This window comes from Erythrolamprus reginae, chromosome Z, assembly GCF_031021105.1.
Source record: "Erythrolamprus reginae isolate rEryReg1 chromosome Z, rEryReg1.hap1, whole genome shotgun sequence".
Lineage (NCBI taxonomy): Eukaryota > Metazoa > Chordata > Lepidosauria > Squamata > Dipsadidae > Erythrolamprus > Erythrolamprus reginae.
Genome location: NC_091963.1, coordinates 104,686,153 through 104,829,299, shown reverse-complemented (window position 1 = coordinate 104,829,299; position 143,147 = coordinate 104,686,153). Strand labels below are relative to the sequence as shown.

The window sequence follows — 143,147 nt, the reverse complement described above, 5'->3', positions numbered from 1 at the left end:
ATCTCCCCCTTGCCCATGTTGTTTTGGTGTTAGATTGATTGTGTGCTTGTTTTTTTAATATTCTGGGGTTGTTTTTTATGAATTTTTTAACTTAACATTGTAATTGGATTGGTGGGTATTGGATTTGTTATTATGTATTGTTTTTACTTGTTGTGAGCCGCCCCGAGTTTGTGGAGAGGGGCGGCATATAAATCCAATAAATCTAATCTAATCTAATCTAATTATTATTAACTGGAACTAATATTTGATTAATTACTTTGAATAATTATTAATTATACTCCTTTGCTTTTCATCTTGCCTTCAAGCATTGAAAAGAAATGCACTTGACTAAGAAATATTTTTAAATCAAATATCCTGCCTAGCGCTCAATGTTAGGGAATATAACCATTTTGAGAGAATTAATGGAATGAACTTAACTTGGGGAAACTTTCAAAAAGCCCAGAAACTCCTCTGTGCAATTCCAATCCAATAGCAACCAATATTAGATGACCAGAATGCTAACAAGGAACTGAACAAATCAATTTCATTTATGGCCCAAAGGCAAGTTATACATATGTTTGAATTCGTATTAGATAAAATAGCCTGAATAAAATATTTAATAAATATTACATACAAAATTGAATCGAAAACTAAGGCATATTTATTTTTGACAGATAGCCTTTCTGTTTCCCAGTCAATGGGAATCCCCCCCCCTCTAAAGTCTAGTAAGATTAAATATGGGCCTATTACAGGAACAATCTCAAACAACAATCTAAGAGTAATATTGAGGTTAATTATCTCCACATTTCGAGAGTTTGGCAAAATCACAATAATGGTGGCATGCAAATTTGATAGATCATAGGTAAGATAGATAGGCAGACAGATAGAAAGTACATAGAGCACTATATGGAGATTTTAAAGCCCAGATTCCAGACTTTATGCATAATGAGCATATTTTCATTGTATATATTTTGCTATAATACTGTATCTTACACCCAAGAATCCAGGGAATGCATTTGGTGACACTTATCAAAACTCATATTTTCCTATAGAGACATAACTATAGGAACTTTTCAACTGTGTTGCAATAATAACTGAGCCATTGTGAATAACGGTTTATAAGTTTAACTCAATGGCGTACATTCTTCACTCTCAAAGGTGATATTCAGAGCAGCTTTATATTTGAAACAAACTCCTGTCGGATAAGCCCCCTGTCAAATCAGCATATTTACTATTGGCAGTAAGCTATTGGGAAGCAACACAAGAGCCATCTGCTATAAAATGATTGTCATTGTGCATTGTACATTGTTAATTGTACAGACTACCCAATTGTTTTGGGACGAGTGCTCTTTGCAATACAAAAAGAGTGTTTAGTTTATTTTGAATTTTGGGATAAAGAACATCGTTTTGAATTTTCAAACGTGTGTGTGTGTCCGAAATTTGTACCCTTGAATTTTTGGGAAGCTCCTACCAGAGAGCCCGGCAGAACAACTTAAGGATAGAAATCCGCAATGTTATGATACCTTTAACCATGGATTGTATAACAATGTCATGGTAGTTTCCTAAAGATGAGAATGCTTGTAGCTATGGGGGAAATGAAATGCCTTACATTTGTCCCGAGGGAACTAGAATTTTCACTATTTGTCCACAACCAAGGGGAGAGGTGTGTTTTTCCCCCCCTTTAGACAAAAACAGGAGGTAAGGAAGCAGCATTGGACAATAGTATGTGTACCTAGAAGAATACAGTATATTATATCTTTAAAAATGGATAAAGGTAAGCTGATGTTGGAATGAATTCAGGGTTTTGGATTGCTTGTCTTTAAACCACATAATGGATTAGGATGAAAATTACTCAGGAAAGGGAAAGAGTGAGGAAGAGGAAGTAGAAAGGAAGGGGAGAGAGGGAGGACGGAAGTAGGAAAGAGAAAGAGAGGGAGAAAGAAGGTAGAGGGAGATAGAGAAAGGGGAGTTATATAAAATATAGAAGGAAAACAGAGGGAAGATAAAAATATAAAAGGTGCAAATTTAGGATCTTTGTTAATGACATTTTGAATAAATGTATAAATATGAAATGTTTTGGTATTATGGTACATGTATGGATGTAAAGTTTATGAAAAAAATCAAAGAAAAATTATATATAAACTAGAATTGACTTGTTAACAGCTATACTGGTGTTTTCCTGTGCAGTCTTTGGAGGGGGCGGCATACAAATCTAATATATTATTATTATTATTATTATTATTATTATTATTATTATTATTATTATTATCTGTTAAGCAATCCTCTCCTCCTGAGCTCTACTAATATGAAAAATTTGGGGAAACCCCCCCCCCCCTGTGTCTGCATGTGTGTAAATGTATCAGAAGTAAGTTGGGTAACTTTGTGCTAACCCCATCTTACAATGGGAAGTTTAAAAAAAGTCTTATCAACTTTTACTAGACGAGGGTGATAGACTATGATCTACTCAATGAAGATGACTTCATGCTGCTATGGATTGATTCGGGATGATGACGATGATTTCTTTTGTTCCTTCTTTCAGGTTGTTTGAAATCTCCTTGCCAATACCATTTCTGTCCCATTTGTCAATTGGTGGGGGAAAATGTTTAAAAAACTGGCCAAGCAGCTTACCCAAGAACTGGATTCTGATGGGAAGCTGATTCCTGTGAGCAGCCTGGTGCAAAATGATGGCTTTCAACTTCTCTCTTTGGTGACTAAAAAGCCTTATAGGTGGCCTTGGAACAGTAGAAAGTATTCCCCAATCTCTTTCAAATTGACAGACATACTCCAAGAAGAAGCAATAATGGAAATAGGTATTCTTGTTCAAATTAATCAATAAAGATCATTTTCTATAAACTCTGCCTGGACAGTTTGGTGGGAGCCTTAGGACCAAAGGAGAAACATAACACTTTCTTAGAAACCACATCTAAATTGTGTATAGATTTTGTACAGTCTATGTAGATTTCTATTTGAAGACCAATCCTTTGCAGCATTTTCCCTGGTTCATGGAATGTAGTCTTACATGCAAACATTGTTCTAAGACAAGAACTTGGATTTATAAATCACAGTGGCAAGATTCATGGAACCTGCTAAGTCAGAACCAGTGTTAGATTAGATTTATTGGATTTATATGCCGCCCCTCTCCGCAGACTCGGGGCGGCTCACAACAATAGTAAAAAAAAGTACATAGTGACAAAATCCAATGCCCACCAATCCAATTACAATTTTAATTTAAGAAATTCATCAAACAATCCCAATATATATAAAAAACAAGCACGCAATCAATCAAACGGCAAAACAACATGGGCAAGGAGGAGATGTTTTAGTTCCCCCATGCCTGACGGCAGAGGTGGGTTTTAAGGAGTTTACGAAAGGCAGGGAGGGTGGGGGCAATTCTAATCTCAGGGGGGAGCTGGTTCCAGAGGGTCGGAGCCACCACAGAGAAGGCTCTTCCTCTGGGTCCCGCCAGACGATGTTATGTACTTTATGAATTCAGTAAATTGGGGTTATTTCTTATTTGAAAAGAATCTGAGCATACAAAAGAGAAGAAAAAAACGTTCAAGGTTTTTGCTCCAGTGGTTTTGACTATGGTAAAACGATTAGACTGTATTTTGAGTATTGTCTTTTGCATGTTTTCAATTTTTTAGAGCTGAAGCATTCTGAGGCGCTCTTGTTTTCTGCTAATACGTGCCAAAAATCTGAAGGAAGGCTGAACTTTAAGATCCGGTCTACAGAAGTAGACGTTGGTGGACTGGCCTTAGCTTGCTTGAATGCCTCCCCAGTACATCTCCAAAAAACGTATGTGGACCCAGGAGAGCTGTGGTAAATATGGCTTTGCTTATTATTATCACCCAAGAGTCGGACAAGAATGGAAGAATAGGAGCTAATTACTAATTAGGTAGCTTTCTTGAGAATTGTGCGTGAAAAAAATACCCCCAAAACATCCATAATTCAAGCATGAAGCACAAAGGGGCAACTGAATCTTGCTATTATTAAAAGCTGAAGAAAGGAATAAACAAATGGCTTTGACCTATCTGCTGCAAAACATTTGGAGACTTTATGGGTTGCAATGAAATGAGTGGTGCTTATGGTACTTACTTACAATCTCTGGAGACTCATTCACGCAAAAGTGCCTGGAAGTATAACATTCATGCCACCTTGTGAGAGCGCTTCATTTGAATAGTCTGTCTAAAAAACACATGAAAGCCCCCACTGTACAGAGGAAAGTTACTGAAGATCAGTCAAGAGGGTTTCCCACAGTATCTCTGTGGACTTAGGTGATGGGAAGATTCAGAAAAGAATCTCTCAGTTTTAAGATTCTAGCTTCCAGGACTTAATAATGTAGCTTGTTGAAAATGGGGGTGAGGGGAGCAAGGATTCCGTTATGTAGGGCAATAATCTTTATACTTAGGATAGGGAATGGTAGAGGAATGGCTTTGATCCTAATTTAGAATCCTGCCAAGTCCCCTTTTTAATGTTTTGCTTAAGGCAGAGTGTTCTCACCTCTTGTCTTTCCCAGTCACCTTCTTTGTAGTGGTTCAAGCCCTGCACTGATCTCAATCTGCTGGAAATTGTTTCTGCTAGCCAATAATGAGGATTCCGCTTAATGTATTTTTCGGAGTATTAGATGCACCAGAGTATAAGATACGCCTTAGTTTTGGGAGAGAAAAATAGGGGAGGGGGAATCTGTCTACCAGGTATTCATGTGGCTGGTATTTTTAGTCTGGTCAGCTTCAGCACATTTTATAGATGTGAATTGGATTAGATTAGATTTATTGGATTTATATGCCGCCCCTCTCCGCAAACTAGGGGCAGCTCACAACAAGGTAAAAACAATACATAATAACAAATCCAATACCCACCAATCCAATTACAATGTTAAGCTAAAAAATTCATAAAAAACAACCCCAGAATATTAAAAAACAAGCACACAATCAATCTAACACCAAAACAACATGGGCAAGGGGGAGATGTTTCAGTTCCCCCATGCCTGACAGCAGAGGTGGGTTTTAAGGAGTTTGCGAAAGGCAAGGAGGGTGGGGGCAATCCTAATCTCAGGGGGGAGCTGGTTCCAGAGGGTCGGAGCTGCCACAGAGAAGGCTCTTCCCCTGGGTCCCGCCAGACGACATTGTTTAGTCAACGGGACCCGGAGAAGGCCAACTCTGTGGGACCGAACCAGTCGCTGGGATTCGTGCGGCAGAAGGCGGTCCCGGAGATATTCTGGTCCGGTGCCATGAAGGGCTTTATAGGTCATAACCAACACTTTGAATTGTGACCAACACTTTGAATTGTGAATATCCCCTGGTTAGGGCTTAAATATCCCCTGGTTAGGGCTTTAAAAAATCTTATTTGGAATGAGTAGCAATAAAAAACAGCCTGCAAACACTTAGGGCTGGGAAAAACATTCTTTGGAGAGAGTAACAATGAAAAAGCCTGCAAGCCTGTAAGAGCCAGCAATGTCATTGGGGCTGAGAAAAAAGGCTTTGAAAAAGCTACATTCAGATTATGAGACGCACCCAAATTTTGAGCCTCTTTTTGGGAGGAAAAAGGTGTGTCTTATACTCCGAAAAATACAGTACGTAAAAGAATTAGGAAATAGAAGGAATTTAAGATAGGTAGTTAAGCATGGAGCTGAGCTTAAGCTCCAGCTTGTTTTTTATAGGGCATGTAAAATGTGATAGTTTATTGTAGAAAGGAGAACTTTCTTATCCACTATACACATTACTGCAGACAGTACAGTGATGGGCTACCAAAATTTTCACTACCACACTGTGGGCATGACTTATGCATTTTGTTTCAACATCTTTCAGTGCAAATTGGGTGTTTTGGGGTGGAGCTCCGTTTTCGCTACCCCACTGCGTTCCCCCCTGTCCGGGAAGTAGCCCACTCCTGATTATCTACTATATAAAGTATATGTACACACACACACAGAGCTCTTCTGTAATTATACACATTCAACCTCATTTACTGTGATAGGAAAAACATACTCAGAGCCCAGAAGGGGGGGAAAAATATTTTTTTTTTACTACTGGTACTGTGCACCTGTTCTGCTGGCGTGTCTCAACCGCCCATAATTACAGGGTAATTAGTCCAGGAAGACACACACCACACAATAAAAGGAAAACCAAAATGTTTTTATAAACAGAAAAACAGAAACAGCTCCCTTTTTAAATGCCAAAGGGATTTTCTGGTACACACAAGGCACAGGTTAAATGCAATCCAATTGCTCACCCAATAACTGGGAAATTGAGTCCAATTCTAAAGTCCAGAAGGTCCACACACAATTTTGAACAGTACAAAAACCACGATCTTGACGAAACAATGAATCAGATAAACTGCCATGAGGCTAAAACACCAGGCTGCACTTTTACCTGTAGCACTAATTACAGCAGCCCCACCCAACCACAGGTGGCCTCATTTTCTCTTGTAATAATCCTTCAGTTGTTGTCTCCTATGCATCACTCTACACATGCGTGGATGTGTCATTAATTCTTGTTCAGAATCCAGGGATGATACAGATGACTGATCTCCTCCTGGGCTGTCTGCCAAACTCCCCTCTTCCCTGTCACTCATGCTTCCTTGGTCAGAGGAGAGTTCGTCGGCAGATTCTACTGGGAGCAAAACAGGTCTGTGGCCTGTGGATGTCTCCCCCACATCCACCTCCACATTCCTTGGGGCAGGAGCTGGGCCAGAGCTAACCACAACAGTACATGACCAAAATTTTGCTACTGGTACTGCGTACCTGACCGTATCCGTAGGAGCCCAGTACTGAGATAGTAAAATGCTTGAGGCCATGTGGAAGGGTTTCATTCTGAAGCCTTGGATGTATAAGGATAAAGCTTCCAAGAATTTCATGAGATGTTCCATAACTCTAACCTCATTGTAAGAACTGCAGCTGTGATCATCTTGCTTTTTTTTTTTGTAGGAAGAGAGATATCTCTCTCAGCGTTGTCCAGAAAATGTACCCTAAACTCAATGTGTACATTGTGACAGAGGTTTTGGAGATAACAGAGCCCTTTCTCATTGAAGAGACTGTCCAGGCTGGTGGGAAGGGGGGAGTATCTGCAGTGAACATACTTAACATCCAGGTGTGCTTATCGTGTCTGGCTTCTTCTTTTTTGCCATTTCTTGCTTTTTAAATGAACAGGTTAATGGTTAAAAGCTCCACAATATCATTCTATAAGGAGGGGTTGATTTCCAACTAACAGTAGTGGGTTTGCTGATAAAGTATTCTATCTTTTTCATAGGAATAAACACAAACTAAACTTCTCTGGACAAAACATGAGCTCAGCCCCAGAGCCTCTATAATTGCCATCAAACTTAATTTTAAATGTGAGATTAGGGGGGAAATGGGTTATTTAAGCAGCAGCAGTTTAAATGGGTTGACCTTGAAAAGCTTGAAAAGCTAAGGAAAGTTAAGCCTAGATTACTACTTATACAGGTGATCAGCAGGAATTTCCATGACTCTAAAATAAAGTTTTTTAAAAATCCAGTGAAAGGTTATAGCAAGCCACTTCTACACAGGGGCCAAAGCAGGGGTGAAATGCTCCTGGTTCACTTGTGGTTGTCGGTCGTCAGCGTGCCAGTTGCGAAGGGAATATAAGGTTCCGCCCACTCATCATGTTCAGGCTGGTGCTTCTGTCCTTGATCTAGGGTGAACACAGAGGGAAGGCAGCTCAGGTCTCACTGTGTTCACCCTAGAACAAGGACAGAAGCACCAGCCTGAACATGACGAGTGAGACCTCGTCGAAACGTCGCCAGAAATTTCTAAATCCTACACGGGAAGAAACCCGAATATGCCAAGACCGTCATACCTGTACCCATGAAAATCTACAAATATATATATATATATATACATACATATGTATTTCCTGCCTTATAGCACAGAAGAAGTCCTTGATTGACAGCTTTTTGGAGTGTGCAATAGTTTTATGCCACTAAAGCACAATCAATAATGTGGCAGACTGTAATGTAAGGAATAGGGCAAAGAGAATGCATAAAAATTCACTGCAGAAAGATTACTATGCCTGTGTAACAGCATATTGTTAGCTTTATTTTTCATGTGTGTGCGCACAGTGGACTTGCAGGATAGAGAGATTTTGCAAAAGTACATGTCATCATAAGCAGATGCACTAAATAAAGGAAATAGAATGAACATTTATTTCATTTACTGTATTCCAAAGTGAATATAATGAGGTCTGCTCACCACTTATGTTTAGATCAGGGGTGGGCAATTAATTTTGCTATAGGGCAGCATGAGAAATTGAGATGGTTTTAGAGGACTGGACTAATATAATTAACTCGGTTCTACCCAATACTGTTGTTGTTGTTGTTGTTGTTGTTGTTGTTGTTATTATTATTATTATTATTATTATTATTATTATTATTGGATAGAACTGAGTTAAATATATAATAATTATATAATATGTGATACATTATATATTGTATATTACACATTACATATTACACGTTACACGTTATATGTTATATATTATATATATAATTATATATTAAATCTTGAACTCCCGGTTCTTATCTAGAAAAGTCGGACTGACCTCCATGGGCCGGTCACAGACAGCGGGCAGGCCGCATCCGGCCCTTGGGCCGCATCTTGCCCAGGTCTGGTTTAAATGAAACTTCTTGACTGGCCATAGCTGTAAATAAGATGCATTCCCATTACCTTTGGCAGAACCCTTTTGTCTCTATTTGGTAATCTTAGGGCTACAAGTTTCCAGTTAGACAACTAATGACTGATCACCATAATGTGGAATCATCCCAGTTTGTTTTCTGTGAGATGACGAAAATGTCTATGGTTTGCTAGCTTGCTTCTTCCACAATCTGTGACTTGGTCATGACCTTCTTATCATCCTGCGCTCAAATCTCCAGGGCCAGCACAAGACGATGAAAAATAAGTCCATGCTAATCCCTTTTGGTACAGTGATGGCATATGGAGTTGAGAAACTCCAAATTTGTGAAGAAGACCCAGGTGAGTGAAAAATTTGTTTCACCGATTTATTTGCCCTAATAAAGGTCAGGCATCTTTCTGTTCTAATTTTTTTTGTGCATGTTTATTTTTCTATAGTTTATCTCAACCAGAGGTTCCAAACAATATTGGATCACTCACTCAAGTATGACGGTATGTTTAATATTTATGTTTTCAAAAAACAAAACAGTGTGTATAAAAATTAGGAAAAGCATGATTGTTTGTGGAGCAATCTAAGCAAATAAACAACCAAAGATCACACGGGATGAGTTTCAGCTGTGAGTAAAAGATTAAGTTTGCAAAAAATAAAAATAAAAATCCTAGACTACAATGTAGCTGGCTAGTTTATGGCTCAATATATGATTGTGAAGTCATCCAACACGATTGGCTTATACAGTAATTCAGTAACCTGGGTGAACCTAGAAAACTGGGGTAATTCTATCAACCATAGCTAAATAAAGTAGATTGACATATATATGAAGTTTGGCTATGGAGGAAAGAGACAGAAAGATGTCTGGGTTTTCATGTCAACAAAATTCCTCATTTAGTCACCCAAAGGCAGCGTGGAACTATGCCCAGCAGTCCCCAATTAAAGAGAGATAATGTGCAAGTGTATTTTAAGAATAAGAAAACTATAGTCTTCCACACAGATATCTATAATAATAATAATAATAATAATAATAATAATAATAATAATAATAATTTATTAGATTTGTATGCTGTCCCTCTCGGAAGACTCTGGGTGGCTCACAACAATAATAAAAACAATATTATAGTAGAACAAATCTAATACTAAAAAAGCATATAAAACCCTATCATATTTAAAAAACCAAACAACACATTCAGACCAAACATAAAACTATATATATGTATGTATATATATATATATATATATATATATATATATATATATATATATATATATATATATATATATATATACTGTATATATATATACTGTATATATGTCACATGTTTAAGCTGAATTTGAAAATTAAGGGAGACTAGGACTATATAAAAGCTAGCTTAATGAATGAAACTGTTAAGTAATATCAAAAGGTTTGTACTGATATCATCACAAATATGTAAGAGATGAACTTTATATTGAATATTATATTTTATTTTTATCTCTTTCCTCTTGAGACACTAATGGCCCTCTGAATGTTGCTGAACTATAATTCCTAGCATTTCCCATTATTGACTATGCTATAAGAAATTTCTGGGAGTTGTAGTTTATCAGGATTTGGAAAATCAGAGGTTCTCTAATTAATTTGTGTCTCTTTGTACAGAATAACTACTGGTATTTTATATGTCTCTGTTGAATTTCCAAACGTTGTGCAATACTAGATTAGTAAAACTTCTCCATACATGGGTTGAAGCTTGAAGATTTTTAATCTTTTGGTTCTTGGTAAATTAAAAAAAAAAAACATTGAGTAAATTGTGTGCCCTAAGGTTCCTCTTCCTTCACCTCTTCCAAAGAAGGAATGGTTCAGTTGTTTCTTCTGCTTAATTTCAATCTAATATTTATTTTCCTCTTTTCGTTTTAGCATTCCAGAGTGAACTGGGATCTTCACTCACAGGCAAGTTATGACTGAATTTGGATTCACTCTTGGGTTTAGTCTCCTCAATAGTGCAGATCGGTAATGTCTTTCCATCAGATGTACCAATTAGGGAGTATTTATTTATTTTATTTTTTAATGCCACCTTTCTCCTTAGACTCAGGGTGGCTTACAACATGTTAACAATAGCACATTTTAACAGAGCCAGCATATTGCTCCCACAATCTGGGTCTTCCTTTTACCCACCTCAGAAGGATGGAAGGCTGAGCCAACCTTGAGCCGGTGGTGAGATTTGAACCGCTGACCTGCAGATCTACCAGTCAGCTTTAGTGGCCTGCAGTACAGCACTCTACCTACTGTGCCACCTTGGCTCTTAACAGAGACCCAACAATATGAGTTACTGCAGTTGTACAAAGTGTCCTTTAAGAAAACACACATTTAAAAATTCAATTGAAATGCTGCTGCTCATAATCTTAACCAAACCAATAATTTTTAGCTGTCCAGCAAGTGCAAGATTCAGTTCAAGAAGCTTATGAGCCATTGTTGCACCAGACCCAACCTTTGAAGAAGAATCTTTTGGAATCCTTTGAGATTTTCCTGCAGAACAGAAATGTTTCAACTGTACGGTCCATGGTATGTTCCTTTTCTCTCTCGCTCTTCTTGATGGCTTAGAGCTCTTTATCTCTGCTGTAGCATCCTGAACAAATATGGATTTGTTTATTGGACTTGTGCCTTGCCTTTATTTCTAGAAACTTTGAGAGCTTTATGCAACAAAATTTCATTTTAATGCATGCTGATTAGTGTACATTCAAAGTGACAATAAAGTTATTCTAACTCTATTGCTACTTGCAGGTGCTAGGGTCAGGTAAGCTAAACGCAAACCAGAAAGTACACTTTTTGCTAGATTGTGTATCATATTGCTCCAGAGAAAGTTCTGGCCTCTTTCTTTTTGGCCTTCCAGAATACCCTAAAAACTCGTTTTTAAGTGAATTGATGGTAAATGAAGAAGAATGTTTAATTATATTATTCGCTCATGAAAAACTTAGGTTTTCATTTATGGATTGTATGTGTGTATATATACACACACACACACGTATATTCATTGCTTACCAGCCACAGTTAATTGATTAGGATGCTATTAACAAGATAGATTGATCGATCGATCGATCGATCGATCGATAGGTAAGTAGGTAAGTAGGTAGATAGATAGATAGATAGATAGATAGATAGATAGATAGATAGATAGATAGATAGACAGATGACAGATGGAATGGAATGGAATAGAATAGAATAGAATAGAATTTTATTGGCCAAGTGTGATTGGACACACAAGGAATTTGTCTTGGTGCATATGCTCTCAGCGTACATAAAAAGTACATAAAAGATTATATAGATATAGATAGATATAGATATAGATATAGATAGACATAGATAGATGATAGATAGATAGATAGATAGATAGATAGAGATAGAGATAGAGATAGAGATAGAGATAAAGATAGAGATAGATAGATAGATAGATAGATAGATAGATAGAAAGATAGAAAGATAGAAAGATAGAAAGATAGAAAGATAGAAAGAAAGATAGAAATTATGAATTGGAAAATGAGGTACATAAATAAATCCTACATATCATATAAATCCTGCATACCAATCCTACATAATTGTGAAACAGGGAGAAAGGATGTAGATAAAAACTCTCCCTGCTAAATTTACTCTTTTTTCTTTAATTTGCAGGACCATTTTTACACAGGGAAGGACAGGACCCCTCCTTGTGCTGTTTGAAGCGGCACAGTCCATTCCATTATCTCAGGTCTCCTCTCAAGTTCTTTTGCTGTTTCTGTAGATTATTATGTATGGAATCCTGTCCAGGTTAATTTCTGCTTGAATGTTTAGTCTAAGACTTTATCACCACTGCTACCTTTTTGCCCCAACTTCCTGTTTAGTGCATATCTTTTGCCTGTTTACTCGATTCTACCCAGATATATTTTTTCAGTTCCTGAGAAAATAGGTTCCAAGAACCCTTGACTGCTAACATAGCAGGAAATAATTGTTTTCAAAATTTGTGAATTTAACTCATTTCTTTATTAGATTCATATCCTTTTTTTCTCTTGGAGCTCAAGGTGATGTACCTTGTATACTCCCCCTCCCCATAATTCTTTTCCTACAATATCCCCATGGGCAGGGCTGAACTAAGACATAGTAACTGGCCCCCAATCAACTATCAAACATTCATGATTGAGGTCAGGTCTAAATTACTACATCACATGGGTGCAACCATGCTGTCTTTATTCTATAGCGACTCTCTATTTCACCTCTACCTAACTAACTGCTTATACATTTTTCCCACCAGCTGGAGCTGTCCATGGCAGGTGACAGTGCTGACTGCTCTATGTTGGAGTCGTTGAATGAGGACCTCCGAGTTCCAGTAGAAATGCTGCTATCCTACTTAGGAATTTTCCAGGACACTAAAAGAGGAGAAAACCAAGATCTCTGGGGACCAGTGCACTTCTTTTGCTCTTCTATAGATGGTACAAGAAACTATAATTTGGATGCAGATGTACATATACTCTTTGCTTTCTCAAGTTTGGAAAGTATCTCTTCCAAAATACCCCTTCCTGGGTCAGAACTTAGCAGTACATTTCCAACCTTCCTCAATGAGTAGAATTTATTGTAGAAAGAGATTGTGACTGAAGTGGGGGTAAAGCTGAGAATCCCGGAGCAAGTGGTGGGAGTCAGGCCAAAAAAGAAGTATGGGTGCATCAAACCACAGGCAAACTATCTAGTTGCCAAAATTCTAAAACAATATTTTCTATAAAGAAATAAATCATGGTTTGAGGAGACATTTGAATATTGCTGCTGTATTACTTCTGTAGCACTTCAGGCACAATTTATAGTAATTTGTTTTAATGTTGTATGTATGTATGTATGTATGTATGTATGTATGTACATACGTATGTGTGTGTGTGTGTGTGTGTGTGTGGTGTGTGGTGCAGAGCTGAAGGGATTGGATACTGTAGCCTAGAGGATAATTCTCTGCCTTACAAGGCAAAGGTTGCAGGTTCAAGTCCCAGTGGGTATGGCTAGCTGATGAGGCCAAAATAAGGCTGAAATAGGTCTATCCTAGTCACCCTTAACTTTCAAATTCAGCAAAAAAACATGTGACACATACAGATAGAATTGTCGGCTATCAATAAAATTAACTGCCTTGGAAATGGCCCTGGGTTGGGCAGAGAGGCAAATAAGGAGCTGTGATGTTCCTTCAATACACCAGGGTGATTCGACACAAAATATGTAACCCTTCCCTGGTGCAGAGCTGAAGGGATTGGATACTGTAGCCTAGAGGATAATTCTCTGCCTTACAAGGCAAAGGTTGCAGGTTCAAGTCCCAGTGGGTATGGCTAGCTGATGAGGCCAAAATAAGGCAGAAATAAATCTATCCTAGTCTCCCTTAATTTTCAAATTCAGCAAAAACCCTGAATATATATATGTATATATATATATATATGTATGTATGTATGTATGTATGTATGTATGTGTGTGTGTGTGTGTGTGTGTATATATATATATATACACACACACACACACACACACACACACACACACACATATGTCACATGTTTTTTTTTGCTGAATTTGAAAATATATGACAGTCTTGGCATATTTGGGTTTCTTCCCGTGTAGGATTCAGAGATTTCTGGCAATGTTTCGAAGAGGTCCCACTCGTCATCTTCAGGCTGGTGCTTCTGTCCTTGTTCTAGAAGCACCAGCTTGAAGATGACAAGTGGGACCTCGTCGAAACGTCGCCAGAAATATGAACTTGAATCTATAAATTGTAATTCAGTAGAAGTTGTGTTTTTCAAATGAGGTCTGAAGCTGGAAGAAAGGGATTTTTAACAATTAAATTAAATATGGAAGTAACACATTAGCATACTTTCTTCTCCCCCCAAACTGCCTCTGCCCAGCTTGAATTTCAGCAAAATCTTTTCAACCTGGTTCAAAGAGTTGATTTGCTTCTTTCCCATATTTTTAACCACCGCCATTAGCTAAACATATTTATGAAATGAGCAACATTTTTAACATGATCTAGGAACTTATTATAAAGGTAGACACTGTTTTATTTGCATTGGTTCTCATGTTATGGATAAATGGATAGATAATGGATAGATGGATAGATGATGGATAGATGGATATAGACAGGCAGGCAGGCAGAAAGACGAAACTGCCAGCTACTTTGGAATCCCTCTAGAGTTGATTTCACATTGAGCCTCCTATTTTTGTTGTTCACAGCACCTACTGCTCGATGATTATTTTAATAAACACAGCACCAAGTTTTCAAACTGTGGACTTACGTGGATGACTACTGAAAAGTAAGACTTTCCACTCATTCGAAAGTCTGACTTACTATTTTTGTTATCAAAGAACACGAATGGAGCACATTTGTAAACTCCTTGTCCACAAATACTTTCCCTCATCCCAAGTCTAAAGTGAAAAAAGAGGAATGCAACAGAAACTACAATCAGTAGCAAAGAAGTCATTAAAGAGGCCTTGGGAAGAATTTTATATTCTGGAGGCAACAAAATACTGTGATGGGAGGGGAGAAAATATATCAGGAAGAAGAAAAATGAGCGTAGATAAGTTTCACATGTGGAAACATCATGGTATGAATGATACCTGTCTCTGTTTTTGCATTAATAGAATTAGACTATGAGATGATGCCCCTGTTACAGACAATGTTGGAAAAGAAACAACTGGCCAAACCAATGGAGATGGTGAGCTCTTAATTTTTTGCTGTAAACTTTTTCTTACTTGCTGTAATATGCAATGCTTTACCAAATTCATACCAAACATGCATGCCTAAAAAGCAGGTAGCTGAAACTGAAACCCTTCTGCCATAAGCCGCAATCCCTTTCCAAAACATTGTTTTCATTTATTGTGTTTCTAAGGACCACAGCTCCTGCTGAGAGAGCAATTAGTCAAAGGTGTGGCTGACAATTGTCAGTTGTGAAGAGGCATCGCACGGGGATGCACATTCACACGTGTTTTGGTGAGGTATTTGCTAGGATGCATGTGCAGAAGCAAAAAACCTCGCTGAAACATGCACACATGTGCATCCCCGTGCAAGATTTTGCTACCTGCACAGGTGCAGGAACCAAAATTGTGCTCAAATCCGCGCTCACACGCCAGAGCCATAAAACTACACTCAATTAGCCATACTGGCAGGAACCCACTACTGATTGTGTCACTCAAAATTGCCCTTGTGGCCACAATATATACCAGTTCAAGCTTCAAGCCACAATATATACCAGTTCAAGCCCCTATATGGGGCTACCCTTTTCAGGGATAGCCCCATATAGATTGAACTGCAGTACAGTGTTCCCTCAATTTTCACGGGGGATGCGTTCTGAGACCGCCCGCAAAAGTTGAATTTCCGCGAAGTAGAGATGTGGAAGTAAATACACTATTTTTGGCTATGAACAGTATCACAAGCCTTCCCTTAACACTTTCAACCTCTAAATTACAATTTCCCATTCCCTTAGCAACCATTTCGATTATTACTCACCACGTTTTTTAAAAAAAATATTTATTAAAGGCAGATGAAAGTTTGGCGATGACATATGATGTCATTGGGTGGGAAAAACCGTGGTATAGGGGGGGAAAACATGAAGTATTTTTTAATTAATATTTTTGAAAAAATGTGGTATAGACTTTTCGCGAAGTTCGAACCCACGAAAATCGAGATGACAAGGGTGTGAGTGACTGCCCCACATGTTGGGCATAACAGGTGCATAGCATGAAGTTGAGCAAAAGCCCTCCTAGCCATGACTGCCAGTTACTCTTCGAGTAGGAGTTGTAAGTCTAGGAGAGGGGTAGGCAAAGTTGGCTCGTCTATGACTTGTGGACTCCAACTCCCAGAATTCCCGAGCCAATCATGCTAGCTCCGGAATTCTGGGAGTTGAAGTCCACATGTCATAGGAGAGCCAACTTTGCCTACCCCTGATCTAGGAGAATCCTCATAATACATATTGGATATGTCTGGGACAGTCCAATTCCATCCAGTAATTAGATTATGCCTCCCTTGTTTTTAAACTATGTTTTTAATTATGTTGTCATTTTCAATCAAAAATATTTATTTGGAAAAAGCCGCTGTATGAGAGATCAGGAGTCTATATCAGTCTCAGCATTTCTGAGTTGGAAACCTGGACTTTAATCATGACTAGTTTGGGTTATAATGAGCTGCCCAATCCAAAATTTAGAACTAGGGGTAGATCTCATGATTATTGCTGCAGTTTCTATTGATACTATCTCTGATAAGCCAGTTACTTGCATTTGAAAATTGGTATTTTCATTATCTCTGTCTCCCACTCTCTCTTTCCCTTTTCTATCTCATTTATTCTCCTGTTTCATTTCGAAAGGTGGAATTCGCTTTGGAAAGGATTCTTTCTGGTGAGGAAGGCGGCACTTTCACTCTTCCTTCCCATTCCCTGATAGAGGAGGAAGTTGATCTCAACCTCGACATGCTGCAAATCTGTGGACTCGATTTAGAAGTTGGGGAAAATTCCATCACTTGCCAGTCGAATAATGATGCCTGCTCAGAACTGGCTGCTCTATATTCCAGCTTGTATGCCCTGCAGATCCTAAGTGGATGAAGGAGCAACTGAAACGGATTCTAAAAATGACATTGTTTTTCCCACTACAAAAGATCAGCCAGACTGCGAACTGAAACTAATACAGTGATACCTCGTCTTACAAACACCTCGTCATACAAACTTTTGCAGATACAAACCGGGGGTTTAAGATTTTTTTGCCTCTTCTTACAAACTATTTTCACCTTACAAACCCACCGCCGCCACTGGGATTCCCCGCCTTCGGACTTCCATTGCCAGCAAAGCACCCGTTTTTGTACTGCTGGGATTTCTCTGAGGCTCCCCTCCATGGGAAACCCCACCTCCGGAATTCCGTGTTTTTGCGATGCTGCAGGGAATTTCCAGCAACACAAAAATGGGCGCTTCACTGGCAACAGAAGTCCGGAGGTGGGGTTTCCTAGCGAGGGGAGCCTCAGCGAAATTGCAGCATCGCAAAAACACAGAGGTCCAGAGGTGGGGTTTCAAGGACTTTGGTGTTTTTGTGATGCTGCAATTTCACTGATGCTCCCTTCACTGGGAAACCCCACCTCCGGACTTCCATTGCCAGCGAAGCGCTCGTTTTTGTGATGCTGGGATTCCCCTGCTGGGATTCCCCTGCTGGGATTCCCCTGCAGCTTCACAAAAACATGGATGTCCGGAGGTGGGGTTTCCCATGGAGGGGAGCCTCAGGGGAATCCCAGCAGCACAAAAACGGGCGCTTCGGCTGGCAAAAGGGGTGAATTTTGGGCTTGCACGCATTAATTGCTTTTCCATTGATTCCTATGGGAAACATAGTTTCGTCTTACAAACTTTTCACCTTAAGAACCTTGTCCCGGAACCAATTAAGTTTGTAATACAAGGTATCACTGTATTTCAAAAAGGTTTTTAACGGTTCAAAACATCTCTTCAGGTTTAGATAGGCTGATGTTTCCCATTTCCTTATAGGAAAACAATGAGAAGTAAGAAATAGTGGATATTAGCTGCTGAAGAGTTTCCCAACTGAATGCCCACAATTCTCAATAATTTTCCTATATTATGCTGAATCTATGTGAGTTGTATCTGTATGGCCAAGGGGCTTAAAATCGAAGTTAGATTTTAAATTAATAATATTTTGGTTACTGATTGCAAGAGTCTGGGGGGGGGGGACTGAGGAACTGCTGTCTGTGTATTTCTGTATTTCTTTTGTGTAATGCATAGAAACATTGATATTTATTCATGTACTGATTGAACTAAAATTGATACTTGAAAATTGTTTTTGTACTTTAACAAGGAATTATTTGAACCATGAGATTTGCAAATAACCAGAAATCATTATGGTATTCATCTAGATCAGAGTCATCTAGATAAGAGTTGTCCCAAAAGTGCTTTTTAAAAAAGCAATTGGACTTTCTGTTTTTTTAAAGATATTTTGTTGAAATGTTTCGATGAGAATCCAAGGAGCTTATTCAGCTCCGAAGTTTGAAAAAGCACTTTGAGACATGATTGTTATGGTTGTTAAGGCATCATTCCTATCCTCTACCTCAATGGGGCAGTGGGGCGAGGAGGGCCTTTGCACAACCATGTAACGGTGACGCACTTGTGGCAGTTCGTAGATCAAGGAGACCTACTCATAGCCATGCATGCTTTAGTCATTTCCTAGTTACACTAATGCAATACAGTCTACATAGGGCTACCATAAGTATCTGCAAACATTTTGGACTGGTGTGTTCCTGGTGGCACATATGTTACACTTCTGCTTTGCAAGCTGCATTGGTTACCAGTTTGTTTTCAGGTCCAATTCAAGGTGCTGGAATTGACTTTTAAAGCCCTTCATGATATGGTTATTTAAGGGTTATTTAAGAGGCTTCCTCTTCCTGATTTTATCTGTCCATGCTAACAAGAGCCAAGGATATATTACAGCTACCATTACCTAGGCAGGGGTCTGGAGCTGCATGTGGCTCTTTCATCCCTCTGCTGTGGCTCCCTACCACTAATCGGCCCCACAATTGATAGGGTTTTTGGTTAGGACAGGTAGAGGAAAAAGCATGCGGAGCTAGGAGGAGACTCTTTGGTGGGGGAGCCAACTTCTGGTTAGCAGTGGAACAAACATGCCACACTACGAGAATATGATGTGGGAACTGGACTTCCGGTTGGCCCCAGAACTGAACAGAGGGCTTCCCGTTAGGACCTTTGTGACTCTTTAAGTGTTTAATGTTGCCGACCACTGACCTAGGGTGCTACATTTTGGGGTGGTGGTGCTTGGGTGGCAACTTCTTTCTACTGTGTCATTTTCTCTGCACTGAAGTGAGGTTTATCTTGTCTCTATGGAGATTTTGGAGGTCCTTCAAGATGCCAGCAGGCCAGGACACCAGTGATAGATGAAGCAGTGAGATGACTCCATTATTTTTAAAATTACTTTATCTATTATTCTTTGTTTTAGTTTGGTTTTTATATTTTAATGTATTTATTAACTGTTTTTAGCAATGTATGCTGCCCAGAACTTTGAGATGGATTGCTATTTAAATTTAATAAACAAACAAAATTTAATAAACTATCAATCAATCAATCAAATCCTTCATACTATTGTGTTTGATTGGTCTTTTACTAATGTTCACTTATGTGATTGGGCATTTTATTCATTTTATGTGATACAAGCTTGTGAAATTTACTCAATAGATTCTCATATATCGTAGGAGGAGGTTATTGTGATGAGAAGGGTAAATGAAATTATTTTACTTCTCAAATGGTATTGACACTCAAATCCAAATAGATATTTTTGGTTGCAACTGACAACATAATGATATTTTAAAACATAATTTTAAAATAAGGGAGGCAAATTTTACTTGGGAGTGATACAATACAGTAATAATAAATACAGAATAGGAACTGAGATTAGAGACAATGTCTGGGGCCAACTTAGAGATAGACAGACAATTCTTTAACTTATTTGTGCAAAAACATTGTATTGACCTCCCAGGTTTCTCAATAATGACATACTTACATATTCTCTGATCCAGCTTCAAGATAGTTCATTACACAATTGGTTGAAAGAATGGGTATAAAACAGATTTTCCCCCTTCTGAGGCTGAAGTCAAATGAAGTTGATTCAGCCAAAAAGTGATGTTTTCCATTAGAAAATGGATAAAAATTAGCTTTGGTGAAAACTTTTCCATGGAGGAGGTGTCCTATGAGGTTCACTTTGCCCACAGAGGAAATGGCCTCCTCCATCTGCTAGGAGTTTTTGTCCCTCTGTGGATGGGGTGTGTTCTGTCGAGCTCTCTGGTAGAATCCTCCCAAAAATTCACAGATACAAATTTCACACACACACACACGCATTTGAAAATTCAAAACAATGTTCTTTATACTGAAAATTCAAATAAACTAAGCACTCTTTTTGTATAGCAAAGAGCACTCGTCTCCAAACAAACTGGTAATTTGTACAAGTCCCTTATCAGTTCTGGGAGACTTAGCTTGCAGTGAGAGGCAATTCACAGTCCTTCTTCTTTCACAAAGTGAAACACACTTTGCTCTGGTTTAGTTTCAAAGTGGGGGAAAATCAGCACGCAAAGGTTGAAGTCAGCAAGGCAGGCATGAAACACAACGATCAGATAATCCTCCACAATGGCCAAACCCACAGGCTGTTATTTATAGCAGCCTCACTAATGACCACAGCCCCACCCAACCACAGGTAGCCTCATTTTCTTTTATAATTATCTCTCAGTTGTTGCTGCCTATGCATCGCTCTCCGCATGCGTGGCTGTATCATTAACTCTTGTTCCAAATCCAAGGAGGAGCTAGATAATTGATCTCCTTCTGAGCTGTCTGCCACACTCTCCTCCTTCCTGTCACTCATGTCTTCTTGATCAGAGGAGCCTTCATCAGCAGATTCCACCAGGAGCAAAACAGGCCTGCAGCATGTGGATGTCTCCCCCACATCCACAGTCCTTGGGGCAGGAGCTGGGCCAGAGCTAACCACAACAGGGTGTTTGTTTGTTTGTTTGCTTTGTCTTAGGAGAGAAAAGAAATGCAACTAGGAAATCTCTCTCTTTCAGTCAAGAAAATAGTGATCTTATGGAAGACCAGCTGGGGAGACCAACTGATTTCGTGGAAGACCAACCGGGGAGTATTATGACTGTCAAATGCCAGAGACAAAGTTTAGGCAGGAAGAAAATTACTGTTTGCTGCTCTGATGAGCAAAATAAAATGTGATTCCTTGGGCCTGATTACTTGAGGAGGAGGACTCTGCTGACTTATTGCAACATGGTCTTGGTGTGGCTAGGCTTTCATATGGTCAAAAGGAGATTTCTTTGGAAGAGGAGATGCAGACTAAACTGCTTGTTTGTATGCAGTGACTTGAACAGTCTCATTCTTATTTATAGTAATACAAATGCTGTAAGGACATAGCTCTTCAAGGAAACATACTTTGCTTCCTTCTTAAAGAAGGTAGAAAGCACACCAGTCTTCTGTGGGTGTAAGGATGTGTGTAGATGTCTCTCAATTCTATGTGGTCTCTATAGATTTTAATACAGGATAATTAATGTTGCTGATACAAAGTCTTTTTCCAGAGTAGCAACCAGCTGATATATGGATAAGGGCTTCCAAATTCTCATTTTGGGGGACAGAACACTATTCCTTAATCATAATTAAGGCATCCAGATACGATCTGTAATAATATGTACTGTATATCAACTGGATGTTAGCAAAGAGATACAGAAAATTCAAATTCTTTGCTTCTATGTGACAGTTTATAAGGTTTTTTTAGGTAATTAATTCTAATTCAACCAATTTAAGTGAAGTTTTTAAAAATATGGGGGAAAAAAGATTTAAACATCTACCCTAGTGTTGTGGTTGGCTCTGGCTGAGCTCCTGCCCCAGGGAATGTGGAGGTGGATGCAGGGGAAACTTCAACATGTCATAGGCCTGTGTTATTGCCGACAGAATCAGTTCAGAGTTTAGTTTCCTCGGACGAAGAAGAAGGTGGAGTGACTTGGCAGAGGGGGGCTTGGCACACAGCCAAGGCAGTCAATCTCCCTTATCTTCCATTGATTCAGATGATGACCCACGCAAGCGCAGAATTATGCGTAGAAGAGACCAAGTAAGAACATATTACAGGAAATAAGGGAGGCCACCTGTGTTTGGGTGGGGCTCCAGTAATTAGGGCTGCTGCTATAAATAGCAGCATGTGGGTTTGGCCATTGTGGAAGAATATCTGATCGCAGTTCATCAGGAATCTTGTGTTGCTGGACTTTGTTGCTTTTTCACGCCTTTGAAACCAAAGCAGATCAACATGTGTGTGTGTCTCACTTCTTTGGAAGAAGAAGGGATGTGAGGTTTCTTCACAGCTGCTAGCTAAGTACTTAATGACTGCTTAAGGGAACTTGTACAGACTACCTGATTGTTTTGGGACGAGTGCTCTTTGCAATACAAAAAGAGTGCTTTAGTTTATTTTGAATTTTGTGATAAAGAATATTGTTTTGAATTTTCAAACGTGTGTCTGAAATTTGTACCCTTGAATTTTTGGGAGGCTGCTATCAGAGAGCCCGGCAGAACACCTAGAGGCAATATTTTTTGCCTGAATATATAATTTTTAAAAATGATAAAAATATGGTATTACAATTGGTCTTCAAATTGACTGTTCGGTTATGTTCTGCCTTTTCAGCCCAACAATGGCCCTCAACCTCTCCTTTCACAATGGATTTCCTCTATGCTTCCCATGCTATCTACAAACTATTTTATAAAATAGTAAACAAAACATACTATTTAACATAGTACTATTTACTAATAATGTACTATTTACGTTATTAGTGTTTTAATTTATTAAACGAATTTATACGGGCATCTATAAAATTCACCCAAATTGATTGTGGGCAGCAAACAATTTAAAAAAAAGCCAAAATGTAAAACTTCAGCTGAAATTCACCCCCCTTCCTTTTCCCTGCAGTCATGACTAATACAATTATTTTATTAAACAATTTCACATGGCTGCCCAACCATGTGAGCCAATGTTTTAGACCAGCATTTTAAAATCTCAGTCTCTCTCTCTTTTTCTCTCTTTCTCGCTTCTTTTTTTTTACCACATTGTATAACTGAAAATAAAAATGCCTTTCCATTTTAAACCCTTCCATTCTTTGACAACTTTTCAAAATAAAGGGATTTAAAGTTAAAATTATCCAAAAGTGTGCTCTTTGTTAATACTTTTGCACATAAAGTTCAATAGTGTCCCTTCCTTTTTCAAAAATTGGAACAAGACTAATGCTATTGATTCTTGATTATTAGAGCTCTGCTTGCAAAGTTGAATAGGTTGGAAAACTCACAATTTTTTTCAGCTGATTTTGGAGGAGGATTCAGGTGAATCAACCTGATGTCCGTACTGCTCCCACCCTATTGGCCTTCCATAAGGCCGTGACGACCTGGATTTGCTGACATGCCTGGGGGCCATGAACCAACAATACCAATGGCCAAATCATATGAATGTTTAGTATGCATGTTGGATTAGTTTATTATGTTTATTAGGGTTTTTAATTAATGGTTTTATAGCTTTGTTTTTATATTTGACTTATTTTTACTGTCTTGCATTTTTATATTGTTGTAACCTGCCCTGAGTCCTTCGGGATTGGGTGGCATAGAAGTTGAATGAATGAATGAATGAATGAATGAATGAATGAATGAATGAATGAATGAATGAATAATTCTCTTCTCTATTTATGGACTTCCATGGACAAAGGACAGAAAAAGAAATGTTCTCTGTTTCCTCTTTATTTCTTCCTTTACCTGTTGTTTGTTTACAATATTTCTAATCTTAGCATCTTCTATATTGCCTTTGCTCTTTCCAACATAGACCAACTCTTCATAGATGCGAGACTTTTCTGCCTATTTTCTGAATTCCTGCTAAATAAGCCTTTCTCTTAGTTACCATACCATAACCTTGATTTGCTTTTCACTTTCTAACAACATGCATTCGAACTGATTATTCCAATTTTTTGCTTTCTTAGGGTTATTTTGCAGATCGTTCAAAAATTGTGCCGGTGCAAATTTGATAATATTCAGAGACTTGCTTAAGACAATGGAATTACTGAATAGTGTACTAGAGAACTAGATCAGAGTTCAATTACATACAGCAGGGAGTGCATGACTAATTAGCTGTTAGCTATGAAAGACAACTACACTTCACTTCTTGTTCGGTGATCATGGCAACTGATACAATTTATGTTGTTTATACATTATGAAGTTTGGCATTTTTCATACTGGCAATAACATGGGATGTAAATTCTACTACATAATTCTACTACTAAATGCACAACTGCTGTTTTTCAATTGGAATCTTGGATGTAGCATAACATCTAAACCTGACACAGATGTAAATGGTGAGATAACAAGATGCTTTGCAGCAATTCTCCTTTTCCTATTTTGATTTTATTTAGCAAGATTTTGCTCCATAGCGTTTAATTCGGATGCTTGTACAAATCTGACAGGTTATGTCATTGTTTGGGCTGTAGCTTCCAGGGTCACAGGCAACTGCAAAATAAATAAACAGTCTGTCAGTTAGAGAAAGGAAGACATCAGCTCATTGTTGACATTTTTTAAATACTTGAACCTCATGGGACATATAAGATGAAATATGCATGAGTTTGAATTATATAAAATGAATTAATAATACGAATATAAATAAATAACACGAGAAAGATAATATTGTGTCTCAGTGAAACTTGAAGAGATGAGAAAGATGCAATAGATATGAATGGAGGTGATGTGATCTTGTGGAGTAGAGTTATCAATGCATGCAGGGGAGTAAAGGTAAAGATTTAATTTTGAGTGAAAGGGGTGAAAAGTATAACAGAAGGTTTGAACCGGTGTGATCTAGGTCATTGTGAGTGAATATGAAAGTAGAAAGCAGTAAAAGAGGATGATAACTGAAAAAACAGGGATGAGCTGGAAATAAAATTATGCAAAATTGTGAATCAATCTGACCTTTGGGGGAGGGGAGGGGTTTTTTTTGCTGGGTGACAGGACTGAATGGTAAAGATGAAACAAGAAGTACAGAATAAATGATTGGGATTGGGGGGGACTTTTTAAAAAAAACTTTATTTCATTGTTGACACTTGATGACTGCTGGGACAAATCTCTATGGCTTCCTTGGGAAAGTTTTTAGAAGTATTTTACCATTGCTTTCTTTCTCCTGGTGCTGAAGTGATTGTCCAAAAGTCACTGTTATGTCTAAAAAACCTAGATGGGTTTTTGCCTATAGTAGGACTAGAACTCAGTCTCCTGCTTTCTAGCCTGATACCTGAATGCCTACACCAAATGAACTTTCCTGTCTTCTTAGTAACACTATAATTTTATTTACATAATTTAGAATTGAGATATTTTATATGTTAGTGGCATAATAATGTGAAGCCACCGTTTCTGTGGCTCTCAGCAGTTGTATGTCCTATTTGATTAAAATAAAGGCTGCAGATAAGGGAAAAATGCATATGTGAAAATAACGGCTACTAAAGTGGACCAGATTATCTCAGGGACAGCCTTCTGCTGTACGAATCCCAGCGACCAGTTAGGTCCCACAGAGTGGATCTTCTCCGGGTCCCATCAAATAAACAATGCTGCTTGGCAGGACCCAGGGGAAGAGCCTTCACTGTGGCGGCCGCGGCCCTCTGGAACCAACTCCCCCCAGAGATTAGAATTGCCCCCACCCTCCTTGCCTTTCGTAAGCTACTTAAAACCCACCTCTGCCATCAGGCATAGGGGAACTAAGATACACTTTCCCCCTAGGCCTTCACAATTCTATGCATGGTATGTATGTATGTTTGGTTTTTATATTAATGGGTTTTTAATCCTTTTTAGTATTAGATTACTATTGTACACTGTTTTATTGTTGCTGTTAGCCGCCCCGAGTCTCTGGAGAGGGGCGGCATACAAATCCAATAAACAAACAAACAAACAAACAAACAAACAAATAAAGAAAGAAATTAAAGATGAGAGAACAAAGAGAATCCTTCAATCAAGAGGAACACCAAAGGTGTTGACAAAACAATGATACCCAAAATATCTGATGCTATAATTGAGCTCCTCCTCCTCCTCACAATACTGGAAGTTCAATTGCACACAAGTCCAATTGGAAAAAAGAAGGGTGGGAGAAGAGCCCAGGAAGCCATCTGAGATATATGGAAAGCTTCCAAAGGACATGTACAGGACACGGAAGCTGGGAAACTATTAGAAGGTAGCTGATATTGGCAGGAAAATAGAAAGGCTAAAACACACAACGAGCTGGCTCACAAAGGAAGATAAAGGTTAACTAGGCTAGATAGTAAGATTCTGATAGGGCTCCAGGAAGTCAGAACTTCTAAATTCATGCGTAGAGAGTCACACTCCACAAAGAGGAGCTGTATTCAAATGGAAATAAGGAGATTGATTGACACAAGGGTGATAGTTTGGGGGGGGGGGGGATGACATAAAGCCTAGATTTAAAAGGATGTTGGTACAGTGGAATAATCTTCTTAGTGACAAAACTGAGTAAAATTCCAGAGAACCTTTGATAACCCAGAACAATATTTGAAAACCACTTGTAGCAATTTAATATAATTCCTCTTGGAACATTACACTGGGCAGCTATATAGACTTTTTTTTTTTTTAGCAAATGGCAGTAAACTTAAAATCAAACCTGAACCCTAAATCAAATTCAGTAAAAATATTTTTTTCCCTAAAAGGGTTTTTGCCAGAATAAATGAAAGCCCTTGCTTTATTTAAACAACAAGCTAAGAGGAGTTAACCACTCCAATGCAAACTATGACTAATCACAAATGGTAAGTAGATTGTGAGGATTAATCAAAAGCAGAGTCCTTGAGAAAATAAGCAGGGGGGATAAAATAAATACCACAGCAATTTGCACAATCATTGTGGATGACGTCATTTTTCCCAAACCCTGGACGACAGCTGTCTAGCCGAGTGACTTGGAAACTGTGATCTATGTAATGGATTGCAGGGATGTTCACAAACTCATGTTTCAAGATGTACCATTGTTCATGGAAAAACTTTTCAATGAGCCCTCGAGCCTAAAACATCAAAACAAGAACATTAATAAATGAAATCATAGGAATAAACCTTTGATACCCAGTGACATAAAACCTTGAGCACGCAATGCAAGACCAATCAAAGGGTAAGTTGCCTGGGGAACTTCTAGGCCTCATTGTAGGTAAATTAGAAACATAGAAACATAGAAGATTGACCGCAGAAAAAGACCTCATGGTCCATCTAGTCTGCCCTTATACTATTTCCTGTATTTTATCTTAGGATGGATATATGTTTATCCCATATCCCTGAATCTTTAAATTCAGTACTGTGGATTTACCAACCACGTTTGTTGGAAGTTTGCTCCAAGCATCTACTACTCTTTCAGTAAAATAATATTTTCTCATGTTGCTTCTGATCTTTCCCCCAACTAACTTCAGATTGTGCCCCCTTGTTCTTGTGTTCACTTTCCTATTATAAACACTTCCCTCCTGTACCTTATTTAACCCTTTAACATATTTAAATGTTTCAATCATGTCCCCTCTTTTCCTTCTGTCCTCCAGACTATACAGATTGAGTTCATTAAGTCTTTCCTGATACGTTTTATGCTTAAGACCTTCCATCTTTTTGTAGCCAGTCTTTGGATCTGTTCAATTTTATCAATATCTTTTTATAGGTGAGGTCTCCAGAACTGAACACAGTATTCCAATTGTAGTCTCACCATGCTCTATACAGTGGGATCACAATCTCCCTCTTCCTTCTTGTTATACCTCTAGCTATGCAGCCAAGCATTCTACTTGCTTTCCCTACTGCCTGATTGCACTGTTCTCCCATTTTGAGACTGGCAGAAATCACTACCCCTAAATCCTTCTCTTCTGAAGTTTTTGCTAACACAGAACTGCCAATACAATACTCAGATTGAGGATTCCTTTTCCCCAAGTGCATTATTTTACATTTGGAAACATTAAACTGCAGTTTCCATTGCTTTGGCCAATTATCTAGTAAAGCTAAATAATTTGCCATATTACAGATGCCTCCAGGAATATCAACCCTATTGCACACTTTAGAGTCATCAGCAAATAGGCAAACCTTCCCTACCAAACCTTCTCCTATGTCACTCACAAACATATCAAAAAGAATAGGACCCAAAACAGACCCTTGTGGCACACCGCTTGTAACCTGAATACTCGCCATTAATAACAACTCTCTGATGTCGACGCTTCAGCCAGCTGCAAATCCACTGAACTATCCAGCGATTAAGTCCAATCTTCACTAATTTATCTATCAGCTCTATGTGGAACATATCAAAGGCTTTGCTGAAGTCCAGATAAGCAATATCCACAGTAAATTAAACGAGAGAGCTCATGAGGCCAATCCCACCATTCCCAGATTTTCAGGACGAAAGTCCGTTTCTTATCCAGTCCATTCACAACCTATTATTTATTTAAATTTATTGGGTACCAAACTGTAACGGACTCTAGTTGTAAGGATACACCAGAAATACCCTCCCAAGAATCCAAATGGATAAAATAAATCCCATAAGAATTTATATGTTTTTAGGTCAATCCTGTCTGGGTTTTTTTCTCTCTGTTTATGGGGTAATCCTGCCAGGTACATAATGCTTGTGTTACAGTTGATAAAACCCCTGCATTGACTTCAGATAGATTCCGAGGTATCTTTGTGATCCAAAGTGCTGATTTTAACCCAAAGGGGCCTAAATGTCTTGGCCCCCAGCTATTTTCATGTACCTCTTCTAAATGAAATTGAAAAATTTGATCTATTTTTTTAATGTGAGAAATTATGAGTATGCTCTCAGTTTAGAGGGCAGGGCCCCAGAAACAATGTTTCTGGGTGATGGCATTTCTTTTTTTCTTTTTTTAATAAACTTTATTAAATTTTCATAAAAAGACAAACATGACATACATACATGTAACATCTATTTGGGGTTACAGCTACCCCACTTATTTTTGAAGTCTTGCTAATACAGAAAAAAAAGTTCACTAATAACTTATAAAATTAATATAATAAATCGAATGTAAAGAATATTTTTTGTTATTGTATCCTTATTACGTATAAAGTTAGCAAAATAAAGCTATTTCTAATATCTATACATGATGGCATTTCTTCCAGGCCAAGATGACATTAAATCTAGATGGTATTCTAAAAACTGATCAAAACAATCCACGAGAGAATGAACTTCTCTGAACTTGAGTTAGATTTTTAGTTCTTACAGAAAAATAACATGCAACCTGATCCTTAATCTAATTCAGTAACACTGAAGAAAGGGACTGTGACACTTTGTTGTGTGTTGAAGTATATACTTTTTAATTATCTGTCTATTTTGGCAGGAAGACAGCTTATCTGGTTCAGGATGACTTAATTTTATTTTAATTTTCAGGCTCTTAGGGATGCAGGACAATTGTGCTGATGCATCAATGTCACTAAACAGTGACATTTTCTCTCTCTCTTTTTTAAAAAAAATAATTTTTATTGAACATTTTCATTATTACAAAACACAAAAACACATAAGACAAACAGTTTTCCTCACTATAGCGACTTTGTACAGGTTTCACTAGTATCCATAAATAGTCTAAATTCTTATTATTTACATTCTACTATATTATTAATACATAATATACATTATGTAAAATATACATTAATACATAATATACATTCTAGTATATTATGATATGCTACCGTGTTTCCCCGAAAATAAGACACTGTCTTATATTAATTTTTGCTCCAAAAGTTGTGCTACGTCTTATTTTCAGGGGGTGCTTTATATTTCTCAAATAAGACAAATTCACAGGCAGAAAAGCTGACACCCCCAAAGAAAGTGTACCGTACAGTACACTGATTACGGTGCGGTACCTGTCAGTATGGCACCCACACACATAAATGACGGCACTTATATGGTACAACAGTGTACTCCCGCTATTGCAGCTTCCGGCCACCAGAGGAACTACAGTCTACGCACTATAGTGGAGACTGTAATGGTGGTGAGACAGCAGCAGACTATGTCTGCTGTACTGGACGGTACAAAGCGATGGAAGGGGCCAGCAGGGGACGTCACATTATTACGGTATGCTATGAACAGCTTTGAATGGTACCGTATGTTTTTCTACCGTACCATATGTAAACTTGACTATGCCTTATTTTCGGGGGGGTGCCTTATATTAGCAAATTCTGGAAAACCTCTGACATGCCTTACTTTTGGGGTAGGTCTTATTTTCGGGGAAACAGGGTATATCATTGTAATCAATTATAAATTGCATTACTACTTACACACATACATTTTAATACATTCTACTATATTATTAACTGATTGTAGTCAATTAAAAATTACATTATTTTTTACGCACATACACAGAGGTATTCATTATCTAATTCATATTTAATATTCATCTTTCTATTTTCTAATCAGGTGTACCATCTACTGCAGACCTGATAATACTCTAATTCATCTCTCTCATTCAGTTCCATTGCTATCTTATCCATCTCAGCGCATTCCAGTATTTTACTAATGATCATTGCATCTGGCAGGTATCTGGCAGGTATTCAGCCTGTTTCCAATTTTATGCTAATGTAATTCCAGCAGCTGTCAGTATATGCATTATTAAGTATTGAGTTTTCCTGTCCATTTTCACCTCTAATACAGTGATCTCTCGATTAGCGCGGGGGTTACATTCCAAGACCTCCCGCGCTAATCGATTTCCGTGTTATAGTGGTGCGGAAGTAAAAACCACCATCTGCGCATGTGCGCCATTTTTTCATGGCCGCACATGCGCAGATGGTGGAGTTTGCGTGTGGGCGGCGGGGAAGACCAAGGGAAGGTTCCTTCAGCCGCCCAACAGCTGATCTGCTCCGCAGCGCGGAAGCAGCGAGGAGCCGAAGATGGGGTTTCCCCGTTGCCGCGCTGCGGAGCGGATCAGGTGTTGGGCGGCTGAAGGAACCTTCCCTTGGTCTTCCCGCCGCCCAGGCAAAGGGGAAACCCCAAGATCACTTGCCGCTTGCCTCTTGCCGTATTGCAGCTTGGAGCCTTGCTTCGCCTCCTTCGCTGCAATACGGCAAGCGGCAAGCGATCTTGGGGTTTCCCCTTTGCCTGGGCGGCGCTGGGGCCATGTGGAGCCGCTCATCTAGGGGGGCGTGGACCGGCAAGGTGCCCTCCGCTCTCTCTCTTTCTCTCCCTGTTACCGGTGTGGTATAAGAGAGAGAAAGAAAGAGAAAGGAGGGCGACTTGCCAGTCCACGCCCCCCTGGATGAGCGGCCCCGCATGGCCCCAGCGCCGGACTCCGTTGCCGAACGCCGAAACCGGAAGGGGCGAGGTGGGGGGGGGGAGAACGGGAGGCTCAGCATTCCGTCAGTCGCAGCGCTGGCTGTCAACTTTTCTTTTTAGCACTGGGGAGGCAAGTCAGCTCTTGCCCAGTTTTAAAAAGAAAAGTTGACAGCCAGCGCTGCGGCTGACGGAATGCTGAGCTTCCCGTTCTCTCTCCGCCCCCTCGCCCCTTCGCCCCCCTGTGTTCCTAGGAGAAGTGCTGGTGAGGAGCAGAAGGTCTGTCTTGCCTCAATCCCCAGCACTTCTCCTAGGAACACAGGGAAGCGAAGGGGCGAGGGAGAGAAAACGGGAGGCTCAGCATTCCGTCAGTCGCAGCGCTGGCTGTCAACTTTTCTTTTTAGCATTGGGGAGGCAAGTCAGCTCCTGCCCAGTTTTAAAAAGAAAAGTTGACAGCCAGCGCTGCGGCTGATGGAATGCTGAGCTTCCCGTTCTCTCTCCGCCCCCTCGCCCCTTCGCCCCCCTGTGTTCCTAGGAGAAGTGCTGGTGAGGAGCAGAAGGTCTGTCTTGCCTCAATCCCCAGCACTTCTCCTAGGAACACAGGGAGGCGAAGGGGCGAGGGAGAGAAAACGGGAGGCTCAGCATTCCGTCAGTCGCAGCGCTGGCTGTCAACTTTTCTTTTTAGCACTGGGGAGGCAAGTCAGCTCCTGCCCAGTTTTAAAAAGAAAAGTTGACAGCCAGCGCTGCGGCTGACGGAATGCTGAGCTTCCCGTTCTCTCTCCGCCCCCTCGCCCCTTCGCCCCCCTGTGTTCCTAGGAGAAGTGCTGGTGAGGAGCAGAAGGTCTGTCTTGCCTCAATCCCCAGCACTTCTCCTAGGAACACAGGGAGGCGAAGGGGCGAGGGGGGGGAGAGAAAACGGGAGGCTCAGGAAGGGAGCTCGGGAAGGAGCCCACGGTCAGTCGGCTGCGGGCGGGAGGAAGGCGATTGTTCCGCTGCCGCCAGCATGGCCTGGCTGGCAGCGGAAGATGTAACGGAGCCCACGGGGGATTCGCCTTCCTCCCACCCGCAGCCGAGACTGATCGTGGGCTCCTTCGCAACCTCGGAGAGCTTCCAGGGCATGAAAGCTCACGAAAACCAGGAAGCTCTCCGAGGTTGCGAAGGAGCCCACGATCAGTCGGCTGCGGGCGAGAGGAAAGCGAATGCCACGGGGCTGGGCTCGGCTCCCCCCTCGGCTCCCCCCCTTACCAGCCCCGCCGCGGAAGGCTCCATTCTGTTCCCTGCCGGCCCGATTGAGTGGCCGGCTGTCTCCATTCAGGGAACAGAATGGAGCCTTCCGCGGCGGGGCTGGTAAGGGGGGGAGCCGAGGGGGGAGCCGAGCCCAGCCCCGTGGCATTCGCTTTCCTCCCGCCCGCAGTTGACGTCCACCCCCTCCTCGGTGTCCCCGGCACCCAGCGTCCCCACGCCGCCTCCACCTCCCGGTAATGCGCCCGACCTCTGCCTCTCTCTTTCTCTCTCATATACCACGCCGGCAACAGGGAGAGAAAGAGAGAGAGAACTAGCGTGGACTTATTTTTTATTTTTTAATATTTTATTTTTTTAATTAATATTTTTTGAAAAACCGCGTTGCAGCGTTTCGCGCTAATCGAGACCGTGCTAATCGAGGGATCACTGTATACCGAGAAGAAATAGTTCCAGTTTCATTTCTATTTTTTGTCCTCTTTTGTCCTCCAGAGAAGGACAAAATTCTTTACTCCTGCTTCTCACCCTTGCCTCTGTGAAATCTCCATGTTCAAAATCCAAAGTCCATCATCCAAAATCCAAGGTGTCTGCTTCCATTTATTTTGTGCTGTCACTGTCACTATCACTTTAGTCTTTACTCCCAAACTTGGACCAGTCTGTCTTCCACGAATACCTTTTCCAGATCTATTCAGACCTACAGGCAAAATTACCAAACTACTTCACTTTCGATTATCAGCTCTGATGTCAAATTTCCTGAAATAGCTGCCATTCATGTTCTCCTCTCCTTCCCCTATTATTGCTGACTCCTTTACTATCTCTCGCTCACACCGCTAAAACGCCACTTTTCTCAGATTAGAGTCTCACTAGCCTCTCTGCTTTCAGTTTCGCCAGTTTAACAATGCAATCTGGTTAATCAGACAACAAGTGGTCAAATTAGGAAGCACCATATCCACCCCCGTCCTAGTTAAAAGCGGTGTTCCCCAAGGTAGTGTACTGGGACCAACGCTCTTCATTCTCTACATCAATGACATTTGCGATTACATCACAAGCAACTGTGTCCTCTTCGCCGACAATGTAAAACTCTTCAACACCACCGATAACACAACTACTCTCCAAAAAGACCTGAGCTCTGTTTCTGAGTGGTCTAACACATGGCAACTCCAAATCTCAACTAGCAAATGCTCGTCCTACACATTGGGAAGAAGAATCTGAACTTCAAATACGAACTGAATAATCAAATTATCACAGATAATCCCCACTCGTTTAAAGACCTCGGTATACTAATAACAAAACATTTAAGTGCCAAAGCCCACTGCAACAACATAGCCAAGAAGGCTTCAAGAGTTGTAAACCTAATCCTATGTAGCTTCTGCTCTGGCAATCTCACACTGCTTACAAGAGCTTACAAAACTTTTGCCAGACGCATCCTTGAATACAGCTTATCTGTTTGGAACCCATATTGCATCTCAGACATTAACACCCTTGAAAATGTCCAAAGAAAATGTCCCCAGAAGAGCCCTTCATTCCTCCATTCAAAATAGAATACCCTACGAGACTAGACTTTCAATCCTGGGCCTAGAAAGCCTAGAACTAAGACGCCTTAAACAAGATCTAAGTATTGCCCACAAGATCATATGCTGCAACGTCCTGCCTGTCGGCGACTACTTCAGCTTCAACCACAACAACACAAGAGCACACAACAGATTTAAACTTAATATTAACCTCTCCAAACTTGACTGTAAAAAATATGACTTCAGTAACCGAGTTGTTGAAGCGTGGAACTCATTACTGGACTCCATAGTGTCATCCCCAAACCCCCAACTCTTTACCTTTAGATTATCCACGGTTGACCTATCCAGATTCCTAAGAGGTCAGTAAGGGGCGAGTACAAGTGCACTAGAGTGCCTTCCGTCCCCTGTCCTATTGCTCTCCTATATCTCCTATACCTTTCTTCTATTCCTATATCTCTTCTTCTATTCTTTCATTGATATGTTCTATTACTATATCTTCTTTTCTATTCTTTCATAGATATATTTTACTATGAGTATCTCCTCTATAACCTTCATCATGTATTTTATTATGTGTATATAGATATATATATATACCCACTAAAACTCTCATTGTGTATTGGACAAAATAAATAAATAAATGAAATAAATAAATAATCGTTCATTCTCACTCTCCACTGACTCTCATCACTGTTTCACAGTTATTTTTCATTCATGAATCGGGCTGCCATGCCTCTGGACCTGGCCATGACAGCGAGGTTCTTCTATGCCAGAATTGAGGAGTTACAATGGGGGCTGCTCTTCTCCCTGTTGGCCCTGAGGTATCCCCTCTATGATGCCCACCCTTCCAAGGCTTCGCTTTGCTTCTATCAGCCTTCAGAAGTAGAAAATTGGACAGTGAGAACAGAGCCCCGTTCTCCTGCTCTGCACCACTGTGCTGACCCGGAAGTCTCCAAACTTTTTTCTCTTTTTAATTACTAGGAGTTGTATATTTATCTATTTTAACTATTGAGGTTTCAGAGGTCTTTGATACCCTATCCCTGCCCCCTTTGAATTCTGCATTTTGCTGCTAAAGTTAAATAGTTAAATCTGCAGGAGATCTCAGGACCCTGCGAGAGGTTCTTGTAAATCTGCAATTTGACCCTTTTAAACAATTTGGTACTTTGAGTATCCAGAAACATGTTGGTTTGAAAAAGTCTGAAAAAAAATTCTAACCTTATGTACATGGCTGTTGGTAATGTCTTCACAGTCAGTGGTAATTTGACGGCAACTAACCTCCCAGCCAGGGGCAAATGGATTTACTAAGTGAGAAAAAGGAATAAACATTTGCAGATAAAAATATAGTTGTCTATGAACTTGGCCTAAATATAATAAAGAATTCAAACCTGGGCATTGAAATGGAACTCACAATTGTATGGATTTATGATTCGAGCCACAAAGGCTTCTTGAGGAGGAGGCAATTGTGTGCCCCCTACTCAAGAACCATTCCCTGGACCCAGCTGTTCTAAACAATATTATCATATCTCCAACTTTCCCTTTATGGGGAGGGTTGTTGAGAAGGTAGTGTCACTCCAGTTCTAACCATCCTTGGATGAAGCCAATTATCTGGGCCCTCAGCAGACTAGGTTATGGCCCCGCTGCAGCATGGAAACTGCTTTGAGCGTGTTGACAGATGATCTCTGGAGAGCCTGGGATAGGGGTTAATCCTCTATCCTGATGTTTTTTGACCTCTCAGCAGCTTTTGATACCATCAACCATGATATCCTCCTGAGCTGGTTGGAGGGATAAGGAGTGGGAGGCACCATATTGTGGTCCATCTCCTACCTCTCCAATCAGTAACAGTTGGTGTTAGCAGGGGGTCAGAGATCGACTCCTAGATCCCTCCTTTGTGGGGTTCCTCAGGGGTTGGCCCTCTCTCCCCTGCTGTTCAATATCTACATGAAACTGCTGGGTGAGAGGCACGGGGTGAGTTACCATCAGTATGCTGATGATACTCAGTTACACATTTCCACCCCGTGCCCACTCAGTGAAGCAATGGAAGTAATGTGCTGGTTTCTGGAGGCAATTAAGGTTTGGATGGGTGTTAACAGGCTCAGACTCAACCCCGGCAAGTTAAAGTGACTGTGGGTTTTGCCTCCAAAGGACAATTCCATCTGTCTGTCCATCACTCTGGTGGGGGGGGGGACTTTTGATCCCATCAGAGGGGGTCTGCAACTTGGGCATCCTCCTCAACCCACTGCTGACCTTAGAACAGCCTCTTTCAGCTGTGGCGAGTGGGGTGTTTGCCTAGGTTCACCTTGTGCACCAATTGCAGCCCTACCTGGACAGGGAGTCTCTGCTCACAGTCACTCATGCCCTTATCACCTTAAGGCTCAACTACTGCAATGCTTTCTACAGGGAGCTACCTTTGAATAGTGTTCAGAGACTTCAGGTAGTACAGCTGCGCGAGCAATCATGGGCCTTCTGAGACATGCCCATGCCTCTACAGCACTCCACATGCTGCCCTGGTTGCTGATTAATCACCAAACACAATTCAAAGTGTTGGTTATGACCTATAAAGCCCTACATGGCATGGAACCAGATTACTTATGGGACCGTCTTCTGCCTCATACGTCCTAGCGGCAAGTCAGGTCCCACAGAGTGGGCCTCCTCCAGGTTCCATCAGCCAGACAAAGTCACCTCGTGGGGCCTAGGGGAAAGGCCTTCTCTGTGGATGCCCCGGCCCTATGGAATGAGCTCCCCCTGAGATCCGTACTTTCCCCACTCTCCCTGCCTCCCATAAAGCTCTGAAGACCCACTTCTGCCAGCAGGCTTGGGGTCATTGAAACATTGATATCTTGACCCACCCAATGAATAAATATAGGATGTATGATTTATGAATCTGTTTGTCTAATTTTTAACTGTGGGATTTTTAGAATGTAATTTTATTGAGATTTCTAATAAAATCTAAATTCAATGTAGGGTGGCAGGAACACAGAAGAGGGCCTTCTCTGTGGCTGACCTGGCTCTATGGATGTCCATACTGCTCCCACCCTACTGGCCTTCCGCAAGGCCACGAAAACCTGGCTTTGCTGGCAGGCCTGGGGGCCATGAATTATACATCTTCCATGGCCAAACCATATGAATGGTGTGTATGCATAGGATTAGGACTGTTTTTTTTAATATAAATAGGTTTTATTAGGGGGTTTAGTTTTTAGATATTATATTCGACTTCTTTTTATTGCTGTATCTTTTTGTATTGAATTATATTGTTTTGTAAGATGCCTTGAGTCTTTTGGGATTGGGCAGAACAGAAGTTGAACAAACAAACAAACAAACAAACAATATATTGTAAGCTGCCCTGAGTCTCAGGAGAAGGGTGGCATAGAAATCAAATTAATAATAAGTAAGTAAGTAAGTAAGTAAGTAAGTAAGTAAGTAAGTAAGTAAGTAAGTTAGTTAGTTAGTTAGTTAGTTAGTTAGTTAGTTAGTTATATAGTTAGTTAGTTAGTTAGTTAGTTAGTTAGTTAGTTAGTTAGTTAGTTAGTTAATTTCTCCCTGGACTATAACAACTGTGCCTTATGTAGAGCTGTTCCCAGGAAGCACAATTAATTCAGAAGAGACATAACCTGTAATCCAGCTTCATTTTTGAGGCCAAAACATGTAAAACTAATTGTTACAATGAAAGCAGATGGAAGTGAGAAAAGAATCAGAATCCCACTGTATCAGACTAGGTACCATGGACAGCAGCTGAAAGCAGCATTTTTATACTGGCTTTCAAAGTTTCCTGAGGAAATATTTCCCAATTTTTCTATGGCCCCCAAATTTCAATGAATTCAAGATATCTACTCCACACATGGTGCAGATCAATCATAGCATCATTTCATCTCAGCAGTGATTCCATCTTTCAGTTAAACTTTCAATAGATATAAAAAGATTTAGCCTGTGACAGCTACCCCCCCTCAAAATACAGGAGAAGCTCTGGTGATATTAGCTTGCAATAATTTTCTGTTCAGAGTTTTTTATGGATTACCCATAGCAAACCTCTTGTCGCTGAATTCAGAATATATTTCAGAGTGATACAGTCCTGGAATTTTCAAAGGGAAGAAATTTTCACTTCAAAAACAAAATGAGAGCAGCTATGTCTATATCAAATGGGTAAAATTGCAAGGGCACAGAGCGAAATTAAAGGGATTATGATTTGATCAAATTATACATCGATAAGAAAGATGCTGAAAACAGTTGTTTTGAATAGAGACTTTCCACCCCACATAGGTTGTCCAGATAAGATTAAAAATATGATGGAAAAATAAGTATCACTTTTATATTACCTTGAAAAACAATGAATAGTTCATCGACTAATCCGTGCTTGGGTCGCTTGACAGAAAAACATCTATATGATGAATCGACGATGTGGCATTTCAGATAATCAAGCAGATTATTCAAGATTTTCTGTAGCTCTTCAAAGAATTGTCTATTGGCTGCTAATTGGCATTCTTTGGTTGTAAAGTGAACAGATATACGGTAAGTATAGTCTGGTTCTCGATATGCTTCAAAAATGGGATGAAGAAAGAAATAGAATGTAAATGTCTGGGAAAGAAATATATTGTCGCTCTTCATAATTCTTAGTTTATTATCTACCTGTAATAGTCCTCGGAGAGGGACGGCATACAAATCCAATAAATAAACAAATAAACAAATAAATAAATGAAATTCAATATGGAATAAAACTCTTGAACATTCTCCTTCAGAAAGTGCTCTTTCTATGTAATATCATGAGTTAAAGTCCATTAATATGCTCCTTTGGGATAGTCATCTCAAAAACATGGTTTATTTTCTTTTTTTCGTTTCTCAAGAAGAATGGAAAAAATAATATCTTCATAATGTCTGTGCATATGTGTATATTTCTGCCAGCTACTTAAATATGCTTGCTTCAGAGGATACTTGGGCTAATATATAGATGTCACAGTAAAGAAAAGAAATGTAAAAACAGACACTTGAGTTAAGATGTAATGGGTGGAGAATTCTGGGAGTTGAAGTCCAATATCTTAAAACTGATGTTGAGAAACACTTATTTAGCCCAAAGATCTATCTGTGGCTTTTGATAGATTGATATACATGCAACACAACATGATGTAACATAACAACAACAACAAAAACAACAATAATAATAATAATAATAATAATAATAATAATAATAATAATAATTTATATTTGTATGCCGCCCCTCTCCGCAGACTCAAATGTAATAACAACATAATACATATTTCCCAATACGAACTACAAAAACTGCCTAGTGTGATCTGCAACTCTTCACATAATAATTGCTGCCACAATTAATTTTGCACAACACTGGAAGCAAAAAAAAGAGGTTCCTTCAGATGAAATGGTGATTAGTAAGATTTTAGAAATGGATAGGATGATGAATAGGAACCAGATTATTATAGAATTTGGAATAGATTTTACAATTGGCTGAAATTAGAAACCAAAATAAGAAATATGAGGGTCACCCAGAAAGCAATGCACCACATTTTTTTTCTCAGCCTACAGTAATGGTACGAATGCAAAACTTTAGATATACAGTACATTATTTGAATTATCAGGAGTGCATGTGTAAATTTTGCATTTCTTCAGACATAGCTGCAGCAGTGTTTCAAAATGGCATCTATAAGTGATATATATTACAAGCAGCATGTTGTCATTGAATTTTTCACTGTGGAGAAAGAAACTGTTGGGAACATTCACAAATATTTGCGTACAGTTTATGGAGAATCTGCAATCAACAGAAGTATGGTTAGTTGTGGAAGACATTTTGAGGATGATGAAGAGATGATTTGCACAGTGCAGAAATAGCTTCGTAACCAGAACCAGGATTGGTACCGACAGGGCATACACACCCTTGTGTCTCTCTGGAGGAAGGCCATAGAACGGGATGGAGATTACATGGAAAAATAGGGAATGTGGAAGAAACATCATTCTTTCTTGTGTGTAAGTTTCATTGTATTCAATAAATAATTGAAGAAAAAATGTGGTGCATTACTTTCTGGGTGACCCTCATAGAAAAAAATTAAAATCTGAATGACAAAATGTTTATGTATATATAAAATTATAGTTAAATTACTAATGGCAAAATATGTGCCAAGTTAAATGGTAAAGCATGAAAGTAGTATATATGTTTTGAAACAAAATACTAAAATATATTGTATAGTGTTCTTAATGTTTATATTATATTTGTTCAATTTGATGTTTGTCTTATTATTTTTTACTTTTATTTTTTTACTTTTTACTTTTTTGTATTTTGTATTTGTGTTTTTTAATGTTGGAAAATGAATAAAAACTATTTTTTTTAAAAAAAATCTGCTGAAGGTTTGAGTTAATGGAGGTTTATCATTTTGAAACAACTGAAAAGATTAATTTGTCTTTAATATAACCGCTTATGTGTTTTTAGTGCCACATAAAATAGCATAAACTGCTTGGGATCAGACAAAATACTAGGTGAAAATGGGATTGATATATTTTTTGGTTCTATGTACTATGGAAAACCAATTCATTTTCTTAGCATTGTGCTAATCAGGCTATCACATTTAATGGGATCTTACATGCTATGGGAATGAAGCAACTGGATTCTGTTAACCAGTTAAGAAATTTAGGATATCATGGAAATACAGGCATCAAATAGGGTGGAATCCTAATGTTTTATCAAAGAAGTATCTCATACTGATACACAATTTTTAAAATTAAAAATTAAGAAACCCAAAATGGTAATTTCAGAGGGGAAAAATATTGTAAGATTTGGCTGTTCAAAACTGGGGCGTTTTTATTTGGAGGGTCGTAGGTGCCACCTAGTGGCATGATGGTTCTATGTTGTTCATCTCGCCTTCCACGTACACTACTATAGGCATCTAAAGGGTTAACAAGATAGAAACATAGAAACATAGAAGACTGATGGCAGGAAAAGACCTCATGGTCCATCTAGACTGCCCTTATACTATTTTCTGTATTTTATCTTAGGATGGATATATGTTTATCCCAGGCATGTTTCAATTCAGTTACTGTGCATTTATCTACCACATCTGCCGGAAGTTTGTTCCAAGGATCTACCACTATTTCAGTAAAATAATATTTTCTCATGTTGCTTTTGATCTTTCCCCCAACTAACTGGCCCTAAAATTGTCTTTAACCTCGTGAAAGAAACAGAAGAGGAAGGTTTCTTAATTAGATCAGAACAAGTATGAGAAGGTTGAGATTGAGGAAAAAACTTTTCAATATTGTCCTAGTGGAACATTTGTTCTGTTAGAATCTCTTCAGCTGTTTATTCATTATAATGGAAAAAATGCATAGGCATATTTACAGGGAAGGGATCCTTTGATTAGAACAGTGGCCCACAGGGAAAAAATTAAGCACCACCTTTCTCTGAAACAATTGTTCCAATCAAATTAAGATTCTTACATGGACATAATATGGTAAAAAATAAGAATTAGAAAAACACTGGGAGATATTTCCATCATGTTGAGTTGGCCCTGAAGCTTTATGAGTGGGCTGGAGGAAGTACTTCCTACTGAATTCTTTGCCTAAAGTCTATATTTTCATAGCAACCAACCTCTTAACTTGCACCCAAGCTATTTTCCAATTCATAGCAGAAAAAAAGATTGCCTGTAGATCTTTTCCAGTGCAGAAAAAGAGATAACATATGATAAAGTTTTTTTTATTAGTGCCTTTGTGCAATTCTTTATATTTTCATTTGAATCTTTTATTTTCCAACAAAATTTACTATTGTTCCTTGAACTAAAATTCTATAGTATGCGTAATGGAATATTTTCTTTTACATTGTTTCTTTAGGAGACTAGAAGTGAATGGTAGATTAGAGCTTACAAAACTTTTGCCAGACCCATCCTCGAATACAGCTCATCTGTTTGGAACCCATATCGCATCTCAGACATTAACACCCTTGAACATGTCCAAAGATACTTCACCAGAAGAGCCCTTCACTCTACCACTCGAAATAGAATACCCTACGAGACTAGACTTTCAATCCTGGGCCTAGAAAGTTTAGAACTAAGACGCCTTAAACAAGGTCTAAGTATTGCCCACAAGATCATTTGCTGCAACGTCCTGCCTGTCGGCGACTACTTCAGCTTCAACCACAACAACACAAGAGCACACAACAGATTTAAACTTAATATTAACCGCTCCAAACTTGACTGTAAAAAATATGACTTCAGTAACCGAGTTGTCGAAGCATGGAACCCATTACTGGACTCCATAGTGTCATCCCCAAACCCCAACACTTTACCCTTAGATTATCTACGGTTGACCTATCCAGACTCCTAAGAGGTCAGTAAGGGGCGAGTACAAGTGCACTAGAGTGCCTTGCGTCTCCTGTCCTATTGCTCTCCTATATCTTCTATACCTTTCTTCTATTCCTATATCTCTTCTTCTATTCTTTCATTCATATGTTCTATTACTATATCTTCTTTTCTATTCTTTCATAGATATATTTTACTATGAGTATCTCCTCTATAACCTTCATCATGTATTTTACTATGTGTATATAGATATATACCCACTAAAACCCTCATTGTGTATTGGACAAAATAAATAAATAAAATAAATAAATAAAATTACAAATACAATTTTTTTAAAAAAAGTTTGCTTTTTAAAATTTGGATCTAAATCTTAGATTAGCCTAGTGAGGAGCAACTCAGCACAGCCTAGAATAGGACTTACCATAAACCATAAATTTATAGGTCTTGAATCTTTCTTCTTCTGCTTGCATGTCATTTCGAAAAACTCTGTAAGAAAGTGTGCACATATAGGATCCAGACATGTGCTCCTTAAAACCAACCAACATCAACTTTCCAGTTTCTGTGAGGTTCACATACTGTTTTCCTGCAATAGAAATGAGAATCCAGGTCAACATAATTCAAGTTTGGGTCTGTCCAAGCTTTTGGTTTGCCTGGAATACTCTGCGTGAAAATTTGTCTTGAGCAATATATAAAACACAGAAGAGAGTAACTACTGAGAGTGTCAACAAACTCAAGCTCAAACTCAACCCAGACAAGACGGAGTGGCTGTGGGTCTTGCCTCCCAAGGACAATTCCATCTGTCCGTCCATTACCCTGAGAAGGGGGAATTATTGACCCCCTCAGAGAGGGTCCACAACTTGGGCATCCTCCTCGATCCACAGCTAACATTGGAACACCATCTTTCAGATGTGGCGAGGGGGGCGTTTGCCCAGGTTCGCATGGTGCACCAGTTGCGGCCCTATTTGGACAGGGAGTCATTACTCACAGTCACTCATGCCCTTATCACCTCGAGGTTTGATTACTGCAACGCTCTCTACATGGGGCTACCTCTGAAAAGTGTTCGGAAACTTCAGATTGTGCAGAATGCGGCCACGAGAGCCATCGTGGGGCTTCCTAGATTCGCCCACGTTTCTACAACACTCCATGGCCTGCACTGGTTGCCGATCAGTTTCCGGTCACAATTCAAAGTGTTGGTTATGACCTTTAAAGTCCTACATGGCACTGGACCAAAGTATTTCTGGAACTGCCTGCTACTGCACGAATCCCAGCGGCCGATAAGGTCCCACAGAGTTGGCCTTCTCCGGGTCCCGTCGACAAAACAATGTCATTTGGTGGGCCCCAGGGGAAGAGCCTTCTCTGTGGCGGCCCTGGCCCTCTGGAATCAACTCCCCCCGGAGATCAGAACTGCTCCCACCCTCCTTATCATTTGTAAATTACTCAAGACCCACCTATGTCGCCAGGCATAGGGGAACTGAGACACCTCCCTAGGCTTTTATATTTTATGATTGGTATGTATGCGTTGTTTGGTTTTAAATGAGGGGTTTTATATGTGTTTCTTTTTAATATTAGATTTGTTCTTTGACATTGTTTTTACTACTGTTGTGAGCCGCCCCGAGTCTTCGGAGAGGGGTGGCATACAAATCTAATTAATAATAATAATAATAATAATAATAATAATAATAATAATAATAGTAATACTGCTGCTAAAAATATTATGTTAAAAGTTTACAATCTTGTGGGGCTCATTACTGTGTGTCCAGGGCTGTATGCAACCTGCAAGCTATGTGTTAGACCAATGCTTCTCAAATAATTGGGGGGCACCCCCTTAGGGTAGGGGTGCGGAATGATGCCAGGGGGCACATGTGACCCCAGGGAACATGTGTGGACCCTCTCGATCAATTTCCCCAGCCAGGGAATGTTTTTTCAGTTGCACGCTGCTCCAAGCCCAGAAGGGAAAGTGGCCAGGTGATGTGGAGCAACTGCATGGGGTCTTGTTCTCAGCGGGTGCCACGGTAGCCAAGAACCTACAGCTAGATAAGGAAGAGCATCCTCTGTAGCTGAGCAAAAGTTTTGAATAAAGCCTCCTTCCAAGCCTCGTTCCACACCATTCACTGTGAGTGCCCGGCAGAGATGGCACTTATAGGTCAGTCCAGCAATCCCAAAACATTGCTTTGATTAAGCTGGCCTGTCCCCATATCAAAAGAAGGTCCTAACCATAGTGGTCTATGTCTGCCTAACTGAAAACAGGCTCTGCTCAGTTCAGTGTAACTTACTCCCAGATAAGTAGGTAGAGCAGCCTTTTCCAGCCAACGAAGCAGTGGAAGTGATGTGCCGGTGCCTGGAGGCTGTTGGGGTCTGGATGGGTGTCAACAGACTCAAACTCAACCCGGATAAGACGGAGTGGCTGTGGGTTCTGCCTCCCAAGGACAATCCCATCTGTCCATCCATAACCTTTGGGGGGGGATTATTGACCCCCTCAGAGATGGTCCACAACTTGGGCGTCCTCCTCGATCCACAGCTCACATTAGAGAGCCATCTTTCAGCTGTGGCGAGGGGGGCGTTTGGCCAGGTTCGCCTGGTGCACCAGTTGCGGCCCTATCTAGACCGGGACTCACTGCTCACAGTCACTCATGCCCTCATCACCTTGCGATTCAACTACTATAACACTCTCTACATGGGGCTATTTTTGAAAAGTGTTCGAAAACTTCAGATCGTGCAGAATGCAGCTGCGAGAGCAATCATGGGCTTCCCCAGGTATGCCCATGTTACACCAACACTCCGCAGTCTGCATTGGTTGCTGATCAATTTCCGGTCACAATTCAAAGTGTTGGTTATGACCTATAAAACCCTTCATGGCATTGGACCAGAATATCTCCGGGACCGCCTTCTGCCGCATGAATCCCAGCGACCGATTGGCCTTCTCCGGGTCCCATCGACTAAACAATGTCTTCTGGAGGGTCCCAGGGGAAGAACCTTCTCTGTGGCAGCCCTGACCCTCTGGAACCAGCCCCCCCCCCGGAGATTAGAACTGCCCCCACCCTCCTTGCCTTTTGTAAACTCCTTAAAACCCACCTTTATCGCCAGGCATGGTGGAATTGAGATATCTCCCCCGGGCCTATACAATTTATGTATGATATGCTTGTATGTATGTCTGCTTAATAATGGGGTTTTTAAAATGTTTTTTAAATTATTAGATTTGTTATAAATTGTTTTATTTTGTTGTGAGCCACCCCGAGTCTACGGAGAGGGGCGGCATACAAATCTAATAAATAAATAAATAAGTTTGCTTGCAGCTTATAATAAGTAAAATAACTAAACAATGCTGTTTGGTGGGCCCCAGAGGAAGAGCCTTCTCTGTGGCGGCCCCGGCCCTCTGGAATCAACTCCCCCCGGAGATTAGAACTGCCCCCACCCTCCTTGTCTTTCGTAAATTACTCAAGACCCATCTTTACCGCCAGGCATGGGGGAGTTGAGACACCTTCCCCCACGCTTTTTATATTTATGTTTGGTATGTATGTGTTGTTTGTTTGTTTTTAAATATGATAGGGGTTTTATATGCTTTTTTTTAATATTAGATTTGTTCCGCCATAATATTGTTTTTTACTATTGTTGTGAGCCGCCTTTGAGTCTAAAGGAGAAGGGCGGCATAAAAACCAAAAAGATAGATAGATAGATAGATAGATAGATAGATAGATAGATAGATAGATAGATAGATAGATAATCGTGTAACTGTGGGATGCTGCAAGTTTAATTAATTGTAAGTCAGGTGCCAAGTACCTGAATTGTGATTGACAACTGCAGAAGCACTGCAACTGACATAAGTTTGAGGACTAGTCATAAATACCACTGTTGAGAGTTAGTGGCCTCTAAATGAGTTTTGTTAAGCATTCTAATCTATTTTTCTTTCTCCTAAGACTCTTCTTGATATTTATTTTCACAGGCACTTTGGAAACCGATAGGATTCACATTGCTGCAATTTCATCCCTCGCTTGTGTTTGTTTTGGAATTGGCCAGAATGTTGGAGATGCTCCTTCCTCCACTTCCCGATACACCTCTACCAGCTGAATTTGAGGAAAAAACTTATTTTTCCCAAGCACCATGTTTACAACTTTTGTGCATTATTATTATTTCTGAAATTGCTAATGTAACATTGTCAGAACAGATAGAGCTTCCAGGACCACTTTGATAATGTTATTTTTCAAAACAAGTGAATATTTTGATCTCTTGATAAAAATGTAACTTACTTTTTAGGTTCTGTCCATTTGGTCCAATCCAGAGATAGTTGGGGTCTATAACTTCACTTTGTGAAAGAGACAAATCCATGCAGACAAGATAGGGGCTGTTTCTGTGCACTCTGACATAAACATTGACTGCAGAAGAAGATGAAACAGGCATCTTCCATAGCTATTGTGCAAAATGACAACACAGGGAAAATTAAAGCTTCCCTTAGCTTCCTCTTGAGCACATATCCAGTGAAGTAGATACATCTCTCTGACTAAGAGCAATCCGACAATGTAGTCAATTGCTCAGAGAAATGATGGCCCCTCACTTCACTGAAAATGTTTATGAGGACTAGTCAGCCATCTGTCAGGGATGCTTTAATTTGGATTTGGATTCTGAACTGGTAGTAGGACACACTGGCATAAATCAGTGTTTCTCAACCTCAGCAATTTTAAGAATATAAGCTGCCTGGGGAATTCTGGGAGTTGATGTCCATGTATCCTCACATTACTGATGCCAAAAATCATTGGCTTTAATGTCTTCCATCACAAATAAATATTCTCAGCCTATTCATCCCCACTATTGTTTAAAACTATTTTCTTTACACAACCTCTTATTCTGACTATGAAACTGCTGATTTGATTGTAAATTAGATTGCTTTGGGCAAGGGTTTTGAACACAGAATAATTCCACAATACAGTATTCTTCATTTATATTAAGAATAATTGCTTTGAATAGTAATTCCACAATACTAAAATCCTAGTGTTGGGGAAATTTTGCTTGAAATATTTGGAAAGGATTGATTCACATACTCACACTTACTTGCTTTAGTTTAGAGCAATAGAATTTTCATGGTGGAAAAGGCAAAACTGTTGGTTTCTTCTATGGTATGTAGTGATATATACACTGCTCCAAAAAATAAAGGGAACACTTAAACAGCACAATATAACTCCAAGTAAATCAAACTTGTGTGAAATCAAAGTGTCCACTTAGGAAGCAACACTGATTGACAATCAATTCCACATGCTGTTGTGCACATTCAACTTTGTACAGAACAAAGTATTCAATGAGAATATTTCATTCATTCAGATCTAGGATGTGTTATTTGAGTGTTCCCTTTATTTTTTTGAGCAGTATATATATAGATTTACTATCTTAGGGAACAATGATCCAACATTGACCCCCTCAGATAGGGTCCACAACTTGGGTGTCCTCCTGGACCTATGGGTGAGCTTTGACCACAATCTTTAGGCTGTGGCCTGGGGGACCTTTGCCCAGGTTCGCCTGGTTTACCAGTTGCGGCCCTATTTGGACCAGGAGGCTCTACGTACAGTCACTCAGGGCCTCATCACCTCCCGTCTTGATTACTGCAACCCGCTCCACATGGGGCTACCCTTGAAAAGAGTTTGGAGACTGCAAATAGTCCAGAATGCAGCCGCGAGAACTGTCATGGGTATGCCTTGGTATGTCCATATAACACCTATGCTCCGCAAGCTTCATTGGCTTCCTATTAATCTCCAGGCATAATTCTAGGTGTTGTTTATTACCTATAAAGCCCTACGTGGTTCAGGGCCAGACTATTTATGGGACCCCCTCTTGCCACATACCTCCCAGAGACCAATAAGAGCACACAGAGTTGGCCTCCTCCAGGTCCCATCGACTAAGCCAGTGTTTCCCAACTTTGGTCACTTGAAGATATCTAGACTTCAACTCCCAGAATTCCCCAGCCAGCGAATGCTGGCTGGGGAATTCTGGGAGTTGAAGTCCAGATATCTTCAAGTGGCCAAGGTTGGGAAACACTGGATTAAGCAATGCAGATTGGCAGACCGAGGGGAAGGGCCTTCTCTGTGGTCGCCCTGGCTCTATGGAACCAACTACCCCCCGATGTCTCACCCTACTGGCCTTCCATAAGGCCACGAAGTCCTGGTTTTGCCAGCAGGCCTGGGAGGCCATGAACGAACAACTGACATGGCCAAATTGTATGAATGGTATGTATGCATGTGATTATGATTGTTTTTTAATTAATGGGTTCCTTTTATTGCGGGATTTTATAGCTTTGATATTATATTATCTTTTTATTGTTCTGTATCTATTTGTATTTATATTATTATTGTAAGCCGCACTGAGTCAGTCCTTCGGGATTTGGTGGCATAGAAATCGGAAAAGTAAACAAATTCAAGAAATTATATGCTGATTTTTTCTCAGGGGGCATTTGCCTATTTTTCCTAACTCTAATTTCTGTTGATTTCAGAATCCAAATTCCTGCTTTATATTCCAATTTTTTGGAGGGAAGCAGTGTCTTCTATAAAAACACATTACAGTGGTACCTCTACTTAAGAAATTAATTCATTCTGTGACCAGGTTCTTAAGTAGAAACATTTTTAAGTAGAACCAATTTTTCCCATAGGAATCAATGTAAAAGCGAATAATGCATGCAAACCCATTAGGAAAGAAATAAAAGGTCGGAATTTGGGTAGGAGGAGGAGGAAGAAGAGGAGGAGGAGAGTCGCTGCTGAAGGAAGAAGGTGAGGTGAGGGGAATCAAAAAAATCCAAAACTTTAAGGCTAAAAAAAAAAAGGGACTTTGAGGCAGCACCCAGAGAAAGGAAAATGCTCCGTTCTCTCTGGGCTGCCAAAGCCTCCTTAAGTGCCATCGAAAGGCTCCTCTGGCAGCCCAGAAAAGCCCGAGATGGCCGGGATTAAAGGGGAATGGCACGAAAATTTTCCTGGGAAAATTTTTCTGGGCTCGAGTTCTTAAGTAGAAAATGGTTCTTAAGTAGAGGCAAAAAAGTCTTGAACACCCGGTTCTTATCTAGAAAAGTTCTTAAGTAGAGGTACCACTGTATTTTCTTTTTTCATCAATAGTTTCGATGTCCTGGAGTTTATGGTGATGATATGGGGAAGAGCTTCTTCTGCTACGGCATCCCAACTGTGGGTTGCCTTTTTCCTGGAGGTAAGCCAACACCTTTGGTTCATTTCAACTGATTTTCATGAATTGTTACCAGCCAAGACAAACTAGTGCCTGCGCTAGAAATGATTTCAACAGATACAGGTAGCATTCCGCTTAACAATGATGACTGAAAATGGAATATGAAGGATTTCAGATTTTTAAATCTGACCCTTGGGATCTACCCAGTTATAGAACATAAAATGTTATTTTTTGTTTTAGTTACCTTGAAGAATTTTGGTTTTTTTTATGTCAGTAATTTGTTTGAGCTTATTTTCTTGATTTTCCAAGAAATTCCTGTTTCCAGAATATAGATACATTCCTTGCATCATCTTAGTTTTTCATTAAAAAGATAAAATGTTACCTTTATGATTAACGTTGCCATATATATAATTCTTTCTAATCAACTTAACAGAATACTGTGTTTCGTCCACTCCATTTCCTATTACAGGGAAAATAAAAGTACAGTATTACTGGTAAATGTTTATCATTCAGACTAGACCTGGGAGATAATGAGCAAATGCTGAGCGCTGGTGAGACCACATTTGGAGTACTGTGTTCAGTTCTGGAGACCTCACCTACAAAAAGATATTGACAAAATTGAACGGGTCCAAAGACGGGCTACAAGAATGGTGGAAGGTCTGAAGTATAAAACGTATCAGGAAAGACTTAATGAACTCAATCTGTATAGTCTGGAAGACAGAAGGAAAAGGGAGGACATGATCGAAACATTTAAATATGTTAAAGGGTTAAATAGGGTTCAGGAGGGAAGTGTTTTTAACAGGAAAGTGAACACAAGAACAAGGGGACACAATCTGAAGTTAGTTGGGGGAAAGATCAAAGGCAACATGAGAAAGTATTATTTTACTGAAAGAGTAGTAGATCCTTGGAACAAACTTCCAGCAGACGTGGTTGGTAAATCCACAGTAACCGAATTTAAACATGCCTGGGATAAACATATATCCATTGTAAGATAAAATACAGGAAATAGTAAAAGGGCAGACTAGATGGACCATGGGGTCTTTTTCTGCCGTCAGTCTTCTATGTTTCTATGTTTCTATGCTTGCTTTTATGAACTTTGCCAGCTAAAAATATAGTTCTAGCATGTTTTAAACAATAATAGTTTTAGTTACCACTTCCCCTAATGTATGTACGGTAGATAAATATACATCTCCCAAAGACTTCCCAATGCAAATTGTCTTGATATTGCTTTTTTATTACATACATTTTTCTGATGTAAATGTTTTCATTTAACCAAATAAGCTCCTTTCTTATAGATTTTTTTATTTTTTAAAAAAGTTTCTTTATTGATTTTAAAAAGAATATTTCTCATATTGTTTGTTCTCTATTTACAGTTCTTAATCCGTTTTTATTACATGTTAAATATATCGTTCATTTCTCTATATATTCTGTTAAATTATATACAATCAAATATAGATGTCATAAGTAAAGCATAATATTAGAAGAGAAAAAAAGGTAAAGAGTAATTAACAAGTATACAGTGGTACCTCGAGATACGAGTTTAATTCATTCCGGATCTGCGCTCTTAAGTCGAGAAGCTCTTATCTCGAACGACTTTTCCCCATAGGAATTAATGTAAATAATTTTAATTGGTTCCAGCCCTCAAAAAACTCACAAAGTTAGTCTAAATTATGCAAAAAGACATTGCAAGAATAAATGTAACTTTACTTATTAATAAGATGATAAGCTGAGAGCTTTCCTTCCCTTCCTCTTTTTACCCAAAACAATCAACATGGCAAACTTTTATTTTTATTCATTAAACTGTAGTTATTTATTCAACTTCACTGCCACCCAATCCTGTAGAGGGAGGAAAGAAGGGAGGAAGGAAAAAGAAAGCAAGAAATGGAGGGAGGAAAGGAAGGAAGGAAGGAAAGAAAGGAAGGAAGAAAGAAAGGAAGAAAGAAAGAAAGGGTGAAGGGACAGGAACAGAGGAAGGAAGCAAGGAAACTTATGAAAGGGGAGAGTAACTTCACTGCCACCCAATCCTGTAGAGGGAGGAAAGAAGGGAGGAAGGAAAAGGAAAGCAAGAAATAGAGGAAGGGAAGGTAAAAGAGAGAAAGAAAAAGAGCAAGAAAGAAAGAAAGAAAGAGAGAAAGAAAGAAAATGAAAGATAAATAAAAATAGAGAGGGAGAATGAAAGAAATGGAAGGAGGGAAGGAAGGAGAGAAAGCAAGAGAAAGAAAGAAAGCAAGAGAAAGAAAGAAAGAAAGAAAGAGAAAGAAAGAAAGAAAGAGAAAGAAAAAAGAATGAAAGAGCAAGAGAGCAAGAGAGAAAAAGAAAGAGAGAGAGAAAGAAAGAAAGAAAGAAAGAAAGAAAGAAAGGCAACTTCAAAGAAAGGCTCACTGAGCATCTCTCACTCTCTCTCTCTTTCTATCCCTCTCTCTTTCTCTCCCCCCTCTCCCCCACTTTCCCTCTCTCTTTCTCTCTCTCCCTCTCTCTTTCTCTCCCCCCTCTCCCCCCTTTCCCTCTCCCCCCCCAGGCCGGCAGCGATGTTTTAAAACAGCCGCGCCGTTTGCGAGCTAACTCCTGAGGTGCGGAAGTTCGCCTTTGGCGTTTGGGCCACTCGGAATGTGAAATTCAAAACAGCGTTCGGATCCCCCCACCCCCAGCAGAAGCCAAGGACCCCCAGAGTGGGGCGGCAGGGGAGGCGACCGCCTCTCCACTCACCAAGTGCCGGGATACGAGCCGAGAAGAGCCGGGCTGGCTTACTTTCCTTCCTTCCCGCGCTGATGCAGAGCCACTCGAACAAAGCGTCACGCCCCCCTGACGCTTTTGGCGGCAAAAGAGCCCAGCGTCGCTTCGGAAGCCGCCGAAAGCATCAGAGGGGTGCGACGCTTTGTTCGAGTGGCTCTGCATCAGCGCGGGAAGGAAGGAAAGTAAGCCAGCCCGGCTCTTCTCGGCTCGTATCGCGGAGAGGGGCGGCATACAAATCCAAGTAATAAATAAAATAAAATAAAAAAATGTCTCTCCTCTCCCAGCTCTTATCTCGAGTAGCTCTTAAGTCGAGCAGCTCTTATGTCGGGGTTCCACTGTACATTTTTTTTAGTTTCTATAATAGAGTAATCATTCGTCCCATGCTTTTATCTCATTTCCATTAATATTACAAGGTTTTTATTTTTATTTCTATATACAGTGTTCCCTCGATTTTCGCGGGTTTGAACTTCGCGAAGTCTATACCACGGTTTTTCAAAAATATTAATTAAAAAAATACTTTGCGGTTTCCCCCCCTATACCACGGTTTCCCCCGCCCGATGATGTCATATGTCATCGCCAAACTTTCATCCGCCTTTAATAAATATTTTTTTTAATAAACTTTAATAAATAAACATGGTGAGTAATAATCTAAATGGTTGCTAAGGGAATGGGAAATTGCAATTTAGGGGTTTAAAGTGTTAAGGGAAGGCTTGTGATACTGTTCATAGCAAAAAATAGTGTATTTACTTCCGCATCTCTACTTCGCGGAAATTCGACTTTCGCAGGCAGTCTCGGAACACATCCCCCGCAAAAATCGAGGGAACACTGTATACTGATACTTTGTATTGTTACTTTTCAGTTTTTGTTTTGAATTCATTCGTGCCATTTGTGCCATAATTCTTTAGATTCTTTATATTTTATTCCCTTGATTGAGTTTGTCATTTCGTCCATCTCTACACATCTATATATTTTATCAATAATTAAACTTTCTTGTAGATTTTTTAAAACTATGCAGTGTTCAGAACTTGTTTCACACATGAATTATCAATGTAAGAGGAAGAGGATACAATAAAGCTCCAATTTGTACTGCTATACATGTGTTATGCTGCATTTTAGTAGCTTTCACAAGTCACATCCATTAGTAGCTTTCACAAGTCACATCCATACAAATCCATTTGTATTATGATTTATAGCTCTTAAGCTTACAAATTAAATAAAACTCTTCTTTCCTTCCTTCCTTCCTTCCTTCCTTCCTTCTTTACTTCCCTCCTTCCTTCCTTCCTCCCTTCTTTCCTTCCTTCCTTCTTTCCTTCTTTCCTTCCTTCCTTCCTACCTTCCTTCCTCCCTTCTTTCCTTCCTTCTTTCCTTCCTTCCTTCTTTCCTTCCTTCTTTCCTTCCTTCTTTCCTTCCTTCTTTCCTTTGTTCCTTCCTTCTTTCCTTCCTTCTTTCCTTCCTTCCTTCCTTCTTTCCTTCCTTCCTTCCTTCTTTCCTTCCTTCCTTCTTTCCTTCCTCCCTTCCTTCTTTACTTCCTTCCTTCCTCCCTTCCTTCCTCCCTTCCTTCCTCCCTTCTTTCCTCCCTTCTTTCCTTCCTTCTTTCCTTCCTTCCTTCCTTCTTTACTTCCTCCCTTCCTCCCTCCCTCCCTTCCTTCCTTCTTTCCTTCCTTCTTTACTTCCTCCCTCCCTTCCTCCCTTCCTTCCTTCTTTCCTTCCTTCCTTCCCCACCCCCTTTACCCTCCTTCTTACCTGGTAAAAAAATAAGAAAAACACTAATGAATCTCACATGTGAAATAAAGAAGTGACTCAGAATAAATATAGAGGGGAGGCTTCAGTGAAGGCCATTTCCTCCCTCATAATGTTATCTAGCATCAGGCAACAATTAGTGAGAAGGTAGACATATAATTATGGAAGATTTATATTGCCTCAGCAACAGAAGAGATTATTAGTGAGACACAAGCCAAGTTAACTATGGAGGACAAAAGGAACAAAATTGCTGTGGCTGTTCCATTGTAGGCAATGTTAAGATTAAACCAGTGCTTCTCAGTTATCACAATGTCATTGTAGGGACAATAGGCTGGCTCTGTTAAAAATTGCTATTGCTAACATGTTGTAAGCCGCCCTGAGTCTAAGGAGAAGGGCGGCATAAAAATTGAATAAATAAATGATAGATAGATAGATAGATAGATAGATAGATAGATAGATAGATAGATAGATAGATTGATTAAGACAACTGTCATGGTGGTCTCTGGAAGCAATGTAGTATGCTAAGAACATGGCAAGACACAAAAGATTCCCTGGTTAACCACTGCGCCCAGACCATCTTCAACTGCTAGATGGAATCTGGTAAGAGAGAGGGAGGCTGACTATGCACACACCTCTCTTACTTCAATCCAATTGACACACAAGTCTTTGACATCTCCTCCAAGGTGTCAAGGTCCTCTTTGAAAATGATGGATGAACATCACCATCTATCGAGTGCTTAAAGAACATGTCTTTTACCTGCAGCTTTTAGATCATGTTATAATTCAACACTTCCCATTTTCCAGATTAAATACAATCTTAGAATGTATACATATGCTACTAAATCCACAGCATTTTGCATTATATATATTTTTTCATTGTGCAAATTGCTCTCTTACTTTCGGGAAGTGTTTAAAGTGGGAACTATAATAATTTTCCCTCTTCTGTTGGAGAAAAATGGACACCCCCTCCCCCCCATGTCTCCAAAATCAGCCCTGTTCCTTCTGGTGGTCTCAGCATTTTTAGAGGAATACGGAGGCCTTTTGCAGAGAATCAAGGAGAAGAGTATTGCTCAGCTGCTTAGAAGTTCTCCACCTTTGCCTTATACACACAATTTATAAGATGCCATATACCTTGCTCTGGGGCCATGAAACCATTCAGCACAAACCTTGCAGGGAAGAGGAGGTGCAGGACAGTGCAGAGAAAAAGAGTTAACCCAGTGTTGCCACCTTGCATAGTTCAAGAGAGCGCCCATCCTTCCTCCTACCAGGGCCTAGACAGCCTTCTGTCCATACGGAAGAAAAAAGAGCAACAAGTTCCCTTCGGCACCTAGATGACATTCCAACTGTCAACCAATTGTAACCATGACTACCTTTCTCCTTTACTGGTTTTCAACTAGGTTCCAGAGAATGTTGTGGATCTATTAACTTTAGCTTTGGTGGCCTGCTGCCCGGCTGTGTATTACCAAACATTCCATATAATGCTCAATTTTCAGGAGAAGAAGAACATATCACTTCTAAATCCCCCCATTGACTCCTGGACTCAATAGGTTCAGCCAAAACTTTGTGGTAATGGTGTGTGCCCCGTTAGAGCTGATTCTCTCTTTTCCCCAAGTGGGGCTGTTGCCACAACTTGAGATTGTTGGGAGCAATACTCATCGTGGTGATGAAGATTGGATAGCAGAACTATATGTGATGTAACTATAAATGGAATTTCCTTCTGAGAAAACAGGCCAAGCTTTCCAATGTTTAGATTTAAAACAACAAAAAACGTGTGGCAAATCTAAGATGAATACCACTCTAAGGAATTTTGTTTTTGTTTTTTTACCAAATACAAAGAAAGAAAGAAAGAAAGGAAAAAAGAAAGAAAGAAAGCAGGAAGGAGGGAAAGGAAGGAAGGAAGGAAAAGAAATAAAAAGAAATAAAAAAAAGAAACTTATTTTTATTCTGTCTGATGAAATAGAGGTTTTCCTAATTCATTCAGAAAAAATGAATTAAGCCCTATCAGATTCAAGATCCTTTTTTTTAAAAAAGCATCATAAAAAAGCACTTTTAGAGCTAGAGGAATTATGTTCCTTTAACCGGTTTGGAAAACAATTGTAGCCTGGAATAAACTCTACAGTTATCATGGTTCAGGAATATGATTTACATCCACTGGACCATCTTCCTCACAGCTTGGGGGCGCCCTTTTTCTACACAACTTCTCACCATTTCCTGTCCTTGTCATCTCATTATTGCAATTCAGCCCAGCTCTTTTTTTTTTTTAATCTGAAACCTGCCTAATTGGGAATCTTCCTTCCTTTCTGAAGTTCAGTGGAATCCCTGAGCCCTGGAGAGAAGCTTTCGGACTAGGTGCTGCTGCCAAAACAAGATGGAAGGTGAGAGATTTACTGGAATTCTGTTGATCTTATTTTAGCAAAACTCAAGTTTCTTTTATTTTTCAGCAAATATAGTAATATGAATACTTCTAAAAAGTATGTTTGTTTTAAAATGTATTTCCTTTTCATCACCCACTTAAGCAGCCTCCCCCTCTAGATTTTAACTTTATCATCTCAAAGGAAAAATAGTGCCAACTATTTAATTTTTATTATTCTGTCAGAGTAATACATTTCTTCTCCAATTCCTTATTTTCCTAATTTACATAATTTTGCTTTCTATGCCTTTTTGCTCATATGCCTCTGTTATTAGGATTTTCTAACAGTTTTATTTATCTTAAATACTGTAATATTGACCCACCAATATATTTCTAGAAGAACAATAAGATTTACAAAGATATTACCAAGAAAACCCCCACCCAACAACTTTATTTCTAAACCTGTAAAGGTTTCTAAAACTAGAGGAGAAAGTTTATGGTGATGGTGTGGTTTTTTTTCTTGTTCTCATGGCTTCTCAAAACATGAATTACATATTTGCATTACATGGATTTTTGCTGACTAGTAAATTGGGAATTATTTTAACAGAAAATATTTGTTACAGGTTAGACGGAATTTAGTTAAACTATTGCCTCAATAATAATTTATTAAATTAAATATCAAATCCTTCCACAAGTTAAGTATATATTGAATAGGATCTGGCTGCTCTCACAATTACTATACAATTCCTATTTCCCTCTTTATTTGTTATATCAGGATATAATTTCAGATATAAAAAATGTAAAAATATTGCATATTTCAAACATGTTAATCGGAAAGTCTAAAATGTTACTTCAATCAAGATAATCAAAATAAGTTACCTGTCATAAATGTGATCTGCCTGTGTTAAGAGTTTTGGATTCCAAAGTTTATAAAAACCAAACAGGTGTGAATTTCTATATCCACCATAGCAGGTTGAACTCTTCGCTATAACTCCATAAGTGATATTAAGAAATCCCATTTGTCAAATGTCTTTGTGCTGTAAAAAATCTATGTGTCACAAACGTGAAAATCCATGTGCTTGTTTAAAAGAAAACTTCTTTGAAACCAGTGGGGAATTCCTCTGGGTCCACATGATTTGGTTCTAGCAACACTGTTTGCATGGTGCCAAAACAGTTTTTAAAGTGTGATACATCTTTAAAAAGTGTCTGCATCTCGTAAGTTGATATTAACGCATCAAAACAAATATATTTTTGTGTTCCGTTTGAGAGAGGAATATGCAAACCTGTGAACTGAACAGTAGAATTTAATATGCATGTTGCTTATACGCCTATGCATAAATGTAAAACGCCACTGTACTGCTTTTTTTTCATATTGCAACTGGAAAAGAAATTATTTTGTTTCTGATATGATGAAGAAAGTCAAAGGCACTTTTCAGATCAACATAATAAAAACAAGGACGGGGCCTTTGATTTTCTTGATCATATCAGAAGCAAAATAATTTCTTTTCCAGTTAAATTCTTTCCATTTTAATAAGGTCAACATGGATTATATTTTTTTTTTGAAATTGAAGATTTAGATTTTCTCAAAAATGTGGCCCAATATTTTTAATGTTGCTTCATTGCCCTATCCAAAACCATATTTTAAACTAGCCAATAATTCAGGTGTTTATTGCAGAGCAAGGAAATAGGCAAATATAATGCAAAATATTAATGCAAAGACTAAATTTACTTTGCTTCAAAAGAAGGAAAAGGGGAAAAGAAGAAAAAGTTTGGGGTGGGGGGAAGATTTCTGAGTCCCTCGTGCAATCTTTTAACGTTGCTAGGAAGTGATATATATTTAAATATAATGCTCTAGGAAAAGGGGGAGAGCTCAAATTTTTAAAACAGGCTTTGAACTCTTCCTATCAAGCTCTTCCCCATTTCTTTTTTTTATAAGCAAAGATATACAAATATGTATTATGCTCTAAGATTTGATCCATTTTTATTTATTAAAAGAGGAGATAAAATCCTGGGGCAATGTGAAGTTAAAATATTCTACTATACAAATGTGTATAGCAAAAACAACACCTGGTACCCCATTCTTAATCAAAATGGCTATTTTTTTTTTTTAAATAGAAAAGTTTGGGAATGGTAGCATGAGGAAGGAGCTGTATTTAATGACATCCTTAGTGGGGGATTTCCAGATTCTGGAATCTGATTCCTTTTGGTTCTCCAAATCCAGTTGCTTTTTTTCTCCCTATGAATGAAGGATTACCGTCCATGCTAGGTCTGCTCTGGTCCCCGAGGTTTTCTTGGCTTCTGCAGATTGGAGAAGGTTTAGGTCAGAGCTTGGTTCCTCCTGGTTCAGACTGGTTCTATAGAACCAGTAGCAACTTGGCGCCTGGGTTTCTAGAAATGGCAGCGCCCTGGTCCTGCTACACCCTCACAAAGTTTGCCAGCAGCGCATGGTAGGCAATGCACACCCTCTCCCATGGTGTGTCTCTGAGCAAACCAGCAGCAAATAAAACCAGACCCCACCTCTGGTGTAGCCCCTTCCTCATTCTAAATACTGTACTGGTCTTTTAGTTATTCTTCAGAGATTGCATTTCCTAAATCTTCAACAATGATGAAATATTTCATCAGCCTCTTTCTGATTGGTTTGCTGGCATTAGCATCTCAAGGCTATCCAGATGGTTACCATTGGAAGATTTGGTTGTTTCATATATAAAACTATTTATAGTTTTTGAAAGTCAAGCCTAGGTGGGAAAAAAGGACTTAGTTAACATTGGAAATATGTTTGCAAAGGAAAGGTCCACATTTTTGGTGAACGCATGGACATCTAGACATAAACTATGGATCATTAAAATGTTATCTTGGGCATGCTACAACTGTGAGGCTTAAGGACTAAGTGTTTTTTTCTTCATATCAAAAAAATTAGCAGACATTAATAAAAGCCCTAAGTGTCGAGCTTTAGTTTGTTTATTTCTTGGACAAGTCCTCCAATTATTTTTTCTTATTGGGAATAAATCTTACTATGTTCTCTCCTTGAAGTTTATGTTGGTTTCTCCCCACCCTCCCACCACCCTTCTTTTCTTTTTGTCCCAGAGAAAGTTTGAGGTCACCAGGCCCTATTTAAGAACTCTATGAGTGAAAGTTGCTAACGCTGGCAGTTTTCAGCCTTCATTTTAGCTCCCTCTCCAACTCTCTATAATTTAAACCTCAGATGTGAGTGGAAGGAGCAGCTATGCATACTGATCATAGGATACATCCAAAAACCATTGAACCTAAAATTCAGGGCAGTTTTGCGTTTCCCTTCTATGGCAGCCCTTTCCCAATATGTCCTCTCTCAATACAATCTCAATTCGCGGATAAAATGAGTTTGTTACATGTGCGTAAGCTGCAGCTATTCTATAATAAGTGCAATCACTTTCATTTTTGATATCAAACATTATTAGCTTTTCCCCCCTTTACTTGTAAAAAAAGAAAGCTGTTGTGGTCAATTTGCAAGCACTCCTTGCTTCAGAAGTCTTCGCAGGGCAGATTGTTGAAGCAGGTTTTGCACTTTGCACCTGTTGTGGTTTGTTCATTCTGCAGGAATGCACAGTTTAGGGAGGCAATCCTCTCAAACATCGCAACTATGAGAAACCGTATAAATGGGGCTTTTTTTAATATGAAAAAAAAAAGAAAGGTATGTATTGTTTTGGTGACAATGGACCACCATGTTCCTAAACTTGATTATCACTAGCGAAATTCTGCAAATATCAAAGAAAAAGGGGAAAATAAATAAGAAGTGGTTTTGCTTAACTTCAAAAAAAAAATCAGGCTCTCCTTGAAAACGTTGTTTTGAAACTCCTTATTTTCTGATATGAGATGAAAGTGTCTCAATGCATATTTTAAAAAGAAGAACAAACTACTATGCATTTAGAAATATTCCCCTTTTTGGTTATGCTGCTGGCCTGCAGTTGCTTTTAACAGAGCTTCAGCAAATACGTTCTCTGTGTTTCTCACTCAGTTAAGGCTGATGGCATCTATCCATAGTTTCCATGTGAGAAGCAATTGTTGACGAAGGTAGCGACGAGCGCCCATTAGCTTCTGACTAATAGTTCAAGATGTGGTTGGCTTTACTTGACCTTCCAGTTTCAAATATTAAGTAAAAAGAATCTTTCCAATGTATTTCTGTTATTGTTTGGCAAACTTTGTGTGTCAAGGTATACATAACCTATCTGAAGTAGAGAGAAACAAAAGTACTTTCATAGTGGAGAGAAACAGAAGTTCTATCATAGTGATTCCCCCCCCTCAAATTCCATAGTATTAGAGACCTATTTTTAATGTGATTTCTGATGAATACAGATTTTAAAAAATAATCTTGAAACAGGAACAGTTAAAATTTTACAGGTTAAGCTGCAGTCCATTTTTCTCACACGTGGTGAGGAAGCATGGAATTTAACAAAAGGAAATAAAAGCAGTGTTTTTGATAATGGTTTGGAAAGGTCTTCAATTTTCAAAGTTTAAATATCAGAGGTTGCAAGAGGCCCCATGTATGTTCCATAGTGGTGATGCAAGGGAAGCGGTTAACACTTTCCTGCTGCTTCAAATGAACGAAATGTTGCAGTTATGTAAGAGCCAGGAGCAAGATTTTCAGATTTTTCAGATTCTTTGATCAGGTGATAAAAAGTGGAGCGAAAGGAAGAAATTAACTTGAGAAGGCAGACTGTAATATCACCTTTAAAAGAGGAAAATTTGATTAATTTTCATCAAAGGCAGCTGATCAGTTTTGCAACGATCAGATCGGTCATGCAAAGAAAAGTCTTTTAAAAACACCAGGCCATGTTACTGTGGATGGGATGGGTGGGAAATGGCTGAGTGGTTGAGGAGCACTGGATGGTTTAAAAGTCTTCTTTTTCATGCCTGGGTTGAATTTGGTTTTGAGATGGAAATGGTGCACCTCTCAGAAGTCTTTCATTTCCATTCCCATCTTCTTCTTTTTCCGAAAAAGAAAAAAAGTGGCAATTGAATAATTTGCCCCCAAACTTCAATATGATCTTGTACTCAGGTATATATGTTGGATGTGGGTACAAATTATCCAACCCCATCCCAAGTAAATTTCAGGGACATCCACAGAGAAGGTCAAAAAAATAACAATGCAGCCATGACCATGCAATAAAAATGCAAATATGCACTAGGCTTAGCTTGCAGAGACAATCATTAAATGTTGCAACAGAATCTACCCAGAAATTACATGCATTGCTTTAGGAGTGAATTTTCTGGGTTCTCTTCTGATAAGATATTTCCTTTTGGAAGTCCAGGAATATATACTGCTCATAAATAAATAAATAAATAAGTAAGTAAGTAAGTAAGTAAGTAAGTAAGTAAGTAAGTAAGTAAGTAAGTAAGTAAGTAAATAAATAAATGGAACACATAAACAACACAATATAACTCCAAGTAAATCAAACTTCTGTGAAATCAAACTGTCCACTTAGGAAGCAACACTGATTGACAATAAATTCCACATGCTGTTGTGCACATTCAACTTTGTACAGAACAAAGTATTCAATGAGAATATTTCATTCATTCAGATCTAGGATGTGTTACTTGAGTGTTCCCTTTATTTTTTTGAGCAGAATATTTAGTTATTACATGAATTCCACTGCTACAAGACTAGTTGTATCGATTTATTTCAGAGTTTTGGAAAAGGGCTCTCACATGAAAAGTCCGTTTTCAAAATAAGAACACAGTTCTGAGCCCACGAAATCCATACCTGCTTACATTACTGAAGTGAAACAGTACAGAGTTTACAAAGATTGAATTCTTTCTTTGTGTTTGCCTGTTCTAGATTCCCCAGCTGGCCTGGACCTGAGCCGTAATCACGAACATACAGTGCATACAGGTTTGAACCATTAAACTCTCCTCATTTCTTTCCTTAAAAAAGCTTCTTATCTACTTGTGACAGGGACCTTTTGGACAATGCTATAGACCAGCAACAACCTTCCATGTGGGAAACTTTTATTATTTTATTATATTTTATATTTTATTATATATCTAGCTTAACGAACTTATTTATCTTTCTACCTTACTGCTAGGTCTATGCTATATTATCCAATATAGTATTATACTATATTGCTATACTATATTGCATAGTGTACAATATAGTATAGCACCCAGTATCTAAAGAATAGCCTATTAATAATGATGATGATGTATTTGTGAGTGACATAGGGAAAGGTTTGGTAGGGAAGGTTTGCCTATTTGCCGATGACTCTAAAGTGTGCAACAGGGTTGATATTCCTGGAGGCGTCTGTAATATGGTAAATGATTTAGCTTTACTAGATAAATGGTCAAAGCAATGGAAACTGCAGTTTAATGTTTCCAAATGTAAAATAATGCACTTGGGGAAAAGGAATCCTCAATCTGAGTATTGTATCTGCAGTTCTGTGTTAGCAAAAACTTCAGAAGAGAAGGATTTAGGGGTAGTGATTTCTGACAGTCTCAAAATGGGTGAGCAATGTAGTCGGGCGGTAGGAAAAGCAAGTAGAATGCTTGACTGCATAGCAAAGCAGGAAGAGCGAGATTGTGATCCCGCTATATAGAGTGCTGGTGAGAACACATTTGGAATAATGTGTTCAGTTCTGGAGATCTCACCTACAAAAAGATATTGACATAATTGAACGGGTCCAAAGAGGGGCTACAAGAATGGTGGAAGGTCTTAAGCATAACACGTATCAGGAAAGACTTAATGAACTCAATCTGTATAGTCTGGAGGACAGAAGGAAAAGGGGGGACATGATCAAAACATTTAAATATGTTAAAGGGTTGAATAAGGTTCAGGAGGGGTGTTTTTAATTGGAAAGTGAACACAAGAACAAGGGGACACAATCTGAAGTTAGTTGGGGGAAATATCAAAAGCAACATGAGAAAATATTATTTTACTGAAAGAGTAGTAGATCCTTGGAACAAACTTCCAGTAGAGGTGGTTAGTAAATCTACAGTAACTGAATTTAAACATGCCTGGGATAAACATATATCCATCCTAAGATAAAATACAGGAAATAGTATAAGGGAGATGGACTTTTTCTGCCGTCAGTCTTCTATGTTTCTATGTTTTAATAATAATAATAATAATAATAATAATAATTATTATTATTATTATTATTATTATTATTATTATTATTATTATTATTATTAATTAGATTTGTATGCCACCCCTCTGCGAAGACTCGGGGCGGCTAACAAGATAACAGTAGTACAGTACATTACAAATCTAATATTAAATTTAAAAAATCAATTTAAAAAACATTAATATAAAATTAAAAAACACATAAATATAAAATAATCCATATCATAGGGTGCTAGGGTGATTCATCGTCTTCCTCATCATTTGTCTTTGTCTTCTTTTCATTACACCTGTATCAGGTGTACGGGATATTTTGAATGATGGTCCTAAGACATACCATGAAGGTCCTAAGACATACCATGAAGTAGACAACTTGCAGAACAGTGAAGATGAGAAAGAATATAATTCGACTAATGGAAGAGAGAGAGAAGGTAAAGTAGAAATTATGCAACTAAAATTCATAATTCGTGAAAAAGAATGTCACACACATACATATACATATATCAGGGATGGGTTGCTACTGGTGTGGTAGGCAACTGTGCACCAGTAGCGGTCACCAGATTGCGCAATTTGCATGTGACCGCTCCAGTGCCAGTTCGGGTTTTACCCCATGTAATATTTTGAGTGTCTATGCGACATTTCGGTGAAATCACATTCACCATAATCAGGCTGAAGTTATTAGCATTGTGCTGCTTTGAATATAGTTTTATATATTCAATTATATTCAAAGCAGCACGAAGCTAACAACTTCAGCCTGATGATGGTGAATAAATATACCCATGAAAATCTACGAAAACATCTACAGTATATATATATATATACACACATATACATACACATACACACACTTTAATTAAATAAAGTATAAGAAGTCTATTTTTTCTACAGGTAGTCCTCGACTTACGACCACTACTGAGCCAAATTTTCAGTTGTTAAATGAGACATTTAATAAAAATTTGCCCCATTTTACAACTTTTCTTGCCACAGTTGTTAAGTGAATCACCACAATTGATAATTTAGTAACATGGTTGTTAAGTGAATCTGGCTTCCCTACTGATCTTGCAGACATAGTCATGAGTCAGTTGGCAAACAACTAAAGTTTGATTACATGATAGTAGTGAAATCTAAAACTTTTTCCTACCGGTTCTGTGGGAGTGGCTTGGTGGGTGTGGCTTAGTGGGATCATGTGACTGGGTAGGTATGGCTATGTAGTCATGTGATTGGATGCTCAAAAGACAGAAACTCCCTTTAACAATGTCCTACTGGAGTAAGGTTCTACTAGGTGATCTCCAGATCCCTTCCAGCCCTGGATTATGTTCTGAAGCTGCATCTAGTACCACGTTTGTAATTCTTTCCTCTCCTTTTCCCCTCCCTCGCTCCCTTCCTCCCTTTCTTTTTATTTCTTTTTCTTTAATTCTCTTTAGTTCTCTTTAATTCTCTTTAAGTCTTCGGAGAGGGGCGGCATACAAATCTAAATAATAAATAAATAAATAAATAAATAAATAAATAATATTTCTCTTTATTTCTCTTTATTTCTCTTTCTTTCCTTCCTTCCTTCCTTCCATCCCTCCCTCCCTCCCTCTTTCTTTCTTTCTTTCTCCGCCCCCCCCCCCCCATTTTTGTCCTACACCAGAGATGGGTTGCTCCTGGTTCAGACCAGTTCTATAGAACCGGTAGTGGGAATTTCCCCGCTTTCCAAACTGGGAGCAATAGCTGGTTGGCCATGCCTTCAAACCAGCTGTAATGTTTTTCTTGCTTTTTGCTTCTCTGCAAACATACAAGCGGGGGGGGGGGGGGTGTTTGCTTCTGCACATGCACAGAAGCTTGGTTTTTGGCACTGTGCATGCTTGCGCGCTTGCAGAGCGTGGCTGCGTGGTGTGGGAGGACACCAACTGCCCGTGAGGTAAGTTAGAACCCTCCCCTGCCTACAGCCTCCATTTTGGGCCTAGCAGGCTTCAGGGAAGATTGGTTGATGGGTGGCAAAAGCAGGAGATGGTCAAATCTTGACTCCTGGTTACAATTTAACTTGTTCTTGCAAAATTACCATTAACTGCAGCTTTAGATTGAAATGGGTAATTCTAAATTCTAGCAGAGGGGAAAAAAAGCCATCTCCAGGTAGAAAAACTACAAGTTTGGAAGGATTCAGAGGGCAAATCGACTCTTTATTTTTTTTTTCATCAACAGAATTTAGCTCGGAAACATTGTCTTTATCTCTTATAGAGTTAGCAGAACAGCAACTGTCTATGCATCAAAAAAAAATTGATAAGCAACAAGGGAGATAAAAAGGAAAAGGTCACGAACTTCCTCTTTATTTCCCTGTACTGCAGAGACTTCAAATTTTAAGCCCAAGAAAAGGGAGTGGGGGAGGGAGAAGGATCAATTGTATGTGTATAATATATTCTATTTTGCACGCTTCACCGTGAAGAGAAGTAGCCTATTCAAACAAAAAGAAAAAAAGAAGACAACCAGGTTTGGAACTTATCATGTTTCTGGCATTTTTAATGCTTCTTTTCCAGAGAAGACAAATTCCTGGCTACTGCTATTGGAAATTTCTTCCTACCCATTATAATCACTTAAAAACCACTTAAAGGTGTTCAAACATGTCTAAGTCACTCTAACATTTTTCTGTTCCATAGTGCTATTGCTTGTTTGTATAACATGTGAAATATATCATGGTTTACAATGGGTCTTGTTTATATAATGTTAAGTGGCAACAGCTGGATTCTTACAATATGTTGACGCACACTTTACTGAAGCTTATTTTTGTCTTGCATAGCATGTTGTGTGTGCTAAGGATGATCATTTTCAAATATGTATTTTTCTAATTACTATTAATGGTCTCTCCACCATTGCAATCATATTTATTTTATTGTAAAAATAAAACATGTATTGCGGTAGGGAAAGCAAGTAGGATGCTTGGCTGCATAGCTAGAGGTATAACAAGCAGGAAGAGGGAGATTATGATCCCACTATATAGAGACCACATTTGGAATACTGTGCTCAGATCTGGAGACCTCACCTACAAAAAGATATTGACAAAGAGGGGCTACAAGAATGGTGGAAGGTCTTAAGCATAAAACGTATCAGGAAAGACTTAATGAACTCAATCTGTATAGTCTGGAGGACAGAAGGAAAAGGGAGGACATGATCGAAACATTTAAATATGTTAAAGGGTTAAATAAGGTTCAGGAGGGAAGTGTTTTTAATAGTAAAGTGAACACAAGAACAAGGCGACACAATCTGAAGTTAGTTGGGGGAAAGATCAAAAGCAACATGAGAAAATATTATTTTACTGAAAGAGTAGTAGATCCTTGGAACAAACTTCCAGCAGACGTGGTTGATAAATCCACAGTAACTGAATTTAAACATGCCTGGGATGTTTAATAAATCCATCCTAAGATAAAATACAGAAAATAGTATAAGGGCAGACTAGATGGATCATGAGGTCTTTTTCTGCTGTCAGTCTTCTATGTTTCTATTTACTTTTCATGATTTACTATCCACTTAATCAAAACTGATTCTGAAAGTCCCCAAATTCAAATTCCCTTCCCTTCGAGCTGTTTGTGTTCTGGCCAACCAAACTTCAAGAATCTAGAAAGACTAGTAGAAATATGTCATTGTTGCAAAGATGATATATTTTTTCTACTTTTCCTAGACTCTTTTTTTTTTACACCAGTCCTAAGTCCATACCACTATTGTTCATAGCCATTCCTGTAAGCAACCAGTAGGTTTAAGCTTAATTTTGTGTTGCTAATTAAAAATTTTAAAAAATGGTCAGAGTCTTCTAAACCCCCCCTTAGCAATACATACAGTGAAGAATAAAAAATAAAAAACAGAAAAGGAATTGGTCGTCACTATTGTTGGCATTGTTCAATTTTTAATTTTTTAACAAGGCCATTTCTAGCATCTTGCCCATTTAATACTATATCTCCGAAAAAATGGTGGTCCTTAGAAAAGTGCTGTCCATCGATTATGGAGTAAGAGATTTTGTTTTGTCTTTCTCAACCAAATAAACTTCCTACATGCGCAATCCTCTTTCAGTTTTCAGCATGAACATATTACATTCAAAGTAACAGAATAACAGAGTTGGAAGTTTTGATTAAGTGGCTATTAAGTCTTGAAAAGTAAATAAAATAAATATGGTTGTAATGGGGTGATTGGAAGGGACCTTACACATCTACTATCCCAAGCAGGAAACACTGTACCATTTCAGACAATTGTTGTCCAATCTCTTCTTTAAAAGTCCTAATCCTCTGTACAGAAGTTGCAACTGAGATTCCTGTATGCAAATCCTCCTCCTATTAACACCTGCTTATATCAATAGACCATGTTTGTGCTCTGCTGACAGATAAGTAGCATCTTTTACGAAACTGTAGAAATTCTCAGTGATCCAGGTTGTGGTTGTCCCAGAGGTGGAGGTTTTTTTCCGGAGGCAACTGGACTTCCTTGTTTTTCCTTTTGAAGACGTATTGCTAAAAAATGATTTTTTAAATATATCTTTCCACACTTCCAATAGATATTTTCTTAATGTATGTCTTTTAAAATACGAATGAGTTTTGTCCTTATCATACCACACAAAGGCATGCCAGACAAGCAAGAGGTCATGTCCTTCTAAATTTAAAATTCTTTTGTTTTCTAAAGTTATCCAATCTTTAATCCACGTTAGGGCGGCTGCCTGGTAATATAATTTCCAATTGGGTAAGGCAAATCCTCCCCTTTCTTTGATGTCTTCTAACATGTTTATCTTTATTCTTGCTTTTTTCCCTTGCCATAAAATTTTTTTAACCATATTTGTCAAATCTCTAAAAAAAAATTCCCCCTGGGTTTATTGGGATTACCTGAAACAAAAATAGAATTTTAGGCAAAATATTCATCTTAATTGTGGCCACTGTTCCCAAAAAGGATATTTTTAAATTGTTCCAGATTTCTAAATCTTTTTTAATTTCCTTTTTTTTTTTTGGAAGACGTATTGCTCCTCATCCAAGTAGCTTCTTCAGCTCTGACAGGTTCTTCCATTCCCCATTATCCTGTCAGGGCTGAAGAAGCTTCTTGAATGAGAAGTGAAACATCTTCCGAAGGAAAAATAAGAACGTCCAGTTGCCTCCTGAAGGCGGGACTAACATCTTGTATCTACTGACAGACAGAAATAAGGGCACCTCCATGTTTGTGTGAATGCCTCTCCGAAAAGAAAGAGATTTACGGGGATATCTTGCCCGTACATAGAAATATATTTCTTTCTCCAACGGTACTACGCTACTTGCCCCCCTACCCAGCAATGAGCGACATTGAAACCATGCCAAAATTTGTGTCAAGGGAAGCTTTAATTACATGGGACTCCCACAGACCTTTGAAGGAAGCATGGTAATAAGATAAAGAAAGCCTGAGCATCTGAAAAGGCTTTTTTTTTTAAAGAAAAAAAAGATAGAAAAAGCTATGTGGAAGATATAAACAATGGGCACAGAAGTCACTTATTCTCATAAAGAAAAACAAAGACAATTTGTATGTCTTCGTTGAAAAAAAAAACCCCTCTGTGGAAGTTTCAAACAACTTTTTTGAAGACATGTATTTTCTACGTGGGAATTTGAAATCGTCGATTTGGTGTGTGCAAAAAAGGAAAAATAACTGCAGCATAAATGTTTCTACTTCAGGCTTTTAAATTAACTGGTGTGGCGGTGGTGTTTTACAAGCAGGAAAGAGGAGCAAAGAAGGTGGGAACATCAGCCCAAAGTTTACTTAAGCTTGTAGCTGAGGTTCCAGCCACCGTTGCCTTAGAAAACGTGTGGTTGGGCTAGGAAAGGAAATGCCGTGTTTTTCTAATCAGAAAATTAGATCTTGCGTACTGTCCTGCTGAATTAGAAAGTGGGGTGCAACAGAAAAAATTATATATTGTTCTGTTGGGCTCTCTGGCAGAATCCTCCCAAAAATTCACAGGTACAAATTTCAGACACACACACGTTTGAAAATTCAAAACAATGTTCTTTATAATGAAAATTCACTTAAACTAAGCCCTCTTTTGGGATAGCAAAGAGCACTCGTCTCCAAACAAACTGGTAATTTGTACAAGTCCCTTATCAGTTCTGTGATACTTAGCTTGCAGCTGTGAGGCAATTCAAAGTCCTTCTTTCACAAAGTGAAACACAATTTGCTCTGGTTTAGTTTCAAAGCGGGGAAAAGTCAGCACACAAAAGGTCAAAGTCAGTAAAGCAGTCACGAAACACAACGATCAGATAATCCTCCACAATGGCCAAACCCACAGGCTGCTATTTATAGCAGCCTCACTAATTACCACAGCCCCACCAAACCACAGGTGGCCTCATTTTCTTTGATAATAATCTCTCAGTTGTTGCCTATGCATCGCTCTCCGCATGCGTGGCTGTATCATTAACTCTTGTTCCGAATCCAAGGAGGAGCTGGATAATTGATCTCCTTCTGAGCTGTCTGCCACACTCTCCTCTTCCCTGTCACTCATGTCTTCTTGGTCAGAGGAGCCTTCATCAGCAGATTCAACCGGGGGCAAAACAGGCCTGCAGCATGTGGATGTCTCCCCCACATCCACAGTCCTTGGGGCAGGAGCTGGGCCAGAGCTAACCACAACATATATATTAAATGAAAGTAGGATTCAGGTGTGGATGGGGTGATATAAGCGCACTCAGCTGATATTTTCCTGCAAAGGTTCCCTCCGTCCCTCGGCAATTAAATTATAGAAAAGTTTAAAAACTTGAAAAAGTTCATGGAATCTGACTCACTACAATGGCATGGGCTTCCTTTGATTGGGGTCATGATTTGAAACTCATAATCAGGTCTTTTTCCCTTATTTTAATAAGAAATAAATAAATGAAGTGCTTCTTTTTTCAGTATACATATTAGCACTAAATACAAGCCTCAATGCACTCTAAAGGCAAGTCTTTCTCAAGATATTTAATTGTTATGTTTAGCCATAGGAGAGGGGAAGAAAAAGATATATAGACACAGGGTCAGGGATGACATACAAAGTTACATATAAAGAGCATCCCACATACATGAAGAAACATGGTTCAAAAACCATATATATGAGCACATAATTATACTGCTCAAAAAAATAAAGTTAACACTCTAAGAACACATCCTAGATCCGTATGAATGAAATATTCTCATGGAATTCTTTGTTCTGAACAAAGTTGAATGTGCACAACGGCATGTGGAATGGATTGCCAATCAATGTTGCTTCCTAAGTGGACAGTTTGATTGCACAGAAGTTTGATTTACTTGGAGTTAGCTTGTGTTCTTTAAGTGTTCCCTTTATTTTTTTTTGAGCGGTGTATATGATTTTACACAACTCTCCTACTATAAATAGACTACAGGTAGTCTTCATTTAATGACTATAATTGAGTGTGGAATTTTGATTGGAAATCATTGCATTTCTTAAACAAATTTCTACATGACCTGATTCAATTTTATCATTGTTTTTATGACAGTTGTAAGATGAGTCACCACGATCATTAAGAAAATCACATGGCCATTAAGTTAATCACGTGATCATTAAGTGAATCCATTCTCCGGGACCGCCTTCTGCCGCACGAATCCCAGCGACCAGTTAGGTTTCACAGAGTGGGCCTTCTCCAAGTCCCATCAACTAAACAATGTCGTTTGGTGGGACCCAGGGGAAGAGCCTTCTCTGTGGCGGCCCCGGCTCTCTGGAACCAACTCCCCCCAGAGATTAGAATTGTCCCCACCCTCCTCGCCTTTCGTAAGCTCCTTAAAACCGACCTCTGCCGTCAGGCATGGGGGAACTGAAATATTCTTTCCCCCTAGGCTTCTACAATTTATGCATGGTATGTTTGTATGTATGTTTGGTTTTATATATAAAGGTTATTTAGTTGTTTTAGCATTGGATTGTTACATGCTGTTTTTATCACTGTTGTTGGCCGCCCGGAGACCACGGAGAGGGGCAGCATACAAATCAATCAATCAACCAACCAATCAATCAATCAATCAATTCTCCTAAATTGAGTTTTTTGACATAAACCAGAAAAAGGTGTCATAAACCATGGTCATGATTGGCAGCATGCCATGACTGTGGCATCCAATGAAGATAAAGCCATGAAGATAAACTAAGTATCTGACCTGAAATTTTACAATTTCAAAATCCATTCACTATTCAGGAATTTGAATATAAAGCTAGTTTATATGGAATGGGCTCTTTGAAGGAACATAACAATATCAACCACCATCAATATGATATTTTGTTATGCTTTCTGAGATAAATTAAGATTTAAAAATCTTAATGGTTTTCCATGTTTTTTGTTTCATAAGAATGCCTCTTTCCTCCCCTTCTGTCCCTCATGCCCCTCCCTCCCTTCTTAGAGGTGAACCAATTTGCACTCTGCATTCATGCTTGATAGGGAATTCAGAAAGTTTTGTTGCTATTTTTAGCTTGTGAAATTTCCACCAGGTGTTTACTGTCTGTTTGAATTCATTGAGGCATCACCCCAAAACTGAATTATTTAAATGAAAAACAAGACAAGTTCAAAACTAATCCCTTCCTACCTTAGCATTTCAGTGGACTGAAAAGAGGAGCTGCCACCTCCTCAAATCCAAACTCAAATCCACCAGGCCTATGTCACTCCCTTTCATGAAATTAAAAATAATATTTCTACAATTTCTTCCCATTCAGTTTACCAAAAGCGTAGTATAAGTGAGTGAAGTTCAGAATAGCAGATATTAAGAGTGGAATGGTATAAAAGAAATCATGGATAAACGGCTCCTTCCTATGAAGCCAAACTACATGTTACCCTCCTAAGCTGTTGTGTTTCCTAGTTAGCTTTTATGTTTATAGATTCTTCAGACAAACAAGACATTGAGTCAGAGGTCTTCAAACCTGGCAACTTTAAGACTTGTGGACTTCAAATCCCAGAATTCTTCAGCCAGCATAGCGGTCTGGAGAATTCTGGGAGTTGAAGTCCACAAGTCTTAAAGTTGCCAAGTTTGGGCCCCCCTGCATTGAGTATTCTTTCTCCATTCTTTTGTGACCAGTTTTTCTCAATGCTAAATGCTAAATGGTACATTATTCAAGTTTCTCTGATGTTGATAGACATATTCCATCAGGACCATTCATCTTTTAAAATAAATTTTGTGATAAGAGATGGATTTTTCTAATTCAGATTTTTTTTTGGCATGCTTTGAAGGATCAGGTATAGTAGCTAATTTTAGCTCAGGATAGAGTCCAGTCATTTAGACATTTGCTCCTATGACAGACTGCATGTGGCTTCATTTCTTCTTTTGTTTATATACATAGCAAGATTCAGCCATTTTTGGATTGTGTAATTGTACAATTTAAGACCAATTTTTGTCTCTTTAATGCCGGGTAGGAAAGCCTTTAGCAATTTGGTGAAATGTTTTTTCATCTGCAAAAATGTATGAGGAATTAAGAAAGCACAGCAATTTATCATGACAGAATATAGATTTGGAAATAACCTTAGTTACTCAGTGCATTCCTCAGTAAATTCAGGATTCACTAGATCAGGGATCTCCAACCTTGGCAACTTTAGACTTGTGCCCTTCAACTCCCAGAATTCTTTAGCCAACTTTGCTTGCACTAGATCATCTGTTTGTAGATCTCTAGAGAAAGAAAACCAGCATTATCCACTGATAATTCATTTAGTCCTAAAGGTCCTCTTGTATGTGATTTAAGAGTTGTTGTTTTATTGTTAGATGAATAGAGGTGTTCATCTGACATATCTTCAGAAACTACCTTCTTTTTTCTAATCTACCATGTATTGATTTTCATTGTCTTTCAATGGTATTGTGACGATTGCTGGGATATACATAGGCAAAATAGATTTGAGTTTCCAAAGCAAGATTTAATTTTTATAGAAGTTGAATTTAGCTTCTAGAATATTTCTTTTCTTTCATATTATATTGCCTGTCCTATGAAACCCATTTTACAATATGGATAGTGATGGGCGAACCCAATGGTGTTCGGGTTCGGCAAATTCGGATGAACTTTACGTAAAATTTGGCCGAACCCGAACTGTACCCGAACCCGAATGGGGAATCCCACCAAGAGATTCCGGTGGGGGGAAGCTTTGACTTCACGTATACCAGCAGGTTGCTAAGGACGCCAAGGTGATCACTTCCTGGATTCCATGGAATCCAGGAAGTGATCACCTTGGCATCCTTAGCAACCTGCCGGTGATGTAAAAGCTCCACCCCCGGAATCTCTTCATGGGAGGGATTCCCCAGCTCCTTCAAAGGGAGGTCTTCACGTAAAAATAAACATTGTTATTTTTACGAAAAAGGATGCTGCAGCGGCGCTGCAAGCAAAGGGTGCTCCTTTCACGTAAAAATAAACAATGTTTATTTTTACGTGAAGACCTCCCTTTGAAGGAGCTGGGGAATCCCTCCCACAAAGAGATTCCAGGGAAGGAGCTTTGACGTCACCGGCAGCTTGCTAAGGACGCCAAGGTGATCACTTCCTGGATTCTATGGAATCCAGGAAGTGATCACCTTGGCGTCCTTAGCAACCTACTGGTGACATCAAAGCTCTGAACACCGAACGCGACCCTGAAGTTTCAAAAAAATTTGTGTTCCTGTTCGGCATACCAAACACCGCAAAATTCGGTACGGACCCGAATTGTGCGAGTTCGGTTCGCCCATTACTAAATATGGATAATGATTCTAGCTCAGGAAACTCATCTAGTTTTATCCCAAATGTATTTTATTTTAAAGTTTTAAGAAGGTTCTGGAAAGAGGTTTTAGTTATATACATGAGGTGAAGTGACAGAGAAAACCACTTTTCCCCCCAGGGAATAATTTGTATGGAAGGGAAGGTGAGAAGAAATAATAGAATTGATAGGTTTTTAAATGGGCAGCTAATAGTTCCTTCTTAATTATCAATATAAATATGGTAATTTTAGAATAACATCCTGAAATTTCAGTAGTAGTTATTGTTGGCTAAATATATACAGAATGGCAAAATAAACTACAGTATCCTCTATAGTTTTGGTCAGATGTTTTACTGAATTCAGTGAGATATACTGAGACTTAATAGGAGACCATACAATACATTTTCAGCTCAGGTATATAAATTCTGACCTTTCCAGTTTTCATTAACAGGAACAACCCTGGGAGTTTTTAAAAAAAGATTGGACAACAATTTGTTTGAAATGGTACAGTTAAATAAAGTATAGGGTTTCCTGCCTGAGGAGGGGATTGGACTAGAATAGAGGTAGGCATAGTTGGCTCTTCTATGACATATGGACTTCAACTCCCAGAACTGCTGACTTAGCATGATTGGCTCAGGAATTCTGGGAGTTGAAGTTCACAAGTCAGAAGAGCCAACTTTGCCTACCCTTGGACTAGAACAGTGTTTCCCAACCTTTTTTGAGCCGCGGCACATTATTCATATTTTCAAAATCCTGGGGAACATTGAAAGGGGGGGCAGGGGGGGCGGGCTAAAGAAAAGTTTGGACAAAAAAACCCTCTCTCTTCCTCCCTTTCGCTCTATTTCTCCCTCTTTCTCTCTTTTCCTTCCTTCTCTTCTTTCTCTCTCTCCATCCCTCTTTCTTTCTTTCTCTCTTTTTTGCTCTCTTTCTCTCTCCCTCCTTCCCTTCCTCTATGTCTTTCTCTCTCCCTTGCTCTCTCTCTCTCTCTCTGTCTCTCTTGCTATCCCTTTCTTGCTTTTTTCTCTCTCTCTTGCTCTCTCTCTCTCTCTTTCACTGTCTTGCTATATGTCTCTTTCTTTCTCTTTGCCTCTCTTGCTATCTCTCTTTCTCTCTCTTTCTCTCTTTCTCTCTCTCTGTCTCTCTTGCTATGTCTCTCTTCCTTTCTCTTTCTCTTTCTCTCTCTCTCTCTGCCTCTCTTGCTAAGTCTCTCTTTTTCTCTTGCTATGTCTCTCTTTCTTTTTCTCTCTCTCTGCCTCTCTTGCTATGTCTCTCTTTCTCTCTTTCTTTCTCTATCTCTCTTTCTCTGCCTCTCTTGCTGTCTCTCTTTCTTGCTCTGTCTCTTTTTCTCTGCCTCTCTTGCTATGTCTCTTTTTCTCTCTCTCTCTGCCTCTCTTATATGTCTCTCTTTCTTTCTCTCTCTCTCTCAGCTGACTGCAAGCGGGAGCCCTGACGGCGGCAGCTGGACGTGCTGCTGGACACCGTATATGCCAGGCCCGCAGCGCCAGCATGTACGATGTCCAGCAGCACGTCCAACCGCCACCGTCAGGGCTCCCGCTGGCAGTCAGCTGAGAGAGAGAGAGAGAGCGCTCCCTCTCGCCACCACCTGGAGCTCCCTCTCGCCGCCGCCATCTCCCCGCGACTGCCTGCGGCCGCTGCAGCCACCCCCCCGCTCCTACCGCCAGTGCCCTCCCGCCGGGCCACAAAGGACACTTGCCGCCGACGCCAGGGAAGCTCCAGCTAGGCGGGGCGCTGCCGGTACTTCCGTCCTGGGGCTCCCGCTCGCAGCTGTCCCCCGGCTCCTGCTCGATGCCGCGGTTTTCGGCGCTCTCCTGCTGGGCCCCAAATAAGGAAGGCGGGAAAAAGGCGTGAAGAATGGAGCTCTCCTTCTTCCTGCCTTCCTTCTTTGGGGCCCAGCAGGAGAGCGCCGAAAACTGCGGCATCGAGCAGGAGCCGGGGGACAGCTGCGAGCGGGAGCTCCAGATCGGCACCGGCAGCGCCCCGCCCAGCTGGAGCTTCGCGGCACACCTAGGCCGCGGCACACCGGTTGGGAAACGCTGGACTAGAAGATCTCCCAGGTCCCTTCCAACTCTGTTATTCTGTTATTCATCTATTGATGAGTTTTTGCAATTTTCAGTAGGCTGTAAGAAAGCCTATCTAGTGTCATAGTTAAGGCAATGGACAGTATTGGGAGTATTCTGATTTCAGTCCATCCTCAGCCCTGGAAATTCCAGGGTGATTTTGCCTCCCTCACTCTCTTTTAGTTAAGTCAATTACAGTAGAGTTGTGATGAGAGGGAAAAAGAGGGGATACAGCATTGACTACCGTGATACAAGAAACAAAGTAAAAAGCTAATAAACTGTAATGGGTTGAATGTAGGAAAGCTTCCAGATCAGATTTTTTAAAAAGTCAAGCATACTGCCATGAACATGTTTTTTATCCTGTAGAACAGTAGTTCTCAACCCAGGGGTCAAGACCCCTTAAGAAGTCGAACAATTGTTTTGCAGGGGTTGCCTAAGACCATGGGAAAAGACACATTTCCCGTGGTATTAGAAATTAAAGCTTCTATTCTGGCACCTTGGAACTTATTTTTACAATTCGAAGAATCAGGCGTTTATAGTGCGGGTGCCCCTCTGACCTTCCTCCCAATCAGCTTAAAACGCTTTTGTTTATGTTTATGTTTATTTAGATTTGTATGCCTCCCCTCTCCGCAGACTTGGGGCGGCTCGGGGCGGCTTTTGGGAGAATGGGCGGTCTCCACAACATGAGGAACAGCATTAAAGGGTTGCAGCATTAGAATTGTTGAGAACCATTGCTCTAGAAGTAAACTATCAGTCAATGCAAAACTATTCTCATTGTTGCCTATCTTTTGCTGGTCAAACTATTATTTATTTATTTATTTATTTATTTATTTATTTATTGTTTGCTTGCTTGCTTGCTTGCTTGCTTGCTTGCTTGCTTGCTTGCTTGCTTGCTTGCTTGCTTGCTTGCTTGTTTCTCTGTCTGTCTGCTTGTTTGTTTGTTTGTTTGTTTATTCATCAAATTTATTGGCCATCCATCATAGCACAGGATATTGTTTGAATTCTATTGCTTGCGATCAAATAGTTATTTTCTCAGTTTTGCTTTTCTGCCAGCCAGCATATGTTTTCCATTGACTTTTTAGATAAAGTGCATTTAAAAGCTCGGGGTTTTCTTTGGGGGAAGCTTTCCACAGCTGGAGTATGGTAAAAAAAAAAAACACCAGGAGGAAGATTCAGGTGCATCCTTTCAGTTTCCTACCAGAAGCTATCAAAGGCTGAGATGCTTATACAAAAGCAGGTGGTTTAGAAGAAAGGCGAACAGCAGATATTTTTACCATGGAAGAACTTCAAAAAGAAAGAAAGAAAAATATCAGAATGAGTTATATATACCCAGTGGAGTTCCCAGAAAAAAAAATTAAGAAACTCCCCAAATAGAGGACTGCTTTTCTTTTTTGTAGCAACAACCAAAAAGTCCTGACTTTTGGGACATGTGGCATTTTTTAATGTGCGAAGAACTGGCTACAATTTGCAGAATCTGATTGTTTCCAGAATTCAGCACTGAGAAGTATGTAAACACCTTTACAAGCAAGATTACTAAATAAAGCAACATGAGTTTTCTGAGTCCCTCTTCTCTTGCAAAGCTTATCCAGCTTTGCAAAAATGGAATGCCTCCTTTTTGGCTTAACTGAATACCTCCCACTGCCAGGGTATATCTTTGCAGCCTTACCTGAGACAATGTTCTTCAGCAACACTTCTTCTCACTTAAAATCTACAAAAGTTGTGAGAAACATTACAGTTCATATCCTCTTAGAATGGTTGAAATAGTAAGGCAAGCTCACAGCTGTCATTTTAAGAGTTTTAGAATATTGAAATTTATTTATTTATTCTATTTTTATGCCGCCCTTCTCCATAAACTCAGAGCGGCTTACAACATGTTAGTAATAGCACTTTTTAACAGAGCCAGCATATTGCCCCCGCAATCTGGGTTCTCATTTTACCCACCTCGGAAGGATGGAAGGCTGAGTCAACCTTGAGCCGGTGATTAGATTTGAACTGCTGAGCTACAGATCTACAGTCAGCTTCAGTGGCCTGCAGTACAGCACTCTACTTACTGCGCCACTCCAGCTCTTTTCCAAATTATTCTTGTTTTGGGGATTTTCATATATCATTATTAATCCAATAATGCAGAATACATTTTAGCAATGGTTCTGAAAGGTTTTAAATAAAATGTTATTTATGTGCTACCTCATGGTGCTTCTGAAAACACAAAATACTCAGCCTTTTTTTAAAATTAGGATATATCAGCTTCTTTCAAGAAGCTTTCACAATCCATATGGATAGTTCTAAGTCAAGAACTTCAATTGTACTGCTCATCCCTCCTATCCTTCCATATCCTATTATCTAATCCAAGGACCCTCAATTTGACTAAGACTTGTGGACTTCAAACTCCCAGAATTCCTCAGCCAGCCATATCTTAGAGTTGTCATGTTTAAGACCCCTAATACCTGGATTTTCCAGGGTCTAGGCATAGTACATACCTTCTATCCACATAATCCAATTCATCAAACACATGTTGGCATGGCTGATTTGTTTATTTATTTATTTGATTTATGGTCCCAGATCAGTAAATAATGCATAGTCATAGGAAAAGGGCATATAGTATTGCTGAAATATCATCGTTACAATTTAGATTGCAACAAAACTCCTGGTGACTGGAAACTTTTGGAGACACTGTTATTTATGAGCTGAAAACAGAATCAACATTGATTGGCAGACAGTTCTTTCCAAATATAAAACTTACAAACCTAAATTGAAAATATAATCATATCCAAACTATTTTAGTGACTTGCCACAAATGATTCCAAAGTAGTGGCCATCATGTCTAAAACCCCCCAAAAAACCAAGAACTCTTAATGGAAGTTAGCATTTGAGCTAATATTACTTCTTCCAAGTTCCAACCTATTTCGAATGCAGCAAATCTGTTTTGTAATGTAAGTGATGTCAAGAGGAATGAATACTGAGAACGCAGTCCTGTTACTTGAAATCCATTATCACAATGCTTATTCTGGGGATAGGCAGTTTTTCAGGAAACTGAAAATAAAGATCCCCTTCATTCAGAATCAATTTACTGCATTTATATTTGCTAAATGGCATGTCATTCTGTATTGCTGAGCAATGAAAATATGAAAGGAGAATAACATTGGCAGTTAAGGTTCATTAAACAAGTTAAATGAATGTTTTCTACATCGGAACATAAAAGAACATTTCTGTATCAAACTGAATGTTGAGTTTAAAGTTCTATTCAGTTTTGATATCAGAATTGAGAGAGCCAGTCAAATGCAATGGATCAGGCATCAGACTAGAAATGGGGAGTTGATAAATTCTAGCTCTAGCTCAAGCACAAAACCAGCTGGCTGATTTTGGGCCAGTTTCTTTCAGCCCTAGGAAGGAGGTAAGTACTCTCCCCTCCACTCCACCCCAACTCCTTTCCCTTCTCCTCCCCTCCCCTCTCCTCCTCTCCTGGAAAATATTGAATGTAACGGTAGGATTTTATTGATCTACAGTACATTGTGCATATGACTGATTATTTTATCAAAAAAGCTGAAAAATATGGAGGAAGGAAAATGTAAAAAAATACTATTCAACAACGACAATAACTATGATGGTGATGCAAAATTGCACAAACTGATTACAAGGGTAGACATGACTGAGTTGCTAAAGTAATCCACTTGTCATTATGAAAAAATACAACTTACCTGTACCCAAAAAGTCATGGGAACATATAGTGAAAAAAGTTATCGAAAATGAAAAAGTGAAAATCTTGTGGAACTTTCGAATACAGACGGATCATCACTTGGAACACAACACTCCATATATCACAGTTGTTCAAAATTGAAACTTACAATTTATTGATATTACGGTATCAGAAGATGCCAGGGTGGAAGAAAAACAAACTGGGGGGAAAAAATCACAAAATACCGCAACCCGGTCACCAAAACTATGCAATTATGGATGAAGCATGTAACAGTGATACCCATTGACATCAGGGCACTTGGTACCATGTCCAAGAATTTTAAAAAATGCATCAAGAAATTGCAGTTTCCTGCAATAACGCCAGCGGAACTGCAAAAAACTGCATTACTCAAAACATTGTATGTCTTAAGAAGGTACTTGGTTGAAATCTAGGACTGGCAACAATCCATATTAGCACCGGTCAATGATATTTGTGATGCATTATTGAATGTTTAGTGAACTGTGTTTCATGTTTAATGGATAAAGTAGTAGTAGTAGTAGTAGTAGTAGTAGTAGTAATAATAATAATAATAATAATAATAATAATAATAATAATAATAATTTTTCTTCTGTGGATTTTTATATTGTATATTTTATTTTGGGACCATGTTCATGTTATTTCCAGAAGCCAGCATGCTTAAGATCAAATGTGACTATGGTGAAAAACAAGATGGAATGTTGAAGGCTGAGCCATTAGAAATTGAAGAGCCACCCAGGATTCTCTATAACTGCAGACCGGAATATGGAAACTATGATAATGAAGAACTGGACAGGCATTCTGAACCATGTGACCTTGTCAAATCAAATACTGCAAAACTGAAGTGTGACATTTGTGGATTGGGCTGTGTCAGCCTCAACGTTCTGGTGGTTCACAAGCGCAGCCATACTGGTAATTATCATTCATTCAGAAGGAATATCTCATTTGAAACTACTTGATCCGAGGCTGTTGCAGTAGCCACTGCAATGCACTAAGTTGGGCAGAGCCCAGGTAGTGATCAAGCAAGTTAGAGTGGTACATCATAAGCACCGTGCATCTATGTATGTTGGGGAGGATTAGGGTACCTTAAGGATGTTGTTATTCTTATGCACTCTGAAAGGATTTTTTTAAAAAATAAAGAAAGCTACTGATTGGCAACTGGAGGAAACTGCAAAATAACCAGAAACAGGTTTTTCCCTTTATTGCATTAATACTTAACTAGCTTGGGCCAGTAGAATAGAATAAATCAAACCCATGGTTCTAATGGCAGAAAAATTTGAATTTATCTTTAGCTAAGACTATAGTGCTGTAATAATGACTCCACTACTCATGCCCTTTTTAAGGTGAGCGCCCTTTCCATTGTAATCAGTGTGGAGCTTCATTTACTCAGAAGGGAAATCTTCTCCGCCATGTTAAACTTCACACTGGGGAAAAGCCATTTAAATGCCACCTTTGTAGCTATGCTTGTCAAAGAAGAGATGCTCTCACAGGTCACTTAAGGACACATTCTGGTAAGTATTTATTTCTTTTAAGATTGATTGACTTTATTCCTTTATTTCTGTTTTTTATCAGCTATATTTTAATTCTTTATTGTTTGAATGCATTTTAAAACCATAAATGAAAAATTAAGCCACAGGTTCAAATCCCAGTAAGGGTGTGGCTATCTGATGAGGGCAAATAAGTCCGAAGTAGATCTACAGTAGGCTCCTTTCCTTTTCATTATCAGCAAAAATATTTTACATACATATATACAGAGGGGGGCTACTGCTGGGAATGGGGGGAACGCAGCGGGATAGCGAAAATGGAGCTCTACTTCAGAGCACCCAATTTGCACTGGAAGATGCTGAAAGAAAATGCAGGGCATCCTGCATAAGCCACGCCCACAGTGTGGTAGTAAAAAATTTAGTAGCTCTTCACTGCACACATACATACATACATACATATCCAATTTCATGATAGCTCCATCCAAGTGCAGGGCATCTTGCATAATGTTGTACTTTTTGATCTGTAAAATTTCATTTATTTGTTCTTTCGTTATTGGAGATAACTTTTCCTTGCCATGTTTCCGTGTCTCTCTGTGCGTGGGTATATTCTTGAATTCTATGTATGTACAGTATTTGTTTACTGTTCTCAGATTAATACATGGAGCAGAAAACAGAGTTATTTGGTATTTCTCCCTATAGAACTGCAGGTCCATATTGTACGCTAAGTGGAAATTAGTTCAGTTTCCTTAACAATGATCAATTCTCCTTCATGTTAACCATGAAAAATCATAAGTAAAGCCTCTATACGAATCCATTAATCACATCAGATTGATCAATGTGATACAACCAATCCATCATAGCAATAGCAATGAGTCGGGGTGGCGCAGCAGGTAGAGTGCTGTACTGCAGGCCACTGAAGCTGACTGTAGATCTGCAGGTCAGCAGATCAAATCTCATCACCAGCTCAAGGTTGACTCAGCCTTCCATCCTTCCGAGGTGGGTAAAATGAGGACCCTGATTGTGGGGGCAATAGCCTAGCTCTGTTAAAAAAGTGCTATTGCTAACATGTTGTAATAATTAATCTAGTCTAAGGAGAAGGGCGGCATAAAAATCGAATAAATAAATAAATAATAGTTTGTGTTGCAACAAATCCTCTAGCTACTGAGGCCTTTGCAGCCCTCTCCCACAAGGAAGAGAGGGAGGCAGGGAGGGAGAGTTAGGAAGGAAGGAAAGGAAGGAAGGAAGGAAGGAAGGAAGGAAGAGAGGGAGGCAGGAAGAGAGGGAGACAGGGAGGGAGAGTTAGGAAGGAAGGAAGGAAGGAAGGAAGGAAGAGAGGGAGGCAGGAAGGAAGAGAGAGAGGCAGGGAAGGAGAGTTAGGAAGGAAGGAAAAGGAAGGAAGGAAGGAAGGAAGGAAAAGGAAGGAAGGATGGAAGGAAGGAAGGAAAAGGAAGGATGGAAGGAAGGAAGGGAGGGAGGCAGGAAGAGAGGGAGGCAGGGAGGGAGAGTTAGGAAGGATGGAAGGAAGGAAAAAGAAGGAAGGAAGGAAGAGAGGGAGGTAGGAAGAGAGGGAGGCAGGGAGGGAGAGTTAGGAAGGAAGGAAGGAAGGAAAAGGAAGGAAGGATGGAAGGAAGGAAGGAAGGAAGAGAGGGAGGCAGGGAGGGTTAGGAAGGAAGGAAGGAAAGGAAGGAAGGAAGGAAGGAAGGAAGAGAGGGAGGCAGGAAGAGAGGGAGGCAGGGAGGGAGGGTTAGGAAGGAAAAGGAAGGAAGGATGGAAGGAAGAAAGAGAGGGAGGCAGGAAGAGAGGGAGGCAGGGAGTGAGAGTTAGGAAGGAAGGAAGGAAGGAAAGGAAAGGAAGGAAGGAAGGAAGGAAGAGAGGGAGGCAGGAAGAGAGGGAGGCAGGGAGGGAGAGTTAGGAAGGAAGGAAGGAAAGGAAGGAAGAGAGGGAGGCAGGAAGAGAGGGAGGCAGGGAGGGAGAGAGGAAGGAAGGAAGGAAGAGAGGGAGGCAGGGAGGGAGAGAGGAAGGAAGGAAGGAAGGAAGGAAGAGAGGGAGGCAGGGAGGGAGAGAGGAAGGAAGGAAGGAAAAGGAAGGAAGGATGGAAGGAAGGAAGGAAGGTTGGAAGGAAGGAAGGAAGGAAAAGGAAGGAAGGATGGAAGGAAGGAAGGAAGGAAGGAAGGAAGGAAGGAAGGAAGGAAGGAAGAGCCCCTCTCACTGCTAATTTATCCAACATGGACAAAACTATCTAATGCTCTGCAGTTTATATCTGGACAGTTGAGATATACCTGCAAGGTGGTCATATTGGCATCTCCCTAACGGGACCTAAAGTTCAAGAGCCATGAGCAGGTATTAAGCAAGAGGTCTCATTAGCATGGAAATGTAGCTGCAGTGCTTCCAAAAGTAAAGCAAAGTAAATCTCTAGCTTTGCACTGGTTTCCAGTATATTACTGATGAATCATATATTGTATAAATGAGCTGAGGTTTCCACTGCTGACAGCATGGAAATACATAGCTTCAGACAGAGCCAACTTCTTCAAGTCAAAATGAGGTCTTGTGTGTTATGATGTCATTGTACAAATGTTGTCAATTAAGTAATTGCCTGTGATATCATTTCACTCTCTCTCTCTCTGTCTGTCTCTCTCTCTCTCTCACACACACACACACTTTATCCACAGACATTCATGAGACCATAGCTTTAAAAAAAGATTAAAGTACCTTTCTTGTGCAGCATTATCCATAGAAAAGCCAAAGAGCTTCTTCCTTCTGTTAATCAGATATACAGTGGTACCTCTATTTAAGAACACCTCTACCTAAGAACTTTTCTAGATAAGAACCAGGTCTTCAAGATTTTTTTGCCTCTACTTAAGAACCATTTTCTACTTAAGAACCCCAGCCCGGAAAAATTTCCCAGGAAATTTGAGAGCGGCACGAAGGCCCAGCCAGTTTCCTGCCATTCCCCCTTTAATCCTGGCCATCTTGGGCTTTTCTGGGCTGCCAGAGGAGCCTTTCGGTGGCACTTAAGGAGGCTTTGGCAGCCCAGAGCGAACAGAGAATTTTCCTTTCTCTGGCTGCATAGAGAGGGAATAAACTTCTGCCAGCGCCCAGAGAAAAGTAACGCTCCCTTCGCTTCTTCCCAGCCCAGAGTGAACAGAGCATTTTCTTTTTTCTGGGTGCTGACCCAGAGTCCCTCTTTTCTTTTTAAGCCTTAAAATTTTGGACTTTTTTGATTCTCCTCACCTCACCTACTTCCTTCAGCAGCGACTGTCCTCCTCCTCTTCTTCCTCTTCCTCCCACCCAAATTACGACCTTTTATTTCTTTCCTAATGGGTTTGCACACATTATTTGCTATTATTATTATTATTATTATTATTATTATTATTATTATTATTATTATTATTTGCTTTTACATTGATTCCTATATTTATTGTTTTTAGCTAAATTATTTGGAGATTTTAATTGATAGATAATTGGGATGGATGTATATTAATTCTTTCTTAACTAATTTAAGGGGTCAACTTATATATGTTATGAGTGAATGGACTATTTTATTAATGTTTTAATTAATTTGCATTTTAAATTAATTATTAGAGTAATCTAACAATGGATGTCTACAACTACTGGAATGAATGGAATGGTGTGAATGGGAGTAGATGGGAGGGGGATGGTAGATGGAACGGGGTGGGTGGGTGGGATTATAATATATATGACGTGAAAGAATATGATATGAATGAAATTCTTGGCACACCTGACGCTGGAGAGGCAGGAGGGGAGGGGGCACTTATCTCTGGGGTGGCAGAGTCAATATATCCCGGTCTTGCTGGGGAGAGGTGGATATGGCGGGGGCCATGTAGCTAGGCATTCCAGGGGAAGGAGGGATCGCTGCTTAGTAGCGATCCCTTCTTCCGGCTCCATGAGCTCAACTCAAGGCACTGGTGATAAGTGTAATTCTGGCCCTGGGCTCAGGCTGCTGCTACTCAATGCCAAGTCGGTGGTAAATAAAGCTCTCCCCATCCGGGATTTGATCCTGGGTGAGGAGGCCGACCTGGCTTGTGTGACCAAAACCTGGCTGGGCCCGGAGGGAGGAGTTCCTCTCTCTGAAATTTGCCCAGCCGAGTTTCGTATATGGCATCAGCCCCGACCCCAGGGAAGGGGAGGAGGAATGGCTATTATAGCCAAGGAGAGCCTTTGCCTGCGTAGACTCACTCCAGAGATTGCGGGTTGCGAGTCCCTCCTGGTGAAGTTGGACTTAGGGGTTCAGGTGGGCTTGTTACTCACGTACCTGCCTCCCAGCTGCGTGTCAACAGTCCTGCCTGTGCTGCTCGAGGAGGTAGTCGGGCTGGCAGTGGGGTTCCCCAGACTTATTGTCTTGGGGGGACTTTAACTTGTCATTGCTCGGTGAAACCTCTGGACTAGCACAGGAGTTCATGGCCACCATGACAGCCATGGACCTGACTCAAGTAGTACAGAGTCCGACTCATGAGGGGGGGCATGCACCCGACATGGTATTCCTCTCTGAGCAATTGAGTAATGATCTGAGACTAAGGGGCTTAGAAGTGTTGCCTTTGTCATAGTCAGATCATTTTCTACTGCAGCTTAACTTCCTGCCTCCAATCCTTCCCCGCAGGGAGGCGGAACCGATTAGGAGGTTCCGCCCCAGACGCCTGATGGATCTAGAGGGCTTTCAGAGGGCGCTTGGGGTTTTTCCAGATACACTCGTCCACAGTTCGGCAGAGTCTCTTGCTGAGGCCTGGAACAAGGCTGCAGCGGAGGCTCTTGACTGGATTGCGCCACTGCGACCTCTCCGTGGCACTAGACCCTATAGAGCCCCATGGTTCAACGAGGAGCTCCGGGAGTTGAAACACCAGAAGAGATGTCTAGAGAAGCGATGGAGGAAGAGTAAGTCAGAATCCGATCGAACACTTGTAAGAGCTCATATTAAAACTTACAAAGTGGCGCTCAAGGCAGCAAGATGCGCGTATCATGCCGCCTTGATTGCATCAGCGGAATCTCGCCCAGACGCTCTGTTTAGGGTGACCTGCTCCCTTCTTAATCAGGGGGAAGTTGGGGAGCCCTTGCAGAGTAGTGCCAAGGATTTTAATACATTTTTCGCTGATAAAATCGCTCGGATCCGGGCGGACTTCGACTCCGATTGGATAGCAGAGTCGACTGACAATGAGTCAGTCGAGGTGACTTGGGCCCGTACTTGTCCACCTGTCTGGGAAGAGTTTGATCTGGTGACACCTGGTGAAGTGGACAAGGCCATTGGAGCTGTGAGTTCCGCCACCTGTTTACTGGATCCATGTTCCTCCTGGCTGGTTTCGGCCAGCAGGGAGGTGACACGGAGCTGGGTCCAGGAGATTGTCAACACTTCTTTGGGGAGGGGGTCCTTTCTGGCTCCCTACAAGGAGGCACTTGTGCGCCCCCTCCTCAAGAAGCCTTCCCTGGATCCAGCCGTACTTAATAACTATCGCCCAGTCTCCAACCTTCCCTTTATGGGGAAGGTTGTTGAGAAGGTGGTGGCGCTCCAGCTCCAGCGGTCCTTGGAAGAAGCTGATTATCTTGGTCCTCAACAGTCAGGTTTCAGGCCCGGTTACAGCATGGAAACTGCTTTGGTCACGTTGATGGATGATCTCTGGCGGGCCTGGGACAGGGATTTATCCTCTGTCCTGGTGCTCCTTGACCTCTCAGCAGCTTTGGATACCATCAACCATGGTATCCTTCTGCGCCGGCTGGAGGGGTTGAGAGTGGGAGGCACTGTTCTTCAATGGTTCTCCTCCTACCTCTCTGGCCAGTCGCAGTCGGTGTTAGTGAGGGGTCAGAGGTCGACCCTGAGGTCTCTCCCTTGTGGGATGCCTCAGGAGTCGGTCCTCTCCCCCCTGCTATTTATTATCTACATGAAACCACTGGGTGAGATCATCCAGGGGCATGGGGTGAGGTATCATCAGTACGCGGATGATACCCAGCTTTACATCTCCACCCCATGTCCAGTCAATGAAGCAGTGGAAGTGATGTGCCGGTGTCTGGAGGCTGTTGGGGCCTGGATGGGTATCAACAGACTCAAACTCAACCCTGATAAGATGGAGTGGCTGTGGGTTTTGCCTCCCAAGGACAACTCCATCTGTCCGTCCATTACCCTGGGGGGGGTATTATTGACCCCCTCAGAGAGCGTCTGCAACTTGGGCATCCTCCTCGATCCACAGCTCACATTAGAGAAACATCTTTCAGCTCTGGCGAGGTGGGTGTTTGCCCAGATTCGCCTGGTGCACCAGTTGCGGCCCTATCTGAACCGGGAGTCTCTGCTCACAGTCACTCATGCCCTCATCACCTTGAGGTTCGACTATTGTAATGCTCTCTACATGGGGCTACCTTTGAAAAGTATTCGGAAACTTCAGATCGTGCAGAATGCAGCTGCGAGAGCAATCATGGGCTTTCCTAAGTATGCCCATGTTACACCAACACTCCGCAGTCTGCATTGGTTGCCGATCAGTTTCCGGTCACAATTCAAAGTGTTGGTTATGACCTATAAAGCCCTTCATGGCACCGGACCAGGATATCTGCGAGACCGCCTTCTGCCGCACGAATCCCAGCGACCGGTTAGGTCCCACAGAGTTGGCCTCCTCTGGGTCCCATCGACTAAACAATGTCGTCTGGTGGGACCCAGGGGAAGAGCCTTCTCTGTGGCGGCTTCAACCCTCTGGAATCAACTCCCCCCAGAGATTAGGACTGACCCCACCCTCCTTGCCTTTCGTAAACTCCTTAAAACCCACCTCTGTCATCAGGCTTGGGAGAACTGAGACATCCCCCCCTTGCCTATGTAATTTTGTGCATGATTTGACTGTGTGTATGTATTTTATCTTTTTTTTTTAGACTTTGTAATGTAAAACTGTTATTTTAGATTTTAATTATTAGATTTGTTACCATGTATTGTTTTTATCACTGTTGTGAGCCGCCCCGAGTCTACGGAGAGGGGCGGCATACAAATCTAATTAATAATAATAATAATAATAATAATAATAATAATAATAATAATAATAGTTGTTTCTACTTAAGAACATTTCTACTTAAAAACCTGGTCACAGAATGAATTAAGTTCTTAAGTAGAGGTACCACTATATTTGGATTAGGAAATGAAACATTTCCAGTTTAAGGCATCTCTCACTATTTCAGTCTTAAGGCTGTTGGTTATTTAACCTGGCAGGACTACTCTGGGCATTAACAGGTCATGAATTGAAGTCATTGATATGTTAAAATAATATAATATTTATTACGTAACATATACACCAAATACTTATTTCTAGTGGAGAAACCATTCAAGTGTGAATTCTGTGGACGGAGTTATAAGCAGAGAAGTTCATTGGAGGAACACAAAGAGAGATGTCGGACATATCAGCAGAATGCTAGCCTGAGTGAAGCTGGTGAGCAGTTGGAAATTCTTAATTGCTGTGTTGGAAGAGTCTTGCTGGGAATCTTATTTTCCTTTTGCTGTAAGGAAGAGCGGTTGAACTATGTGATTAAATGAATATAATATGGGAATTTAAATATCATCAAGGTAGTCCTCACTTAATGACCACAATCACCCCAGCTACTACTGTTGCTAAATGATATGGCTGTTAAGGAAACTATCGCGCACTGCAAATCTCACTTCTGCCATGGTTATTAAGTGAATCACCCAAGGTCATTAAGCGAGACATCACGTGATTACAACTTGTGATTTTATTTCTGGTTTCTCTCAGTTGAACCACTGAAGGAATGGCATTTTTTTAAAAAAATGGTGTCTGACTTAAGGCATAGACTGCCCCAAAATGGCATCCCAATTCAAATGGCTTTTATTGTGCTAATCTGGCTTGCTACGTTTACAGTATGAATTTTTGGCTACGGATATAGTCATTGTATATTTGTAATTTGTTTGTTTATTTATCAGACTTCTTAATCACTCATCCACTTCATGCACGCTTTTTCCTTACTGGACTAAGAATAGTGGTTGATGTATAACTACATTTAGCATTTGTTTTTTGTTTTTTTAAATAATTTTTATTAATTATTTACATTGAAAGGGGACAAATACAATGCAAAGAAAAGAAAACAATAAAGCAATACACAAAGTACACAAGAAAAGAAAAGAAAGCAAAAACCCCCCACAATAAATAAAACAAAACATATTTTTGCCAACCTGCAGGTTGGCATTGTTACTACAGTTTTCACTATTATTACTATGTTCATATTTTTACACGAATCTTGGTCATGTATATTTCACTCTTGTATCCAATATTTCATAATAAAGGAGTAACAAAGGGTAACAAGATTGCTAGGAAATAACATATTTGACTGCATTGTAAGTGTTTAAAGTTTTAAATATTTTTTTTGGTCTACCCAGTTATACCATCTTTTCCACGTCTGGTAGATTATCCATTTCAGCAATTTCATATATTTTATTTATTATATTTAAAGTTGATGGAACATTGCTTAGTTTCCAATTTTGCGCAAATGTAATTCTGGCCGTGGTAGTTATGTGTACTATTAGGTATCTATCCTCTTTTGCTAGTTTTTGCCTGATAATTCTGAGCAGATATAACTCTGGTTTTAGTGGAATTTGTAAATTTGTTATTTGCTCTAAAATATTTTTGATTTTAGTCCAATATTTTCTGGCATTGGGGCAAGTCCACCATGTTAATATTTTCTAGTTTTCTAGTTTATCTACCTTCACTTTAAAAAAATTCAGAAACATGGATTTAAAAATCACAGGCCTTTGTTCAATGCAGCACTTCAAAATTAACATTTAAAATTTGACAAATAGGTTATTTTGAGGTAATATCAAGGAATCATTTTTTAAATCATAAATGACACAGGTAAAAGAATATGTCACCCAAATTCAGGATAGCTATCTGCCTATATCAAATTTAGCAGGTCTATTAGAAGACAGAACATGGGGATTTTCCGTATTACTTACATACTTAGATATTTAATTACCTAACACTAACCTTTGTTTGACTGCTCCTCTGGAATTCGTCATTGGTGATAATTTTAACATTTATGACCACAGGGCTGAGAACACTGGGGGAAGGAAGGGACGTGCATGTAACATTGAATTCAACTGTGGCTCCCATGCATGATTGGAGATTCATATCAGACCATTAGCAGGTTCTCTTTTTCCGTGTTCCATTCCTTTGGTGACCACATCATTTGGTGTTACAGGAAACAGTGCCGTTCATTCAGGTCACGCTTAGTATTTCTGAGGTTTTTGTTAACCAGCTCTTTGCTCTGAAAAAATGTGAAACTATAGGCCTGGAATGACAAAAGTCACATGTTGGAACAGTCTGAACTGCTTCTCCAAAAGACTCACCACTGAAATAATAATAAAATAGAGAATCAAAGGATATAGAAAGAAATGAAATAAAGATAACAAAAATATTACTGATAAGATTAGTTAGTTATAAGTATGATGATGTTTTTAGCTATGAATTCTTACCATTCCTTGATAGTTCTTTTTCTATTTTATAATTTTAATTGGAATACCCTTTAAATTACTACAGTAGTTCAACAGATGACATTTAAGTTAGTGTCATATATAAATAAGTATTAGAGATACTAGCTTTAATTGGTTTGATTAGATTACATGTAAATACAATAAGGTTTGGAAAAATGGTCCACTTATTTATTTATTTACTTACTTACTTACTTACTTACTTACTTGTTTACTTGTTTACTTGTTTACTTGTTTACTCATTTATTTATTTGTTTGTTCGTTCATTCGTCCATGCGTTTATTTATTTATTTATTTATTTAGTATCAGAAATATATATTTATTGTAATCAGTTAACTGACTTATTTCTATAAACTAATTTAAATTATGTTTTCTGTTCACTTGAAATATTTATTCTACAGTTGCAGCATTATTTAGCATTTTGTAGCAAAACCTTGAATTGAAAAATTGCCTTGATTCCCCCCCCCCCATAGTGTAGTATTTCAAATTAAAACATCTATTTAGCAAAAAACATTTGCCAAAATGTATATCTTTGGGCAAAATACCAGTGATCCCCCGAGTTTCGCGATCCCGATCATTGCGAAACGCTATATCGCGATTTTTCCACCCGATGACGTCACTCCCTTCCTTTCTCATCTTTCTTTCTCTCTCTCTCTTTCTCTATCTTGCTTCTTCCTCTCTCACACTCTCTTCCTCCCTCTCTCATCTCTTTCTTTCCTTCTCTCTCTTTCTCTATCTCTCCCCCTCTTGCTCTCGAGCGGCGGGCGGCACCCAGGGAAGGTTCCTTCGGCCGCCCACCAGCTGATCTGCTCGGCAGCGCGGCAGCAGCGAGGAGCCGAAGATGGGGTTTCCCCGTTGCCTGGGCAACGGGGAAACCCCATCTTCGGCTCCTCGCTGCTGCCGCGCTGCAAGTGAGCGGCAAGCGAGCAGCCAGGCGGGCAGGCAAACGGGCAAGTGGCAAGCGATCTTGGGGTTTCCCCTTTGCCTGGGCGGCGGGAAGACCCAGGGAAGGTTCCTTCGGCCGCCCAACAGCTGATCTGCTCCGCAGCGCGGCAGCAGCGAGGAGCCGTAGATGGGGTTTCCGCGTTGCCTGGGCAACGGGGAAACCCCATCTTCGGCTCCTCGCTGCTGCCGCGCTGCGGAGCAGATCAGCTGTTGGGCGGCCGAAGGAACCTTCCCTGGGTCTTCCCCGGGTCTTCCCCGCCGCCCACACGCAAACTCCACCATCTGCGCATGTGCGGCCATGGAAAAAGGGGCGCGCATGCGCAGATGGTGTTTTTACTTCCGTACCACTACATCCCGAAATATCGATTATCGCAAGGGGTCTTGGAACGGAACCCTCGCGATAATCGGGGGATCACTGTACATGCAAAATGCATCTATTAGAAAAATACACACAAAATCTTTATCAAGTCTGTACAGTCTAAAAATATTAAGTATTCCATATGCAATTTATATTGACCTATTGATTATGTGATAAATTTTATATTGTATATGAAACTGAAACATGAACAAATACTTGGAAAAATGTGGGACCAAGAAGAGGATAGAAGATTTATCATCTCTACTTAGAAGTCAAGAAGTTAAATCACAAAGAGTTTTTTTGGTCTAGTTGCATTTATATTAAGTAAATTTGTATATTGTATATTATTTAGTGTGGAGTTTATTGAAACACTACCACATGGAGACAAGCCCACTTAATTAATATTTTCTATGTGATCTAAGTATTTTTCCTCTAATATGAAAGCCACTTGGAAAGAAATATATATGGTAAGATTTTACATTATTCAGAAATAATTATTTAGAAATTTATTTATATAATTATTTTAAAACATTATTTAATTAATTATTTAGAAAAATAAAGTATTTAGAAAAATTACGTGATCACTCCATCCAATTAACTTCTTGAATTGTTTGTATGCTGTGTTTCAAATGTAACAGAAAATGCTTGTGAACTGAAACTTAATGAAATAGCATCACATACAAAAACTCTGTGCATCTTAAAAACTAAAAAACATTTTAGACATTGCAATGCATTGCAATTTAACAGAAACTATATACAAGATATACATGAGATGCACAAAAAATATATACTGTTTTGGTGGACTGAAAACATAAACAGGAAAAGGCACACAGGAATATCTAGATTTTTGATGCAGATTTTTGAATATTTTGAAATTATAAAACTAAAAAAATAAGCAAAAGTAAATATTAAATTCCATACTAATCCAACTGATGCAATTGTTTCAAGAGATTCTCTGCTATTAGTATATTTCAGTCCTAACACTGTTCATTCCAACCAATGTTTCAAAATTTGAAAAGAATTCCAAAATTGCTTAAATTTGGAAAATTAACATTGTTGGCTTCAATGTTTAATACTATATAAAGTAATAATCAATAATTTGGGAATAATATTCATTTTGAGACCATTTACTTTTCGTCCAATAAAGGCCTACCAAAATTTTTACTACCACACTGGGCGTGGCTTATGCAGGATGCCCTGCATTTTCTTTCAACGTCTTTCAGTGCAAATTGGGTGCTCTGGGGTGGCGCTCCATTTTTGCTACCCCACTGTGTGTCGTCGTCCCCGTCTGGGCAACAGCCCACCCCTGCTTTCACCAAAGGGCAAGGTTTAAAAGACGCCATCTATTGATATCTCAGGAAACCTCTCTTTGTATTTTATTCATATTACATGACACTATTGAGTTATATCCTTTGATACACACATATCTAGATATTTAGTGGATATGGTAAAAATATAGAATTGATGTTTCTTAAATGGATGGCTAATCAGATTTACAACTATAGGCATTAATTCTGATTTTGGACCAAATCATAGGATAGCCTACTATTTTATGAAAGGCGCCTATCTTTTGCCTCAACACTGTGATAGTACTATGAGGTTTACAAATACATAAAAGAAATGCCATCTGCAAAACAAAACTGAACGTAAGATTAGGTCTTTCCTAAAAATTATGTGAAATATTGTCCCCCATGCCCAATCCGTAAATTGAAAAGAGGAATAATTTGGTGCTCTCACGTCAACTTTGACCTGTAGTTAACTGGCAGGACTGGAACTTATATTCTCACAGTGGCTAGGCTGTTGCCGTAACTGCTGTGTAGTAGGACTGTGTCTTTTTGCTGGGGGAGGGCTCAAGTTAATGTCCTAAGAAACAAAAAGTCACAGCAGTGGTTAATCATACTCTTCCACGTTACCAGTTTTGACTAATTTCCAGAGTACGATTTAGAAAATATATGTTTTGATGGCCCCATGTCTTCAGTAGTACTTGCTGTGTAAAGGGCAAATTGGCAAATTAAGTAATCTGCCTTTCGTCCCATTTTTATGACTAATATCAATGCCAATTCAAATAACTCTGAATTTAAAACTGAGTTGTCAAAACATATCAAGATAGAGCTTACAGAGCAACAGGCTTCAGATGTGGTACACTATTATGTCTATATAATGCTTTTTAAGCACTTATTTCTTTCATGACAAACTTCTTCCAGTAGAGCATATCATGGTCATCTTAGCTATTTTCAGCACCAATCTTTAAACTATCAATTTGGTCTCTGCAAAGAACAAAATCTCTAGTTGGACAGATCTTTGAACTCCTCCTAGTAGATTCTTCTTACTTGCTTAACCCGAGGAGCTGAAATTCAGAATGGATGGCATTTTATTTATGTATTTATTTATTTATTTTGTCCAATACATAATACACATTGAAGAGAAAGATATGTAATAATATAAGTAAAGAAAAGAATAGAAGATAAGATATAAAAGTATAGGTGAACATATTTGAAAGGAAGAAAAGATAAATGAGATAAGGAGAGACAATTGGACAGGGGACGGAAGGCACACTGGTGCACTTATGCACGCCCCTTACTGACCTCTAAGGAACCTGGAGAGGTCAATCGTGGATAGTCTAAGGGAAAAATGTTTGGGGTTAGGGGTTGACACTGCTGAGTCGGGTAATGAGTTCCACGCTTCGACAATTCGGTTGCTGAAGTCATATTTTTTACAGTCAAGTTTGGAACAGTTAATATTAAGTTTGAATCTGTTGCGTGCTCTTGTGTTGTTGCGATTGAAGCTGAAATAGTCATTGACAGGTAGAACGTTGCAGCATATGATCTTGTGGGCAATACTTAGATCGTGTTTTAGGCGACGTAGTTCTAAGCTTTCTAGACCTAGGATTAATAGTCTGCTTTCGTAGGGTATTCTGTTTTTTAAAACAAATCCAACCTTTTCTGTGTTTTAAATTATTAGAACAAAGTGGTTTGTTTGAAATTGAATATGGGTATGCTTTTTTTGTGGATGAATGGCTTACAGCATGTTTACCATTTGTTCCTATCTTTCAAACAAAGGAAAATATGTTAAGGACAAACTACATTTTAGCAGGTTTGTCTCATTAAGAAGCTACTGATAAACATGTTGTACTCAAAGGAACATATTTTGCAATTTCAGATTATGTTAGTACTGCATTAAATATAATTGGTAAGTATTATTTCAGGTCTGCTGAAAGAATGTTAAGAACATCAACAGTAATTTAAATCAGGGGTCTCCAACCTTGACAACTTTAAGACTTGTGGACTTCAACTCCCAGAATCTCAGCAAAGCTGCCTGAGGAATTCTGGGAGTTGAAATCCACAAGTCTTAAAGTTGCCAAGGTTGAAAACTCCTGATTTAAGTAATTAAACAAGTCTCATAAGATTCTTTTCTGCATTATTTATTGCTTTTCTTTATGCTCCTATTTTGCAACCTATGCTCTTCTTTTTCTTTTCTTTTATATAAAATAAGAGTCATTGAACTGAAATACGTAACTATTTTATATTATAAAATGATGATAGAGTTTGGGCACTAAGTGCAACTCATCTACTGCAGGTGTGTAAGTAAATTTCATGTCCAAACAAATGGGAGACTTACTACTCTCCCCATCTTCTGTGTAACACATGCTTAGACTTTTAACAGTACTTTTTTAGCCACACTCATTTTTAATTTCTCAAGGCTAAATATTTCCAGTTCTTTCAAGCTCTCTGAATAGAATGTAGTTTCTAATTCCCAAATTTTGCTCTTCCAAGTTTTTCAATTTTTTAAAAGTGCAGGAATACTCTCAAAACGAAATACAGATCTTAAAATTGGAGATGCCCAATGTGGAATAAGGTGGAAGTACTGCTTTATAGATTTGGAAACTACCTTTATTTATGTAGCCTAAACCTGGACTTAATGTTTCTGCAGCCAGATACTGTTGACTCATGTTTGGCTTCTAATGAATATAATTTGTTTTTTCATAAATATTGTTGCTAAACCACATTGCCAGTCTCTTTCATGCACTTGATTCTTGTTCCCTAACAGACCTTTGTAAAGATTGAAAATTAATTTCAGTCTTCTATGCAGAGGATATCAAGTCCAGCAATCCAGCATGATGAATGAATTTTCATAATTTACTACATGAATAAAACCAATGATTTCATTGGGTTAGGACTGGGCAAGAAATAAAATACTACTTAAAAATAACTCATGTATCAAAACAGTGCTAGAATCTCACAACATAGAAATCTGTCTAATTGGAAATTAAAAGTCTGATATTTTTTTTAGTTTAGTTTAGTTTAGTTTATTTAGATTTGTATGCCGCCCCTCTCCGAAGACTCGGGGCGGCTAACAACAATAAAAAACAATGCAACAAATCTAATATTAAAAAGTAATCTAAAAAACCCCCAATTTAAGAGACCAATCATACCAACAAACATACCATGGATAAATTTCGATACATTTTGGATAAATCAGGATACTTTTGCTTATGTTTGTTTAGATATTATCATATTTTCAAGTAAAGCAACATACTTTGATATTATTTATCCACGAGACAAATGCAAAAAGCAATTTTTTTGCTATAAGCTCCCATACTGATTTTAGCTGGTATAGATCAGAATGATTATTGATTTTGTTATAACTTACTCCCCCCCCCCACTTTGTTGTTTTTACTTAAGACAGTCCAAAAAAAGAATAGAAATTGGTGGTGGGTTTTTCCTGAGCTATTACGATCATAAGAAAAATCCCACTTCCTTTAAATCACCTGCTGTTAAAATACTAAAGCTTGCAAACCACTAAAACCTTTAAATTGGGTTTGGCATTCTTCCCCCATGTAGTTGCACTGCCATAAAGTCATTACCTGATCATATATTTCCTTTAGATTCTGATACTTGAAAATCTTCTCCCCCCCCTCTCCCCATCTGCACCTCACCACACACGCTTCCTCTTCTGTGTAGTCTGATGGGTACCCCTTTTCCTCATTCATCATAATTCCAGGGTGGGAATTATAGTCCTGCTCAAGGAATTCTTCCTTAAAAAAATCAAATGTAGTGGAGGTGGGTAGAGGGGAAAGAGAAACCACAAACAAAACAAAACACATTAGTCTTTATCTTTATACAGCCTTTGGACATATATTATTTTGTTGGGGGTTTTTTGCTTAGCAAAATTTTGCATTGAAGTGGTAAACCTACTCATAAGGAACTGCTGAGAAGGCATTCTCTCAGGAACCTCCCAATCTTGCAACTCCTCAAAGTCTTTGACAAATACTTTGAGAAGTTGTTGTATCATCAGCAGATTTGATATTTATTTATTTATTTTTATTTATTTATTTTGTCCAATACACAATGATACAAAATGAATGTTATAGAGCAGGGGTCCCCAAACCTTTTACACAGCGGGCCAGTTCACTGTCCCTCAGACTGTTGGAGGGCCGGACTATAAAAAAAACCTATGAACAAATCCCTATGCACACTGCACATACCTTATTTAAAGTAAAAAACAAAATGGGAACAAATACAATATTTAAAATAAAGAAGAAGTAATAAAGTAATTTATACATCTTTATTAACAAGTAAATTTAAACTTAAATCAACAAACTCCATTTCTCCTTCCTTCCTTCCTTCCCTCCCTCCTTTCTCTCCACTTCTCTCTTCCTTCTTCCTTTTCTCTCATTTGTTTCATTTTCCTCTCTCTCGTTCTTTCCCTCCATCATTTTCTCATTTCTCTCTCTCTCTTTCCATCTCTCCCTCTTCCTTTCTCTCTCTATCTCTCCCTCTTTCTTTTTTTCTCTCTGTCCCTCTCTCTTCTCTTTCTCTCACTCACTCTCTTTCTAACTCTCCCTCTTTGTATCTCTCACTCTCTCTCTCCCCCTCTCTCTATTTCTCCCTTTCTCTCTCTCCTCTTCATTTCTCTCTCCCTCTCTATTTCTCCCTCTTTCTCTCTCTTATTATATCGATCGGTAAAATCTTGTGTGCTGCCGCGGGCCGGTTAAAAGACCTCAGCGGGCCGTAGTTTGGGGACCGCTGTTATACAGGATATAGTAGAGAAGAAATATGAGATATAGGAGAGACTATAGGACAGGGGACGGAAGGCACTCTAGTGCGCTTATGTACGCCCCTTTATTACCTCTTTCCTCAATCAAAATAATTGAAATCATTGAAACACAGGATTAAACCTTGTTACACTTCACTCCTGCCTGAGTTCAGTTTGATCACTTCATCTTGAAACAGATCTGTTGATGTTACAACATGATGGTTAATTGAGCTATATATCCACTTATTATGGTTATACTTAAGTAGCAGTTAATCAGAGCAGTGTGAGGTATTTTAACTATTCCATTGCTGAAATGTATTACAAACTATATTACATTACATATGCAGCTTTTCTATAATCTACTAATGAAAAATAAGATAGTTACCGGTAATCTGGCAAAAGTAATAATAATAAATCCCATGTATTTACCATATTTTTTTCAAGGTGCTCACAGATATTGTCTGTTTTACAGATTTCTTTTTTTGTAAACCATTTCATAAAAATATACTCTGGCTAAAAGAAAATAGAAAAAATAATTTAAGCTTTTTCTTCCCCAAGATGTATCTTTGTTTTTAGGGGATGTTTTATTTAATTTATAATGGATTGCAATATTGAGGGAGAGGAAGCTTTTTATTCAGAATTTTTATAAAAACCTGTTAGATAAATTAAAAAAACTATAATTTATGGTTTTGCTTTAAAAATGGGGGGCTGAGTAATAGGGATATTTTTTAGAAATAAAAGGAAAGCTCACTTTGAAATATTATATTGTTGGGAAGTTATGTGAATAGAACAGAACAGAACAGAACAAAATTTTATTGGGCAAGTGTAATTGGACATACAGTGGAACCCCGACATAAGAGCTGCTCTACTTAAGAGCAACTCGAGATAAGAGCTGGGAGGGGAGAGATATTTTTGTTCTACTTACAAGCCCAAATTCGAGATACAAGCGCCAAGGAGCTGTCTCCTGAAGCCAAACGCTAACTTCCGCGTTCGGCTTCAGGAGACAGCTGCGAAGCGGCGCGCGTGTTTTAAAAGGTTGCAGCCGGCCTGGGGGGCTCGGGGGGGGTGCTTGCAGCTTTCTTTCTTGCTCTTTTTCTTTCTCTCTTTTACCTTCCCTTCCTCTATTTCTTCTTTTCTTTCTCCTTCCCACCTTCTTCCCTCCCTCCCTCCCTTCACTCATTCCTCTCTTACTCTCCCCTTTCATAAGTTTCCTTGCTTCCTTCCTCTGTTCCTGTCCCTTCCCCCTTTCTTTCTTTCTTTCTTTCTTTCTTGCTCTTTTTCTTTCTCTCTTTTACCTTCCCTTCCTCTATTTCTTCTTTTCTTTCTCCTTCCCACCTTCTTCCCTCCCTCCCTCCCTTCACTCATTCCTCTCTTACTCTCCCCTTTCATAAGTTTCCTTGCTTCCTTCCTCTGTTCCTGTCCCTTCCCTCTTTCCTTCCTTCCTTCCCACCCTCCGTCCATTCATTCACCCATTCCTCTCTTGATCGCTTAAAGCCGGTCCCTGGTGCAAAAAGGGTTGGGGACCTCTGTCCTACAGGATTGGGTGGCAGGGAAGTTGAACATATGTAAATTTAAAAGTTTAAGAAAGTTTACAAGTTAAGTGAAAGAAACTTCATTATTCATTTATATGTACATGTACATTTCTTCATTAAAAACATGTCTTTCTGCATAATTTAGACTAACTTTGTGAGTTTTTTGAGGCTGGAACCAATTAAAATTATTTACATTAATTCCTATGGGGAAAAGTCGTTCGAGATAAGAGCTGCTCGACTTAAGAGCCCAGGTCCGGAACGAATTAAACTCGTATCTCGAGGTACCACTGTACAAGGAATTTGTCTTGGTGCATATGCAACCAGTCAAGATTAAAAATAGAACATTTCACCTAAACTGTATACAAATTCTAGAATTTGACAAAATGTTTGGGAAAGAAGCAGTCACAAGAGAATGGAAATGTGCTTAGACAATAGCTTTTCAAAATTATAATCAATTCAGATTAAGGAATTCCTACAAATGTTAGTGTTCTATATCTCTCAGCTAAAATTATGTTCTAAAATTGTGTTAATAAAGGAGCAAAACATCAAATCTTATGATGGTACATATCTGTGTATAAGTGTAGCCCAGACCCTGTTTCCCAGGATTTCTTATACGGGTCAACAACACCAGTCCAATCCCCCATCCCATTGGACTGTCAAATGATTAGATTTCTGGAAATACCAATTCTCTATATAGGAAGACTAAAAACGACTAAAAACACTATTTCAACTCTTTTACATTTTCATGCACATATAGAAGTCATACATGACTGCAGCTGTATGCCTACAGAAGCAAATTAACATGTTCACGCCAATGCTACATGGTCTCAATTTTATACATTTTGTATAAGAAGACATATAATTGATTGAAACAACAGTTTCAATGTTATCCTTGGGGGAGGTTACCATGTGCTCCTGTGCTGAAAGGAATTGAGATATAGATGCAGTGAAAAATTCACTGAGACTCACAAAATATTAAGAAAATGGAGACGGGGCAGTTTTATTATGGCAATTATTCCATTTACAAACCTACCTCCTTGGGTTGGCTGTGGGACAAATAATTTTAATAAGATGTAATAAGAATATTTCCCAACAAAGAAACTCCCTACTTTTTGTTATTCTGTCTACACTGTACTCTAAACAAAATATGACTATAGTAATAAAACAAGAAATGACTATACTGTACTATTCTATAGAGCAGTGTTTTTCAACCAGTTTGCCGCGGCACACTAGTGTGCCATGAGACATGGTCAACTGTGCCGCGAAGCTCAGAGAGAGAAAGAAAGCAAGAGAGAGAGAGAGAGAAAGAAACAAGAGAGAGAAAGAGCGAGCGAGAGAAAGAGAACAAGAGAGAGAGAGAAAGCAAGAGAGAGAAAGAGTTCAAGAGAAAGAAAGCAAGAGAGAGAGAAAGAGAGAGAAAGAAAGCAATAGAGAGAGAGAAAGAGAGGGAGTGAAGGATAGAGAGAGAAAGACATAGAGGGAGGGAGGGAGAGAGGGAGAGAGAAAGAGAGCAAAAAAGAGAGGAAGGAAGGAAGAGAAAGAAAGAGGGATGGAGAGAGAATGTGCCCCAGGGTTTCGTAAATGTAAAAAATGTGCCGCGGCTCAAAAAAGGTTGAAAATCACTGCTATAGAGATTAAGAGAAAAATTAATTGTAGATAGAATTTAGCATGTGGTATGAACCCAGCCACTATGAAATTTTGTTTTGCAAGTTTATTTCTTGCTAATATTACTACTATAATCATAATTATTACCATGATACCTTATATGTGGAATATCCTATAGCATAAGCTTATTAAATAATTCTACACATAATCTAGTAATAATATACCGCAATCATGAATATTACTGTCATTATTAATAATAAGTAATATTTCATAGGGTGGAGATGGTAAGATTTCATCTCAGTGGATCACCATTTCAAGGGTTTGAATAGTCACCATGCGCTCTTGCGTTTTACATCTTCAGGGGCTGTTCTGCAGATGTCTGGTTATAGTTCTTAAAATCAGATGGAAATTTGGGTGGGACAAGATGTTCTACCAGGTCAAGCTTGTTCATTAACAAGAGGAAGTGTATAATCAAGATGTTAATTCTGTGAGGCTTTGTGAATCTGAGAATTGCAAAATTTGGATGTGTCTTCTGTTTTGTTCCAGCTCTGCTGACCACATTAGTGAAACAGGGGTATGAGAATAAGAGAGAGACAGAAAAAGAAAAAATAACAACCACACAGTTAATCCCATGCAGTTCTGCTAAATGAACAGTTGTGGGCGTGTGCATCTTCCTTTAAAATATGCTTTTAAGGACTTTATTCTAATTTTTCTGTTTGCTTTTCCCAATCTAGAAAGTTCAGAGAGAAGGCACATCAAAACTGAAATGGGCAGTGAACGGGCCCTTATACTGGACCGTTTAGCAAGCAATGTTGCCAAACGAAAACGTTCCATGCCACAGAAATTTATTGGTAAGAGTTTTTTTTAATGAACTTTCTTTTTGAGTATAGCCATTAAAAACAATGGAAATATGATATGTTTCTTCTTATGAATTAATTCATTAACTTGCATTCGTTAGACAACAGTAATGTATCAAATAAGGAAAAGCCATTTCCTTCTTCCCTCTTTAGCACGACATGAATGGATTTTATTATTTATTTATTTATTTATTTATGTATGTATGTATGTATGTATGTATGTATGTATGTATGTATGTATGTATGTATGTATGTATGTGTATCCATGGCTTAATGCAGACCATCCCCTGAAATATACAGTGCAGAATTTTCTGGATGATAGATGACACTTTGATGATACTCAGATGATGACTGAGAGTTGTCACTGATTTCATATTATTGTCAACCAATCAACGGAGCCGCAAAACAAAAAGATGTACAAACAGCAGACCCTGTTACCAAAGTATATGCAGATACTACAAGGCAAATAATTATCTGTCCTTTATCTTACATTGGGGGAGGCGGCAGGGGAGAGGCATTATTTCTTCCTCCATGAAATAGATATGATAATAAATACTTTTAGCAAAACTGATTTTAGCTGACTGCCTTTCACTGATATTTTTTTTTAAAAAAAAGGCTCAGTCATAAGTCATTTGAAATGTAGAATAAACTGCTACAAGAGTAAAACATTTCTCATTCCTCATCATGGTCCGAGAGCAAGAGGAAGCAGTGTTAAAAGTAAATGTTTTGTTGATTAAAAATCATTTTCTTCGATTCACTAATTAGATCAATTGAACATTGAATCAGTCGTGATTTTTTTTAAAAAATGTTATCATTGTTAGATCACATCAGTTGTTTCTAGGATGAAAAGTCCAGGTGTCTGCATATACAATCATGTAATGTTCCTTTTAATTGCTAACTTCTAATCATATACTATTTATTGAAAACTAATTTATTAATTAGAATGATTGTTTATAATAAAACAATATTTTCAGTATCAATTCTGGCTTTAAAAATTATGTTTATTTTAATGCAATTTATATTAGGCTTCTGATAATTATATTGGGAGAATTTTAATGAAAGTATGATTTGTTGAATTGCAATAATTGCAATAATTAATCGAATAGGAGTGGGGGAGGAGGGAAAAGCCACTATACCCCTAACTGAAGAAATATTTTTTTTGTTTTTTAATTTCTAGGATTTATAGCATTTCCTAAGTATAGTATATTCAAGTTTCAAGTTTTATTGGATTTATATGCCGCCCCTCTCCGAAAACTTGGGGCGGCATATTATCAAATATAAATTGAATAACAATTAATATTAACTAGACTATAAGAAAAAATATTTTTAATTATGCAGGCCATGTCAAATCAAATATATTTATCGTTTGGAAAAATTGAGTGGTTGCTTGACTTCTCAGCTTTTTAACCAACTTATAGGAGACCTATTAAATGATCTCAGTGTGGATTTCAGTACAATGTTAAATACCATTTTAGTGGTATTTTTGGTAATAACTTCATTTAAAATTTGAGGATTAATAAATATCCACTGAATCATAGCTATAAATCTTCCAGTATTTGATCTTTTTTTTATCCTAATGCCATAATATAAATAACCTAAGGGCAATAGCTCTTAGAACTAGATCAATTTTTCTATCTTTAACCTTTAACAGAAACCTCACTCTGTTTCCATTCAGAATAGAAGGAAATATTGTTTTCTTGAGGTTCAAACATATCCAAAACAATATAGATAGATAGATTTACAATACTTTGGATTTATCTAAAGATGTTACAGCTACCATTCCTTTTTATTGTTTCTGTCCTTGTCACTGAAAAATAAAGTTGACCTAATATTTTTCCTCTGACTTTGCAAAAGTGGAGGAGGAACAATTGTTCCACTTAACCGCAAAGGTCTCCCTCAATCATTTACATCAAAAGCCATGCAAAATTGTTTAGTAGTGTAATATTAAACTCCAGAGATGGTTCTGTGTAAGAATTTGTTGATCAGAGAGTATTTGCAGATTTTATGGTGGGCAAGCTTCAATGTGAATATTGGAGATGAATCCAAAATGTTAGGGTTACAGAATTAACAGATTATTTTTGCTTGTGCTTGGAGAACTGAGAAAATTCAAAGTTTGATTCAATGTTACTGGTATTAATACTCTATATTTAATCAATAACTCTTCCTCCAGCAGTAGTCAATAAATCACAGCATTTGGAGGTAGAATACTAGGTCAGGAGAAGATAAAATCCTCGATCTTTTATGACTTTCATGTTGTGAGAAAAATATACAGAAAGCCAATGCATCCCACCAGTGAAGGTCTACCAAAAATTTTACTACCACACTGTGGGCGTGGCTTATGCAGGACGCCCTGCATTTTCTTTCAACATCTTTCAATGCAAATTGGGTGCTCTGGGGTGGAGCTCCATTTTCACTACCCCACTGCGTTCCCCCACATCTGAGCAGTAGCCCATCCCTGCACCCCACCCTAATCTTCTTGAAGAATGATGGGTGCATGGAATGGGTGAGCCGCTCCGAGTTTGCGGAGAGGGGCGGCATATAAATCCAATAAATCTAATCTAATCTAATACTGTATTTTAAACCAATGATAATGTATGTTTTACTATGGTAAACTACAAGGTTACTACTTGTAGTAGTACTTGTAGTTACTTACTAGGTACTACAGGTAATCCTTGATTTACAACAGTTCATTTAGTGACTGTTTAAATTTACATTTGCACTGGAGAAAAAAAATTGACTAATGAACATTTTTCACAGTTATGACCTTTGCAGCAACCTCATGATCATATGATTAAAATTCAAATGCTTAGCATATGTTTTAGATTTATGAACATTGCTGTGTCCCAAGGTCATGTGATGCTAAATTTGTGACCTTCTGATAAGCAAAGTCAATGAGGAAGCCAGGTTTACTTAGCAACCATGTCACTAACTTATCAACTGCAGTGATTCACTTAACAACTGAGATAAGAAAGGTTGTAAAATGGGGCAAAACTCACTTAACAAATGTCTCAGTTAACAACAGAAATTAGGGGCTCAATTATGGTTCTAAGTCAGGAACTACCTGTTCTGTGTACCTCTCTAGCTGGCCTGTTGCCGCCTGAATGCTAAAGCAACCCGGGTCCTGGCTTTTTATTGAATGCATTTTAATTTACATCTGATCGCATTATTTTTCTTTTATTGTAAAATTTTCTTTCATATTACAAGTGCAAAGTTAATAACACAATTGTCATGCTGTTCAGACTCAGAAGATAAAAAAGGCTTAGGCACTGTTAGTTATCTTCTCCATTGAGCAGGACTGTCAAAAGTCTATTTAATGAAATCTAGTCTGGTGAATAACTTCTATGAAAGGAAGATCATTTTAAATCTGTTCTGTATTTTCTCCCTGTACCTAGCAGCATATGCTGTACTTACAGACATCAAACTTTTGATTCAGTTCGTATAAAAACAAGATTAGAAATATGTAAAGATTATGAAGCCAGTTTCCTTCTCTGTATAATTATGCTAGAGATTTTTATAAAATAAGATAAAGATTAATATAAATTAATACAGTGAGAAAAGGGAAAGAAGAAAAATCAAATATAAAGCTAAAAATGAAACAAAGAAAAAACCAGAAAAGTTTGAAAATAAACCATTAAAAATAATAGCTTCTGATTTACTTCAAAGCAGTTATAAGTACAACATAAATCTATCTTTTGCTATATGATTACAATGTAGCTCTCTTCTTTTTATAATTTATTCTGTCTAATCATTGAAATCATAAATCACAAATTCATTTTTCCTTTTTTGTCTACAAGGGGTTTCCAAATTAGCAATAAACATAAATATTGTCTTTTCTCTGATCAAATAAATTTGTTCATTCCATCTCTTTCATCATCTTCTCCATCCATTCTTCCCTAGTGGTTGATGTCAAATATTTTCATTTATGTACAGATTTTCACAGGTACAGGTATGAAGGTCTTGACACATTTGGGTTTCTTCCCGTGTAAGGTTCAGAAATTTCTGGTGACATTTCGACGTGGTCCCACTTGTCATCTTCAGGCTGGTGCTTTTGTTCTTGTGCTAGGGCGAACACAGCGAGACCTGAGCTGCCTTCCCTCTATAAATACTGGTGGGTGGGTGTTGAGTGCTGGCTCAGCAGCTGCAGGCTGTGTTGAAACTTCCTGGTGAGTCAGTGGGTAACCCCTGGGGTCATTGATGTAATTGATGTATGCTGATTAGTTGATGTTTGTGGATTGGGGGTGATGTCCTGAATAGTTGGAGCTTGCAGACTACTTAGCTGTTTTGTAATGTGTGTCTGGGGTATTAAGTTCTTAAGTAGAGGTACCACTGTGGTTTATACAGTTTATATAGTATAAACTGGGATGATAGGATGTTTTTCTGTATGGCCCCATTGTCCATTATAGCTATATCTCACTCTTATCATTTCATTCATTCACTCATTCATTCAATTTCTAACTCAACCAATGGATTAAAGGTCATTTTCTTTTTCTTTTTTCTTTTATATGTTAGCCATTTTCCTGCTTTACTTGTAAATTCAACCATTTTTTACTTTAAATAATTCATGTTTATTTCCATTTCTCTTACTGCTGTTGCAATAGTTTAATTTGTTATGAAATTCTTATCTTCTCTAGAAATTTCTTTCATTTGTCTCCTCTCCACCCCCCTTTGTTTCATCCAAAATAGCTTGTATTTTCTCTTGGATCCTCTTTGTAAGTACAATATTGTGTTGTATAAAATAGTCTCTAATAACAGTTTTACTTGCATGTTTTATTGCACTTTAAACCATATTTACCTACATTATTTTCAAAAATGTATTTGTTTTCCACTATCCTTTGCTACTCCTTTTTTTGTAACAATATTTCATTCAGTCTCCATCTAAAAGTATTGGATTTTCTTTTGTAAAACAAATTCACATATAATCCTAAAAGATGTTTGATAATAGCTCTACATTATAAACCTTTTGTAGCCAAATTCTTTGAAATCCAAATCAGATCCATTCTTGAAATGGATCCTTTGAATTACTGTTCTTCCGCCTCCATATATCTACTTGTCCTAAACTGTCCATCAAATCAAATCAAACTTTGAAAAGTTCCATATAAGATTGATTGACATTGGTATCAACTTGGTATCAATTTCTTGGCTATCTCCAGGACTATTCCTTTTTTTAAAATAATGTTTTATTTGTCATACAAATATAGTATTGTATTGCAGTATGTTTAACATAATATAAGGATAAAGTAGAGATAGAAAAGATAAAAACACATTAGGACAGGAACGGTAGGCACAAAGGTGCACTTATGCACGCCCCTTACAGTCCGGTAGTGAATTCCAGGCATTGACCACTATTGCTGAAATCGTATTTTTTGCAGTCTAGTTTGGAGCGATTTACATTTAGTTTGTATCTATTGTGTGCTCTTGTGTTGTTGTTGTTAAAGGTGAAGTAGTTGCCAACAGGGAGTACTTTGTGATGTATGATTTTATGAACAACAGTTAAATCAGTTCGGAGGCGGCGTAGCTGTAAATTTTCTAAACATAATAATTGAAGTCTGGAGGAGTAAGGTAATTTGTTGTGTGAGGAGGAGTGGAGGACTCTTCTTGTGAAGTATTTTTGGACTCCTTCAATTGTATTAATGTCTGTTATGCAGTGAGGATTCCATACAGGTGAGCTGTATTCAAGAATTGGTCTGACAAATGTTTTGTATGCTCTGGTTAGTAGATCGGTGCTTCTAGAAAAGAAGCTGCGTAGAATTAAGTTTGTGACTCTTAGTGCTTTTTTGGCAATGCTGTTGCAGTGGGCTCTGGCACTTTGGTCATTGCAAATGAGTAGTCCAAGATCTTTGACTGAGTGAGGGTCTTCTGGGAGTTCAGTTTGTTCAGTTTGTATTTAGTATTCGGATTCTGATCTCTTCTTTGCTCCTGTAATTGTACTCATCTTCTCTTTCATTTCCTGTTCTTTCTTTCCACTTTTCCTAGCACAATAGATCTAGGTTTTTGTGTAATGTTTTCAAAGTATACTTGTTTGAGATTGGTAAATTGTGTCTTGCATAAGAACGCTGAGTTGATTTGTTCAATGCATGCCTTTTTGTTTGTTTTGCCTTCTTGGTTATCCATGGTATTCTCAGATATGTTACATAATACCATAGTTCAAAAGTATCAATACTTTTTCTATTCTATTTATTTAACGTCCAAACTTTACTTCCCTAGAATGTCACAGGAAAAACAATTTCCTGCTTGATTCTAATCTTTTTAAGAATTGACACATCATCATGATTTTTTTCTAAGAACTTAACTATTCTGCTGATTCCATCTTCAGAAAGAAATTAATGCTGCAGTTTCGCTGTCATTTCACTCCATTCTTAATCTGTTATTCTCCTGACCACTTGGGTGCCTAGACATATTGTTATTTAGTGGGAGTGCTATATTCATTTTGATACTACTATCTGAATCTTTTTGGGGAGGGGGGTCTTTGAGCTGGTCAAATGTATGTCTGCCACCCAATTTTCTACAACAGTTTGCTAAATGTACACACCAATTTTCTTGGAAAACATCAGACTGCGAAACATACAAACTAATATCTGCACTGGGTACGATTAGTTGAAGAGATTATAAAGATGTATGTCTCTGAGGATGTAGAAAAAACGCTGTGGTTAGTAGGAGTCTGAATTAGTTTGTTAAGGACAAATGCCAGTCTGTCCATTTTTCATGGCAGAGTAATTCCTTAGCTTGGTAAAAAATGGAATGTTAAAGGGAAAACTGATATTGTTAGGGGTATAGGACATTGAACACTGTCTTTAGCAAAAGCAAAACCTCTCGTTATATTTTTGAACATAAGATAGGTAAACGTGCGCTAGAGACTCTGCAGTTCTGCAGTGCAGAGATGAAAAGCTCACACAAAGAATACTAATAAATGATTATTCATTGGAAGGAGCATACTGAGTGAGCCCTGACCTTGGACATCTGCTATTAAACATTATTATACATGACCTATTGGATGGAATGGAAACTTTTTAAATTGGTAGATGACATTAAGCAGTAAAAAATAGGGTAAAAAATTTAGAGGGAAAAAAGACACAAATAAAATAGCACTGACAATCTTGAACATTTAGCTGTATCTAACAGATCGTGCATCACAGGAAACATCAACCATATAGATCCATGGTTGGGGAAATCAGATTTGACCACCATGCCTATGAGAATGATCTAGGATTTTTAGCAGGGATGGGTTCTAACTTACCTCGCTGCGAGTTCGCTTCCTCCTAAGCTTTTAAAAGTTTTTAAAAGTTTTTAAAGTTTTTAAAAAGCCAAAAACAAGATGGTGACAGTGCCAGAAACTCTGCTTCTGGTCATGCACAGAAGAAAAAAACCCTGGAATTAAAAAATAATAATTTAATTTATTTAATTTATTCGACTTCTATGTCGCCCAATCCCATAGGACTCAGAGCAGCTTACAACAATAAAAAAATAATACAATAGTACAATAAAAAAAAGAAGTCGAACATCAACAGTAGATTAAAACCACATTATAACCCTAACAAATCCATTATAAAAACCCAAAAAAATCATTCTAAAAAACATACATACCAGCCAAACATATTTCGGGCACATCTGATGTTAGAGTTTATAGCCCCAGGCCTGTCGATAAAGCCAGGTCTTAACAGCTTTTCGAAAAACCAGTACAGTGCCACTGTTTCTAGATCCATCATCATGTGAGTTGCTTTCTGAACTCACTTTTGTTTTTCTGAATCCTATTTAAGGTCTGATACCCAGTCCTGGAGCAGAACTCCAAGCAAATAGGTGTATATTATTTCCACCACACAAGTGTAATGCTTTGATCAATGCAATCCAAAGTAGCTTTGGTCCAATTAGGTGTTTTATAATAATTTTTATTCATGTTCAGCAGCTACTGTACTAAAAACCAGAGGTGGGTTCTTCATAGTTTGGACTGGTTTGCCTGAACCGGTAGCAAACCACTGGTGATGTCACAATAATGTTACGGAACCAGATCACTCAGTGCCAATCCATGGGTGCCACCATCTTTTTTATTTAAAGAAGTAGATTGAATTTTGTTCCTGTTGACCAAGAAAACATTGATATGGATAGCTTCACTTGGGACAAACTTGGGAAGATTAGAATAATCTTCTTCACCAACACAGAATTCCATTGCAGTATTATCAACTGCGATGTTTGTTTGGCTCATATTGAGTTCTGACAATGAAAACCACAAAGAACAGTGTATTATAGGAAATACTGCTCCTGCTTCTATGAGAAAAGAGACAATCTGAGATTTCGTCTAGTGACTAAGAATCTCATTACTGTAGAGATACTGAATGATTCAATTTTATATTCTTTTTGATCTGCCCTATCTTCTGCCCCAGTGGCTCCATCATTCATTGTTCTGCAACCTGCTACCCCACAGTGAGCTTGACCTCTGAGCTCCATGTCAGGGACTAAAATTAAATATTGATCAGTATAAGCCTCTTCTCTAAAAAAGATGAAAAATATCTTACCAATAGTGATGGGCGAACCAAACCTGCACAATTCGGGTCCGTACTGAATTTTGCGGTGTTCGAACACGAACACGAAATTTTTTGAAATTTCGGGCAAAGTTCGGGGTCGTGTTTGGCGTTTGGAGCTTTGATGTCCCTGGAATCCAGGAAGTAATCACCTTGGCATCCTTAGCAACCTGCCGGTGACATCAAGGTTCCACCCTCGGAATCTCTTCGTGGGAGGGATTCCCCAGCTCCTTCAAAGAGAGGTCTTCACATAAAAATAAACATTGTTATTTTTACGAAAAAGGATGCCACAGCGGCGCTGCAAGCAAAGGGCGGTCCTTTCACGTAAAAATAAACATGTTTATTTTTACGTGAAAGGATCGCTCTTTGCTTGCTCTTTGTCGTAGAAGTCAAATTTTTTTACAGAAAAAGAATACATTGTTAATGCCTTAAGTCAACATATTAATTTAAATGAAAAGAAGAAATTTTGCTCAAACTTGCAATAAAGAAATTTCATACAAAAAAAGGAAAAGAAAAAGGAAAGATAAATCATTTTAGTATATTTATAATTCTCACATAGGTTTTACATGTAATTTTTCTTCTTATTTATCCATATATACACCTTTTTCCAAATAATATAAAATTCTGATTCCTCCTGATTATTTAACCTTCTTGTCATTATATCCATCTCGGTGCAGTGCAATATTTTCTTAATTACCTCTTCATCTTTGGGAAATTTTGTGCATAAACTATCCTGGCCATGGTCAAAATATGAATAACTAGATAGAGAACATCTTTCTTATATTTCTGGTTTGTTATACCCAGTAAGTAAAATTCTGGGGGGGTTTCTATCTCTTGCAATACTATTTCTTTTATCATTTTTTCTATCATTTTCCAATATAGTTTAACTTTACTGCAAATCCACCATTGGTGATAGTATGAATCTATTTCTTTCTTACATTTCCAACACAGTGGGGATGTATTTGGAAACATCTTGGCAATTCTATTTGGTTTTCTTTTAATGAGACCGATTTTGTCATTTTCCAGTTTGTGATCCAAACATTTTCCCATGTTTCTATATCAATTTCTCTACTTATCTTTTTACACCAGCTTATCATGTTATCCTTTAGAGTCAAATCTATGTTTTTATATCCAATCATATATTTGTATGCTTTCCCTATTAATTTACTCTGATTTGTAGTTAACAAATTACCTAGAAAGTTTTTACTCTTATTAAAAATATATATCTTACTATCTCTATGAAATCTGGACTGGATCTGAATATATTGCCTACCAAGTCCAATTAAAAAGACTTCCTCAAATTTGGTCTTTCAAACTTGTTCCTTTAACTCTTTCTATGATATTTCCAATTGCTAGATAGCCGCTCACTCTCTTTTGTCTCCTTTTAAATTTTAAATTTCTTCTTTTGAATCAGCCAAACACCCAGCTTCAGCACTTCTTCACCTCCCTCCAGCACAAAAGCTTAGATCTTGTCACCTAGGCAATCCATGATCTCTCCATTTCAATAATTCCAGTCATGACTATCCCAGCTAATGGTGACAAAGTCATCTTATACAGCTGCTGGCCAAGAGACCAGTGCCAGCTCTCTGGGGGATTTGCAAGCCCCCCCCCCAACCATTGACTCCCAGCTGTTTGGAGACCTGGAACTGGATTGGAACCAAGTCAGATCCATCCTGAAGGGGCTGTGAAGAAGAGAGCTTCACTACCTCTCCAGGATGTATCTGACCTGGTTCCAATCCAGTTCCAGGTCTCCAAACAGCTGGGATTTGGGGCTTCCCATGGAACACCGGAGACATCAATAGCGCTATGATGTTGGCCACACCCCTTCCTAAACTTATATGGTTCCATTTATATTAGTAGTTCTCAATCTGTGGGGCGCGACCCCTTTGGGGGTCAAACGACCTTTTCACAGGGGTTATGTGTAAAAGACCATTGGAAAACACATCTCTCCTCTATCTGTCTCCAGGTGGGTCCACCCACATGCAAATAGACTGCTGCAAAAAATAAACTCTGTACCCTGAGAACTTCTGCCCATGTGCAGAAGCTGAATTTATGGCACTGTACATACATCACCATTTTGGTTTGGGTTTTTTTTTTTGCAATAGTTTTTAAAAAACTCAGCTCTGCGCATGCGTGCTCATGCATCACAGGCAGACGCAAACCAGCAGCGAGGTAAGTTAGAACCCACCTTGTGAGTTTCCCAGTAATTTTATTATTTTATAATTGGGGGTCAGCACAACATGAGGAACTATATTAAAGGCTCGTGGCATTAGGAAGGTTGAGAACCACTGATTTATATGATTCCAAATGTTGTTGATTCTGTTCATGCTACAAAAACAGTTGGAAAGTTAATTGTATCAAAATCAATATTATTTGCAGGATCAGTATCATTATCAAGCTCAATGGAGTTGGACATAGCTCTCAGTAAAGACATGATCCTTATTCTTCTAATTAGAGATGCAGGCTTCACATATGTAATAAATGAATCACAAAGTTTTTCCACAAGCAAGCCAGATCCATACTTTTAACATGTTTTCTGTTACATCATCTACATCTGCAGTTTTTACCATTTTTTCAATATTCCCCCAGTATTCTTGACTTCCTTTTCATTTATATGCCCACTTATTTAAAACATTCATTTCAGTTCTACTCCTCAAAATATAGCTGCTGTTTATACAAAAATTTCTTAAGATTAGCCCGATATGCTTTTCTCGTTTTAGTTTCAGTTCAAATAATTTCACTGGTTTTATAATTTAATCCCGTTCCTTTCATTCTGCTGAAGATTCCTCATTTATCTCCGATCATTCACAAGAGTTTATCTTCATCAATGTCAATTTCCTTTTTCGTTTGCATTTTAATAATCCCTTATTCTCTTAGACTAAAGTCTTTGCAGCTACCCTTTTTTAAAAATCTACCATGCTCGTTGGCTTTCATTCTCATTTCCTCAACATTCTGTTACACGCATTTTCCCCTGATCTACCCCGTTTTTCACTTCAACATCCCACCCAACATTTTTTCCATAGTGATCATTAAAGTAAGTCTACATATTTCTGCAATCCTCTCTAACATAATTGTTTTTGTTCTATGCAGTATTCACATTTCCCCTCCTTGTTAATGTACGTTCATTCTCCTGGGAGTTTAATCTATCTTCTTCTTTTTTTACATACGGTAATTTGCATTTTCTTTTCCCACAGGTTTTTAATTCAGCTCTAAAATCTTTTACTTCTTTCTTTCCTATGTCTCCTCCCACCTGCTTTTTAAAAAGAACCGTTCATGAAACTAATTTAAAAAATGGTCTGCACTTCATTCAGAGCCGTTCATTATTCTTGTATCCTTCACTAATTTTGTCAATTTCTCGTTATAAAAATCATAATAAAATCAATAATGATTTTATAATAATATTTTTGACATGAGTATGCACAAATACATTTGTTTGGTTATGTATTACAAACAAACAGAATGTCTTCTAAGCAAATTTTAATAATTGTTCTCATTCATTCTTCAGTTTTCAAGAGTAACCCAAACTTTTTCTGTATATTTTCGTCATCTTTTTTTACTCCATTCAATCATTGTCACCTCAGAGAATAATATTTTCCTCTGAATCACATTCATTCTAAAGGTTGCACAATTGTCCCTAAACTCCTCTGTAGTTTTTCCAGTTACCACCAATCTTTAAATTCCTGTTTTCATACATACTCATAGCAACTGAAATTATTTTGATTCCAATGTTTCCGCAGCCCTTTTATTCATAATTAAATATATATCTTTATTCCCTGCAAGTATTTTCCAATTCTGCTCAGACCAATTTACATTATATATAAAATATTATAACGTTTATCTTATTTTTGTAAAAAATGAAACAATTTATTTTTCTTTTTTTATTTCCTTTGCGTTCCTTAGCATTTTCATTTTTTATTCTTTTTTAAAATAGTTTTTATTCTGAATTTGAATTTTTCATATACAGGTAGTCCTTGATTTGCAACAACTCATCGAGTGACTTTTCAAAGTTGCAATGGAACTGAAAAAAGTGACTTCTGGCCATTTCCCCCACTTAGGACTGTTACAGCATCCCATGGTAACGTGATTTGTTTTGGATGCTTGACAACTGACTCACATTTATGACGGTTGCAGTGTCCCAGGATCATGTGATCACATTTTGCAGCCTTCTGGCAAGCAAAGTCAATGGGAAGCCAGATTCACTTAACAACCATGTAACTAACTTAATAACTACAGTGATTCACTTAACAAGTGTGGTGAGAAATGGGCAAAACTCACTTAACAAATTTCTCACTTAGCAACATAAATTTTGCACCCAATTTGGTCGTAAGTCGAGGACTACCTGTACTATGTTCATCACAAATGGGCCCTAAAAAATTGACTTCCACTGCCCAACATGGCTTTGGTCACTCAAAGATTTTGCATAATGCATTTTTGATAAGGGCAGGATAGACTGAGGCACTGGCCTTTTGCCATATGGGGCATTTCCTGCTAATGGTAAAGATAAGACTGGTACATACTACTACTACTGTTACATAAGACTAGTTCAGCTTCAACCACAACAACACAAGAGCACGCAACAGATTCAAACTTAATATTAACTGCTCCAAACTTGACTGTAAAAAATATGACTTTAGCAATCGAGTTGTCGAAGCGTGGAACTCATTACCGGACTCAATAGTGTCAACCCCTAACCCCCAACATTTCTCCCTTAGACTATCCACGATTGACCTCTCCAGGTTCCTAAGAGGTCAGTAAGGGGGTGTACATAAGTGCACTAGTGTGCCTTTTGTCTCCTGTCCAATTGTCTTTCCTTTATCTCATATCTCATATATTTTTTCTTCCTCTCATATATCTTCTCCTGTATTTTTATATCTTTTCTTCTATCCTTTTCTTTATATATATTACTACATGTCTATTCTCTTCAATACGTATTGTGTATTGGACAAAATAAATAAATAAAAATAAATAAAATAAAAATAAACATTTAGGCACATGCAGGCCAAATTTTAACAAGTGCAACCAAATCTTAGTTTTTCTGCATAAATGATGATCCTATTCCAAACAAGTTAGTACATTAGCATACCTTTGCCCGCATCCCAGCAAGCTGGTGGGGTGGGAAATATATTGACATATATTCAGGATGCCCCTTGAGAACCTAGCTTAAGAATATTATTTGATTCATGTTTTCTAGAACAGGTATTATGAGTCATAGTGAAATATCCTGTTTTGGGGATTTTTTTAAATTCCTTTGAACTATCAGATGGGTCTTGAGATTGGCAATAAGCTGTCAGCACTCTCAAGCACATTATTAAAGAAACGTGAGTGTATGGTTTCACTCCTATCCACCGAACACTCGAGGTCCTTGACTCATAGCTCTGCCAATGATAAATATCTCAAGATTTTGTTCTAGTTTCTATTATGTAGCTTAGAAAGTTTTAATATGATAGCATTGTCTACTGCAGGTTAAAAAGTTGGCTGTGTCAGCAGTTTTGATGAAAACTGCTCACCATGATTCCATGATTTTATTTGTCTAATGCAGGGTGTATGTTATGCACCATTTACCTGCTTCCACCCCCCCTTTTTTTCCTGTAATGCTTTAAAAGATCATTTTCCAGGACTTGAGTCAGACTAGAAAGTGTGCAGAGAATGTTTGTTTGTGTATTAAATTTATGTGCTGCCCATCAAAAGTACGACCAACTTCATCACATATATTGTATTTTGGGAAATTGGTTTTCTAACTCCCCAAGTATTATTTTCTTCTGTAGGTGAAAAACATCCGAACTTAGAAGTGAATTACAGCCGTGGATTTCTATATGAAAAGGAGAGAGAGGCTATGTTGCAAGGATACATGGCCGAGCAACCCTTCAACAGTGCCATTGGCTATCTTGGCGCAGAACCAATGCGCTCCGTTGTGCAGACCTCAGCTGCTCCAACTTCAGAGATGGTGCCTGTTATCAGCAGTCTGTACCCTCTTACATTCACTCACACTGAAATACCCAGTAATAACCCACTGAAAATGGAAAAGATTGACATCCAACCGAGAGAAAAGATACCTACTGAGCAAGATTTTTCTCCAAACAATAGTGGTCAACAGTCTACAGATTCAGATAACAATCAAGAGGAGAACCAGAATTTTTCCTTCCTAAGACATCAATTGACTTTCAAGGGGCAACCTAGAACACATGACATGTTCAGGCAATCAAGCAGTTGTACTTGTGAAATCTTGAAAGTTCTCAACAAAGAAGGTGAAATTATTGGATCCTTCCGATGTGACCATTGTCGTATTCTTTTCTTGGATTATGTTATGTTCACTATCCATATGGGATGTCATGGTTTTCGTGACCCTTTCGAATGTAACATGTGTGGGCACAGGAGCCATGACAAATATGAGTTCTCCTCCCACATAATTCGGGGTGAGCACAGAATGGGTCTGATGTGAGAGCAAAATTACTCTATTCTTTTCTGAGACACTCAGTGTGCATCTATATCAGCCAGTTTTATAGAGTTAAATATTGAGTTTTCTCAAAAAGAATCTGATCACGGATGTATGAATGGGTACTTTTATGAAATTCACTTGAAGAACTAAAGTGTTCAGCATTCTTTGACCAGGAAGTAAGAAGGTTAAACATTATAATTTCTAATACAGACAGCATAATAAGATCTTATTTTTTTTTAAAAAAAGATCTAATTAAATTCTAAACTTTTTAGAAAAAATAATTGCTTTATTTTTCAGTGATTCCCTGCTATTTTATTACATTTTATTAGCAACGTAATTTCGGCCCATTATTACAGTGCTGCCTAACTCCAGCAAATGTTGCTGCCTTATTTTGCCACATATTTTTTAAAGGTTTCTTCCATGCTAGATTTCTATTAAGCTGTCAAACTGCCTTATTCAGAATTCTGCTAAAGGTCCAAATGACATCATCTTCTATTTCTAACTTCTTGTCTCAGAATTGCAATAAAGAAAAAAAATCCTCCCAAATTGCTCCACAACGTCTTCCAGCAGCACTCCGGAAGCACATAATGATGATATACAGAAAGATATAATGAAAAAACTAAAGATATTTTCTTAAAGGAATAAATTACAATTTAGCAAACATCTACAATTCATGTGGTTAAGACCTAAGGGATGCCAACAAAAGGGGAATTTTGAAAACGTATTAACCTGTGACTGCATTAGAATCTAAATCATTGTGAATCCAGTGTGCTGAATATGTAATTCAATGCCATCTTTACTATTAAAAGTAGGCTTAGGGATAGTGCTACATGATTGGCATAATCATGTTTTGAACATCCATAAAAAATGAAGGTATATGATTATATGAACATTGGATAAAATTTTGTAGGGGAAGAATTTAAGAATTTCTTATACATGCACTGCAATATTTAGTTGTAGCCAATAGATATTTGAAGGATATTTGTCAAATTTGTTGGGAATGCCTTCAACTTATGTTGAATGTTGAGTACCGAACACAAGATGGGTAGCTGGGATTTGTTGTTTTTCTAGGAATGAAGCTATCCTCTGTAATAGTACTGTTCCAATCCTAACACTGCATCACATTGATAATAGCAATAGTTATCTATAAAATCACACCAAGCAGAAGACAATTTTGTTGTTTTCTGTCCTTCATGATAAACTCCAGATTTGATGAAGAAGAGAAATTGGGAAGTGGGGTGGGAAAATCATGTTTTCAATGAAATGTTCCCTATTGAGGGGATATTGAGATATAATGAACAGCAAAATCTCTTAATGTTGAATGGGGAGAAATCCAATGCTTGCTAAGAAATTTTGCTCAAAATTTCAAAAACTAGGGGTTTTTTTTCAAAGAAATCTTAAGAAAAAGAAGTTTTTATAATGAAGTGTCTCTAATTTCATATAAGGCTAGAGAAATTACTCAGGCCAATGGGAGAAGATTTGCCTTATTATGCTATTATTTTTTCACTCACGTTTGCTTAGTCTCCTTTCACTTTAATGCTTCCTGAAGAAGGAGGTTTTCTTGTACTTAATAAACAAAGACATATCTATTATTATTATCCACATAGATAATATTATCACTATAATAGCTAAGACTTATTTCTAATATACGTATAAACACTGCTGTTTCAACTAATGGCTGCTCAGAACTTTTCTCTAGAAAAATTTGGTGAAATGTTGTTTTTTCTTTAAACATAAATCTCCACTGTGTTTGGTTTATGTTGTAAATCACTTATTTCTTCAACGTAAATTAACAGATATAATTTTCAATACAATATGATTTTCACTGTTCATGACTCTGATGATTTTATTTTATTGTTATTTCTGGCCTAGATTTGAAATTATAAACCATCTTTATAATCAGGTAGAAATATCTCGTTAATACTTGAATTAAGGCATCTAACTTGAGAACTAAACAACTTAGTTAACAGTGGAATCAAAGCACATTCTGATACAGTCAAGTCGCTCTCCATCCAAAAAATCCTTTTAGGAACAAATAGCAATGTGGACAATAAAGACATAAAAAAAAATTAATTGCAAAGGAAATAGGAGGCCAAAGTGTGTCTGGGGGATCCTCCACTACCACATTCATTTTCCATGAAAAAAAATATGCTATCCTTATTTGACAAATGCATGATTCACTACTTTCAGATTTATCATGTTAGGACCCAATCATTGCAACCCCCCCATCTCAAGAACATGTGGCATATGAGAAAAACTCTATACAGAATAGAATACAGTAGAGTACAGTAGGGTAGAGTAAAGTAGAGTACGGTAGAATAGAATAGAATAGCATAGATTTCTTTATTGGCCAAGTGTGATTGGAATTTGTCATTGGTGCATATGCTCACAATGTACTTAAAAGAGACATTTATCAAGAATCATGAGGTACAACACTTAATTATTGTCATAGGGTACAAAGGGTACAAATAAGCAATCAGGAAACAATATTAAATCGTAAGGATACAAGCAACAAGTTACAGAATACAGTCATAAGGGGAGGAGATGGGTGATATAGGACAGTGTTTCCCAACCAGTGTGCCGCGGCACACTAGTGTGCCGCGGGACATGGTCAGGTGTGCCACGAGCCCGGCCTGGCTGGAGCTTCCCTGGTGGTGACGGGAAGTGAACTTTTGGGGCTTGGTGGGAGGGTGCCGGCCACTGTTGTTTCTAAGCTGTGTGGGCGTGCGCCCGCACAGTCATTAGGAAACCCCCCCCCGCAGAAATTTTTGAAGTGGCGCAAAACCAAGCAGTCCTGAATCGCTCCCTTCTCCGGCCAGCAAAGTCGGCTGCCTGGGAAAGTGTGCGTTTAAAAAGCGCACCGTTTTCCCAAGCAGCCGGCTTGCTGGTCGGAGAAGTGAGCGATCCGGGACTGCGTGGCTTCGCGCCGTGATGACAACGGTGCCGTGGTGGCCTCCAAGTGCTGCCCTTCGTGGCGCCCCACCACCCGTTCCTGCAGGTAGAAGTCGGGCGGGGTACCGGGAGGCGGAGGCGGTGCGTGGCCGGGCGCTGAGCGCCATAGACACCTGGGAGGGCAAAGGGTTGGATGTGGCTGCTGCCTCTTAGGCGGAGGCGAAGGCAACGGCGGAGTTTGCGCTGGGGCCATGCGGGGCCGCTGATCCAGGGGGCCGCGGACCGGCAAGCCGCCCTCCACTCTCTCTCCGCTCTCTCTTTCTCTCTATGTTGCCGGCATGGTGCACGAGAGAGAAAGAGAGAGAGAGAAAAATGAGGGTTAGAGAGAAAGCAAGAGAGAAAGAGGAAGAGAGAAGGAAAGCGAGAGAGAAAGAGAGTGAGAAAGCAAGGGAGAGAGAAAGAAAGAATAAAAGAGATAGCAAGAGAGACAGAAAGAGAGAGAGAAAGAATGCAAGAGAGAGAAAGCGAGAAAGAAGGAGGGAAGGAGGGCGAGAGAAAGCAAAAGAGAGAGGAAGGAAGAAAGAGGGATGGATAGAGAGGGAAAGAAAGAGATAGGGGAGAAATAGGGCGAAAGGGAGGAAGAGAGGGTTTTTTTGTCCAAACATTTTTAGCCCCTCCCCCCGCTGCCCCCCCCGCTGCCCCCCCCTTCAGTGTTCCCCAGGATTTTGTAAGTGTGAATAATGTGCCGTGGCTCAAAAAAGGTTGGGAAACACTGATATAGGATATATATATCAAAACATTTAAATATGTTAAAGGGTTAAATAAGGTTCAGGAGGGAAGTGTTTTTAATTGGAAAGTGAACACAAGAACAAGAGGACACAATCTGAAGTTAGTTCGGGGAAAGATCAAAAGCAACGTGAGAAAATATTATTTTACTGAAAGAGTAGTAGATCCTTGGAACAAACTTCCAGCAGACGTGGTTGGTAAATCCACTGTAACTGAATTTAAACATGCCTTTAAACATATATCCATTGTAAGATAAAATACAGGAAATAGTATAAGGGCAGACTAGATGGACCATGAGGTCTTTTTCTGCCATCAGTCTTCTATGTTTCTATATATGGGAACAAAGTAGCAGCCAATTCAGAAAACCATTTCACGAGTCTATTATTCTTGGTATAGGACACATTATACTTAAGCACAAAATTTCTCAATATAGGAACTCTGTTGGGCCGATTTAGTCCTAGATGCTGTTTCAAGTAAAAGATAACGAAATCTTAGTGGATTGGTTGAACTAGCAAAATGGGAAGCTGAAGGCCTCAGATTTCCACTACTAAAAATCCTTGGGTTTTCAACTCTGGCCCCAATTCCTGCTCCCTTCATTGCTGCCATCTATCTTGCAGAGGGGCATTTTATCTGTTGCTCATTTGATAACCAGCATGAAGAACTAAGTCACTTATGGTAATTAAGATATAAAAACAAATTGAGATAATAATACCCACCTACTAGGAGTGATAGACCAATCTCATGAGGAACAAACAAAATTAACCTTTATTTTAAAAAGGGAAACAGATAAAATGTATCCATTTCTTATTAATGTTAAATATTGAAATACAAACGTTCAGAGCAACTCTGCTCAGCCATTTCCTAAGGAATTTTTTTAGAAAAGGAAAAACAAGATAATAAAATATCAGGTGAGCCACAAGGTGGCACTGGTTTTCTGGAAATTGAAATTTTCATTATTCAAACAAAGGAGGCATTTGAAAACAATTTTACAGAAAAAAATATAACTAAATAAACAGTCCTGACAATTGAATAAAGGGTTAACATTTGATCTAGTTTGGTCCACTGGTTAAGACAGCAGGCTGAAAACCAAGAAATTCCATTCCACAAATGGAAATAAAAAAAATGTTAATGCTATCTCTTAGTTAGAGTTTTAACTATTTCCATAAAAGCAAGGCATTTTTCTGTAGCAAAAATACTTTACTTTCTTTCTTGTACTTCCTGAACTTCCTAGCAAATTTCATGGGCTATTCAAAAGTCACTGAGCAGGTTGATGGTTTTCCTTCCAGATTCCGAGGCTTTCCCCAACTTCAACTGCTTTTTATTATTTAAACAAGCACAACCCCTTTGTGATTTCCTTAGAGCAGTGTTTCTCAATAGTACTGAGAAATTTCAAGATGTATGGACTTTAATCTTGCTGGCTATGGAATTCTGGAAGCTGAAGTTCACATATCCTAAAATTGTCAATGTTAAGATTAGAAACATTAGCATTAGACAAAAGGATAGAAATAATCTGTCTCTGGCGAGGGACAAGAACAATGACTCGTTTGAGTGAAGGTGGTTCTTTTTATTTGGAGTTTCCTCTTGCAACTAAGTTCTGATACGCTAAGCTTCTATGGATTCTGCTAACCTCTCTTGAGAGGATTCTAGTTAGAACGTTAAGAAGATGTTTGATGGAGACAAATTTATCAAAGCTGGAACTCCTCCAAACCAATAACTATTGCATTCGGAGAGGGGCGGCATACAAATCTAATAAAATTAATAAATAAAATAAAATAAAAATAAATAACTTGGGATATGGAAAATACAAAGGACTGGATTACGTCTGTCTTGAATCTATTGTCAAACCATTTTTTAAAATCCCAAATTCTAGTCTTATGACAGTGACATACTATATTATTAATATTAATTAATTAGCATAATTATTATTATGCTTTAAACCTTTTAATAGTATCCTAGGCCAGAATTATTATTATTATTTTATTGTTTATTGGATTCTTATCACACCCCTCTCCTAGGACTCAGGGCAGCTTACAACATGTGAAAAACAATACAATTCTGAAATCCAATAACGAGTAAAAAGAAACAGTCTAAAACCCCAATTTAATGTAAAAACAGTCATTTTTCAATCCGCCAACATACTTTCCATTCAATTCATAGGCAGGGGCTGATGATTAGTGTCCCCAGGCCTGTCGGCACAAGTGCATCTTCAAATTCTTATGGAAGGTAAGTAGGGTGGGGACAGTACGAATCTCTAGAGGAAGCTGATTCCAGAGGGCCAGGGCCCCCACAGAGAAGGCTCTGCCCCTAGGCCCTGCCAAGCGACATTGTCAAGTCCAGTGATTTTCAACCTTTTTTGAGTTGTGGCACATTTTTTACATATACAAAATCATGGGGAACATTGAGCCGGGGGGGGGAGTGGGGGGGGGGCTAAAAAAAATTTGGACAAAAAATTTATCTCTTTCTCTCTCTTTTCCTCCCTTTCGATCTATTTCTCTCCCTCTTTCCCTCTCTTCCTTCCTTTCCCTCTCTCCATCCCTCTTTCTTTCTCTCTTCTTTCCTTCCTCTTTTTTGCTCTCTTTTTATCTCTCCCTCCTTCCCTGCCTTTCTTTCTCCCTCTCTCTCTTGCTTCCTCTTTCTCTCTTGCTTTCTTTCTCTCTCTCTCTCTCTTGCTTTCTTTCTCTCTCTTTCTCTCTCTCTTTCTCTCTCTCTCTTTCTCTTGCTTTCTTTCTCTCTTTCTTTCTCTCTCCTGTTTTCCTTCTCTCTCTTTCTCTCTTGCTTTCTTTCTCTCTTGCTTTCTTTCTCTCTCTTTCTCTCTCTCTCTTGCTTTCTCTCTTTCTCTTTCTCTCTTGCTTTCTTTCTCTTTCTCTCTCTCTTGCTTTCTCTCTCTCTCTTGCTTTCTCTCTCTCTCTTTCTTTCTCTCTCTCTCTCTCTCTCTTGCTTTCTCTCTTTCTCTTTCTCTCTTGCTTTCTTTCTCTTTCTCTCTCTCTCTCTCTCTTTCTCTCTCTCTCTTGCTTTCTTTCTCTCTCTCTCTTTCTCTCTCTCTCTTGCTTTCTTTCTCTCTCTATTGCTTTCTTTCTCTCTCTATTGCTTTCTTTCTCTATCTCTCTTTCTCTCTCTTGCTTAGCTTCGCGGCATACTTGACCATGTCTTGCGGCACACTAGTGTGCCGCAGCACACTGGTTGAAAAACACTGGTCTAGTCGACGGGACCCAACCTTTTCATTTCTGAGTTCCCCAACCTTTTCAGTTTTGAGTTCCCCAACCTTTTTAATTTTGCGGAATAATTTGGGGAGGGGAGGAGATGGTTCCACACAAACGGCAGGCAAGCTGCTCCATTTCCACGAGAGTGTACCTGTGTGCCCACTGCTCATGCATTTGGTGATACGTGTGCATATGCCTGCCTGCCACCTCCATTGCCCAGTTCCAACAGCTCAAGGCCAGGTAGAGGTTTGCAGCCTGGGGGTTGGGGATGCCTGAGCTAGGCCACTTCCCTACTTGTGAGAAAATATTCCACATTGTCATTTGTGGGTCATGGAAATTTCAAATGCTGAAATAGGCATGCTGCTAAGAATTATCCACCAATGGTTCCAGCTTAATTGGAGTGCAGGGATGTGGTTGTTCTTTTTGTGGTAGCTGCAACATCTCAGAAGGGTTGCTCCTGTTTGGGGAAGCAACCAATAACTCAGAAGTAAAAAGCTGGAAATTTTACAGCAAGGGACAACTAGAAGCAGTAGGGTTTCTTTAGAAGACCATCAAGATTGTGTGATTTGTGTGTGTAGTTTTTAGATGAAGTTGTCTCTATGTCTGTCAGACTCTCTAATCTTTGGAACTGTGATATTTGCTAACATTAGAAAAGTTGGGTGATCAGTGTGTGACTATATCTTTAAAAGGGGGGAGATGGCTGCAAAAATAACACTTCAAATTTAGAAGAAACATCAGCCAGGAAAAAGGAATGGTTTAGAAAGCAGAGAGAAAGACAAAAGTCTGACTGCCATGTATAAAACATGTGTAATAAAGAACTTTAACTACAAAAATAAATAAAAATGAAATATATTCTCATATCAAGATAGACAAATACAGGTTACACATTGTTCTGCCGGGCTCTCTGATAGAAGCCTCCCGAAAATTCAAGGGTACAAATTTCAGACACACACACGTTTGAAAGTTCAAAACAATGTTCTTTATCACAAAATTCAAAAGAAACAAAGCACTGTTTTTGTATTGCAAAGAGCACTCTTCCCCAAAACAACCTTGTAGGCTGTACAAGTCCCTTAATCAGTCCTTAAGTACTTAGCTAGTAGCTGTGAAGAAATGTCACAGCCCTCCTTCTTCCAACGAACTGAAACACACACACACTTTATCTGCTTTGGTGTCAAAGGCGTGAAAAATCCACAAACAAAGTTCAGAAACAGCAAGGCACAATCCTGTAGAACTGCGATCAAATAATCTTCCACATTGGCCAAACTAGCACGCTGCTATTTATAGCAGCAGCTCTAATTACTGGAGCCCCACCCAAACACAGGTGGCCTCTCTTATCTCCTGTAATATCTTCTCAATCGGTCTCTTTGATGCATAATTCTGTGCCTGCATGGGTCTAACACTTTGTCCTCCAAATCGACTGAAGATAATGGAGATTGACTTCCTGGACTGTGTGCCAAGCCCCCCTCTTCCAAGTCACCCCCCCCCCACCTTCTTCTTTGTCCGAGGAAACTGCACTACCTGACTCTGTCGGCAATAAAACAGGCCTAGGACATGTTGATGTTTCCCCTGCCTCCACCTCCACATTCCCTGGGGCAGGAGCTGGGCCAGAGCCAACCACAACACATATAGTGATGTATATTTCACTATCCTCCACTTTTCTTCTATGGAATATCCATAGATGTCAAGCTGGTACAAAAGTTGGTGATAAATTAATGGCTTGCCACACTATCTATAGAAGACCTGATATTAATGGGAACTTGGGAGGGGTGATTTTCATGACGGAACAGATGCAGCCACAAAGCATTCGTCCGAGTGGTTCAAGGACATCCTCTGCCCACCCACTTGGGTGGAAATCAAAAGAGAACTGGCCATGCTGGCACAATCTGAGTGGGCAATGTGACAAGTTTGTGGATGGGGGACAAGGGATGTGAACTTTCATCTGGGTGGGAAACTCAGATTCAGGTGTCCTAGTGTAGGTGCCAGGATGGCTCTGGCAATGAATTGGAACTTTGATGAGTACTTTGGCTTGGATTCTGATTTAACTGGAACCTTAACATATGATTGGTTACAAATTCTAGATGCTACAATTTCAATAGCCTGATGGATTAGATAAGAGCTGATACAGTTCCCATTTTCAAAAGTGGGGGACAGACCCAGGAAACTACAAACCAATCATCCTAACATCTATACCTGGGAAGATACAGATCTGTCAACATCTAGAAATGAGTAAAGTCATAATTACAAGTCAGCATGGGTTTGTTAAAAACATTATGCCAAATCAATCTTATTTCAACATAAGTAGTAGACCAGCGAAATACTGTGGATATAATAGACTTCAGCAAGGCATTCGACAAAGAAGACCACAACCTACTTTTTTTGGTAAAAAGTGGGATAGATGGATTCGTAACTGACTGACAAACCATACTCAATGAATGGTCCTTAATGATACTAAATGGAGGGAATTAAATAATAATAATAATTTATAATAATAATTTATTAGATTTGTATGCCGCCCCTCTCCAAAGACTTGGGGCGGCTCACAACAGTAATAAAAAGCACTATAGCAATAGAACAAATCTAATAATAAAAAGATATATAAAACCCCAACAATTAAAAACCATATAGCAAATAAATACCATACATAAAATATAAAAGCCTGGGGGAGATGTCTTAATTCCCCCGTGCCTGGCGATATAGGTGAGTCTTGAGTAATTTGCAAAAGACAAAGAGGGTGGGGGCCATTCTAATCTCCGGGGGGAGTTGATTCCAGAGGGCCAGGGCCACCACAGAGAAGGCTCTTCTCCTGGGGCCCGCCAAACAACATTGTTTGCTCGATGGGACCCAGAGAAGGCCAACTCTGTGGGACCTTATCGGCCGCTGGGATTCGTGTGGTAGAAGGTGGTTCCAGAGGTATTCTGGTCCAATGCCATGTAGGGCTTTAAAGGTCATTACCAACACTTAGTAGTGGGATACTACAAGGTTCTGTCCTAGGCCTACTACTCTTCAATATCCTCATAATTTATTATTATTATTATTATTATTATTATTATTATTATTAATTATTATTATTATTATTATTATTATTATTATTATTATTATTATTTAGATTTGTATGCCGCCCTTCTCCGAAGACTTGGAGCGGCTCACAACAAAGAACACAGTACAAATCCAAAAGTTAAAAAAGCAATTTGAAACTCTTGATATAAAAACAATCATACATCCCAGACAAAAACCATACATGAAACGGGAACAGCCCGGGGGAATCAATTTCCCCATGCCTGATGGCAGAGGTGGGTTTTAAGAAGTTTGCAAAAGGTGAGGAGGGTGGGGGCGGTCCTAATCTCCAGGGAGAGTTGATTCCAGAGGATCAGGGTTGCCACAGAGAAGGCTCTTCCCCTGGGTCCCACCAGATGATATTGTTTCGTCGACGGGACCCAGAGAAGGCCCACTCTGTAGGACCTAACTGGTTGCTGGGATTCATGCGGCAGAAGGCGGTCTTGCAGATATCCTGGTCCGATGCCATGAAGGGCTTTATAGGTCATAACCAACACTTTGAATTGTTACTGGAAACTTATTGGCAACCAATGCAGACTGCAGAGTGTTGGTGTGACATGGGCATATCTGGGAAAGCCCATGATTGCTCTCGCAGCTGCATTCTGCACAATCTGAAGTTTCTGATCACTCTTCAAAGGTAGCCCCATGTAGAGAGCATTACAGTAGTCGAACCTCGAGGTGATGAGGGCATGAGTGACTGTGAGCAGTGACTCCCGGTCCAGGTAGGGCTGCAACTGGTGCACCAGGCGAACCTGGGAAAACGCCCCCTCGCCACAGCTGAAAGATGGTTCTCTAATGTTAGCTGTGGATCGAGGAAGATGCCCAAGTTGCAGACCCTCTTTGAGGGGGTCTGTAATACCCCCCAGGGTAATGGATGGACAGATGGAATTGTCCTTGGGAGGCAAAACCCACAGCCACTCCGTCTTATCAGGGTTGAGTTTGAGTCTGTTGACAGCCATCCAGACCCCAACAGCCTCCAGGCAATGGCACATCACTTCCACTGCTTCGTTGACTGGACATGGAGTGGAGATGTACAACTGGGTATTATCGGCATACTGATGATACCTCACCCCATGCCCCTGGATCATCTTGCCCAGCGGTTTCATGTAGGTATTAAATAACAGGGGGGAGAGGACCAACCCCTAAGGCACCCCACAAGGGAGAGACCTAGAGGTTGACCTCTGACCCCCCACTAACACTGACCGCGACTGACCAGAGAGGTAGGAGGAGAACCACTGAAGAACAGTGCCTCCCACTCCCAACCCCTCCAGCCAGCGCAGAAGGATACCATGGTCAATGGTATCAAAAGTCACTGAGAGGTCAAGAAGCACCAGGACAGAGGATAAACCTCTGTCCCAGGCCTGCCAGAGATCATCCATCAATGCGACCAGAGCAGTTTCTGTGCTGTGGCCGTTCCTGAAATCTGACTGTTGAGGGCCTAGATAATCGGCTTCTTCCAAGGACCGCTGGAGCTGGAGCACCACCACCTTCTCAACAACCTTCCCCATAAAGGGAAGTTTGTAGACTGGACGATAGTTGTTGAGAATGGCTGGGTCCAGGGAAGGCTTCTTGAGGAGTGGGCACACAAGTGCCTCTTTGTAAGGAGCCGGAAAGGACCCCCTCCCCAAAGAAGCATCGGCAATCTCCTGGACCCAGCTCTGTGTCACCTCCCTGCTGGCTGAGACCAGCCAGGAGGGACACAGATCCAACAAACAGGTGGCGAATTCACAGCTCCAACGGCCTTGTCCACTTCATCAGGTGTCACCAGATCAAACTCTTCCCAGACAGATGGACAAGGACGGGCCCCAGTCACCTCTACTGGTTCGTTGTCAGTCAACTCTGTTATCCAATCAGAAAATTTGTTTGATGAGGGAATAGAAAGGGAACTTACAGATACTAAACTGGCAGGAGTAGCAAACATGCTAGATGATAGGGTCAAGATCCAGATGGCTCTTGACAGACTTAACACTAGACCCTATCTAAAGAAAAATGAAATTTTGTTGTGGCTTGTGCACAATTAGTAATGGACCCAGAGGACTCAGAGAAAGTGGATGTGCACTACAGGCATCCAGTGTTCCTGATACCCAGACTGACAGCAAAGAGGATGTGGTGTTAGAGGCTGAAGAGCAACCAGGGCCTTTTGCACCTCCTGAGATGTGTGAAGAAGAGGAGGAGCCTCTTCTTGATGCTAGGATTTGCAGGGCCTCTGGGAGGCATGAATGGTTACTCAGGAGGAAGCTTACTTGTGAGTAGCACTGCTGGCTACTGAGCCATGTCCTCAGGCTATTTAAGGGGGAGTCATGCTATGCTTCAATATAGAGAACAATGCAGTTTGTTTCGGAAAATCTTGATGCAGCTCATGTCTTTGGCTTGTGTTTCAAAAGAACCACATTCTTGGCTGCAATAATTAGTTCTGGACTTCCAGCCAACCTCTGTAAGTCTACAATACTGAATTTGCTACAATCTAGCAATTACTATCGTGTTTATCTATTCTTGGGACTCTGGCCAGCTGGTAAGATCAATAGGGTGAAGCCTTTGCTAAATTTTACTTTCTTTTTGAAAAGACTCAAATTGCATAAGACTTTTGTAAATAGTAAAACCTTTAGTAGTTAATCCAATGGTGTGCATCTTATTTTGTGAGGCTCGATGCTGGGACAGAACAAATTCAATGTAGAGGGAAAGTAAAGCCTTATACTTACGCAAGAAAAACCAAAATACATGTGTAAACTGGGTGAAACCAGGCTTACAAGCAGTAACTGTGAGAGGGTTTTGCACTTGTGGTTAGCTCTGGCCCAGCTCCTGCCCCAAGGAATGTGCAGGTGGATGTGGGAGAAACATCCACATGCTGTAGGCCTGTTTTGCTCCCGATGCAATCTGCTGATGAAGCCTCCTCTGACCAAGGAAGCGTGAGTGACAGGGAAGAGGGGAGTTTGGCAGATAGTCCAGGAGGAAATCAATCATCCTTATCATCCCTGGATTCTGGACAAGAATTAATGACACATCCACGTATGCGTAGAGTGATGCATAGGGAACAACAACTGAAGGATTATTACAAGAGAAAATGAGGCCACCTGTGGTTGGGTGGGGCTGCTGTAATTAGTGCTACAGATAAAAGTGCAACCTAGTGTTTTAGCCTCATGGCAGTTTATCTGATTCATTGTTTCGTCAAGATCATGGTTTTTGTGCTGTTTAAGATGTTGTGTGGACTCTCTGGACTTTAGAATTGGACTCAAGTTCCCAGTTATTGGGTGAGCAATTGGATTACATTTAGCCTGTGCCTTGTGTGTACCAGAAAATCCCTTTGACATTTAAAAAGGGAGCTGTTTTTGTTTTTCTGTTTATAAAAACTTTTGGGTTTTCCTTTTATCATGTGGTGTGTGTCTTCCTGGACTAATTACCCTGTAATTACGGGCGGTTGAAACACGCCGGCAGAACAGCACTCTTAGTGGAAACCAATTAAATATGAGCCAACAGTGTCCAATGGCAGCTTAAAAAGCCAATGAAATCCTAAGTTGCATTAACAGAGGGATACAATCAAGATCAAGGGAGGTACTAATACCACTCTATATAGTCTTAGTAAGACCACACTTAGAGTACTGCATCCAGTTTTGGTCACCACACTATAAGAAATAAATATTGAGACTCTAGAAAGAGTACAGAGAAGAGCAACCAAAATGATTAGGGGACGGGAGACTAAACATACAGTTACAGGAATTGGGCATGGCAAGTATAGTGAAGAGAAGGACCAGGGGAGGCATGATAACAGTGTTCCAATATTTGAGGAGCTGCGACAGAGAGGAGGGGGCCAAGCTATTTTCCAAAACACCTGAAGGCCAGACAAGGAATAATAAATGGAAACTGGTCAAGGAGAGATTCAACCTAGAAATTGTTCTGCCGGGCTCTCTGGTAGGAACCTCCCAAAAATTCAAGGGTACAAATTTCAGACACACACACACACACACACACACATTTGAAAATTCAAAACAATGTTCTTTATCACAAAATTCAAAATAAACAAAGCACTCTTTTTGTATTGCAAAGAGCACTCTTCCCAAAACAACCGGGTAGTCTGTACAATTTCCCTTAAGCAGTCATTAAGTACTTAGCTAGCAGCTGTGAAGAAACTTCACACCCCTTCTTCTTCCAATGAAGTGACACACACACACACACATTGCTCTGCTTTGGTTTCAAGGGCGTGAAAAATCAACAAAGTCCAGAAAACAGCAACACACGATTCCTGAAGAACTGCGATCAGATACTCTTCCACAATGGCCAAACCCATACGCTGCTATTTATAGCAGCAGTCCTAATTACTGAAGCCCCACCCAAACACAGTTGGCCTCTCTTACCTCCTGTAATATATTCTTACTTGGTCTCTTCTATGCATAATTCTGCGCTTGCATGGGTCCAAGACGTCTTCATCCGAATCAATGGAAGATAATGGAGATTGACTGCCTGGGCTGTGTGCCAAGCCCCCCTCTTCCAAGTCACTCCCACCTTCTTCTTCATCCGAGGAAAGTAAACTCAGAACTGACTCTGTCGGCAATAACACAGGCCTGGGACATATTGAAGTTTCCCCTGCATCCACCTCCACATTCCCTGGGGCAGGAGCTGGGCCAGAGCCAACCACAACAGAAATAAGTAGAAATTGTCTGGCAGTGAGAACAATCAACCCGTGGAACAGCTTACCTTTGGAAGTTGAGGGAGCTTTATCACTGGACACTTTCAAGAAGAGACTGGACTGCCATCTGTCAAAAAATGGTCTAGAGCAGTGATGGCAAACCTTTTTTTCCCTTGGGTGCCAAAAGAGCCTGTGCACACGCTGTCATACATGCCTGAGTGCCCACGCCCATAATTCAATGCCTGGGGAGGGCAAAAACAGCTTCCCCCACCGCCCGGAGGCCCTCTGAAGGCTGGAAACGGCCTGTTTCCCAACTTCTGGTGGGCCCAGTAGGCTCATGTTTCACCCTCCCCAGGTTCCCACCCTCCCCAGGTTCCAAAGACTTCCCTGGAGCCAGGAGAGGGTAAAAACACCCTCCCTCATCCCCCTAGAGGCTCTCTGGAAGCCAAAAATGCCCTCCCAGAACCTCTGTACGGGCCAAAAATCAGCTGGCTGGCACACACATGCATGTTGGAGCTGAGCTAGGACAACAGCTCATGTGCCAGCAGATATGGCTCCGCATGCCACCTGTGGCACCCATGCCATAGGTTCACCATCACTAGTCTGCTGGGCGATAGGTTGGACTAAATGACCTACAAAGTCCCTTCCAACTCTATTAATCTGTGTCCATAAAGTTTAGGGAAAAAACATTCATCTCAGTTGAAATATTATTGGACTAAAACAATGTGCAAAAAACCCTCCTCCAAACAGAGTTGTTATAGAAATGGCTAGCTTAAATTATTATGAAAAAGTAAAAAAGTTCAAGATTGATGTTATTATCTTATTCTATTGCACCAAAGAAAGCTGAAAATCAATGCCTTTTCTTTCTTTCTTTCTTTCTTTCTTTCTTTCTTTCTTTCTTTCTTTCTTTCTTTCTTTTTCCCCCTTTGCCCCTCGCTTTTCCCTTCTCTTCCCCCCTTATTTTCCTACTATTTTCCTTTGTATTTTTGTATTAATTATTATAAACCAAGAAAGAAAGAAAGAAACCCCAAAAATGGTTCTTTTAAATTGTTGGATAAGTATCCTTTTTGTCCCCCTAACTCTAACAGCTCTAACAACGACAACTGACTTCATTGAAAAGCTGAAAGATACTGTTTGACACTTTTGGGGAGACCTCAGTTAGCAAACTTTTGTGACACAATGTTTCTCCCGTGTCACCACATTATCCATGAGATTTTATATTCTAAGTTTTTTTCTTCCCTCCCCTCTCATAAGCCTTGACCCAAACAAGGCTTCTCACACCCACATGAATTTTCCCACCTCAAATTAGCAAACAACCACTGCAAAGGTGAGAATATAAAGATTGATTTTTATCTTCTAAAATTCTTTCAAGAGGTTTTCACAACCCTTAGAAAACATTTTCCTATTATTGGGAGGTGTGAGCGAGGAGGAGAAATGATTCAATGATTTGGTGTCACTTTTTTTTTTTTTGTGGTCTTCCTATAGCAGTTGAAGTCTCAGTAAGTCTTACTTGATCAGCAAATGAAATGACATTTTAACTGGAAGGTCTATGTTTTTGCAGGCATTTATTGCAGGGGGGGGGTGAGAGAGAGAAAGATCTCCTGTTCCTATCTTTAAAATTCTGGAGAAAATTCCATGCTTGATATACTGAGAGGTCTCCAAGACCCTTTCCATATTGGCATCCAATTATAGTGCAGATACGCTGTAGGACAGTGATAGTGAACCTTTTTTACCTCGGGTGCCGAAAGAGTGTGGGTGTGCGCTGTCGCACACGTGCGAGTGCCCACACCCATAATTCAATGGGTGGAGAGGGTGAAAACAGCTTTCCCCACCTCCTGCAGGCCAAAAACAGCCTGTTTCTCAAATTCTGATGGGCCCAGTAGCTTGTGTTTCACCCTCTCCAAGTTCCAACAGCTTCTCTGGAGCCAGGGAAAGATAAAAACAAAAACATAAAAGATTGAAGGCAGAAAAAGACCTCGTGGTCCATCTAGTCTGCCCTTAGGCACATTTTGCTTTCAACTTTATATTTAGTCTCTCCAAAAGTTCTTTTGGTTCCTCAAATGCATAAAAAACAGTTTCAGGCATCCAAATGAACAAAAATTTGCAACCTGATCGTGGTTCTAAAATTAACAATAAAAATAAAACCAGTGCCAATGCCAAGGACTGGTTGACTTGTCACAATACATCAGATTAGGATTTGGTAGTATCTGTTTCAGCATATTATAAAAACATAGAAGATTGATGGCAGGAAAAGACCTCATGGTCTATCTAGTCTGCCCTTATACTATTTCCTGTATTTTATCTTAGGATGGATATATATTTATCCCAAGCATGTTTAAATTCAGTTATTGTGGATTTACCAACCACGTCTGCTGGAAGTTTGTTCCAAGCATCTAATACTCTTTCAGCGAAATAATATTTTCTCATGTTGCTTCTGATCTTTCCCCCAACTAACTTCAGATTGTGTCCCCTTGTTGTTGTGTTCACTTTCCTATTAAAAACACTTTCCTCTTAAACCTTATTTAACCCTTTAACATATTTAAATGTTTTGATCATGTCCCCCCTTTTCCTTCTGTCCTCCAGACTATACAGATTGAGTTCATGAAGTCTTTCCTGATACGTTTTATGCTTAAGTCCTTCCACCATTTTTGTAGCCCATCTTTGGACCTGTTCAATTTTGTCAATATCCTTTTGTAGGTGAGGTCTCCAGAACTGAGCACAGTATTCCAAATGTGGTCTCACCAGTGCTCTATATAGCGGGATCACAATCTCTCTTCCTGCTTGTTATACCTCTAGCTATGCAGCCAAGCATTCTACTTGCTTTCCCTACCACCTGACTGCATGTCTTCCCAGAGCCTCGGTGTGAGCCAAATATCAGGTGGCCAGTACAGGTGGCCGGTACACACATGCATGTTGGAGCTGAGCTAGGGCAACGGCTCGTGCACCAGCTGATGTGGCTCCGTGTGCCACCTGTGGCACCCGTGCCATCACTGTTGTAGGGACTTCTTTTTTCTTGATGTTCCCATGATAACACCTTCAGTTGGTCAATTTGTGTTTTATAATATTTTGAAAGTTAATAATAATAGTCATAACATAACATCTGCCTAGCTCAGGTCTTTGGATAAATACAAATGTCAATCCAGTGTAAACATCTAGCTGACTGGTACCAACCATAATAATAATTGGAACAATTTCTGACTTGCAACAAGATCTTTCATATCGTCAAACAACCTCTGTCTATCCTTGGCTATTGCAAGTCATTGTGAAGCACTTGATCAGTGAATAAAAATGCCAAATCCAGCCTAAATATCTGGCTGATTATGTGATCAATCATCATTATTACTAATATGACCCATGGATAGATTGGCTGGAGATGATGGGAACTGTGCTTTCATATTCATCTAAGACTTATTTATGCCACCAAGCTTGGGGTCATTAGATTCTATCCCCTGGCCAATGAATGTATAGTGGGCTTGTTTGAATGGACATGTGTGTATGCTAGTAGGCTTTTTAATTTTTTTAAATGTAATTCTTAATTTTAATTTTAATTAATCATATCTTGATGTATACTGTTTTTATATGTTGGAAGCTGCCAACATAATCATAATCATAATCATAATCATAATCATAATCATAATCATAATCATAATCATAATCATAACCATAACCATAACCATAACCATAACCATAACCATAACCATAACCATAACCATAACCATAACCATAATCATAATCATAATCATAATCATGACAACAACAACAACAACAACAACAATAATAATAATAATAATAATAATAATAATAATAATAATAATATTCCAGGCTGGGAAAACTGGCATCAGCAATGGATAATGGCAAATGGGTAACTTTAAATTCAATAGCAAAAATGTCACCTCCCTACCATCATTGTATCGCCCCAATTCGACATGAAAAGTGCATCTACATTCTTAATATGTTAGAATACATTTTAAAGATTATTTAATCATTTTGATATAAAAATAGAAATGCTCAAAGCATACACAGCTTGGTCATTCAAACTCATTTTAATCATTTAATCATCACAACCAGAATAAAAAGGAGTTTGTTTCTGCTGCCTCCATAATAAACATTTTTATTGAGAAATAAAATATGTATTGCTTTAGAAAAGAACAATTTCAAGGTTTTTTTTAAAAAAGAAGCCTGGGGGAACACGTTTCCACAAATATTCCCAGCTGTCTGCAGAATATTTTTTACAAATAGAAGAATGCTTTGAGGATCACATTGGAAATGGTTGTCCTTTTTCAGTTCTCTGCTACACTTTGTTCAATCATAAAGTGTTAGTTTTGGGTTGTCAGATTTTCCTCACCACAACAATCCTCTGAGCTGAGGTGAGAGGGAGTAACTGGCTGAAGCCACCCATTTGACTTTCATGCCTACGATGGGACTTAAACTCACAGTCTTTCAGTTTCTAGCATGGTGTCTTATACTAGCTAGACAAAGGTCATCTTCCCATCCCAATTAAACATGATGGCAAGTTTTCCTAATCTAATATTCTCTGCTTGTTGGAAAAAATGATTGATACAGTGCCATCATATTATCGCAATGTCCACTCTTAAAGGCAATATAGGTAAATTATTATTATTATTATTATTATTATTATTGTTGTTGTTGTTGTTGTTGTTGTTGTTATATCAATACAACACAGCAACCGAGATCATTATGCTGGATTTCGTATTTCATCACCAGTCGGGCGCTTCCCAAGCACCTAAGACTGTGTGATGTAGCGGCAAATTATGTTTGCCGATCCCAATAAATCAGCCTTTTGCAATTGACAGATGGAGATTTTGTCAATTCCGATGGTTTTCAAATGTCTGCTGAGATCCTTTGGCACTATGCCAGTGTCGTTGCAGCTCAATTTTTAGATCTTCGTATTTCACTAATTTCTCTAGCTGCTTCTCCTCAATTCTGCTGTCCCCTGGGATTGCGATGTCGATGATCCATACTTTCTTTTTCTACACAATCAGGATGTCTGGTCTGTTATTATTTAGATTTGTATGCTGCCCTTCTCCGAAGACTCGGGGCGGCTTACAAGATACAATATAAAACAATGCGTACAAACAAATCGAATTAGTTAAAAATTACAAGCTAAAAACCCAATATATTAAAATCAATCAACCAATTCAATCACAACCATACATCACGTTTAGTAGTCAGGAGGTCGAGATCTAATTGCCCCAAGCCTGGTGACGGGATGATCTGACAAGAATATCTGGCCCTTCAGATATTCCTAATTGAAACCATCCACCTAGTTCTTCTTTCTTTCCACTATTTCTAGTTTTATATATTTGGGGACTAAGGGGATTTATATCTTGCATAACGTATCCAAACATGCCTTTATTCTGTGATTCCTTGCCTATGCATGGTGTTTTCCAACACCAAAGTTCAAAGGCAGCAATACATTTTGTTTGTTTGTTTGTTTGTTTGTTTATTTATTTATTTATTCCAATACACAATGAGAGTTTTAGTGGGTATATATCTATATACACATAGTAAAATACATGATGAAAGTTATAGAGGAGATACTCATAGTAAAATATATCTAAGAAATAATAGAAAAGAAGGTATAGTAATAGAACATATCAATGAAAGAATAGAAGAAGAGATATAGGAATAGAAGAAAGGTATAGGAGATATAGGAGAGCAATAGGACAGGGGATGGAAGGCACTCTAGTGCACTTGTACTCGCCCCTTACTGACCTCTTAGGAATCTGGGTAGGTCAACCGTAGATAATCTAAGGGTAAAGTGTTGGGGGTTTGGGGATGACACTATGGAGTCCGGTAATGAGTTCCACACTTCGACAACTCGGTTACTGAAGTCATATTTTTTACAGTCAAGTTTGGAGCGGTTAATATTAAGTTTAAATCTGTTGTGTGCTCTTGTGTTGTTGTGGTTGAAGCTGAAGTAGTCGCCAACAGGCAGGACGTTGCAGCATATGATCTTGTGGTCAATACTTAGATCTTGTTTAAGGCATCTTAGTTCTAAGCTTTCTAGGTCCAGGATTGAAAGTCTAGTCTCATAGGGTATTCTGTTTCGAGTGGAGGAGTGAAGGGCTCTTCTGGTGAAGTATCTTTGGACATTTTCAAGGGTGTTAATGTCTGAGATGCGATATGAGTTCCAAACAGATGAGCTGTATTCAAGGATGGGTCTGGCAAAAGTTTTGTAAGCTCTGCTAAGTAGTGTGAGATTGCCAGAGCAGAAGCTACATAGGATTAGGTTTACAACTCTTGAAGCCTTCTTGGCTATATTGTTGCAGTGGGCTTTGGCACTTAAATCTTTTGTTATTAGTATACCAAGGTCTTTAACCAAGTGGGGATTATCTGTGATAATTTGATTATTCAGTTCGTATTTTGTCCAGTACACAATTCATATTGAAGAGAATAGACATGTAGTAATATATATAAAGAAAAGGATAGAAGAAAAGATATAAAAATAGAGGAGAAGATATAAGAAGGAGGAAAAGATATATGGGATAAAGGAGAGACAATTGGACAGGGGACGGAAGGCACACTAGTGCACTTGTGTATTCTTTTTTGCCCCGTTTTTTTAGAAAAGAAAACAAATCTATTGCTTGTTTCCCGTGAACTTAATTTTTTTCTGCAGTAACAGTAATTAATAATATTCTCTAATTATGCTGTGTCGGCTTTTCACGATTTCTGAAACTGAACTCCTTCCACAAAATCCATTTGTTTCCTTCGTTAGATTTGCACAAGAGAGGGTGTTTCCTCTCCTCCCCACCCTTCCCGCCCCGGTGTTACAGATTTTTTTGCTGAATCTCACTTGAAAAAAAAAGAAAGAAAGAAATAGAGAAGCAGAAGCCAGGGAGCTGCCAGTTTTGCAGCCAGCCACCACCTCCTCCGCTGCTGCAGTAACAGGAAGAGCACCTGCCGGATCCACAGTTCACATGTGTTCCCATCAAAGACCCCAAAAGATGCAGCCACCCCTGACTCTGTGGTTTCTGCAGATTTGAATAAAACTTTCCTTTGTTCTAAAATGTAGGGAGCACAGGAGAAAAGATGTGTGGGGGAAAAAAAGACCAAACAAAAAGGGGTTTTGCAGGGGACAATCCCTGCTGATTTTAATCCAATTTCAGTGGGAAAGGTTTTGCTGAAATTTCCAGTTGAAACCAATACTTTCTTGGGTTGGAACCTACAGGCAGATAAGCAAAAATCAGTTAAAGATTTGCTTTTGACTGCTGCCATCGTTGTCCAAATATGCATGAGTGCTTTTGCCTCAGGACCGCAAGATCAGGTGCAAAGAGAAAGCATGCTTTCCCTACCACACCAACACCCTGCAGTTTATTATTTGTTTTATTGATTTGATTTCTATGCCACCTTTCTTCTGAGACTCAAGTTCCCAGGTGTTGTGGTTAGCTCTGGCCCAGCTCCTGCCCCAAGGAATGTGGAGGTGGATGTGGGGGAAACATCCACATGCCGCAGGCCTTTTTTGCTCCCAGTAGAATCTGCCGACGAAGTCTCCTCTGACCAAGGAAGCGTGAGTGACAGGGAAGAGGGGAGTTTGGCAGACAGCCCAGAAGGAGATCAATCATCTGTATCATCCTTGGATTCTGAACAAGAATTAATGACACATCCATGCATGCGTAGAGTGATGCATAGGAGACAACAACTGAAGGATTATTACAAGAGAAAATGAGGCCACCTGTGGTTGGGTGGGGCTGCTGTAATTAGTGCTACAGATAAAAGTGCAGCCTGGTGTGTTAGCCTCATGGCAGTTTATCTGATTCATTGTTTCGTCAAGATCGCGGTTTTTGCTGTTCAGGTTTGTGTGTGTGGACTCTCTGGACTTTAGAATTGGACTCAATTTCCCAGTTATTGGGTGAGCAATTGGATTGCATTTAATCTGTGCCTTGTGTGTACCAGAAAATCCCATTGACATTTAAAAAGGGAGCTGTTTCTGTTTTTCTGTTTATCAAAACGTTTGGGTTTTCCTTTTATCGTGTGGTGTGTGTCTTCCTGAACTAATTACCCTGTAATTACGGGTGGTTGAGACACATCGGCAGAACACCAGATGGGCTGCAGTCTATCTGGAAGGGGTGTGGGCTAAGTAGGATGCTGGCTCTGCACTCAGGAAGTACCGCTCCCCTCTCCTCTCACAATTCCCTCACTGATGTACTTGCTACAGGTTGAGAGGCCACATGTGGCAGCTGCTGCCTGTGTCTTCCTTTCCCCTCAGCCACGCTCTGCCATGCAGCTGCCAAACCCGTCCCGTATCCTGCCCACAAGGGAAGCCTGGCCCCGATGAGCAAAACGAGCAGGATGGCAATAGATGCTCTTGGGTGTCTATTTCTTCTTAGAACCTTGCGGTCAAAATGCGATGAATCACACCTATGGTTTGTTTAGTCAAAATTGGTTGAATAAGTTTTGATTAGCTGGATTCATTGGACATGTACTTACTTGTACTACATAGGGGACTATCTTCTGCATCATGTGTCCAATCAGCCGGTCCGGTCCCACAGAGTTGGCCTTCTCCAGGTCCTGTCAGCTAGGCAATGTCACCTGGTGGGGCCTAGGGAAAGAGCCTTCTCTGTGGCAGCCCCAGCCCTTTGGAACCAATTCCCTCTAGAGATTTGCACTGCCCCCACTCTTCCTGCCTTCCTCAAGAGTCTAAAGAACCATTTTTGCTGACATGCTTGGAGCCACTAAGACCAACACCTGGATTCCAACAAATGAATTCATGTCTGTTTGTCTGAACATGAGTGATTGGTTTTTTTTAAAGATACAGTGGTACCTCTACTTACGAACTTAATTCGTTCCATGACCAAGTTCTTAAGTAGAAAAGTTTGTAAGTAGAAGCAATTTTTTCAATAGGAATCAATGTAAAAGCAAATAATGAGTGCAAACCCATTAGGAAAGAAATAAAAGCTTGGAATTTGGGTGGGAGGGGGAGGAGGAAGAAGAGGAGGAAGACAGTTGCTGCCGAAGGAAGAAGGTGAGGTGAAGAGAATAAAAAAGAATCCCATACACCGGGCAGGAGGCTGCCTCCCATACACTACGCCAGAGAGAGAGAGGGGGGGGTGAGAGGGGGGAATCTCCCACTCCTTTGATTGAAAGGTGGCTGTTGCTGCTGCTGCTACCTGCTTCCTCTTCCTTCCCATGCTGAAGGGCTCCCCTCTCCTCTTGCTCGCTCGCTTTGTAGCCGGCGCCTTTCCTTCACTGTGGTGACTCCTTGGTTTGGCTGAAGCTGAGTTGATCTGGCCGGGGTGAAGCACACCCTTTTGCCTTTCTGCTCCCAGACACTCTGGGAGGCAACCCCGCGCCGGCAACCTCGCAAGGGAGTCACCACAGTGAAGTGGTATATTCCCTCTCCAAGCGCCCAGAGAAAGGAAAATGCTCCATATGCTCTGGGCTGCCCAGAACGAAGGGAACGTTTCTTTTCCCTGGGCACTGGCAGAGGTTTATTCCCTGTCCAAGCACCCAGAGAAAGGAAAATACTTTGTTCGCTCTGGACTGCCAAAGCCTCCTAGAGCACCACCAAAAGGCTCCTCTGGCAGCCCAGAAAGCCAGGCCTTCGTGCTGCTCTCAAATTTCCTGGGAAATTTTTCTGGGCATGTGTTCTTAAGTAGAAAATGGTTCTTAAGAAGAGGCAAAAAAAATTGATCATCCAGTTCTTATCTAGAAAAGTTCTTAAGTAGAAGTGTTCTTAGGCAGAGGTACCACTGTATTGGGGTTTTAATATATTTTTTAAATTTAGATTTCTACATGTTATGTATTACTTTGTTGTGAGCTGCCCTGAGTCTGAGGGATAGGATGGCGTAGAAATCTAATAAACAAACAAACAAACAAACAAACACCATTGAAAACATCCATCATTTGCTGTCTTTGCACAGTACTCTAAGTCCAAACGAAATAAAACATAATAATTTAATTTATTGTATGAAATAAGACATTATAAGGCAGCAGGTGATGGATTCCTTAAGAAAGATGCCAGGCTGAAGCCATTTTATTTGGGATCATAGACCTGCCACATTTTGTACTGTTCTACTATGCATTTTCTATTTTGGGAAAATGGGAAGGGGGGGTCGTTTGAAATTGCTAGCATGTAGCCATGATAATTTTTTTCTAGAAAGTCAAGGTCATCCTTTGTCTCTGCATCTCTGCACCTGCATGGAGGGAGATGGGTGGATTCTGCCATCATGGCAATAGAACATTGGACAATGTGATGGACTTGTAGTTATGGGAGCAAGGACTTGAACTTTTAACGGGATGGTGAAACCCAGGAGAATTCAGATTCACCCAGATGTGCCAAAATGGCTCTGTTAATAAATTGGGACTTTGAGGAATATTTTGCTTTGGACTCTGATTTAATTTTAGATGCTATTTGGAACCCTGACATAAGACTTCATTTGCATATGGCTGTAGTTGGCAACCTCACATGTATTTATTTATTTGCTTATTTATTTATTTATTTATTTAGTTAGTTAGTTAGTTAGTTAGTTAGTTAGTTAGTTAGTTAGTTAGTTAGTTAGTTAGTTAGTTAGTTAGTATGCCACCCCTCTCCGTAGACTCGGGGCGGCTCACAGCAGTGATAGAAACAATGTACAATACAAATCTAATAATATGAAGTTAAATTTAATTTAACATAAATTTAAATTTAATTTAACATAATTTAAAAAACATGCACACAACACACCATACATAAATTATATAGGCCTGGGGAAGATATTTCAATTCCCCCATGCCTGACGGCAGAGGTGGGTTTTGAGAAGTTTACGAAAGGCAAGGAGGTTGGGGGCAATTCTGATGTCTGGGGGGAGTTGGTTCCAGAGGGCTGGGGCCGCCACAGAGAAGGCTCTTCCCCTGGGTCCCACCAAATGACATTGTTTAGTCGACGGGACCCGGAGAAGGCCAGCTCTGTGGGACCTAACCGATCGCTGGGATTCATGTGGCAGAAGGCGGTCCCGGAGATATTCTGGTCCGATGCCATGAAGGGCTTTATAGGTCCTTGCTCTTTTGTAAACTTAAGGCAGGCAATACATACCTAATAGTCTTCCCTCCTATTTTGCCAACAACAACCCCAAGAATGGGTTAGTCTCAATTATTTTCTGTTACGCCCCCCCCCCAACTCTCTTCCACGATGATTTTGTGTAAGATTCGGCACATTTTCACTGAAAAAACTCAAGCGGTTTATCAGCATGATTGGGGTACAATGTGTTTAAGTGACACCTTAATTTATTTGGTTCCATGCTGTCCACTGCCAACATTTTTAGACACAGTAAACATACCGATCTTTCCTTATGTCCCACCATAGTCATAGTGAAGCCAAGCACTACATATACTTCGTCATATTTCCTCGTCTTAGCTTTTGGGAGACTTACGTTTGTCTCATTATCTCCGTCTCTCTCCTCCTTTCTTTTCATCCCTGTTAAATATTTTTC

General features: G+C 39.3%; 3 protein-coding genes across 7 annotated transcripts; 2 read left to right on the top strand and 1 right to left on the bottom strand.

Moving 5' to 3' along the window:
- Nucleotides 1-2,578: 2,578 nt before the first annotated feature.
- On the top strand, nucleotides 2,579-17,168 carry LOC139153863 (gasdermin-D-like). Its single transcript, XM_070728278.1, has 10 exons — nucleotides 2,579-2,789; nucleotides 3,624-3,798; nucleotides 6,902-7,064; nucleotides 8,863-8,962; nucleotides 9,059-9,112; nucleotides 10,507-10,539; nucleotides 11,015-11,151; nucleotides 12,872-13,049; nucleotides 15,217-15,290; nucleotides 16,935-17,168. Exons 1-10 carry the CDS (start codon nucleotides 2,579-2,581, stop codon nucleotides 17,166-17,168), a joined length of 1,359 nt encoding a protein of 452 aa, XP_070584379.1.
- A 6,709-nt stretch (nucleotides 17,169-23,877) lies between these two features.
- On the bottom strand, nucleotides 23,878-50,033 carry ZPBP2 (zona pellucida binding protein 2). Its single transcript, XM_070767309.1, has 7 exons — nucleotides 49,962-50,033; nucleotides 46,675-46,800; nucleotides 42,852-43,013; nucleotides 38,456-38,674; nucleotides 35,361-35,446; nucleotides 26,992-27,169; nucleotides 23,878-24,638 (listed from the first exon to the last, which is right to left on the bottom strand). The coding sequence occupies exons 2-7, from the start codon at nucleotides 46,751-46,753 to the stop codon at nucleotides 24,541-24,543; spliced, it is 822 nt and encodes a 273-aa protein (XP_070623410.1). The 5' UTR covers nucleotides 46,754-46,800; nucleotides 49,962-50,033; the 3' UTR covers nucleotides 23,878-24,540.
- Nucleotides 50,034-56,301: 6,268 nt separating this feature from the next.
- Nucleotides 56,302-118,992, top strand: IKZF3 (IKAROS family zinc finger 3). Of its 5 annotated transcripts, XM_070767303.1 has the most exons (8): nucleotides 56,302-56,426; nucleotides 62,214-62,267; nucleotides 63,791-63,922; nucleotides 80,570-80,833; nucleotides 81,265-81,432; nucleotides 88,698-88,814; nucleotides 102,091-102,207; nucleotides 116,492-118,992. In XM_070767303.1, exons 1-8 carry the CDS (start codon nucleotides 56,420-56,422, stop codon nucleotides 117,163-117,165), a joined length of 1,533 nt encoding a protein of 510 aa, XP_070623404.1. In that variant the 5' UTR covers nucleotides 56,302-56,419; the 3' UTR covers nucleotides 117,166-118,992. The 5 variants fall into 5 exon arrangements, with proteins under 5 accessions (XP_070623404.1, XP_070623407.1, XP_070623408.1 ...); XM_070767306.1 differs by lacking the exon at nucleotides 63,791-63,922 and having other exon boundaries at nucleotides 56,340-56,426; XM_070767307.1 differs by lacking the exon at nucleotides 81,265-81,432 and having other exon boundaries at nucleotides 56,340-56,426.
- The last annotated feature ends 24,155 nt before the right edge of the window (nucleotides 118,993-143,147 follow it).

Bases quoted from the DNA above. Each gene is read 5' to 3' on its own strand.
- LOC139153863 (XM_070728278.1), top strand. From the start codon at position 2,579: ATGTTTAAAAAACTGGCCAAGCAGCTTACCCAAGAACTGGATTCTGAT. The intron at 3,799-6,901 runs GTAAATATGGCT...TTTTTTTTGTAG, and splicing joins GTGGACCCAGGAGAGCTGTG to GAAGAGAGATATCTCTCTCA. The intron at 13,050-15,216 runs GTACAAGAAACT...TTGCATTAATAG, and splicing joins CTTTTGCTCTTCTATAGATG to AATTAGACTATGAGATGATG.
- ZPBP2 (XM_070767309.1), bottom strand. From the start codon at position 46,753: ATGGATTTGTCTCTTTCACAAAGTGAAGTTATAGACCCCAACTATCTC. The intron at 35,447-38,455 runs GTAATATAAAAG...TTTCTCACTTAG, and splicing joins ACTATTCATTGTTTTTCAAG to TAAATCCATTTGCCCCTGGC. The intron at 24,639-26,991 runs GTATTTATTTTA...TTTATTTTGCAG, and splicing joins TGATTGTGCAAATTGCTGTG to TTGCCTGTGACCCTGGAAGC.
- IKZF3 (XM_070767303.1), top strand. The intron at 62,268-63,790 runs GTTTGAACCATT...CACCTGTATCAG, and splicing joins CGAACATACAGTGCATACAG to GTGTACGGGATATTTTGAAT. The intron at 88,815-102,090 runs GTGAGCAGTTGG...TTCCCAATCTAG, and splicing joins TGCTAGCCTGAGTGAAGCTG to AAAGTTCAGAGAGAAGGCAC.